At 49.3% G+C, this 129,722-nt stretch overlaps 1 protein-coding gene across 1 annotated transcript; it reads right to left on the minus strand.

Moving 5' to 3' along the window:
- Window positions 1-15,878: 15,878 nt before the first annotated feature.
- GRIK1 (glutamate ionotropic receptor kainate type subunit 1) lies at window positions 15,879-115,822 on the minus strand. Its single transcript, XM_054270496.1, has 17 exons — window positions 115,696-115,822; window positions 67,126-67,293; window positions 63,659-63,916; window positions 60,798-60,979; window positions 55,204-55,257; window positions 54,146-54,319; window positions 50,467-50,610; window positions 44,060-44,167; window positions 43,358-43,402; window positions 40,717-40,830; window positions 39,506-39,709; window positions 38,918-39,141; window positions 35,858-35,976; window positions 31,348-31,565; window positions 28,212-28,437; window positions 23,878-24,128; window positions 15,879-16,262 (listed from the first exon to the last, which is right to left on the minus strand). The coding sequence occupies exons 1-17, from the start codon at window positions 115,820-115,822 to the stop codon at window positions 16,107-16,109; spliced, it is 2,772 nt and encodes a 923-aa protein (XP_054126471.1). The 3' UTR covers window positions 15,879-16,106.
- Window positions 115,823-129,722: the final 13,900 nt, after the last annotated feature.

Below are 129,722 nucleotides of genomic sequence, written 5' to 3' on the forward strand. Positions count from 1 at the left end.
CACAGGGAGGAATTCCCTCCCCAAATCCCATCTCATCCTGCCCTCTGGCAGTGGGAAGCCTTTCCCTGTCCTGTCACTGCCTATATCTGAGGCAATCTCCCAAACCATTTGCAGCACTGATTTAGATGCTCCACTTGTCCCCAGGCTGCCTCTGCTTTGACACCAGGGCGGCAGAAACGCCCCAAACCCCTCAGGGAGCTGCAGCAGGGTCCTGGCTGTGCCAGCAGGGTCTGGGCGGGGTGCTCAGCACCCTGTCCCACTCCCCAGGCCATTTCTCCTTCCAAAGCCTTCAGCAGCAGCTGCTCCCTGGGCTGAGCAAGGAGAGGCACACGCTGGGCTCAGCAGAGCGTGAGTAAATAACAGCCAATGTAACACAGCAAATTAAACCCCAGCAGGGCACTGGAAATGCCAGCAAATATTCCAGAATCTGTCTTCCTTCTGCCGAATAATTCTGCCTCTGGAGGCTGGAAGGGTGTCAGGGTGTGTATTTATGAGGAGGGTAATTTGTGTATTTATGTGCCTGGGGTGAAGGGGAAGCTGGCTTGGAAGATGTGGGTGCAGAGATGCTTTATAACACAACAGAAGGGAAAGGCAGTGGACACACAGCATGGGAAAAGGCAGGGAAAAAAAGGGATGCAGGGATGCGCCCGAGAGCTGCTCCTGCCTTGCACCATGCGGCAAAAAGAAAGAGAAATGAGATGGGCCCAGCTCAGTGACTCTGTGTAATGAGAAATGGGCCACAGATGACATAAATCTTACAAGAAATTAGAATAGGAAAGCATTGCTGGAGGTTAAAAATTAGAGGCACGAGGAAAGCTGGTGTTGGAACGCATGACGTGCAAGCACAGGCGGTGAGGGAGAGGCCCAGCCCTGCCCTGGTGCCCCTCTGCTGGGGATGATGGAGCCCTGCTCCCCAGGCGTGTGCTGTGTGCTGAGGCCTCCCAGAGCCGCCTGCCTGTCCCTGGCACCCAGGCTGGGGGGCTCCTGCTGCTCCCAGGCTCCCGTGGGGTGACCGGCAGCACCGTTAAACTGCTCCTGCCCCGTTCCTGTGCGGCTCCAGGGTTTGTGGGGTTTGCCACACCAGGACTTCCCAGTTTTGCCCATTTTGCTCCTCCCCTCCACGGTTCCATGCAGAATGTTGAGCACAGCAGTCACCCCTGTGTTCTGGACGGAGGCAGGTGCTGAATACACCCCTGGCCTGGGAGGGACAGATGTGGCTGTGCTGCAGGAAAGCCTTGTCCTGTGCCCACTTTCTATCTTAGCACCACCTCCTGTGTCTGGCAGGCAAACCCTTCCTGCCTCGAGCGGCTCCAGCCCTGGGTGGGAGTCAAAGTGCTGAAGGAAGGATGAGGAGCCCGATTCCAGCAGGAATCTGCCTTTCCACAGGCTGCAGGCAGTGCTTGGCTCTGTGGACAAACACCTGCCAAGAGAAGCCCGAAGGGAAGAGATCCCAAACCACAGCTTCCCCCGTTTGGGGTTTCATACACCATAAATACCTTCCTGATGTTTTTTCCCCCTCTGTACTCCACTGCTGCTCGGACAGGAGTGAAAACTGAGAAAAACACAGATTTTCTGCTGAGTTCCCCTGAAAGCTGTGAGAGTTTGCAGTGTAAGGAACAGCTGGAGGAAACGGGCAGAGCCAGAGTGGCTCCAGGGACACAGACCCCTCTGGTGAGAAAAATGAACTTTTTGAAGGGGAAGCTGTTGCAAAACAAGGAGCAAGAGCCCCTGCAATGGCCCCGTGCCTCGAGCACACATCCTGAGTGGAAACCCCAGCAGCTCCCTGGAGCTGAGACCTCCTGGAGCAAACCAGAGCTTGTTTGCTATTTATTATCTGCAACTTCTGACAAAAGAAACCCCAACAAGCCCAGCTCCTCCATCTGCACTCATGGTCTGCCCAGGACCACAGACCTGCTCCTCACACTGAGTATTCCACGAGGAGCAGCTGCACCCCAATCCTGAACATTTATTTCCAAGGGACATTCCAGGGCAGCTCTTTACCCCCTCCACACTAACCCAGGGATTACCAGCCAGAGCATCCCCAAAGTTTGGAGGTGGACAGTAAAACATGCTTCACCAGGAGCTGGGAATGATGCTGGCTACCTGCAAGCAACAGGGAGGGAGGGAGGGAGGGAGGGAGGGATGGATGGATGGATGGATGGATGGATGGTGGATGGATGGGTGGTGGATGGATGGATGGATGGATGGATGGATGGATGGTGGATGGGTGGATGGATGGATGGATGGATGGATGGATGGATGGTGGATGGGTGGATGGATGGATGGATGGATGGATGGGTGGATGGATGGATGGATGGATGGTGGATGGGTGGATGGATGGGTGGATGGATGGATAGATGGATGGTGGATGGATGGGTGGATGGATGGGTGGATGGATGGATGGATGGTGGATGGATGGATGGATGGATGGTGGATGGGTGGATGGATGGATGGATGATGGATGGATGGATGGATGGATGGTGGATGGATGGATGGATGGATGGTGGATGGATGGATGGATGGGTGGATGGATGGATGGATGGATGGATGGTGGATGGATGGATGGATGGATGGATGGATGGATGGATGAGGGAAATGCTGCTGCCAGGAAAGGGAACTGAGCAGAGCTTAGGAGAAGTGAGAAAATTCCTTAGCCAGCAAGAGAGGAGCTGGCTGTGAACAGCAGAGGAAACACTGTGGATGGGACAGACCTGGTGACATTTCTGGGTGCTGATGGACAAGGAGCAAGTGCTGGAGCGAAGCCCCAGCCCGGAGCAGCTGGTGGGGGCTGGAGCTGGCACAGGAAAAGGAGGAAACGCTGGTATTGTGGGCAGCAGGGGGAACTACCCAGTGTCCTTCTCCCATTATTTAACATTGGTGGACTGCACTGTGATCCATACACTTGGAGGGACCAAGAAAGTGCAGTGCAAATGGAATTATCTTCCTGAGGTGCCCAGACGTGCAGCTGGAGGCACAGCTGGCCTGACAGCAACAAGCCCTTTCCTGCATCCCTGGGCGTGATCGTGTCCTGGGGTTTCTCCAGCCCTGCACTCGCTCTCGGTTTTCCCTGGATGGCGCCTCAGAGCCTTGTGGTGTTCCAGTCGTGTCTCAAGGCAGGAATTCCCCTTGCCGTCTGCTCTGCCTCCCACACTGCCTGCGCTTCCCTGGAAAAACACCTTTCCAAAGCCTGCCGTGCCAATGGCAGGTGCTGAGGGGGGAAATGAGGCTCCCAGGCCATCCCCCAAAGCCACACCATGGCTCAAGACACCCAGTATTTAACCTACTCCAGCCAGGGCGCATGTGGCAGGTCCAGGGCAGGGCACGGGGCAGAGCAGCATCCCAAGGGAAGCGCTGGGAGCGGACTGGGAGCACACTGTGAGCCAGGAACCACGGAGGAACCGGGGCTCTGTCCCGCTGTCCCAGGCTGCTCCAAGCCCAGTCCAACCTGGCCTGGAGCACTGCCAGGGGTCCAGGAGCAGCCAGTGTTTTTGGGACACGCAGCTCCTGACAGAGGAGCTACCCCTCCAGGGGTGTCCTTGCCCTTGGGTGCCCATCTCCAGGGGTGGGATCAGAGCAGCAGCCCCCACACAGGAGGGGACAGAGCCCACCCACCCTGCAGAGCCGTCCCCCTGTCCCCATGCCCAGCAGGGACACCTGACAGAGCAGCAGGTGTGGCCAGCCCCAGCGCAACCCTGCAGTCCGTGCTCCGGGGAGGACAGGCTGTTCCCGCGGCTGGCTCCCGGGGGATGTGCCCGTCCCAAAGGCTTGAGGGGACACGGCAGCTCCCCGTTTGCAGGAGCCAGCAGGAACACAGCCTCCTGCTGCTCCCAGCGCCCTGCAGCCAGGGAAAGCTCGGCGGGAGCCGCTCAGCACTGAGCCCAGAGCCTCCCGTGTATCTGGGGCTGCAGCATCAGCGCTCCTCCCTGCTGGAGAGGCTCGGCTCGGCCAGGCCCCCTGTGCCAGCCAGGCACGGGTCAGATCCACGCTGCCTGGCCCCTTCCCAAGATCCGGGCTGCAAACAGACAGTGCCCTTCTAGGAGAAGTGAAACCACGGGAGAAAGCCCGCGGGGCAGCAGTGGGAAAATGGGAAAATTCCCTGCAGCGCGAGAAATAAGTGGGAAAAGAAAAGACCCTCAAGGAAATAAGCACAGGCAGAGAGGCAGCGACAGAGCACAGTGCAGAGGCTGGCACGGAGCGGGCACGGAGCAGGCACGGCGGCGCTCCTCGTTGTGCCCCTGAAGCTGCTCCCAGCCCAGCAGAGCCCTGCCGGAGCACAGAGTTCCCCTGGGCAGAGCCCAGGGCAGCGCAGCCGCCGTGTCCCGGCGGGCAGCCCCGCACACTCACCCGCGGGGCGCTCCCGACGCTCGCTCACCCCCGGCAGCCGGGCTGTGCCTCTGCCGCCGCCGCCGGGGCCATTCGGGCTGGTCCTGCCGGAGGAGGGCATGGCTCTGCGAGGGTGGGGCTTCCTACGCGTGCACTTTTAGCGGCGGAGCAAATCCCGATTTTGCAATCCCATTCCATAGGGTTTCATGTGTTCCCGTGTTCTCCTGCAGTCCCAGGGTGCCAGAGTGTGCGGTTTGCTGAGCCAGGGCTTTGCCAGCTGCGTACCCAGCCCCAGTCCCAACTGGGCTCGGCTTTCCCTCCAGCTGCAGTCCCCTCTCCCCTCCCTGCAAGGGTCCCGTTCCTCCAGGGCGCTTTCCTTGCGTTCATTTTCTCAATTTGCTTCATCTGCGGGGTATTTTTTCTATAAATTTTGAAGCCGTGGTGTAATCCTAGGATTTGGGAAAGGGAAACTTTGTTTATCTAAGCCTGGACTATTTATTTTCAGGGTCTCCCCAGTACTCTCTTGCTCTGAACACTGAGGCTTTTCCAGACGAGAGCAAACAGGCAGCCCCATCCCTGCCTGCCCTCTGGCAGTGGGAGCCATTCCCTGTGTCCTGTCCCTCCAGGCTTTGTCCCCAGTCCCTCTCCAGCTTTCCTCGAGTCCCTGTATGCCCTACAAGGGCTCTGAGGTGTCCCTGGAGCTTCTCCTCTCCAGGTGAGCACCCCCAGCTCTGCAGGCAGACAGGTGCACAAGCACAGGCGAGCTCTGCCAGGGCAAATTCCCACTTGGATTCCATAAAGCTGCAGCCACAAGCAGCTCCTGGCTATCCCAGCTCCGAGGGGGACATTTCCCCTCTCAGGGCGGTGGTGAGGCAGAGAAAGGCACAGACCTTTCCCTTCTGGCATTTCTTGGGCCCTGAGGATGGGACAGCCCACAGGACACGCAGGGCAGAGGCGCCTGATGTTTCCCTAGGGAAGATCATCTGCTTCCTGTGCACCAGCTCATTACACAGTAATTAAACCCCCTTTATTGGCTCTGGCAGCGCAGGAGGGTTTGGCTGGGCAGGACACAGCCACACCAGCGTGTCCCAGAGCACTCTGCACCCGAGTGACCCCGAGCTGGGCTGCCACTGCACAGGGAAGGAACCTCACCGGCCCCAGAGGCTCTGCAGGGCTGCAGGAAGGCGTTAATAGATGGAAACAAATATTATTAATATTTTACCGCTGCACTGCTCCTTCCTGTGCACAGAGCATCCCCCGGGACCCCCGGGATGGGGGATGTGGGGCTGGGAGGGGCAGTAACCCGGGGAAGAGGAGAGTGTGCAGGGCAGCATGAGGCAGCCACCCCAAAGAGCCCCGACACGGGATCCTGCAGGCAGGGAAAGGGGGACACCCCGGATCGCAGAGGCGGGAATGTCCCGCTGCGATATTCCATGGGAGAAGAGCACCATCTATGGACTCAGCTCTCGCTCCGAGCTGCTCGGGGCTCCGCAGCTGCTCCGGCTGCTGCTCCATCCCACGGCCAGGGGGTGCCCGGAGCGCCTCGTCCCTGCTCCGTGCCCCAGCTCCCGAGGGATGCTCCTCCATCCCGGGCGGGCTGGACGGGGCTTGGAGCCACCTGGCACGGTGGGAGTGTCCCTGGCTGTCACAGGGACTGTCACAGAACTGTCAAACCCCTCAGCCCAGCCCGATCCCAAAAAGCCCTGGGGTGCTCAGAGCAGGGCGGCGCTGGTCCTGGTGCCTCTCGAGCCCTTGGTGTCCTGCCTGCTGCTGCCGCTCTCTGGCCGAGAGATTTCCCGCTGCCCCTTCGGCCTTTAGTTCATGCGGTCTCCGATGCAGGGATGTGCCGCCCCCGAGTGCCTCCCCAAAGGGTAATTCCGGTTACAGCAGGCAGGGGCTGGGGCAGGTGAGGGGGCTGAGCTCTCTGGGGGATGTGTAGGGAGGAGAATTCCTTGGAACCCTGGGGAGCAGCTCACGGGAAATGATAGCAGCACTTACTGGTACAAAGAGATTGCCAAATCTCACAGCTGAGATCAGGCATGTGCACCGATGAAGAAATCCAGGCTTCCAGCCTGCAAAATAGGGATCCCACAACTGCCCAGGCTCTGCCGCGTGTTCCAAGTGCGCTCTTGGCTCAAGGCTTCAGCTGGGGTTGGAAAGGAGCAGCTCGGTGTCCTGCGTGGGAAATGGCACCTGTGGCCGCTTGTGGGGCTGATCCTTTTCTGCCTGTGGGGCTGGAAAAACCAGCCGGGTTAGGGCTGGGATTTCACATCTGGCCTATGCTGATGCCAGCTCAAAGGTGGGATGCAAATGTTTGGAATTGTGCAGAAATTGTTTGCAGGGCTGGGATTTAAATTGGGGCTGGTGGTAATCAGCTGCCTTGCCTCTATGAATTTTGGGGCTGCCTTCTGAACCCCTGCTTGGATCCTGCCTTTTGATGTCTGTATTTGTAATGCCTGCAGACGACAACAGGAAAGGCTCATCAGAACTAAAGTGAATAACTTGTCCTCTCTGCTTAATGAAAAATCCCAAACCACCACCAAAGGAAATACGACCAGGATGTGTCAGATTCTGGGAAATGGTAATTGGGGAATCACAGGATTTCCACAGCAAGAAGAGACTTTTCCATTATTTTCTTAACCAAAAAAAGAAAAAGAAAATATTTCTGGGTTTTTTTAATGACGATTTAATTTTTTGGAACACCCTAGTCTGGTGGGAGGTGTCCCAGCCCGTTCCTTTCCAGTTGGAACCGCAGATGGCAGCACGACCCTGGGATTGCTGCCTCGCTGCTCCTATGGGCCAGCAGCGCCATCCCAACGCCTTGCCTTGAAAACACCGAGAAACCCAGCGGGAAACCGAATTTAAACTATTTGCGGACAAATAGGGCAAAATAAAAGGCAAAGTGCCGCGTCCTGCATGTGCATGCACGTTTAAGCACTTTTAATATTAAATGTGCTAATAGTTCAAGGAGCTTCTATTGCTTCTGTCTAAAGGAGAAGAGGTTTTAAAATTTGGAAGAAAAGATTTGCTGTTACCCCTTTTACACAGCATCACTTCCAGCTCTGAGCTGGTGCCATGAAACACTGCCTACAAAGAGTTAGTGGAGATAAAATAGCACAAATATAAATATAAATATAAATACAAATACAAATACAAATGTAAACAATACATTAATTATTATAACTTAGATGTCAAATGGTCTCATTTTGCTGAGAAGCTAATTGTCATTATTTTGCTGAGAAGCTGCACTGGAATCTGTGACACTAACGCTGTGCCAGATTGAGTGTATTTAAAGAAGAATGAATAAATTCCAAGCTAGTATTTATCTGCTTACACAGATAAAATACTTGTCAACTCAGCAACACACAGGTGCTGGCAGGAACTTATCCTTTATTTGTTATCCATCAATTTAAAAACCCCCACACTTGTTAGTTCACATCTATGTGGCTTTTCCCCCCACATTGTTACAGAAAATCCAGTTATCTTTTTACAAAACTCTTCAAATACCCTCAGCAATAAAAGTGCTTTGAGGGTTATTAATTTGATTGAAAAATTACAAGCTAGACTGGAAAGCAGCTCTTTGTTGGAACAATAAGTGGGAAAGTCTTTGTTCTTGAGGTATTAAAATGCAAATGCTAAAAGCAAGAGGGTAGTGGTGTCATAAAAAGAAAATCATTATCTCAAAGGTGATTATTGCTTTACAGTTGTGAGTAATTTCCAAGTACTTCACATGCTTTTTCTCACTAATGGAAAATGACCTGTGTATGACTCCAATCACAAAAACAGCTTTGAAAAATCCTTTATTTAAGCCATCCAAAAATTATTTCTGCTCCATCTTAAAACCAAACAGTTCTGCTTCAAACGAGGGAGTGCATTTTACACCAGGCTGTAAAACTGCGGGGATACAGCCTGAAACCTGGGTGGAACCAGGCATGAGACAAGGCAGCAGCACACCCATCCTGCTTTTCCCCTGCTCTGAGGATAGGTCTGTGGTCCCAGAAATGCTCTTTGCTCGCTGGATTACCCTGTGGAGCTCTTCATGGGGAATGTTTGTCCCTGGAGTGCCCCAGGAAGGGCTGGAGGTGGCACTCAGGTGGGCATGGGGCACAGCTGGGGCTCAGGGCTCTTTTCCAGCCTCAGGCATTCTGGGACTCCAGGACTCCATTCCCATGGCTCGGTTTTGCTTCCAGGGTCACAAATTTGGGATCTCTCCATCAAATCCCTGCTGTGCCAGGGACCAGAGCATCCGTGGCAGTTTGGGTTTGTCCTCCCAGGGAGATGCAATTTGAAATGTTCCAACTTCCAGGGAAAACATCCTGGGGAGAAATGTGATTTTCTGCAGCTGAATTGGTGATTCAGAGCCACCTTCTGCAGGTGGCCCTGGTGGGAGCTGGAGATCCTGCCCCAAAAATCCAACTCATGGGTTCTGTTCTTGCATCAGAAACCAAAGTGCAGCAGGACTGCGTAGTAGGATTCAGGACTCTCCTGTTCACCAGAACACAATTTATGGTGTCTGTGTGTGTGTGTGTATATGCCCTCTTTGCTGATATCCTGCTGCTGGTTTTCATCCTTTAAAAAATTTTATTTTGTGCTATTCAGACAATATGAAAAACATGGAGAAGTGGTGCAACATTACTCCTCACAGATTTTAAAATTACTTCACACAGGTTTTAAAACGATGACTTAATCATTTCAGGGATGTTTCTTAAAAGTTTCCTAATCTTCCTCAAGGCAAGGAGGAAGATCTCATCTTAATCCTTGTACTCTGTGAGTAACATTTGTGTTGCAAAGGCAGGGCACAAAAATCAGGGTGTCAGAAGCCCCACATGTCAGAATGGAAACATTCTTTTTATTCACTGAGCAGTTTTTTCCTGTGTTTATTTGCTGGTCTGCATAGCAAATGTGTTTTTCCTTCTGACCTTTCCCTGCTCCTCTCAATAAACCCCCAGATAATTTTTGTTGCTCTGTCCAGCTGTGTGTGCTCTGTAAGGAAACAATCCAGATTAAGAAAAGTTTAATTCTGGCTCACTGGCAGCAAACTAAGTTGAAAACAGTTCCAAACTCCTACTGAACTTTGGGAAATTACTTTTCCATAGACTCTGCCCCTATTTAAGTCATTTGAATAATTCAGGAACAGATAAAGCAGGATAGCCAGCAGTAACAATGAGTAAATAAACTGTTTCCAGGACTACCACGGAAAGCGGAGGGAATTGAAAATGAGTTGTGGAATGTTTTAAAAGAAGCACGCCCTGATGGATTTTAACTCCTTGCTGAAGAGACAGAAGTGTTGCTGTGCTCTGCCAGAGGATATTTATGGGCTTTCCTTTCTCTCTCCCAGGTCTGGGTGCCTCTGGGGGCAGCAGAAGGCGCAGGGGAGCTCCAGCTGTGTGCCAGAGGCAGCTCAGGGCCTCTAATCTCCAGGCTGTACACACAAGATTAAAGATCCGCCCCGAGTTCTGATTAAGAACGCAAAGTTAAGAGATTAAATACCAGCAAGCCAAATTAAAGAGCTTTGAGTCAATCTCTGAACTCATCAAAGTTCCAAATTTCTAAGCTGTCATTACAACACAGGATTAGTGCAAAGCTTCCCTACCCTGATTTGATGTCCTTCCCTGGACAATGTGATTTATTCCCCCGTGCTCCCATAAGCCCAGCTATTGTCTTGTCTGCAGAGCTCAGCCCACCTGGATCCAGCCCTGCCCCACTTAGCCTGGGGCCCACCATGGTCAGCCTCCTTTGTGCTGCCCTGCCTGGTGACCCTGGAAGGGGCTCTGAGGCACCCACAGCATGGCCTGAAGGAATAAACACATCCCAAGGAATGAACACGTCCCAGGGAATAAATACATCCCAAGGAATAAATAAATACATCCCCCTTCCTTCCCACCTCTGGCCAGACAGATCCCAAAGACCTGGGAAATGGGGAGACACCAGAGTGGGATGAGGCCACTGTGGTTATTCACCTCCAGGTACCTGAAAACGAGCCTGAAAGTCCAGAATTGATGTTCACACCTTTCCAGAGCCAGTTCTACCCAGGTTCTATCCAGGCTTTTCTATCCAGGGACCAGCTGAAGCAAAGAACTGCTCTGAAAACACATCCTGCAAGCTGCCACACTTGGTTATTTAAAGCTGCTGCTGTAGAGCATCAAAGTAAATGTCCCCCTGCTTTTCAGGATAATAAATCTTGTCCTTCCCATTTTTCATTTATGGAATTGGGATGTCTCAGCCACATTAAGATTTTGCTTTCCAGGGCTTTTTCCACAAAAGATAACTTAATAACGTTGCTAAATGCTGTGCTAATTAAAGCTTTCACTTGAAGTCACTCTCCTTTGTAAGACACTGTGCCAAGTGAGCCATTTCCAAATTTGCATCTCAAGCTTAGAACTTTTTGTAAGAGTTAAGCACACAATTCCAAGCTTTTTGAACCCACTTTTTAACTTTCCCACATCCCTATGCAGAACGCCTTATCCAGAACATCAAATTAAAATGTTAAATTATGAAGAGTTCTTTTTATTTTTAAAGAAAAATTGGAACTTTTGTTCTTCATTGAATTTTATTATCCTCCTTTACAAGTGCAGTTACTATTAGTGGTTATTTAGTGTAGTTATTATTAATAGTTAATTAGTGTGGCCATTACTAATGGTTACTTAATGTAGTTATTACCAGTGTAATTTTACTCCTAAAAGCCATATCAGAGCGAAGCTTTCCATGCTCTGGAATCACTGGGATGGCTACAGACACAGCTACTCTGTGTGGTGCCACCAACAAAAGGGGCCTGATCCAACAAGTGCCCAATCCTGCCCAGTGCCGCAGTGCCCGGAGCATTAATTCCAGAGGCCGTGGCTCTGAGTCACTGCTTGCATTTGTGGCTGCATTAAAAGGCTGCTCACGTCTTCCCAGTTTAACTAAATTACTATTATTTCCCTCTCCTGCTCCCTCCCCCATCCAACTGTTGTTGTTTAATTAAGGATAGCGTGCTGCTCTTCAGTGGGTGTTTGTTTATAGCCTGATAAATGTCAGGAATATGCTCTGCTGGGAAGTCTTTTAGCTGGGAATACTCAGGTCCTTTTAACCACTGCTGCATCTCTAAAAAGAAAAATTGTTTTTCTGATGACTTTAAAATATTTTCATTATTAATTTAAAGGGAATGAGAAGTTCAAATTGTGCTTTTTACAATAGTCTTATTCTTGGCTTTTTTTTTCTTTTCCTTTGTTTGTTATGGTTATTTGCTGGCAATCTGCATGTTTTGAACCCGGAGAGGAAAAGTGCACTTGTGATTTACAAGAATTGAGAATCTGTACAAGCTATAGCCTGTGGACACATTTATTTTTACTGGTTGTGAAGAGCACCTTTTCCAAAGCCAGCGCAGGCAGCAGCCTCTCCTCGGGGCCTCTGGGCTGTCCTGGAGCCTTCAGCAGGCAGAGCTGGGGCTCCAGTCAGAGCCAGGAGCATCCAGGTTTTCCACTGCATGGCAAAATATCTGGTTGTGGTGTTGTTGGGTTTTTTGATTGGTTGAGGTTTTTTTGGTGGGGTTTGTTTGGTTTTTTTCGTGGGTTTTGGGGGGTATGTTTTTTTATTGTTGGTTTTTTTTTTTTTGGTTTTGTGGGTTTTTTGTTTTGGTTTTGGTTTTCTCTGGTTTTTTTTGCATGGGGCTTTGTGGTTGAACACAGGCATTTTACATCAGCTTTGCCATGGAAGATTTTACCTTGCTTTGCCCTTTCCTATGTATAGAGAAAAAGATTTCATGGCCCTTCACAAAAGTCAGTGCAACTGCCACGCTTAAATCACCTTAAAAACAAAGAAAACACTAATTGGGAAGGTGTCTAAATGCCTTCACCTTTTCAATTTCCCTTCATCACCTTTACCACGGTTAGGGAAAAGTTTATTTGAGCCCTCGGTGTGTTTTTGCTAGTCGGGCTCTCCCAGGGAGTGTCCCACTGAAGGGGTTCAGAAGGGTGGGGAGTGTTCCCTGGACCATGCTGACTGATGGGCCTGGCAGAGCTGCAGTCCCTGAGCAGTGCCTGTAAATCTGCCTTTCCCCAGCAGCTTTGTGCCACAAGGTGCCAGCCCCCTGGTGCTGGAGTGTTCCCCAGGTGCTGCTCGGCTCCAGCCAGGTCTGTGGGACACAAAGCCCCAGGTTTGTACACACCTGCAGCCTGGCACACGCGTCCAGCACTCTGGGGGCTGCTGGCCATGATCTTGTTATTATTATTTAGAGAATTAAATAAGGAGAAGACAAATTAATTCAGAAATTCTCCAGAGACTTTGCCATTGCCAAGTTTGGTTCTTGGCTCTGCCAGCGATGACCTTGGGTGCTGAACACCTCTGGAATGGGTCACTGTGCAATTTGCACCTGTGGAAATTCCTGGGAATGGTTTCCCTCTGCTTTCACTCGCCCTTTCTGCCTGGAGGGGATGGGAGGTGCCAGCTGCTTGCGTGGCTCTGCATTCACTCCTGAGCAGGGCTCAGCTTAATGGGCCCTGACCTGAGCTCAGCCTGGGCAGGCTTTCCCTGCCACCAGGACGGCAGCTGAGCAGCTCAGCTTAAGGGCTGGAATAAACGATGAGTGCTTGAGAAGCTGATAGGAGAGACAAGCACGTTTTCATTCTCTCTGAGCAACCTGGGGGTTTTTAATGCATAGCTCTCCTAATGAAAAGCTGTAAATTCATGCTTCTCTCCGAGGTGGAGCAGCCTGCAGGTTCAGAGTGCTGAATTTCTAAGAGGCTGTTATCAATCACAGTCCTTCTGCTTTAGCCAAACTAAGACAGAAAACCTGGAGAGGAATCTCTTTGCTGTGAGATTCACAGAGCAGGTTTTCAGCTTGGAGTGAAGTCACACTCCTATCAATAATTATTGCCTCTGGGACTTTATCTAAGTGTACAAATCCAGGACTTTCCAGCTCTTTCAGGGCTTTCTTGGGCCGTTGGTTGAGGTGCAAAACCAAATTTGGTTCCATCTGTTTATGGGATTAGATTTCTGACCCAAGCACCCAATTTCTTCCCTTCATCTGCATTTGACTTGAGCAACAGCAACAAAAAATAGTTACAAATTCTTTATTTCCTTAATATCCAAAGAAAAACCCTTACAGGGGTATCTTCATCTCAGTTTTTGTGTGGGGGAACTGAGGGACCTCTCAGGACTCCTTTCAGTTCAATTTTCTGGCTTCTCTGTGTAGGACTTTGGAATATGTCTAGAAAGAGCAAAAGAGGTCCTGTATGTGTGTGTGTGTGTGTATATATACATATATAAAAATTATTGTGCTATTTCCAATAGCACTGGAAGGTCAGATTTGAGGGGAAATCCCCTTAACAACCCTTAACTCCCAAGATGCCATTGGATTTCCTAAACAAAAAGCAAACCGCAACACTGCCTGAGTTGAATAAACATTGATCATCTATTAATATCAAGACTGATATGTCTTGCTGCTGCTTTGGCTCGGGATCAGCATCATAATTCATTAGCATTTTGAAATAGCTCTGCAGAGTGGGTAATGCTCAAACCTGTACCTGAAAAATCTCCCCAGATGTCTCCACAGAGAATCTGGGAGGTGAGGAAAGCAGAAAAAATCAGCCAAGATGGATGCAGGAAGTTCAGCCCCTCATTTTGCCCACTTTCTATGCATTTTGCATCAATCAAATGCCACATTTTAAGTCTGTGTTAGATCATCAAATAGCTCTTTTCAAAATGTCAGCAATTCGCTGCCCAAATAGCCTGCCAAATAATATGTAATCAATTGCAAATGGGCTGCAGATTGTCCTGGAAACTTTGGGGAATTGTTCACCTCAGCTAAATGCAGGTAACACTTTAGGTCACTTCCTGCACTCGCCTTGGCTGAATTAGCCTGGACAAAACTTCGATTGGAATAACTGCAGAAATGTGCAGAGATGAAGCTGAAACCCAAATAAATAATGAATGCAGCCCTCCTGTCGAACGGCTCTTCCCTAGCACTGGGTCTCATTAAAATCAATAGAAGGAGCACAGAACAAAAGGCCATGTGTTTACTGAGTTTAGCCTGTAGATAATGAAGTGGCAAATAGGTCACGCTGCTTAGGAATTTATTTAAAGCAATTTTGTTTTGATAATGCCAGCTGTCACCAAGTGCTGCTCACAGCGATGGTCTCCCAGTTAATTTTTCTTCCTACCTGAGCAAGCCTTGACCCTTGGAATACCAGCTCTGGGTGCACAGTGCAGCTCTGGGCAGGGGGCTGGAGGTGTGGGCACTGGGCATGGTGAGAGGAGAAAATGGAAAAGGGATAGCTGGGCAAGTTTGCTGTCTTTAATTCCATAGCCAGATAAGCTTTATACTTGGCTTTAAAACACTGCCCTGCTGAAAGGATTGCAGCTCCTGAGCTCCAGGTGTGCACTGAAATGAGGAGATTACTTTGGGGTCTAGAGGAGAGCAAAGATCCCCCTGCAGGGCTCAGTCTCTGCTGGGATTGCGTTTCTGTCTGGAGAAAGGGAGGTGATCATTTGGGAAAAGTGGGGACAGTGACAGCATGCTGGAAAAGATTTCCTCAAGCCTCAGAGCATCCCCTAGGGATGCTCAGAGCGATTTAATCAGCAGGGAAAGATTATTTAATCAATCATGAACCTGGGGTTGAATTTTTAAAAGAGAAGTAATTTTCTGTTCATTCTGAAAGGGAGCAGGAAACAAGTGTGTCTGACAGAAAGCTGTCCTGGCTGGGGACAGCCTGTGGTGACATCCGTGCCAAGAGGAGCCTGTGTCAAACAAGTGTGAACTGGGTCCTTGTGCTTCTGAAGCAGCAGAGCCTCTGCATTCGGTCATTGTTGCAGAGGGGCAGGTTCAGGGTGTGTGTGGTGCCTGTGGGAGATGAGGGGCAGCCCCAGCCCCTCTGGGTGCAGGATCCCCGGCAGGGTTTGTGGGATGGAGCTGCTGAGCCATCCCTGTGCCCCGAGCAGAGCCCAGGCTGTGCCTCTGAGCAGGGCATTCATCTCCAGGCAATCCCTGCTGCACCGCAGAATGCTGGATTAGCAGTTAGGAGCCCTGGCGATTAGAGAGGTTGACTGCTAAACACATCACTCCTTCGGGGGCCAAGCCTCCCTTTTCATTTGGAGCTGGTAGCCCGTTAAAATTACTGCTCTGGCAATTAGGAGAGCACGAAGCCGCTGACCTGCACAGGGGTTGTGCTTTAGGAGAACCTTGCTAGCAGTATTTCTGCCTGTTTGCTTGTTAGGCAGCCCACTTTCCTTCCTCCGGACATTTAATGTGTTGCCTTCTCAGAAGACGCTGCTGTATTGCAAGGAAAAAGACCAAGCAGCTCCGAGCCCCATCCAACCTGGCCTTGGACACTTCCAGGGACCCTGTGCCATGGCTTCCCCACCCTCACAGGGAGGAATTTCTTCCCAGTATCCCATCCCTCCTTGCCCTCTGGCAGTGGGAAGTTCATTCCCCCTTGTGCCATCAGCCCAATGAGGACTTCAGCTTTCCTAACCTCTAACCAGGCTTCTCTGGAAATGGGACTTGTTAAGACACAGGGAGAAGGTCACTGCAGTCAGGGAAAAGAAAAGTTTCACTCCCAGATTATTGGAAAAAAGAACCCTGTCAGTTTTTTATTTATTTATTTAGAAAGCACATACAGCGATGCACGGGGAGGGGACGGAGATGCAGACCAGGTGAGCAGAGAAATCCAGCCCAAAGGAAGAGCCAGACACCTCCTGGAGGGTCGGTGGTACATCAGTCTAGGCGAGATTAAAAGAAGGAGCCATGGGGAGCCTCTGAGGAGCGGGAGCTGGCGTCCCCTCGGGCAGGCTGGCTCTGTCCTGGCTCACGCCATGGTCTCCTTCCTCAGTGTGCGCCGCTGCTGGCACGTCAGGATGCTCGGGAAGGACGACTTCCCCTTCGTCCTCGACCTCTTCTTCAGCTTCTTCTGGTGCTTGAGGGAGATGCCCAGCTCCTCCATGATGGCATTGAAAGAAAGACACTGTGGGGAGAGGGGATGGAATTAAATGTTTCCCACAGGGGGAGCCCGGCCAGAGCTGGGCCTGGCCCTCACGGAGCCCTCAGGTGAGGGCAGAGCTCAACCTGGGCCATTGTGGAACCCTCAGGTGAGGGCAGAGCCCAACCAGGACCCTCATGGAGCCCTCAGGTGAGGGCAGAGCCCAACCTGGGGCCTCACGGAGCCCTCAGGTGAGGGCAGAGCCCAACCTGCGCCATTGTGGAACCCTCAGGTGAGGGCAGAGCTCAACCTGCGCCATTGCGGAGCCCTCAGGTGAGGGCAGAGCCCAACCTGCATCCTCACAGAGCCCTCAGGTGAGGGCAGAGCCCAACCGGGGCCATTGTGGAACCCTCAGGTGAGGGCAGAGCCCAACCGGGGCCCTCATGGAGCCCTCAGGTGAGGGCAGAGCTCAAGCGGGGCCCTCACGGAGCCCTCAGCGCTTGGCCTGGGCCCTCACGGAGCCCTTAGGTGAGGGCAGAGCTCAACCTGGGCCATTGTGGAACCCTCAGGTGAGGGCAGAGCCCAACTGGAACCCTCACAGAGCCCTCAAGTGAGGGCAGAGCTCAACCTGGGCCCTCACGGAGCCCTCAGCGCTTGGCCCGGGCCCTCACGGAGCCCTCAGGTGAGGCCAGGGCTCGGCCTCAGAAGATCCAGCTGGGAAAAAACCCCTGGACACAACAGGTGACTGCAGGGGTTTTTCCCTAACTCATCTTCCAGTGACTTTCATGTAACTTTGGCTCAACTAAAGACGTTGATGGACGTTTCTGAAATTCCCCACAGGCGCGTCCGCCATGTTTTGGTGGCCTCGCGTCACTTACCCTTTCTCGGTTGGCCCTGGCCTTACAAAAGAAAAGATCTTGTTTTAAACACCATATACTTTAGTCACAAAAGAACCACGAGCATGCTGGAGGAAACAAAGAAGAGTTTTTTTAAGGTTTCTTTGTGGCTTAGTTATTTTTCCCTCATGAAATGAACGGACATTTCTCAAATATAGCACAGGCCTCAATCTTCGTCTTTTCTTTGGAAAGAATCTTTTAAAATATCGTGTGGTGAAGAAAGGAGATAATTACCACAAGAATAAGGGAGATGAATGGCTTGGAAAGAAAGAAGAGATCTTCATTCTTCCCACCATCACAACATTAACAAAGACATCTGGGGTAAGTGGAAACATATTTTAAAATTCACAGCTGGAATAATTATGCATAACAGAAAGAAACAGAAGTAGCCTTTAAGTGGAAGTATCTGGCTTTGCTAAAAAACCCCCCAATAATTGTTCTGTGCAAATATACATGAATAGATGATTTATATATAAAATCGAATGATGGCAGCAGGGGGAAACTAAGCTTTAAGCCCCTTACCTTATAAATAAATAAAGTGTGTGACTGGGTCTGCAGCGAGCTCCTGTGCTCAGTGTGGGTGTGAATTTTGGGTCCTGTGTGTGCCCCCTCGTCCTCATGGGCTGAGCTGCACACAGCTGAGATCCCAGATTCACAGCCCAACATTCTCCTTCCCTGAGGTGCTTCATGTTTGTTCATCTGCGGTTCCGAGGTCAATTAAACTCCTGTTAATTGGTGCCGCTGCCCAGAGTCAATGGCACAGCCAGGGCGGCGCCTGCTGTCCTTTCAAACAGCAGCCGTGGCGGGCAGGCCTCCGCTGCTGCCATTGTCATTTAAATGCGCTCCCTTTGTGGATATAAACCCGGCATCCCGGCTCTCCTTCCCCCTGCAGCAGCAGGAGGAGCAGGTATGCTCCCGACCCTTCCTGTGCGCTCCTGGAGAGCTGCACCCCTCATCCCCAAACCTATGAACCCAAAGGCTCTGAGCGGATTACTGCTCTCTGTGGTCTCAGCTTTAACTGGTTTCAAAGTCTGAATTACAAAGTGAATCCAGAGCTCCGTGGTAACTAGGGTCCTATTAACCCTTTGTAGGATCCATCAGTCTTTTATTTTCCTTCCCTGTGTTTCTCACTAGCCTCCTAATGTGTTGTATTTAATCCTGGCCATTACTCCCTGCAGAGTGCAGACAGGGATGATTTCTGCAGGTGAAAGAGTGCATTTTACTGCCTTGTTAATAGGCTGGTACTTTAATTTTCCAACGGGATTCCTGTTACTCAGACTGTGCAATAACCACAAGGCCTTTCACATTCATCTCCACAAAACACCCCCCTGAAGTTCATTTTGCATGTGCAGACAGATACACAGAACATTTTGCTGGGAGGTTTTAATATCTGATCTGTGGAGTGCCCAATGGCTCCACTTCCAACTGCTTTGAATTTTAAAATAATTATTATCAGGAAGATTCCAAGGTATTCTTAGGAAAAGTGGCGCACAGCCTCAGCCAGAATGGTGTGGGGTTTATAGGAAAGCCATGGACAAGGAACACACCCCAGGACCTCTGAGTCCAAATCCTCTGAGCAGCACCTGCACAGCAGCCTTCCAAAAGGGGGTGTTGACATTAAAATTCCATTAAAAAGGGAAATATACTGTTCTTTTGTCTCATGGTCAGGTGGCCAGACTGAATTGCTTTAAAACCCCCTTTTTTCCCATGCTGGTCAGTCCACTGCTGAGGTCTGCCCAGAACAAGCGCAGAGTGGGCACAGATCAATCCCTTTTACAACCTCATGATGAATTTAACATTTTGCTTTCAGCCAGCTTAACTTTCTCATTCTGGCAGTGTCAAAATGCTGCCAGCCATGGCATGTGAAAGGAAATGTCATCCTTTAAAAACAGACTAGGTTCTGCTCTCTGTGTGATGTGGGACTCTTTCTCTGTGCCCTTTGGTCATTCCAGCAGCTGCTAAAGCTTGGTCATGAAGCTCCCAAATCCTTCCTTACACTCCCATGCAGAGGTCTGTGCTAAGCTTTAGGAGAATTACAGACTCAGAATGAAAAAACAAACAAATAAATAAATAAACAAATAGCATAAAATAAAGTAGAAACAATGAAAAAAAAAAGAGTTGTAGTCAGGATTTATCAATCTGTTGCTTCTGCTGTTGGGCTGCCACTGAGGACAAGGCATTTTATTAATTCCTTGCAAAACCAACCAAGTAGCAATAAACCAGCCACCCAAACCCCAGGGTGTGGTGGAAGTGCTAGAACTGTGAAAATCGAAGGGTGTGGGGCAGATTTCATTCTGGAAGGACTCCTGAGCAGCTCAGGGACAGAGGAGGAAGTGCATAAGTCAGGATTTTTCTCCTGCACCCATAGCTGGGACAATGACCTGTGCCTTGTGCTGAAAGAAAATGGATTTACTTTTGCACGGAAGGAAAAATATCTGAAAGAGTTTCTTTTAGTGAGCAAACTGCTGCTGGGGCACATTGAGTATTCTGTCACACAGATGGCATGAGGAGAGGCACATTCTGGTGGCATGAGGAGATCCCCAAATTAACTCCTTTAGCCTGCCAGAGTCTATTGAGCAGTGACTGTCAAAACAGTGTGACAGTAACCCAGGGATTCATTCAACTCTTCCCTGCTTACAGAAACTGCTCCTCTGTGCTCTGTTTGCAAGGAAAGCCAGAAAAGCTGCTTGCTGCTCGCCTGAGCACCAGTGATGGTTTTTGATAGCTGCTTTTGCAGCTGGGATGGCAGGAGCTGCTCTGGCATTCCCCAGGGAGCTGCTGCCAGCCCGTGGGGCTGTGTGTGGGACAGCTGAACCCAGGGAACGATGCTGTCACTGCCAGCAGGGCTGTGGGACTGGCAGCTGGGACAGTGTTTACCAGCAGGTGACAGGAACGCTCTGGATCCGGCACTAATCTAAGGAGCAATTACAAAACCGGTCCAAGCTGCAACCCTGAGGATTTCTTGCGTGGAGCAGTGATGGAGATAAACACATTAGGCATCTTCCTTCTCCTCTGAGAGCTGAGAAGAGCTGAATTTAATTAGTTTTAAGTCTCTTCTACTGGGAAGCTGCAAATAAGAAGTGTTTTCTTAAATCAGGTATTCAGAGGACCTAATTCAGGTCTTTGCTGGTGAGAAGGAGCATTTTATGGAGAGCCAAAGCTTTCAAGGCCCCATTCAAACCAGTTAAGGGACCCTTCTGAGCAAGACAATTTCTTGCAGCATCTGGAGTACAGCATAAAAGCCCACCCTGGGCGGGCAGGGGAGAATTGGAGCAGCTGAGCTGTGAGCAGCAGAGCTTTGTCACAAAGCACTCCAGCCTGCTGCCAGCAGCACCAGCACTGGGACAGGGCTGAGAGGAGATCGGGGGCACTGCTTGCTCTGCCTGTCCTCAGCAGCTGGCACACAGACACCATCCAAGGGGGAGCACTTGGCTGTGAAGGAATCCTCTCCAGCAAGGGCCCTGACTGCAGGGGGGCAGAAATGGCCCCAGGAAAGCAGAGCAGTAACTTGTCTGATGAGCAGGAGCTCCACGGGGCAGGAAAACATAAAATAGGGCTGAGGGGAGGGAGATGAACCGGTGACACTGATGGGAATTTGGGATACAGTGGAACACAGCTAACAGGGTTTGGGAACACTGGGGTGTGCCACAGTTCATGACATCCCTCGAGCTGGCATTTCTGTGCACTTTGTGTATCTCAGATTGTTGACATATGTTTTTTTGGTGGCAAAACCACATCCAGTCCACTGTCCCCTGCCCTGTCAGCCCCTGCATGGCTGAGGGCTGGAGGAAATCCAAGTGTTGTGGTCCCAGGGTGTAAAACACATGCTGTGCCAGCCTCCTGCACAGAACGTGCCACCAGGGTGCAATATGCAAAGCAATGCCAGGGCTTGGCTGAGGGGGATAAACTGATGCCCGACTTTCCCACAAAGGAGTTTCTCTGTTACAAATGAACCTCGTGAATTGCTCAGACAAGACAATGGGGTTGCTCTATTAATGATCTGTGTGGGTGTTCCCTGAGGGTGCTGCTGTTGAATATGTCCTTAATGGCTACATGGCATAAAATTTAACTGATGGGTCTGATTTTGTGCTATGATAGTTACTAGCAGGCTTAGAGTAATGCATTTTAAATGGAGGAATTAAAATTCATTAAATATTGACACAGGGCATAGGAGATGCCAGCTCACCATCTCTGGCAGCCTGTAACAGGGGTTCAGGAAGTTAATGGAGCCCTGCAGGGTGTTTGGGAGGTGCCTGAATTCAGAGCTGCCTGAATTCCGAGCTGCCTGGCCCACTTGCAGCAGAGACCAAGCTGGATGTTCCTCCCTGCTCTCAGTAACGAGGCTGCACTGCTCAGCTCGGTTTGGGAGAGATGAAAAGGAGGCAAATCATTTTCTTACCTGAAGCAGGCGAATTACCCCGGGAAATGACAAGGTGACAATTGCACATGAGAGGCTGTGACAATTCCGAAAGGCTATCAGCTCCGCAGAGCTCCCTGCTGGGGGTGTAATTATTTCCTGTGACACCGTTTAACCTGCCCCATTTCGGGCTTTGGCAGTTCGCTCTAGATCAGCTCAGCCCCTGCGTTAACCCTGCGTGAGCTCCCCCGGACACACCTCGCTCCTCTCCTGACTACACCGTGTGGATCGAGGGCTGCGCTCGGATGCCCCGCTCCTCCCGGATTAACTTGCCACAGTCTAACTCCGTGGATAAGGTGGTGCCCGAGGTGGAGTTGGACGGGTGGGGTTGCTTACACTGCAGTCCGTAAAAGAAACAAAAGGCCTTGCATGCAAGAGAAGAGAAATGGAGAAAGTAAATAAATGAACGAAGCAAAACTGAAAACAAGCATGAGAATGATTCAAAAGCCATTTAAATCAAAAGAGACTCAACTCACGGGAACAGAAAAGTCATGGATTGTGTTCAACAATGCTTTGGATTAGCTTAGTGATAACACGCCCTGCACAGCATTTTCCATCTAAGCTGCTTATCTCACCAGGGAAAAGAGAAAACAATCCCAGAGAAACCAGAGAGAAGCGCTGCAATCGCTGCTATTGTGCTCTCGGTGAAATTGCTTCTGGAAAAGAGGCTGGATGTGCCATATTAACTCACTTGATGATTCTAATTATTAAGCAACACCTTGCTGAGCAGCAGCAGTGCAGGTGCAGAAATGGGGGTGTGCACACGTGTGTGCAACCCCGAATTGTGTTATTCACCCCACTTATTGCTCAGTGAATTAACACTCCTGGCCTAAAGCTTTAGGTCTGCTTTAGTCCTGCCTTCAGGGAAGCACTGCCTTGCACAGACTCCTGCAAAGTTTCCAGGCTCTTCTGCAGCATGTTAGCACTTAAACTAAACATTTTAATTATACTAAATATTTTAATTAGCTGCAACTGTTCTCCAAAATGTATTTGAATAAATGATCTCCCGAGACAGGAACAAAACAAAGATACTAATACATTTTTTATGCATTTTGTGCTAAAATGGGCTAAAGTACTAATTTGAAAGCTGCAATATGTGCAAATACATTAATCCTTTATCTCTGCCTTATCCCAAACCAGGGACCCTTTGATTGGCATGTCCTGGGGTTGCTCCATGAGCTGCATCTGTTTTTTGTGGACAGTGACGCTGCTTTTGATGCAAACTGCACCTCCCAGATCGAGCTCAAAATGTTCCCTTCTCCTCCCACTCATCCCTGCTGCCCTCGGGGAGGGTCTTTGCCTCAACAGCCACTCCTGGCATTTATGTCACCACCCTTGTAGGATAACACCTTGGATAGGGAGGGGGTATTCCCCAGAGAAAAGCCTTTCCCACCTCAAAGTGCAAAGGGAACTTAACCTGCTTCGAGGTGGGTGCCTCATATCTGGGAGCCTGGAGTGAGGAAATGGGAACCTTTGGGGACTCAGGGTCACCCCCTGGTCCTGCAGGTGGGGTCCCCTTGTCCCTCGGGAAAGTCTTGCTGGAGGGAAGGGGAGCCAAACGGGGCCACAGCAGGGTCCAGGACAGAGCAGGACAAACTGCCCCGGGGCAGGAGGGGCTGGCTGACAGCTTAGGGACACTCTGCCAGTTCCTGCCCAGCCCTGCCTCCTTCACAGGGCTGGTGGCTCTATAAAGGGGTTTTAAGGATTGATTCCTACTCACAGACTACTCTAACGCTCAAGCTGTGATTTACACACAGCATTTACTTTGTTTTTCTCTGCCCTTTTAAATTGCTCATTACACTTCAGCAGAGCTATTACCAGAACTTCTTTGCCTCCACAATCTTACTTTACAGTGGCATCCATCACCTCTCGGTAGATCTCCCTGCTTTGAAGTGCATCCTTCAGCACAAGTGGTAAACCCCTGGCTTTGAAAAAAGATGCTTTCTACAACAAGAGGAAAATTACTCTTGGGATTTGGATGTGCTTTCCTTGTAATAATGCCATATAAAAGACCCAACAGCCCAGTTGTCTTTTATTCCTTTCCAATGTAATTTATGCTGGAAGTCCTGAAGTTCAAGCAGAAACTGTTTGAGAATTAATTGCCCTTGTTCTGCACTGCCCCGCTAAGCAGCACTAATTGGACCGTGGGTGAGGCACTTCCCTGTCGTTATTAATAAATTATTTGTCATTAGAGCCGGGGCTGCCTGGTGGGAGCTCAGCAGCGGGAAATGCACGCTCCATCACGGAGGTGTGTGCTGCTGAGCCCCACTGTGGCCAGGGCTCAGCCCTTGGGAGCAGGGCAGGGTCACTCACTCATCACTCACTCACTCATCACTCACTCCCTCACCTGCTCGATGTCGCTGTTCTTGCGCGACTTGTAGATGAACTCCCCGATGGCCACGAACACGGAGAGCACCAGCCCCGCCGCCAGCACGATGAAGATGCCCCCGATGTTCTCCACGCCGAGGGCGCTGGCTTCCTTGCTGTCCTCCTCGGGGCAGCCGTTGCCTCGCCACCACTTCTCCTTCATCATGTGCAGCTTGCCCTCCTCCTGCAGCTGCAGGATGGCGATGGTGATCTTGTCCCTGTACGGGGACCCTGCAAGGGGACAGCGAGGCCTGGCAGTGCCACCGTCTGAGGCGGCAGCCTCCCTTGTCACGGGGGGGATTATTCCAGCTGGAAAGGCAATCTCTGTTGGTGTCTGCCCTGGGGACTGGGAAGCAGAAGGCTGCACTGCTGCAGTTATTTGAGAATTCATGATAATTTTAGGGTCTCCTAGGGGAGTTTATTTAAGCCTTGGCAGTGGGTTTTCTTGCCAAGGCGTTCCTCCACATCATATTTGAATATTGCTGTGAGCACTCGTTGAGAATTTCCGCTTTGCATCCCTTCTATTGACTTCAGCATCTGTTGGTTTCTCCTGCTGCCTGTAAATGAGGGCTGCCTCAGAGGAGTCCACAGCCACTCAGACACCTTCTCTTCTCATTTACACTCACAGCTCCACCTCAGCTACCTACAGCTTGTAAGAACACTGTGTGGACAAGTCCTTTTGATTTTGATTTGCAGCAATAGTGGCCCTGCAAGCTGAAAATAGGAACAATTTCATGCTTTTGGTTTGCAGGCCACCATTTGCTAAATGATGTGTGTGCAGGCCCTGCAGCTTTATGGGCTGGGCAGTGTCTGGCGAGGAGTGGGGTCACACTGGGTGGCTCAGTCTGCTTAGATTTGCTCTCACACTGCTCAGCCATCTTCCAAACTCCTGCAGCCTGTGTTTGTGAGAGAGACTTTGTGGGACCAGGATTTTGTGATAGCAAGGAGGGGGCCTTGCTAGAATGGTTCTGTGATTCTGTGAGATGCTGTTTGGCTCCAAAGGCACGTGTGTGCTCCCAAATCCTGCCCTGCTGGACTCCCTACAGCTGGAAACATTCGGAGTCTGGGCTGAAATGCAGAGCTGAAAGCCCTGCAGCTATTTCTTTCCCCTTTCCCCTCCTTTAGCAGCACATTAATAAGACATGGAAGGACAGGACACTGGGGAATGGCTTCCCACTGCCAGAGGGCAGGATTAGGTGGGATATTGGAAAGAAGTTTTTCCCTGTGAGGGTGGGCAGCCCTGGCACAGGGTGCCCAGAGCAGCTGTGGCTGCCCCTGGATCCCTGCAAGTGTCCAAAGCCAGGTTGGATGGGGCTTGGAACAGCCTGGGATGGTGGAAGGTGTCCCTGCCCATGGCAGGGGTGGCACTGGATGGGGTTCAAAGTCCATCCCAATCCAGGCAGTTCTGTGATTCTCAGATTTTCTTCAACCTCTATTTTACCAAAGTCACATTTTGCTGCACATTAGAGATGTTGCAAACTCAGCTCCATGAAGGCAAACCAAGCTTTAAGGCAGATTGTGTGCCAGAATGGAAGGGATCACGTGGCACTTCAGAAAAATCTCACTGAGGCACCACTCCTCATGCACTGAAATAGCCTCGGAAATTCGGCCCCACAGCTTCAGTTCTGCTCCTTATTTTGCTGCGCAGGACATTGTTAAAAACCTTGTCCCATGGATGCACGTGCCCCTCTCCACTCTCCATTTCCTTCATCCCCCAGCCCTGTCTGAGGAGAGCAGCGTGAGGAACATTGCAGCTCCTCATTTGTTGTGCCAGCACTCAGCTGCTGCTGGGGCAGAGCACTGCCAGCACTGGGCCATGCTGTGCCCACAGCTGCCAGGAGACGTGTGTCACACTATCCCAAATCCATCTGGGAAGCCAGAGACCAGCACTGCTGCAGGCAGCCAGCTCTGAGAGGAAAACGTGCCTGCTGTAAGAATGGATGAGTTGTGTGCTTGCTGTTAAAGACCCAAAAATAACAGCACAGAAAACAGGCCAGAAACACCTCCAAAAACTGGCTTTGCACAGAGGAGTGAATTATTACCCCTGGAAACAGCAGTGCCTGGCAGAAGAGAGAGCAGAATTGTTTGTGCCTTGTCCCCTGCAATGTGTGAGGCTGCAGGACTCATCCATTTCCCCTGTCTGGAAGGACACAGCTGGGAGCTAAAGTGGAGCAGCCAGAGTCACAGCACAGGATTTGTGGGGCTGTTCATTCTTTCTTGTGTTGTTTATGTTGCCATCAGGATTACCACAATTCATCTGGAGGGTAACAGGCACCTCCAGATTTCTGCAGTGGCTTTTAGAGTTTGTCAAGAGTGCCTGGAGAGCTGCACTGGTGGTGGTTTATTGGTGAGCTCTACCACCACCCACAAATCCATCTCCACACCTCTTTAAATATTCAGCACATTACTTATGGCCTCTGAGCTGTTAACAAACCTCTTAGGCCAAGAAATACATTTATCTACTTTCTAAACAGTCTCCCAAGGAACTGGGAAGAGCTTTAGTGTTAGAATTACCTGCATCAGCCTGGCACTGATCCTGGAGTTACATATCACAGAATCCCAGAAGAGGGTGGAAGAGAACTGAGAGCACTGAGTCCAGCCTGTGCCCAGTGCCCACCTTGTCCGCAGCCCAGAGCACTGAGTGCCACACCCAGGCCTTTCTGACACCTCCAGGGATGGGCACTCCAAACCTCCCTGGGCAGCCCCTGCCAAGGCCTGGCCACCCTTTCCATGGAGAAATTCCTCCTGATGCCTATAACTGCTGTATTTTACTTGCAGAAGATGCTCTGATAAAATGATACATTTCCTGGATTCAGGAATTCTCCAATTCTCCTCCCTGTGTCTTCAGGAGCCATAAGGTGCTGTTCAGCTCCCTCACTGGAAATTCTGGAGTCACAGGCCCTGTGGTTTTACATTCCCCTGCAGTTAAACCTTGCTGAAGATCTGGTGTTAAGGGTCACAGACAACCCTTTTAAATTTTCATTTTTTTTTATTTTCTCTACAGCCTCTGCAATCAATACTCTTGAATGCTCTGAGAGAAATAACAGAGCCTTGGGGGTCCCTCTGAATAGTGGCAGGTTTATCTTGTTTATGAAATCAGTTGTTTATGAGATGCTTAATGATGCTGGATTATTCCACAGTGCTTGGGGATATCTATTCCCCTGAATTTTGCAGGTTTTTCTCAACAAAAGTATAAAGGTTCACTTCTCATACAAGAAACATCTTATAAATATATTTCACAGCTGCATTTCCAATGGCTGCACTGTCTCTGAGGATTGCCATCTGTTCCAATTATTCCTTCATTGTTCTTGGTTTAAAGTGTGGCAGTTTTATAACCGCAAGGAAACTCTTGCCATGAGTTTGTCATTCCTGGGGGTTTCAGCTTTTGTATCACTTTCCTCAGGGTGCCAGGGCTGTTCCCACATAGCCAGTGGTAAAATATACTTGGGATGTCATGTCTGTGGCAATCCGTCTGTGGGGCTCAGCACTACAAAGAGTGACAGTTCCAAGTGCAGAGGTGTTTCTCCCTTATTTATATTGCTCTGTCAAGCAATGGATGAACCAATCCCCAGCTGGACAGGGCTTGGAGCAACCTGGGATAGCGGGAGGTGTCCCTGCCATGGCAGGGGTGGCACTTTGAGATTCTTTCCAAGCCAAACCCTTCTGTGGCTCCATAATTGTATGAACACAGGACAAAACCTGGCTCCCCAGTGCCAATTGTTCACAAGTGCACAGCACAAAAATCTGACACAATTTTTAATGCTGTACAATTAGAAGACTTTAGAAATGGTACTGGACATGCTAGAAAAGGTCTGCCAGAGAGAGTTCGGAGAAATTGGGAGTCTTAAAGCTCTGCATGAAAGGGGATGACTTTCTGATTTATTTCATGACCTCAGTGCAACACTGAAGAACAGTGAGGATCAGTGAGGGTCACCTGCAGGGTTCTGCATCAGGGAGATGCAGGCTTTTGAGTAAGCAGTTTTCCTTGGGGTACACACAGAATCCCAGAATGGTTTGGGTGGGAAGGGACCTTAAAGCCCTCTCTGTCAGGTGGGCAGGGACACCTTCCACTGTCTCAGGTTGCTTCAAGCCCCACCCAGCCTGGCTTTGGACACTGCCAGGGATGGGGCAGCCAGATTATCTGGGCACCCTGTGCCAAGGCCTCAGCACCCTCCCAGGGAGGAATTCCTTCCCAATACCCCATCTAGCCCTGGTTTTGTCAGTGTGCATCCATTCTCCCTTGTCCTGATTCTGAGGTCCCAGGAGTGAATGGTTTGCCTCGGGGGACACTGTGCTGTGCTCCCCAGCCCTTACCGATGGGGGTGCCCACGCCGTAGCCCTTGGAGTCGATGAGGCCCCCGATCTGGGTGAGGTTGCAGTTCCTCTGGGTCACGTACTCGATGCTGGTGGACTCCATGAGCAGCGCGTAGTCGGTGGTGAGCACGCGCTGGATGCCCTCGTCGTTGTTCTTCACCAGCGCCGTCTGCTGCCGGCTGCTCATGAACGCCCACATCTTCTCGTACGTCGAGATTTTGGATTTCTGCCGGGGAAAAGGGGGCACAGAGTCACACCAGCACCCCAGCTGCCCTTGCCAGGTGTGCCTCAGCCTCCCCAGCCTCAATGGTGGTACCACATCCAGAGTGACAGGGAATTGGTGGCAGGGTTTCCTTCCAGCAGCTCTCCCCTCTTTAGTGTAAAACTAAAAACAGCTCTAGGAAATTTGTTCTGAGATTCTCATGTACAGCTCCAGGACCTATTTCCTCTAAATATACAGGGATGCAACAGGATTTGAAGTTTTGTCTCTGAAGCTAAATTTGACTTCAGAATATCAATGGCAGTGAGCTTCTTTGGGTATGAAAGAGCCAGAGGAGAACGCAGAGCTTGCTTTGCTGGAACATCTCCAGGTGGGTTTCCATCTCAGTGGAAATGTCAGCTCATCATTTCAGGAGCTCACTACAGCAAAATGCTGTAGCTGGTGTTTTCCTTTCAGCAAGGAAACATCTCTGCTCAGCCACAGCAGAGCCTTGGCAGGGGCAGTTCACCCCTGGCAGCGCCAGCAGGGACAGACCACCCAGGATCCCAGAATCCTGGGATGGTTGGGGTTGGAAGGGACCTCCAGAGATCACCCAGTCCAACCCCTCACCAAGGCAGGGTCACCTGGAGCAGGTGACACTGGAATTTTTGATTTTTGTGGTTTTGGGATGTCCCCAGAGAGGGAGAGATCTCTTGTCACAGATGTTGTTTTTGCCCACCGCTTTCCCCAGAGTCTCATCCCCTCCCGAGGCCCTGTGTGTGTGACCCCATGAGCACCATCCTCAGACACCACAGGGAAAAGCCTGATCCTGGCTCATCCTGAGCCTGCCTTCCCTGCTGACACTGCTGAGGGAGCTGCTATGCAATTCTGACTGTCACAGGGTTTTTGGGCATGTATTCTGGATTTATAGCTTGTTGGCTTTAACACTGACAATTTATGAGATTATCCATTTGGTCTGTAATTAATACTAATAATTAAGAAAAAGGAAAAAGTTATCACATATATATATATATATATATATGTGTGTGTGTGTGTGTGTGTGTGTGTGATATATATATATATGTGATTGATATATAAATATATATATATATATATATATAATTACCACAGTTGTCTACCAAATAATTAGCTACAGAAAACTCTTCACTTGCAGATGTGTTCAGGTATGTGTGTGGCTCCTGTATTGATAGTCTGGGTAAATATGACCATGGAGCACTCAAAAAAGGGACAAACAAACTTGCATTTTCCTGTGGAACTACCATGGTGCAAATGTGGCTTTCAGAAGGGGAAGCAGACTTTTCCAGCTGCTTTTTAGTGAAGTGGCTGAGAGGAAATAGCATCCCAGACGGAGGAGAATATCCCCCTATCCATGCCCTGGCTCCCATCAGTGGCAGATGGGTTTACCCCTTGCTGCACTTCACTGCCAGGCTTGTTTTCCACATGTCCTGGGGGAAACCTGCTGGATTTTACATTCCTGGTGCTGAAGGATCCCCTGAGGCTGGGGTACCTGCTGTATTTACCTTCTCCAGTCCCTCGGGATGCTGTGGTTGTGGCTGTGGGTGGATTAGGTATTTACTGAATCCTCTGATCCCTCAGGATGCTGTGGCCCTGGCTGTGGGTACCTGGTGTATTTATCTTCTCCTCTAATCCTTCAGGATGCTCTGGCCCTGGGTTTGGGTGAATGCTGCATTTCCCCATCCCTGTGATCCCCGGGGATGCCGTGTCCCTGGGTTTGGGTGAATGCTGCCTTTCCCCATCCCTGTGATCCCCGGGGATGCTGTGTCCCTGGGTTTGGGTGAATGCTGCATTTCCCCATCCCTGTGATCCCCGGGGATGCTGTGTCCCTGGGTTTGGGTGAATGCTGCCTTTCCCCATCCCTGTGATCCCCGGGGATGCTGTGTCCCTGGGTTTGGGTGAATGCTGCCTTTCCCCATCCCTGTGATCCCCGGGGATGCTGTGTCCCTGGGTTTGGGTGAATGCTGCATTTCCCCATCCCTCCAATCCCCGGGGATGCTGTGTCCCTGGGTTTGGGTGAATGCTGCATTTCCCCATCCCTGTGATCCCCGGGGATGCTGTGTCCCTGGGTTTGGGTGAATGCTGCCTTTCCCCATCCCTGTGATCCCCGGGGATGCTGTGCCCCTGGGTTTGGGTGAATGCTGCATTTCCCCATCCCTCCAATCCCCGGGGATGCTGTGTCCCTGGGTTTGGGTGAATGCTGCATTTCCCCATCCCTGTGATCCCCGGGGATGCTGTGTCCCTGGGTTTGGGTGAATGCTGCATTTCCCCATCCCTGTGATCCCCGGGGATGCTGTGCCCCTGGGTTTGGGTGAATGCTGCCTTTCCCCATCCCTGTGATCCCCGGGGATGCTGTGCCCCTGGGTTTGGGTGAATGCTGCATTTCCCCATCCCTGTGATCCCCGGGGATGCTGTGCCCCTGGGTTTGGGTGAATGCTGCATTTCCCCATCCCTCCAATCCCCGGGGATGCTGTGTCCCTGGGTTTGGGTGAATGCTGCATTTCCCCATCCCTGTGATCCCCGGGGATGCTGTGCCCCTGGGTTTGGGTGAATGCTGCATTTCCCCATCCCTGTGATCCCCGGGGATGCTGTGCCCCTGGTTTTGGGTGAATGCTGCCTTTCCCCATCCCTCCAATCCCCGGGGATGCTGTGTCCCTGGGTTTGGGTGAATGCTGCATTTCCCCATCCCTGTGATCCCCGGGGATGCTGTGTCCCTGGGTTTGGGTGAATGCTGCATTTCCCCATCCCTGTGATCCCCGGGGATGCTGTGCCCCTGGGTTTGGGTGAATGCTGCATTTCCCCATCCCTGTGATCCCCGGGGATGCTGCGGCTCCGCCTCCCGGCCCCGCAGGAGCGCCGTGGGCGGCTCCGGCCCCGCGGCTGCCCCAGTTTTTGCCTTACCTTGAAGAAGGTCATGGTGGATCCGTCCCTGACAGCCCCGTACTCTATCTTGGTTTGCTTGGCCAGGTCATCTGCCGAGTCGATGGGAGATTCCATCCTCTCCACGGTCAGGAAGGCAGCCAGGTTGGCAGTGTAGGATGAGATTATGATTAAGGTGAAAAACCACCATATTCCTCCAACTATTCTGGTGGAAAGAGCTTTGGGCATCAGCTCTGATCCTGTTACAACACCATCAAAACAATCATATTAAAATGAGCCTTTCCTGATACCACGGCCTGGTTTTAGGCACAGAATGCTTTTATGAGCTGTAGCATGATAAAATGATTTCAACAATAATCTCACAGATGCACAGCTGACATTTATAATGGTAACACACTGGGAAGGGGATGTGTGCCATGACACATGACAAATGGAATTATCCTTGGGTCTAAGCCCCTTACCTCTCTGAGCTAACCAGCCTTGTGATATTAATCTTGTACATCCCCAGCAAGCTACTCTGGTATTTGTCTGCTCCTGGAGCCCCTTTGTGCCCGTACACTGCAATCGATTTTGTAACCAGAGCTCTTTAGCAAACGCTCTTCTGCTCCCAGCTGCCTGACAGAAATACCTCCCAGGAGGAGCCTGCCCCGTGCATCCTATCGACACAGCTCAGCACCAACAGGGAGATCAGTGCAGCCCCAGTCACCTCCACTGACCCTCAGCCCAGCTCCCACAAACCCTCTTCTGGCAACAGAGTCCATGGATGCATCCCTGGGATCCTCAGGGCAATGCAAAGTTTTGGACAGTGTATTTAACACATTATTCTGAACAGGTTTGAGCAGCTCTCTGCCATTGCCATAAGTCCCCACAGAGCAGCACGTGGTGTTACCTGCACTGCAATGGTTTCCAGGCACCCAGATAACCTCTAGTTCAGCCACAGAGATACTCGTGTTTCTAAGCATTCTGAGGCAAATCTTCTGCTCTTTAACTGGGGGGCCATTCCCACTGAATTCTGTGCATAATGTGGCATTCAGGATCTGGTTCAGCAAAGCTCTTAGGTAGCCACCTGAGTAATTTGACTTCAAAGTAAAGGTTTTACATCATTATTTTGCTGATGAGGGATGGACTTAAGAAAATACTTAAGAGCCCGTGAACAGAGTGCTCAGGGCTAAAGCTTTTGATTTCACAGACATTTTTCTATTACTGGAAAAACATGTTGACATATTATGCCTCCTCAGCTATTCACTGAGTTCTGCAAGAAATTTCAACATTGCATAGAACATTTTCAGACTTTGCAAAAACTCTGAATGTGACTTTTGGGGCAGAGACCGAAAGGGTAAAGCCTTCCCCACCAACCAGCAAACAGATTGGAGCTGTATTTGTAAACACAGAGCTGTGTCTCTTAAAGGTCAGAGCTAAGCTTAGCCCAAGGGTTGGAGTGTGTTGACAGAACTGCCAAACAGTGAGAGCAGTCTGCAGGCAAAAACTCTCACTTGAAATTTTCCAGGCCAAATGGAGTTGTTTCCAGAGCTGTAGCTCTGCCTGGGTTTGTGTTTGAGTTTCTGCTGTACCTTCTTGTTTTCCTGATTAGATTTCTTTTTCAATACAATGGAATATTTCCTTGTTGCTCTCTATTTCTAGGCTGAGGTTGAGCTGCAAAACTGTGCTCATTCAGGTCATCCTGAAGGGATTCTTGCTTTTAAGCTTAGGCAGCCATACAATAGAATTGCTGCACCTGGCCCCTGATGCTGTGCACACACATGGAACGTGCCAGTGCTGCTCAGGAGAGGATGGAAAATCCCTGTGAGCTGCACTTGTGGGGAGAGGTGCCAAACCTCCTGTGACTTCCTGCAGCAAAACATGGTTTGTGGGAAACAACACACTCAGTTCCCACCCTGGTAATCCTGACCTGCTCTGGTGAGGTGAGAGCAGACCCTGCTCCTGGCTGAGCTGAGTGGGGCAGCATCTCATTTTTCCCATGGTTATTCCAGGGTTCACCTTTCTGAGTGCCTCAGTTCCAGCAGAGAGCTCTGGTTTATCCTAGAGTGGCCTGGGCTGGAAGGGACCTTGAGGATCACCCAGTGCCAGCCCTGCCATGGCTTCACACTGTCCCAGGTGGCTCCCAGCCCTGTCCAGCCTGGCCTTGGGCATTCCAGGGATCCAGGGGCAGCCACAGCTGCTCTGGGCACCTGTGCCAGGGCCTGCCCACCCTGTGCCAGGGCCTGCCCACCCTGCCAGGGAGGAATTCTTTCTTAACACCAAATCTAAACTACTCTGTCAGTCTGAGTCCATTTCTCTTGTCCTGTCCCTCCATCCTTGTCCCCAGCCCCTCTGCAGCTCTCCTGGAGCCCCTTCAGGCCCTGCCAGGGCTCTGAGCTCTCCCTGGAGCTTCTCCTCTCCAGGGGAGCCCCCCCAGCTCTGCCAGCCTGGCTCCAGCCCTGCAGCAGCTCTGGGGCCTCCTCTGGGCTCTCTCCTGTTCCTGCTGTGTCCCCAGGGCTGCAGGTGGGCTCTCACCTGGGCTCAGGGGCAGAATCCCCCTGTCCTGCTGCCCAGGCTGTGGGATCAGCCCAGGATCTGCTCCATCCCCCCTGCTCCACCTGGGCACTCCCTGCTCCTGCCTGCCCCGCTCCTGGCTGAGCTGGGCTCTGAGACAGCTCTCCTGTCTGACAGTGACAGCTTCCCTGCATGGATTGGATGAAATGTGCCCTGTTTGGATGCTTTCGGAGGATGCAAACACATCTGAGACTTCCAGGGAAAAACAGGGGAAGCAGCATCTAAATCAAAATGTTGCCAGCAAGACTCGGGGGCAGAGACAATACTTGCTGAAGTCTCTCTAGTGCCTTTTTATGGCAGACATGACAGCCAATCCTGATCCAGACTTTGCTCACGCTCTGTAGAAAAGAGAAAGTCTGATCATCACATTTTAAAATTTAATCACAAGTGGCTTCCAGTCAAGCATAACGAGCAGCTGCTGCCAGGAGGAGGAGTGCAACGCTAGACCCAGATTCCACCACCGCTCCCATCATGTCCAAACTCTTCACGTGACCATGAGGCACAGACAATCACACCACAAGTTTGCACATGGAAACATTTGTGTTGCCTTACAAATGTTTGCTTTTGCCTTTCTTTCTTTTTCTCTCTTTCTTTTGTTTTGTTTTGAATCTCCTTAAAAGACAAGCAGAGTCTGGTTGGGGCTGACTGTCATGTACCCAAGGTAGTGGTAACGAGCAGACACTGCATCCCACAGTTTGCTGTGGATGATGGTAAACTCCAAAAAAGGCAGGACAGGAAACACAAAATCCTGGGGCACTTTCACACACAGGGCAACCACAGTTAGATACACACACCTGCCTGATACTGTAAAACCTCAGCCTGCGTTTTACTGACAAATTGGAAGGAAAACAAAACAAAAAAGCTCCAAACCAAAGCAGAAATGCTCTTCTTTCATCCAACCTCCTTCAAAGCAACTTCTGTGGGGAAGTTCTGTACTCTCTCAATACAATAATGGACCACTAAAAGCAAGTGCCTCTTAGGTCAATACAAACTTTATTTTCTACCACATCTAGGAAAGAATCCTCTCTATTTTTATATTTATTTTACTCATGTCTGTTAAAGAGGAAGGAATAAACTGTACCTGTATGAATGCAGAGATGGTTTTACATTCCTCACTTAAATGTTTAGGAATTTAATACCAAGGTACTGCTGGGCTTTGCCTTTTTGGTTGTCGTGGGATGGGGTCTTTTTTATTCAGCTTTGATTCAACTTGAAATGTTTGTCAGAAAACATTTTCTCTCTTTTCAGTGGACCCCAGTTGTTGTGAAAAGTGATTTAATTGGAAACCTTGGGACATAAATGCCATAAACAAATGTGTTTAGTACATAGATCTATTTGACTTCTCACATGGAGTAAGCTTCACTGCCCCTCCTTGGCATCTGAATAAAATGTCAGCTGTTTCCAAAATCATCAGTAACAGGGGCTTGTGACCGGGTTAAGTTAAGGCTTCTAGGGTTGGATGGTTTACAGAAGGATAGGGCTCATACCTGCAGAAAAGCCATAGAAAACCAGGGTTTGGTGTTGGTTTTAAACAAGTGTTTGACAAGTGCCTACAAACTCAACAACCTTTCTGGAGAAAGAGCATCTTTCCCTGTTTGGCAGCTGGAACAGTTCTTCTAGGGCAGCTGAGGCTGTTTGTGTTGGGATGGAGCCCAACATTTTCCTGTTTTCAAACCTCCAATACCAATAAACTCAACTTCAGCACGAGGCACTTCATATCCCTCTTGCAATTAAATTCCATTTCAGCTGCGGAATTCCCATGCTCCCCTTCCTCTCAGACGCTCGCCCGCCTTCCTCCGGGCCTGGGCTGCAGAGTTCCCCAGCGGCAGTGGCCCTTGGCTTCCCTCCCCTGTGCTAGCCTGCGTGTGTGAGGTCAGGTTTTACAGTACATGCTGTTTACAGAGGGTGGAGTTTACCAGCACAGAAGCCCTTGAGCAGACTGTGGGACGTGTGCGAGAACGAAGTGTAACCGGTGTACCTTGCTGCATGAGAGCTCCAACTCCAAACCAGAAACTATTTAGTAAAGTAAAATTGTTTTCCACCACATCTGAGTCTGGGTTGCACGGGTGGGGGTTATACCACTCGTATGGTGTAAACCTGTGGCAGTCAACAGAAACAGTCTGTAAACATCGAGCAGAGGACACACAGCAAACCTGCTGAGCAGCGCGGCACCACGCAGGGAACGGGCACGGGACAGCCTGGCACCGAGGGCTGACCCGTGACAAAGGAGAGCTGGGCATGAAGGGTGTTCCCAGACATTGGCACTGACCCGTGCCAAAGGAGAGCTTGGCGTGAAGGGCATCCCTGGGTCATGGCACTGACCCATGCCAAAGGAGAGCTTGGCATGAAGGGTGTCCTGGGACATGGGCACTGCCCCGTGCCAGCTGTGGGTCAGCCGTGGAGCGATGGATGGCGCGCTGCTGGGCCTGGCACGGGCACTGCTGGGAGCCATGGGCCGCTCCTGGGCTGCACTTTGGGAATAAGGAAGGAGCAGCAGGCCTGTCAGGGCAGCACCCCTCACTGTCAGTGCGTGCTGGACGTGCTGTCCCTGCAGCAGCACTGCCCAGCATTCCCAGCATCACGGGAGGTTCTGAGCTGGCAGGCACCCACCAGGACCATGGGGTCCCCCTCTGGAGCAGGTGCCCCACAGGCCAGGCCTTCGGAGCACCCTGCTCTGCCCAGCTTGGGAGGCAGCTGCCCACGCCACAGGGACACGGGATGGGCACTGCAGGGAGGGAGGGAGCTGCACAGGGATCCCTGGAAGAGCTCTGGGCTGAGCACACACCCAGCAGGAGCGCCCCAAGGACCGCTCCTCCTCCCCAGGGCCACGTGCCTTCCTCATGGAACGTGTGGATGCAGCTTTAATTGACAACCTCACCCAACACATTCTAATTGCTGTTGCAACAATATAATTAAGCATTGAATTTATGCACGGTTGTGAGTGGCGTGCCTTGCCTGGCTGAAGTAATGAAGTCTGGTAATAATGAACCCGTTAATTGGGAGAGGATGTAGCTTAGGATGCCATCAGCTGCACAATACCCAGAACAAGAGTATAAAAAATCATGACAAAAGACAGAGTTTCCAGGTTCAAGTTAGAACAGTTCTGCATGCATCCATCAAAAGAAAAGCAATTCCCAAGTTAGATGTTTCAGATTTCTGCTGCAATTATGGAAGCAGGTGTTGTGGAGTGACCACGCTCAGCTCATGCACACAGAGGGAAACACATCCTTCACAAGAGACCCCCAATTAGGACCAGTAGGTTTCCAAGAGCCCTAGGAGTGAAGAGTTCTCCCCACAGCATTCACACGGGGCAGGAAGAAGAATAAATCCCTCTGTCTGACCTGCCTGGAAGCCTAAGGCTGGAATTTTGCAGGGTTTCAGAAAACCACCACATTCAGCGAGCTGGAAAGAAATGTCTCCATCACAGAAATAGAAAAAGTGCCATGAAATTCTGGCAGCAAAGCCTTGTCTTCCAGACTGGGAAGGTTTTTCTAGCCCTGGCTATCAATTTCAACCCTGAAGAGGCAGGGTGTATGCCTCTTTTACACCTCAAAACAAAAGCTGGTTTTCCTGTTTTTCTACTGCTGCACTGAGCTCTGGTTTATAGTTCAGCAGAATTCATTGCTCAGACCTTCTGCTTTCCTGGCCTTTTCCCCCCTGCTTTTCTCCCTCTTCAGCAGCAGCTGTGCTGAGCTTTCTGATAAAGTTGAGATGCTCAAGGTCACCCAAGCACCTTTTTCCACAGATCTGTGTGCCATTATTGACTCGGCTACTTGACTCTACCTTCACTGACGTAACAGCACAGCTGAGATGGCATTAGCAGAAGGGGAAATTCTGGCAGAAAACACCTTGTTCATCCACTGGCAGTGTACTTGGAACAGAGCTTTGCCAGCCCGCAACCCTTCACCGCGATAAAAACTTCAGTGTTCGAGTTTAAAAATTAATGTAACAATGACAGGGCTATGTAAGGCTCAGAGACAAATGAGAAATTATTCAGCTGCTGAAAAGTTAAAAGAAATGACAGGAGGATTATACCAGTCTGTGCAAATTATTCCCAAGTATTTGTTTTCCAGGAACTGATGTCAAAATGTGGGTAGCCATGTAATTTACTGTGACAGTGCTAAGAAGTGGATGGTTTCTGGGGTTATTAAAAGCAAACAATATTTGCTGAAACACTTTGCAAATCTTATAGAAATCTTGGTGTATTTGGAGACACGGACAGGTCTCGATGTGGGTTTTGAGAGCAGCTTAGCTTAAAATGTATAAATCTAAATTAACATGAGCACAATTTCACTTCTTCAGTCCATGCAGCTGAATCTAACCAGGCGCTGCTTTCAGGCATCAGCTCAAGGAAAACATTTGTGTTTCCTTCCACTGTTCTGAGGTGCAGAGGGCTGGGGGATGTTTTCAGTCTTGGCACACAAGTGCAGAAAAGTCAATCTGCCAGAGAGGAGCAGATTTAAGATTAGTCATGACTGAGATCATGGGCTGTGTACAGTGGAGTTATTATTTATGGTGCAGTGGGGCACTGCAGGAGCCCGTGGGAAGCGGTGAGTAACTGCACACAGCCCCACAGCTGCTGGGGAGGGATAAACTCCTCTTTCACCTCAGGCCACCCCTGGGAGGTTAGCCCGTGGCCTCTCCTCTCTAATGCACAGAACCAGTTTGGGTGGATGAGACCTCTGAGGCTGGGCCTCCAGCAAAACCAGGTTCACCTTTTGGGTCCTTTATTGTGACCTGTGTGCACTGTGAGCGGAAAAGGGAAATGCCTACACGCAAGTAACAAACTGCTTTTCAGCACATGTCTGCTGGGGGGGTGCCTCCTGATGCATCCCATGGGATATTTCACTTGGAACAGCCCTTAAGGAAAGCAAAACCTCAGTGCAATACAGGAAAGCAGTGTTGATGAGAAAAGACCAAGCCTTTGCAGGAAGGTTTTAGGACTGGATAACCCCAATGAGGATGGTACTCCAGAGCCCATCCAGCACCTGTGAGGGGAGAGGCTGTGAGTGCATCCAGAACTCTGTCCCAGCCTTACCTGGCAATGACAAAGAGGACACAGCTGACTCCGAGGCAGGCCAGGAGAACATACATCCAAATATCTGGAGAGAGAGGGTTTAAAAAGGAGAAAACGCCGGGGTTGGTCCCGTTGGGCTTCCGGTACAAGATGCTGATTCCCAGTGTCATGAAGGGCTTGGAGAAATCAATCACTTTCTCTCTGACATAGGTAATGGTGAGAGGAGCAACAGCCAGGTCAGCTTTCTGGAAGCACAAAAGGGAAAACACTCATCTCCTTCATGTTCAGAAAACCCATTGCAATTTCCTCCATTTCTTTCCTGAGTATTAAAAAACAAACCACTTTTGGCTCAAATTCAAGAGAATTTAACATTTCCAGGGTACTTTAGGGGGTTGACATTCCATTTCCTCTTTTTACAAGGAAGGGGGACTTGGCCACAGATGGACATTTTCCCCCAACACCTGCAAACTGCTCATTCAGACGTTCCTACTCTGATGGGTGGCAAAACAGACACAGCAGTGGCGCTTGGAGGTGAAACCCACAGCGAAGATTTCAGATACAGAATACCCCAGGTGAAAGGAGAACAGAGAGAGAAAGGTTCAGTCTTACATGATCTATGAGCTCCTTGACCATCCCGTTCCACTCTCCCTTGTCATTCTGGGCTCCGTATTTGCCGTCAGAAACGAGTTTGACCTCATAGATGAAGCCTAAGATGTTTGACAGCTCCTTGAGCAGGTCCAGGCAGTACCCCTCGAACCTGTCATTGCCATACAAGGGCTTGTCAGACTTCTTGTACATCACGTACGGATCCTCCTGCAGGAAAACACAGCACACAGGCAGGGAGAGAGGTGAGCCTGGGCTCGGCTTAGATCACTTTCTCTACACGATGCTGATCTTTTCCACAGGGATTGCAAGTACATGGAAACCAGCAATTTACTGTGTGCATTAAAAGCTCTTCTAGGTGTGTTAACAAACTCACTGAATGAATTAGTGATGAACATAGGGGCCCTAATTTTCAGTGGAATGGACTGTTTGGGGCTCCCAGGAGCTTTAATGCCAGTTGTGCCCAGCAGCTCCAAACTGTGACCCAGGGTCTGGACCCTGCATTGTCCCACTCCAAGGGACAGGAAGGGATACTGAAGGACAGAGGATCCTAAATAACAGGAAAAACCCCATAAGGGGAAACTAGCATTTTGTATTCTGTGAAAAATAAGTCTTTACTGAGAAAAAGCTTCAAATGGAGCGAAGAGGGAATGGAGAACAGCAAAGGCAGATTGCAAAGTACATTTTTGCTTTCCCTTTTACAGCACTTTGGATAGGAGAAGATCTGGGCAAGCAGTTTAATGTGGCAAAACACCTGTGTAGGAGTAGTAGACACACAGCATAGAAGGAGCCTTTGAACTCTTTCCCTCCTCCTGAGGAACTAGGCAGAGCAATTGAAAAAAAGTGGCATTACTGGGCATGCAGAGAGCACAATGCAGAGCAGCTCCCCAATACCCAGTTACAGCTTTTCCATTCCTCACACAATGTAAGCACAATGACTCTGCCTGTCTGTGTGCTGTTTACCACTTCCCTTCAGCCCTCTTTGTCTCATTTCCAGTAAAACAAAGGCTGTGTGAGCAGTGACTGCAAAGCTGAGCGTTTGTATGTGTTCCTTCTTCTGGGAGGAAAAGTGCGCAGGGTTTGTCTGAAACGCTGGAGAAGGGGAAAGTTTTGGAGGCAGAGGCTCAGGGAGCCTTCCAGTGGCAGTGTGGTGTTGTGGAGCCAATCTCATGTGTGTGTGTGGATGCTGAGCCCGAATGGAGCTGGGGCAGCCTTACCAGGATGGTGGTGACGATGAGCGTGCGGTTGGCCAGCGAGTCCGTGATGTTGGTGGAGCGGTCCTTGTTGCTGTCCGTCATGTTAAGGCCACTGTAGGAGTTCCAGACCCCAATCTGCACACAGGAGAGCGGCTCAGAGGCTGCCCTAATCCCCCAAACCCCCAGAGCACTGCCCTCAGGGCTCACTCAGGAGGGGACCCAGTGCTAGAACAGGGCAGCAGCTCGGAGAAAGGCAGCAGCACCAGGGGCTGATCCAGAAACCCCAGGCAATGACTGCAAAATGCATAAATGCAAACCCAGGAGCACTGAGAGTGTGAGGCTTGGCAGTGCAGTGCTGGGGTGGCCAGCTGGCTACCAAAGTGGAACATGCTGGCTTTGTTCCCTGCTAAAAAAAAGTCAAATGTCTATTTTTATGGGATTTTAAAAATTTTGTCGATGGTGGAGTTGAGACCGGTGGCAAGACCTCTCTGTTCTGATAGAACAGGTTAAAAGCCTGAATAGCTACCCTGGAACTGACTGATGGATGCACTGGCCTTTTGCTTGCCCTGTGCCTTCAGCAGGTTTAGCAAAGATTATTCTGTCATTCTGGGACTCCTGGATGTGCCAGAGCTATCAAGGTGGTACATTTCACACCCCAAGCAGTATTTGCTCAGCAAACATCGGTGGCCAAAGGCAAATTCCTTTCCAGCCCTGGAGACAGTGAAAACTTCCAGTATTTACTGCCCAATCCAAAGCCTCCAGGGAAGATATTTGTCCTTTCAGTGAATTTGGATCTATGCTCTGGGGGCAGAAATTATAACCATGTTATTTCTTCACATCAATATTTACCCAACTTTAAACACAGGCTGGAAGCATCTCCAGTATTTTTGCCTTTGGATTTTCATGCCCAGCCTGGCTGCAGGCTGATGTGAGGAGCTCCAGGCAAGGAGCTGGCTCAGGCAGTTTGATTTATGCTGGGCACTGTGGAGAGCACAACCATTTCAAGCAAACTCGGGGTTTGTGTCCCCAGGTGCCACTGCTTTTGCCCCTCACAAACATTTTTTTCCAAATTCCTAATGGGGACACCCATGCCATTAAAACAAAAACACCAAGCATTTGTCAGTCATTCCCTTTGTTTCCAAAACTAGATCAGGTTGGGAAGCTGATCTGGAAAGCGCACAGATTTACAAAGGAGATAAAATGTTGGCTGTTATGGCAGCCTGAGCCAGGAATACAGTAAATATCAGCGTCCTTGGATTTGCACCAGGGTGGATGAGCCCTTCTGCTCCCTGTTACTGACTGGGAATGTGTTTGTTTCTGGCAGCAGGGAAGGAGGAGCACAGCCATGAGACCAGGGAGCAGCAGAGTCACAGAGCACACACAGAACACCAGGAGAGCACTGGGCAAAGGGACAGCTCTGCAGGACAGCCCTGCCTGGAGGGGCACCAGGGAGGAGGAAGGATCAGACCAGGTAGGACGCCACTGGGGAGCTCAGGGGTGTTTTGCAGTTTAGTGACAAGTGTGACAGGTGCCACGTGCCCTCCCCAGCGAGCCCCTGCTCTGAACAGCTGTAATTTGGTTCAAATCAGCTCAGCAGGGCACAAGATGCCTGCAGCCCAAGGGGGGATGGCTTGTGTGTGTCAGGGGATGATCTACTCCCCAGGAAGGAGGGGAGAGGGCCTGTGTGCCCCAGCCTGATCTGCTGGAGATTAAACTGGGTTATTAAGGATGCATGTGCGCCATGACAACACAGAAAGGCTGTTTTACACTGGTCTATTCTCACAAAAACAGCACAAACCCAAAACCTTTCTACACAGTGCATGAGGGAGGAGTGTGGAATAATGAGATCTGTGTGGACCACGGGCAAAATACAATTCTAAGCACTACAAAAAGTTTCTGTCTCATGACTGCAGAACACTTCAGACTTAGTGGATGCAGTTTTTATCTTCTCCTCCTAGAACAGCAACCAGGGGTTGTAAGTCCTGTGGGGAGCAGAGCGTGGAGCTGGTCTCCAAATCCCACTTTTGTGTTTTAAGCACCTTATGTTCAAAGAGGGATGAGATTCCTGGGGTAATTTACATCTTTTATAAACAAGCTTAGTCCCAATTTCCATATGTTAGTGAATGACAGCACCCACTTAATCATCTCTATTCTTTTCTGTAAGGAGCTAATAACACACTCATCCAAATTTTGAGGCAATAATGCTCGAACACTGCCAGCACTGAGAGGTTTGTGTGGGGAAAAACGCCCCCAGCCCTGCACATTAAGCCAGACTTTGGAGCTGGTGCCAATACACATCCAAAATACTGTAATTTTACCCTGTAAATTTTAGGTGAATCAGGAAGGATGGCACAGGAGAAAAGGAATGGTTTTGCTGCAGCAGGGGCCTTTACTCAAGGATGGGAAAAGCACAGCTCCCAATAAGTAAAATAATAATTAAACCCCCCTGAATTTGGTGAAAAAGCTGAATCCTGCCAAGATCTTCTTAGTCTTTGCAATTGCAGTGTCTCAAGTGGAGAAAAACTTATCCTAGCAGGAAAATCCCTGCTTTCAGAGAGACTGCTGTCTCTAAACTGCAATAGGAGAGTCACCATTAAAACCCAAAGGCTGAGTGAGAGGACCCAGCCCAGAGGGTTTTGGCATCACCTGTCTGTGTACAAACCTTCTTCCACACTTTATACAAATGATTAGAACCCTCGCCAGCAGCCTTGGTACAGGGAAAAACAAACAGAGTGCTTCATTAAAAATGAAAAGAGAAGCTGTCTGGAGAGCTGTGTGGGAGCAATTACAGTTAAATTCTCCATTAACCCATCAGCAATTACCACCCCGAGCTGAGCCAGCACGCAGAGCAAGGGCCAGCAGCCTCGGGGCTGCTGTCACCTGTGCTGGGGCTGGGGACACCCGCAGCTGCCACCCCCAGGGCAGCCCGTATCGATGGCTGAGGGCTGGCAAAGGGAAAGAGAGCAAATCCAGTCCCAGGAACCTGGAGAATCCCCAGCAACTCCTCTTTGTTGAGGTTGTTACTCAAGCCCCTTCTTTCCTGTCTCCCTCAGGTCACATTTATCTCTGCACTGCTAGATAAATTTATCTATCTCTAGGTATGAATTTACCATCCACAGCTGCAGTGGCAAGAATTGAAAACGAGGTGCACTGAGGATGATTCTTTCCATTAGACAATACTGCCTGCCCCACATTCCTCTCCCATACCTGGAAATGCGCTGCACAATAAAAACCCAATCTTAGCAGCTCTGCTTTAACTCTGACTCAAACCACTCGAGAATGGTGGGGTTTTCACCCCAGTCACAGGAGGTTCAACTGAGGAACCATGCCCTTGTCAAATGAGCTTTAGGCCATGATTTTTTACCTTTTCCGTGCCTTCCTCCTTGAGGCTGATGATGTCCAGGTCGAAGTCCTTCCTGAGCCCGTCGGTTTTGTTGAAGGTGATGCGCCCGGTCAGGCCCTCCCAGCGTGCCTGGGGACACAAACACAGCCTGCCTGTGGCACCCAGCAGGAGCCACTCTGAGCCCATGGCAGGGGCTGTTAATGATAACGACTGTAATCCAAACACACCACCGCGTCGGATCACTTCCAAATCTGGGGGCTTTCAAGCATATATGGCTTTGCTACTCTGACAAAGCCCCCTTTTTTTTGTTGTTTAGTTTCTTTCTGATATGTTTTGCATTTTGCAACCAGGCATAAGTCTGTGAGAGTTTACATAGATTGATTTACATACATGTGGTACTGATAAAAAAATGCAGACTGACCAAAGAGAAAGGGAGAATTGCACATGCCCAAAGCCATCACTGCACAGGAATTCACTACAGTTTCAGCCTCCTGTATCTTGTGAGCCTCCCACCAAGCCTGTTTGCCTTGAAATGAGATCTCCTTCCCTCCCTCCCAGCCCATTTTGTCCCCAGAGCTGGTGCTTATCCATAAAACAAAGTGATGGGTTTAAAAGTGCAGCCAATCTTGATAATCTATTTTTGGGAGGCCCCCCATTAGATTAAATTTGTCAGAGATACAAGGAGAGCTGACGATAAATGATGGCGTTGTTCCTTCGTGTGTGTCAGCCATATAATTTTAAATTACAAGCTTTTCCACCACACATCGTTCCTTGCCTCATTTAATTTATTGGAGACAGAGGACAGGAGTAAAGCTGCATTAAAAATCACACTCACAGACTGGTGTCCCCCCTCCCTGCTTAATCAGAATTCCAGCCCTGAATCTGCAGGATTTAATCTTGGATGCTGGGGAGTTCTCACCACATGCCTCAGGCAAATCTGGTGCATGTGGAATTTGTGGAAACAAAATACACACTTGGATACACACTTAAGTAACATAAGAATGGAAAAGCATCAGTGCAACAAATTTGCTGTGAGATTTTCCATCTTAATGACTTGGGAGCATACACAAGTCTCTGCTGTAAACAGTGAAACACTTGCAGGGTTTTTTATTATTTATTAATTATAATGATATAATCAAGATAGCATACGGATGAATATGGACACATATGGATGAATTTCAATCTCTCACATCGCTTTTTCCAGCCTGTCTTTTTATTCCTCTGGTGTGCCCCCATCTCTTTTTCATAAAGTTGGAACATTTTATAAAATCTGCTCTTTGGAGATCAGTTTCTCAGGAGGTTCAGGGAGTGTTTCTCAGAAATGTTAAATGATGATGGGATTTTAAAATCCTAATGGTGAGGAACACGCTTCAGATACCATCTGAATTCTGAATTTAATTTCTGAATTTTATTTTATTGCTTCTAAACCAAAACAGAGAAAGCATCATATGCAGAGTTCTTGCTAATTAACAAACTGAAATGGAGCAGAACTTCCTGAAAAGCCAGGAGATACATCTGTGTGTATCACAGGGATGGGATTTCATGCTTTCACACACAGGATTTATAGCCATTTTTATGTTGCTGGTGACACATTGAGTGTTACAGGACATAAAAAAGCTGAATTGGAGCCTGATCAGGTAATTGATCAAAGAGCATCACTGTGAGCAGCTGCTCAGACCCTTTCTTACTGAGCCTCGAGAAGGGAGCGGACAGACAGGTTACAGACACAGCTTTAGAGGCTGGCAGGCACCTGCCACGCCAAAATACACCAGTCAGCCTAGTGAGAGCTGTGGAACTCCCTGCTTTCACTGTGGAAAGGATGAGCATTGTGGGGAAAGCACAAGCTGAGCTCTGGGGTTAAATATTCCAGTTACAATCCCCATCAATAGCTTGATGGGAAATTACAACATCAGGAGAACAGAGCTGACTCAGCCTCCAAGGTCAAACACTCCAGGGGAGTTTTGTCAATTCCCACCCATCACAGGTCTGTATCAATTTCCACTTCACCATCTTGGATCAATGCAGCAGCCCCCAGCAGATTCCTGCCAGAGCCAATCAACAGTTCAATCCCAGAACTGATCAGTTCAGCTGCTTCCAGCCTTATCAGAGACTCATGGAATATCCTGAGGGGGAAGGGACCCCCAGGGATCACCCAGCCCAGCCCCTGCCCTGCACGGACACCAAACAATCCCACCCTGTGCATCCCTGCAGCAGTGTCCAAACTGACTCGAGAAATTCCCCAAACAGACCAGATCCAATTATCTATTTTGTAGGACAGACCTGTATTTTTTATTGGCTCTCTCTTTTTCCCTTCTCTTGCTGTCTAAGTGTAACTTGAACATTTGGAAACTTTTCCCTAAAGGCAAGCAATCAGCTGGGTTTTTCCCTGGCTTTAATGGGAGTTTGGTCCGAAATCAGTCCCTGGACTGTTCCTTGTGAGAGGAGTACACTCAGAAGCTGGAGTGAAGTCTAGTTGGAGATAGGAATATTCTCCTGCCTGCTCTGTTTTGTCCTGGGGTTATTTTGACCCATGGCATATATATTTAATTCTTGGGGTTATAATCTCTTTATTATCAGAAGTTCCTGGGCAAAATGAACATCAGTTATTGATGCAATGTACATTGCTAATTAACCACCGGGGTGAAAGGAACCAATATTCCCAATTTCTGATGAGGGCTTTGATGGTACCTGACACTTGAATGAAAAATTCAAAAACTTAGGAACACCTAAACCTACAATGCTCAGAACACCTCAGGTTTCTCTTATGTAACAAAACCTCCCAAGGCCATAAATAACAATACCTCTATAATAATAAATAATAAATCAATAAATAATAACCAAAATGCTACTGACCAAGACCAGTTTAATTTTCCTTTGGTTTTCTTTCCTTTGGGAAGAGAAAGCCCCTGCTTTATTGGAATTGCAGAGAGAGCTGCCAGATTGAAGTGACAGTGATATTGCTTCTCCTTGGAGTGGAAATCGTGTGTGATGAGCCACACATCAACTTGTCAGCCCTCACAATTAATCCTCTTATTACCAGAGATCCCCAGGATTATGGAATTCAGTGAGTTAGGGTATGGCTTGGCCATTATCCTGCTCCAAATCTGGCATAACTGATGGAATAAAGAGAATTTCAGCACTCGCTAGCACAGGGCTTTATCTGTGGAGATAAACTGAGAATTATGATGCTCCACAGCCTCTTTTCTTGGAAGAGGTCCAGGAAAAGTCCTGGCCTTTCCCTGAGCAGCACTGGAATGGAAATGCAGTGAGAGGCAGAAAGGGGCATTTTCCACGGCCAGAGGGATGGGATTATAGTGGACTGTGAACAGGGAAGATTGTGAACTATGTTTGTGTAAGCCTGGATATATTAAATATGTCCTGAAAAAATGTTCTGTGCAGCAAATATCAAAACATTCTCCATGCATTCAGATAAAGTCACTTTATAATGGTTCTAGCTTGCTTTTTATAAACAAATCTATTGCCCAGGAAACATTTAATGAGCTGAAAACAGAATGGAAGAAAATATATGCAATCTTTTTGTCAAACAGCTTGTTTTGATTTTGGATATCACAGTGCCAGTACCCTGGCAGATAATTTTTTATCAATTTTCATCAATTCAATATGTATTTATTCCCAGCATGCAATCCTGCAATTACTTTGCAATCTGGGCCTAGATAATTCCATAAATAAGTGTTTTTCCACTTGAAATTTGATTTCAGAGTAAGAATGCCTATTGACATTGCCCTCAGCCTCATTGTCTTCTCGGGAAGCTGAGCTTTATTTCCTAATAAAGCACCATGGGATGCAGGTCAGGCTGTTGTTTTGTTTGCTCTCCTAATTAAGAGATTTCAGGTCAAAGCAGCAGCCACTAATAGGCTCAGAGCAGAAATGCACTTCATGGACTAGCAGTAAAGTTTATGAGAAATGAAACAAAGAAAAAAGATTGTTTTAGTGAGAGTGAATCAAGTGTTACTATTAAATTATCTGCTGAGAGAAGCCCTACCAAAGTAAACAGCTGTTTCAGTTTGATGTAGCTGAATATTGTAGCTCCAGAGCCCAGAGGAGAAATCCAGCCAGCACCCCCAGACCCTGTCACTGCTCAGGGCTAAAATGCAATAAAAAAGATGCAGCAGAAGAGATTTTATTTCATGGTTTGGAGCAAGATGTTGTCATCTTTTCCCAGTCATGGCACAAAGATTTCATGCTGCCCCACAGCCCCTGTCTCAGAGAGCAGGGGAGATTTCCTGGCTCTTGTGGCATCAGGCTCTTGTACTGCTCTCTCCTTCTGATGTGTTCCACTCTGCAGGAAAACACTCCCAGGAAAACACTCTGACAGGCTGACTCTGGGAGTAAGTAATCAAAGACCATTAAACAACAGAAATGTTCTGTTCTTATGAGATTCTTTGTGCCCCTGCGTTTGGAGCTGCTGCCAGTCAGAAACACAACAAACTGATGGATCCCTCTGCAGATGGATTGCTTTCCCTTCTGTCATAATTTAAATTTTACTTTTACTGTAATGAGAAACCTCCAGTCCCCTCTCCTTCCAGTACTGAATGCAGATGGATGGCTCTCCCTCCTGGTCTCAGTGCTTGGCATGGATCTCCTCAGAAACACAGCAGGAGCTGAAATCTCTTCAGATCTCTTTCAATCTCTGAGATCTTTCTCTGTGATTCTGCCTGAGGCCATTTAACAGTCCCTCAGAATCCAACCGGCATCTCTATCCTCTCCGCAGTTGTTCTTTTCATTGTGGCTGGATTTGAACAAGGGAAGCTCCCACTGGTTTTGATGATAATTGAAAAACAATCATAATCTAGGGCCTTATCTTGTGCTTTAGAGGGGACATGAGCAGAACTGGATCATTCAATTATAAACATATTTCATGTTTACCCCCATTTTTCCTTCAGAAAAGGCAGGATCATCCTTTCTGTTGTCTGCAGACAGAAAACATCTCCTCTTCCCTCTGAGCAGGGTAAGGGGCACTCCCTGCAAATGCCTCCAGAAGGCTCCAAGATTGGAACATCCCTCAGCTGTGAATGGCACTGGGTCACTGAGAGACACAGCTTCTGACAAGGATTTACTTCTCATTAAAAACTCCTTAATGGGCTGCTGCAGAGCCTTGATCTCAGACATTTCATAGAGCTGGCCCACAAAGCAAATGAGGTGACCTCAGTTCTTTTCACCACCAAAATAAAATGCAAAAACTCACCAGGGAGCCACTGAAGCACTTGTTAACTCCAGCATCTGCAGGAATCGCTGCAGGCAAATTCTTTGTCTGAAACTGGTCTGTTTAGACTGGAGTACTGAATATTTGTCTTTAGATCAGTCTGTAAAATGCCTTCACAGAATGTCAGCACCACATCAAAACACAGGACAATTAAATTCTGCCTGTGTGGGCCCAAGCTAACACTCTGCCTCCTTGACTTTGTTTTCTCCATACCTATTCACTGATTCCTAATTATAAAGTTCCTCTATCCCTGCTGAACAAACCAGACCCTAACATGATCAGGGGTCCAAATGTATTTGCTATTTGTTTCCAACTCGTGTTTTAGGCTTTACAGGAAACTCAATATGGTCTTGTTAAACCTTATCCTCTGCTTTTAACAGCCACCTTTTTTGGCTACATCAGCCCCAGGAAGATAAGACTCTCAGAGTGTTTAAATCAGTGTTTTACTGACCATGAGAGACTCTATTTGCAAGGCCATCAGTAATTAGCTCCCATATCTCACTCCATGCAAGAGGAGCTGCTTGTCCATGATAAATGAGAGCTGTGTCACTGTTCAGGCTTTGAATTGATCTGCTGGGGTACATCTGCTACTCTTGGGCAAAGTATTCCAGTTTAGGCTTCAGGACCCCTTAGTTTTATACTCAGCATCCCCCAAAATAAGGGGGCCATCACTGCAGGGGCATTCACTGAGACAAAGTCTTTTGTTATCTTTCAATTTCATTATAATTATTCTTCAAACGCAGGGACTGAGGTGGGGAAAAGGTAAAACATATGTTTTACCTAAACATACCTAATTTCCAATTTTCATTTCCACACTTCCCTAAAGGAAAGATTTCCATTTGAAAATCAAAACAAAACCAGGACTTTTGAAAGAGTGAAGGCATTTCAACTAAAATGAGTATTTTTAGGACATCTCTGGATCAAGATCAGTTATCTTGTAAGATAGAGCATTGCTTCAGGAAGCAATTTCCCTCTTTAGAAATACTGGCTGCAATGTTTTCTGGTTATTGATCCCCGATCAAACAATCTGCAATACAATTGGAATTGCACAGCAAAGCAAGGACAGAGCTACAGACTCACTTTTCGTTCCATTTCCACAACAACTGTTGTGCTTGCCTCACATTTTAGAAATCATCAACAACATCCACAACAGACATTGAGCGAAGGAAGGAAGGAAGGAAGGGAGGGCGGGCTCTGCACTTGCCTCTTTGATGAGGTTCATGAAGCGGGGCCCGAAGCGCCAGGGCTTGTGGCGGTGGCACTGCAGGGAGCTGACGGTGATCTGGGCCGCCCGCTGCGAGGCCACGGCCACCATGAACACGGCGTCGTACATCAGCGCAGCCTCCGTCTGCACAAACACAGCCCCGAGTGAGTTATTGCCTTTCCCCACTGCTGCCAGCCCTGCCCGAGGCTCCTCGCAGGGAAAACCTCTCCTGGGCTCGCCTTGGAGCCCTGAGGAGCAGCCAAATCCAGTTCTCCGCGTTGTTTTGGAGTGTTTTCAGCACTGGAGGGAAACCACGCCGGGGAGCTACAGGGAGAGGGAGGTCAGGGGTCCCAGGCAGGCTGGAGAGGGGTTCTAAGAAGTGCCAGGTGTATGAGCCACTCTTCTCATGGCACTTGTGGGATTGCTTCCTTCCCAACAGGACAGGCTGGCCCTGCTTTCCAGGGAAGCCAATCCCACTGATCACCTGGGACACATCCCACTGCCCAGGTATCTGCTGCCCTCCAGGATCCTGGCTTTTGGCACAATCTGTGCAATGGTGCCCTAGAGAGAGGGGAAATGTCCTTTGGAGGTGTGGTTTTGGGGGATTAACTTGGACTCACACATCTAACTTCCCACTACAGCCTTAGGTCCTGGAATACTACCCCATATATTCAGAGACCAAAATTAGTGGGTGCTCTTTGTGCCCCAGTGTGTGTTTCTTTTGAGAGAGGGTTTGTGGGTTTAATGGCACAGCCTCAAAGTGACATCACACACTCTGTCCCACTTTGCCACCTCAGAAAAGTCTCACCCCCACCTGCACTGGGCTTCAGTGCTCTCACAGTGAGATGGGAATGGCTGTGTCTCCCTAATGATGCTGCACAAATTACCTTCCAGGTAAAACTATTGTATAATTAAACCAGGGCCTGAAGGAAAAAGGCAGCAATTCTGCAGATGAGAAACTGACTCCTTTATAGGAACTACAGAGCTGATCAGTTTTCTGTTTCTTTTCCATGCAATTCCTCTGGGAAATTAACACATTTGCTTCTTTGTTTGTTCCATTTACTTGACTAAATTACAACAGCATCAGTGGTCCCAGTATTGGAGGGTTTTGCTCAAGTGTATCTGAATTTAAGGACTAATCTTAAGATAGAGCAGAAGAGGAATTGGTCTTGATGTGCTTGACAGAATCTGCCCAAAATAATGCTCCACAATGGGAGCAAATTGTGAGAAGAGAAAACATTGTGAGTGATGAGTCAAGCAGGAGGAGACAATGCCAGCTGCTCTCACTGTGAAGTGTCTCACAGCAGACAGTTGTTCCAAGAACACTCAGGGCATCAAGGGCTGACCCCAAATCCCACAAACTCAATGGAAATATTCCTATCAATGCCAGCAGAGCTCAGTTTTACACTGGACTGGGCATCAGGGCTGGATTTTACTGGCTCTGCCTGTGTCCCAGAGAGCCTGGGAGGAGATGTTCGGTGAGACAGCTCCTCTGTGCTCTCTCTGCTCTGCCTGGCAGTGCTGATGCTTTGCCCTGAGCCCACGCTGTCTGCAGCACTGCCAGGCCTGGCTGCTCAGCCCTGTCCTTGTGCCACTTGTCACTGGGCCCTGCTTCGTGTGGCAGTGGGGAGCTGTGCCACCTCCCTTGGCTTGTCACTTCTCCCCTCACCGTGGCTCTGTTTAGGGCTGTGGGGTGCAACAGGTCACCTCATTTTCCAAACACCTCACCCTGACTTGTGTGCTTTTATGGCAGGAGACAGAGGCTCAGAGCCAGTCCTGGAACTTGTTTTTCTCATTTCTGTGTGCTGCTTAAGCCACTGCAAAGAAAGGCAGAGATCTCATTAGACCAGCTGTGCCTCTGGGTGCAGCTTGGGCATCCAGCAGGACGTGAACTCAGAGCTGCCTTGCTTGTGCCCTGCTGACTTCCCACAAGCTGCTTTCAGGGCAAACAGCAGAGCATGAACCAGAAGGGATAAATCCTGAGTTAATAACAGGATGTTCGGTCCTGATCTCCGTGCACTCTGCCGCCTGTCACAGCCTTATTGCCAAATGAAATGCAGCAGTGGTGCAGCTCTCCATCAACCTGGGCAATAATGGAACCTGCTGGGAATACTGAAATGATCCCAGCAAGGAGGGAGAGGCTCCCCTCAGTGCTCTGCCAGGGCATCAAGGACACTGAGATATGAAGATGCAAAGGAGAGCACGAGAGTCAGGGATGGCAAGGACAGCAGAAGAGTGCTGAGAACTTTGCTTTTCCCAGTGCTGTATTTGGGGGATTTCTGTGTGGATGCCCATCAGGAATTCCCAGAGACAGCTTTCTCCCTGCTTTGGGTATGAGTGAGCATGGTGACCCAGCCCAAAGCAGCACCAGTGTGTGCAATGCCAGGGACAGCACACTTAATGCATTTCTCCTCAGGATGTTAAGACATTTCCAAATTTTCCCTGAAATCACCTGCAATAAAGTCTATTTCTTATCACTTCGAACTCCACTCAGTCCATGAGACACATTATTTCATACTGCAAAGAGATGGCAACCCTTCACCCTGCCAAACTGAATGGAGTCATGCCGTCTCTGTAATTGTTCCTATTCTTTCCTTTCCTCCTTGGGGGAGTGCTGGGAGGAATCCTGATTCCCTGCCTTGATGATACCTCCCATCTATCTTTAAATTACCTCTCAAAAGCCTGAGCTTCTGTAGAGATGGAAATGAGGAGAAAGGGCACTTCATCCATTTCAAAATGCTACTCCCTTCCCACAGTGTGGGATCTGCCCCTGCAGGTCACAAATCCTGCACCTGCTGGGGAAGTCCTATTTTCTGCTGTGTTTCCTGCTGCACAGTGCAGAAGGTGATGGGAGAAGTGGGGCAGGCAGCATTTCAGTTTTCACAGGGCTGAGGTGAACAATGGCAGCGTGCTGGGGCATTGTCCCTGGGCCACCCCTGGCAGCATTGGCGCTCACTTAGTGCCCCCCTGGCAGTGTGGCTGCCCCCTCCCTGTCCCCGTGCCCCCTGGCTCCCTGGCTGCCCCTCGCTGTCCCCGTGCCCCCCTGGCTCCCTGGCTGCTCCCTCCCTGTCCCTGTGCCCCCCTGGCAGTGTGGCTGCTCCCTCGCTGTCCCTGTGCCCCCCTGGCTCCCTGGCTGCTCCCTCGCTGTCCCTGTGCCCCCCTGGCTCCCTGGCTGCTCCCTCCCTGTCCCTGTGCCCCCCTGGCAGTGTGGCTGCTCCCTCGCTGTCCCTGTGCCCCCCTGGCTCCCTGGCTGCTCCCTCGCTGTCCCTGTGCCCCCCTGGCAGTATGGCTGCCCCCTCGCTGTCCCTGTGCCCCCCTGGCAGTGTGGCTGCTCCCTCGCTGTCCCTGTGCCCCCCTGGCTCCCTGGCTGCTCCCTCGCTGTCCCTGTGCCCCCCTGGCAGTATGGCTGCCCCCTCGCTGTCCCTGTGCCCCCCTGGCAGTGTGGCTGCCCCCTTGCCGTCCCCGTGCCCCCCTGGCAGTGTGGCTGCTCCCTCGCTGTCCCTGTGCCCCCCTGGCAGTGTGGCTGCTCCCTCGCTGTCCCTGTGCCCCCCTGGCAGTATGGCTGCCCCCTCGCTGTCCCTGTGCCCCCCTGGCAGTGTGGCTGCTCCCTCGCTGTCCCTGTGCCCCCCTGGCAGTGTGGCTGCTCCCTCGCTGTCCCCATGCCCCCTGGCTCACTCACAGTCATGGTGCCATCACGCAGCCCCGAGTCAGGCTTGGGTGGTGCCTGCAGCCTCTCCATGGACCACTTGTCCACCACGGCCGACACGTGCGGGTTGTCGATGTTGAGCAGCCGAAAGCCCGTCATGTTCACCCCGCTGTACCTGTAGGGCTCCAGGTCCAGGGCAAACAGGTCCTAAAGCGCCGGCAGGAACACAAACAGAACCATTTCTAAAGGAAATTGTGGGGCTTTCCCCCTGTGCCCGCCCTGGCTCCTTGTGAAGCCTGACTGAGCCAAAGCTGTGTGAGTGAGGTGGGTGACACCACACAGCTGCTTTTGGGAGAGAAAAGATCAATCCCCCACTGCAGAACTGCTTTGCAAGCAACCTGCACATGCGAATTTATAGCAGTGCTGCAGCTCTGACAGGCCGACATGAGGAATTGGCTGGCCAGTGTCAAGCTGCTTCCTAAGCTGAGGGGACGAAAATTCCGAGAGACGCGGTGAGGGCTGTGCTTTGGCTGCTTGTGAATCCCAGTTTCTCCTGCTGTGCCTCCCCAGGCACCTCTGCCAGGCTGTGGCATGGATAGGCTCCATGTGCTCCGCATGGCATTTACAGGGCAGCTGGGCTGGCTGAACCATGCAGAACCCTCCCAGGCTGTGTTCGTGCCATCAAAGAAAACTTTTGTTACGAAATTTCCTCGGTGCTTTATCTGTTTGTGGTTCTGTGGTTTCCTAAGTAAATGAAACAATTAAACATTGATGAACCAGCAGTGCCCACAGTGCAAAGCCATTCACTCTTTATTTTGTTCACTGCGGTCCATCTGTACTGATGGTTTCTTGTTAATCAGCATACTGCAATTAATTTTCACTGCATTAAAGTGTTGGCCAGTCCCAGAAATGGGGCCAAACAGCTTTCTTAAGAAATTGTGGGTCCTGACATTCCTAAGGAGTGTTAGCACCCATTCTCCAGGGCTTTCCTTGACTAATGGCAACAAAGATCTCCTAGAAAAAGGGGAGAATTTAGCTGTCTTTTCTGAAACAGAGGAAATTTCCCCTCAGGTGTTTATAGTGTTCCTTACCAGTGTTGTGAAAAAGTAGTGGTAGTATTCTGTCATCATTCCCATGGAGAGGATCTGTGGAAGAGATGGAAAGGTGAAGGTACTTTACTCTGAAAGCTCCCAGTGTGCTGCAGTGCCTTTAAAAGCAAGGGTTAAACACATCACAGGTCATGAGTGCTTGATTGCAATAAACCCCACATTTTTCTTTAGGAGCCAAAAATATACTGTTGTATTTAAATGATGTTTTTATCACCTCTGCTCAGGAAAGAGATTAAAGATTGCAAAACTTCCAGGGCAAGAAAAATTACTAGACATAACGAGATGCTGATTTTAAAAATCCTTTAGTCTGCAGTCTGGGAGTGCTAAAAATGAATTTATTAGCAGACAACACGGTTGGTAGGAGAAGTGCTTAGGGACAGGTTTTTGTATTCTGCTGCCAGGTGAGAACAGGACACTGCTGAGGGCTCAGGAGTAAAGCAGGAAAACAGAAAGAAGGAAGTTTCTCTAAGTGCCTGTTGTTCCACTGGGGAATGTGGGTCAGCAGGAGGGTGACAAAACAGCTGGGATGGGAGAAACTTTGGAAGAAACAGCCTCCCTGCAGCCTTCCTCCACTTGTCTGGGAGAATTCTGCCCTCTCTGGCATCTTGTGAGGAGGAGGAGGAATTATAAAGTGGGAAAGTGCTGAGGAATTCATGGCCACGACAGCAACACAGGCCAAGGTTAACTCCTGCTCAGTCCTGATCACAGCAATGCAAGGATCTGTTACTAATACCCTTTTAGGACAGTTTTGGAGTGCCTGAAGAGCTGTTTGAAAGGCAGGGGGAAATAGAGGGATTGTCTACAGCAATTCTTCAGATTAAACAAAAAAAAAGAAAGAAAAAGGAAGGGAGAAAGAAAGCCCTGAAGTTTCTGAGCTGCAGCAGATAATAAAACCAGCTCAGTGTTAATCACAGACAACTGATCCGTTTCCAGCCACTAAAAGTCAAGCCAGAAGGCAACTATTTCACTGAAATGCTCCACTGGATTTACACATCAAAATTGCCTTTTTTATTTCTGATTTTATTAATCCTCTTCTATTCTGTTTCTTGGAGCTCCTTTATTACCTGTAGAAGAAGCTGGAGGCTGCTGCTCCTGCCCTGTTTATGCACAGATAACAATGCAGGGCTGCATCCAGGGGAACTTTTGTGTGCTGTGCTTCCCAGCTGACCTGGCTGGACTCTGTCCCCCTCCCTGGAGCCACTGGATTTCTGTGGCTTTGCAAAGGAGGTGCCAAATTTATGGGATTTTTATGATGCAGATCTCCTCTGAGCTGGAACTGCACTGAAAGAGCCCAGTGGGAAGTCATTGCAGAAGGCATGCTACAGGTTTGTTCTTTAAAGCACAACCACCCCTAAACAAGGCAGAAGAAATGCCCAAACAAGCAAGCAAAGCCTCCAAACCCCAGGACAAACAGAAACAAAGCCCCTGAGGAGAACAGCCTCAACTGGTTGTCCTCCTCTCTCTCAGTCATTAAGGATGAGAATTAGCTAAAAGCTATTTAGCACTTGGACATGTGCATTAGATACTAAATAGGAGCTTTTTATTCCAGGATCAGACAGATTTTGCAATAATAATTCATGTTTAAGGGTAATATGGCTCCTAAGCAAAATTCACACCAAAGGACGATTTAATGCTCTGATGCAGGGAAACAGGGGGTGGAATCAAGTCAAGGCAAAAGCAAGAGGAATGCTGAGAATCATGCTGGACATCCCAGAGCATCAGTAACTCCCCAGCCTCCATTCCCTGGGTGCTCCTGGCACTGTAAACAGGAGTGCCCAGGGCTCTCCTGCTGGGTGTTTGCAGCACGGCAGACACAGGACAGTGAAAGCCTGCTCGGAGCAAGGATGGATTTCAGGCTGGCACACCCCAGAGGCACCTGGCAAAGCTTCCCACAGGGCAGCTGGCCTGAGAGAGAGAGGGGAAGGCAACGTCTCTGTCTGTGTGCCTGCCCACAGGAAACTGCGATGAGGTTTCATTGCACATCGCTATTTAAATAACTTTGCATGTAATTATGTAAATAATTATGCACCTGATACAAATGTCCTATTTAAATAATAATAGCTTTTACTTACAGTGGAACTCAGATGAATGTAAACTAGGGAAATCAGCCTCAGATATTCTCCTTGTACATCTCCTGCCCAGCCTTCCCTGTATAACATTTGTTCTTCAGCCAAACTCAGATATGCTTGGACAATGGGAGATAAAGACACTTTCATCTCTAATTATCCCTTCCAGATCAGGAGCCTGGGCCTTGTCCTTTGCAGCTGTGCACTTTCAGCTGCGGGTCATGAACCACGAAGAGAATCCAAGGAAATATCAGTGGTCAAATTATATATGGCGAGCTGACAGAGACTGGATAAAAATACTCTCTTATGTCTGAAAATCTCTTTTGGGTGCCCTGTTCTTGGCTTGAATCACATCCCAGCTCTAACTTGCATTTGTTCATCTTGTAAAAAACGCCCTGCCTCATTTAGACCCATTGTCAGTCTGCCTTCGAGGCGGGCTGGAACTGGGATGATGGGCAAGTGCATTAGTGGGAACTGCACCAAGTCCTGTGCTTGCTTTCACTCTGCATTTCCCTCACTCGAGCTGTCATTTCATTTCATGACCATTAAATGCATTTCATTTTCCAATTAATTACCCCTCTGTTTTCTGAGGCTAATCCATCCCCGCTTCTCACCCACAGAGGGGGGATGTGCCACTGGTGTTTCTCCTGTGGAAGTGAGAACAGAGCTAATCCAGCCTTTTCTTAGCAGGGAGTGGGCTCCAGCCTACCTGCCAGGTTCCTGGAAGCAGCACAGGCAGGAGCTCAAGTTTTCTATTCCCACCTCTATTACTGTACCAGGAATGTACTCCACGGTGACACCTGGTTTTTCTGCCTTCTGGAGGAACTGAATTAATGATTCTTTGCGTTGTCTGTCACATCGTCTTTACAGGATGCTCTGTGAGAGCCTTAAACCTGATTAAATATACAGTGCACTTCCTCAAATGTATTTTGGGGGTGTGAAGAAAGGAGTAGGTAATTTAAGGTTAGCAGGGATGTACTTTCTGAGAGGTGAGCTTGCCTAGCAGTAAAATCTGCGCTCAGATTATTGGTCCTGGTGTGTTGGCACAAACTGAGGGTTAAGCACAACAACTCAACCTCTTCAGCCAAGTTCCTCACACAAAAGGCAGTATCAGACTGAATAGCGTGCAGGGTAAATTGCAGGCTTTGTGCATAAAACAGACTACAATTGGCAAGAGCCACATTTAATTTGCTCGGGGAGTGCTTGTCCAATGCAGACAGAGCACCAACCAAATATTCCAGGGGAATGCCATAACCAGCAAGGGAGGCCAGGCCCGGTGGGGCTGGGCAAGGGCTGAGGGAATCCAGGCTCCCTGAGCTTGTCAGAGAGAAGGGGAACAGCTGAGTGCAGGCTCTGTACTCGGGCTGAATCGGGTTATTGATCCACCTGTTCTTGTTGCGCACACAACAAGCGTGGCTTGACGGGGTTTAGCGGAAGCCATAAATAAGCAGAAATTAGAGCAGAAATCTGTCTTTTGTGGTGTTTTGTAAAGCAGAGGCTGGAGGGGGGGAGTGAGGAGGTCCCTGGTGCACACATTGCCAGCACAGCTCCAGCAGAGTTCTGGGCTGATCCTTCTGCTCCCAGAGGAGCCTTCGGGCACCTCCCTCCCTGGGAAACAAGCAGTGTCCCCTCCCTGCCCCATGGGCTACTAAACACCTACTGCCTTACCTAAATACAGAGGACAGACAAGAAGGAGCTGCTTTGGGGACAGCTTCAGGTGACCCTGACTCCTGCTCCTGTTAGAAATCTTATATAATTTAACAACACCACCTGTTTTTCCTGTGACAACTACTGGATTGTTTGCAAAGTCAGAAATATTCTCTACTGACATCAGAGTTTTCCTGAAATGATTTCTCCAGGGTTTGATATCTTGCTCCCACCCAGGGAACACTGACAGAGGGGTCTGTGAGTGCAGGGAGGGGGAGATGAGCAGGGCTCTTCCTGTAACCTGCCATCAGAGGAGAGCCTCAGGAATTCAGAGCCCTGCACACCTCCACATTTCACAGCTGCCTCTGGCAGGGAGCAGCTCAGCCCCTGAGTTATTGCTGCCAGCATCCACACTCAGCCACAGAGCTAGCTCACAGAGCTAGCTCACAGAAAAGCCATCTCCCCTTTCTTTCTAGCCCATATTTAGGTGGCTCCCTCTCCCACAGCACTGACCCACAGGTGTACCTCTCTCAATTTTCCTGTTTTCTCCCACACTTCATCCCCCCTCCTTCCCCCAGTTCTTCAGGCACTGGAGAGCATTATCTGTATCTGCAGCCTGTCACTTGTCTGGCTGATCCATATCCCACACAAACTTTTCTGCTGCTTTGCCTTGCTTTAGTACATCTTTCAGCACTCCCTCCTCTTCTTTTGACACTCAGGTTTGCTTTTTGGGGTTTTTTTCCATACTCAGCTTGGCATATTGGAAGCTTTGTGCCTTCTGCAGGGTGCCAGACATCTGCACCTTCATCTTGCTGGTCCTTCAAAATCTGTGTTGTCACCTTAACTCTTCCCCCACAAATCTCCTTTTGGGGATGCTTTTGGGCAGCCATACAGGAGCAGAGTTGGGGGACAGCCCACTCCCCCTGCCCAAACAGTGCTGCTGCAGTGCTCTCCCCACCCCTGTACCTCAGGGAAATCCTAACATTTACTGCAGGACAGCATTCCTGGGAGCAGGAAATCTCACCCTAAGGCTCACAGGGATTGTGTGCTGCAGCTGATCTGGGGTTCTGCAGGCCCCAAGTTCCTCCAGCCTGGGGAGGAACATTCCAGGCTCCACACACAAATGCAGTAACTTGCCTTACCAGCTTGGGCACAAAGAGCTGCTCTGCAGAACTTCAGTATTGCAGTAAAACACTCTGGGATGGGAACAGAAAGGGACCTTTATGGGCAGTTAGTCTGATGTTCTGCTGGGATCAGGGTATCCCATCAGATTGCCTGGCAGGAGAAATAACTCGCCCCTTATCCCTAGAGGTGCAGCAAGAAGGGAGCTGCCCTCAAAATGTATGGGGGTGGTTCTTGCAGGTCAACAAACTGTGCTTTAGACTTTGATTGTCGAGGAATGTACAGCAAGTGGCAGCAGTAATTTGTAATTCCCACCACTCCTGTGTGCCCCTGGGAACGTCCCAGCCCATTAATGTCAGGCTGTGTTTGTCCTTGCCCGCTGTGGCTGCCCAAATCTCACACACAACAACCTCTCCCATTGGTTTGAAGGATAGATCTTCCTTCTGATTCTGCCTCTGTTTCTGATGGGAAAGAAAAAAAAACCTGTTGATTAAAGCAGGGCAAGCTGAAACACATGGAGTGATGTCCCTAGCCAGGCAGGACCTGGCACGTCAGAAAGAAAAGCCGTTTGCTCCTGCGGGCACACGTGGGGCTCTCTGGGGTGTCAGTGCACCTTTTGTTGTGACTTCTGTCCCTGCACCCACAAGCCCCTGGGCCCCTGGGAGTGCCTTTGGTTGTGGTGGAGGTGGGATCAGAGGGGCTGGCAGATTTTGGGGAGCTCTGCCTCCCCGTGCCCGGTACCTGCTTGAGGATTTCTGCCGCCGTCTCGTGCGAGCAGTCGAATATCACATAGAACTCCTTGCCCTTCTTCATCTCCTTCAGCAGAGGCCGGGCATCCTTGTTCCCAGAGGGCAGCTGGCGGATTTTGATTTTGATGTTGTATCTGGAAGGGGCTTTGATGAGCTCCTGCAGGCGAATCAGACCTGAGAAATGACAGGCAATGACACAATCACCATCCCGTGCCACGAGGATTTATTGTCAGCTACACAGGGTCTCTCACACTCCCTAAGGATAATTGCTAGCTCCATATTTGCCAGCTTCCTAGCTAATATTGTCAAAGCTTTTCATTCCCATGTTTCTACTTGGCTTCTAAATATTTTGGAAGGTGTTTTCAACTGCTTGACTACAGGATATGTTTGCATTGATGTAATACAATATAAACATAGTGTAGTATGTTTAAACTGAGACAGGAAAAGCAAACAAGGCTTCTTCCTGTGCAGCTCATTATTATTCCAATTCCAAACAGCAAGAAGATAAAATTGAGGAAACCTCCTCCTAACTTTCCTGCCCGATGTCACCACTCAGCAGCTGTGAGTTCTTAGAGAATCCTTTGGGATGCAGTTCTATACCCTCAAACACGGGTGATTTCTCAGACTCGGTGTTCAGCTGGCACAGCTTTACACGCCTCAGCTGAAGCCAGTGGAGCTCAGCCAGAGCCTTGTCCAAGTGTTTAAACACACTGCAGCTCGACTGGCTAATTCAGCACTCCTGTGTAATTTGCACTGCCTCCAAAACCAAGGGAAGATAGTTAAGGGCTCTTTGAGGTGTGTGATTACAGCCTCGCATTATCCACAAATGCAATTCACCCACAAAAAATTCTTGATCTCCTGCTGAGGGGAAGTAAAAGGCTGCCTTAAAAATATGCATAGAGAGGGAGAGAGAACACAGGCAAGGAACACTTCTTGGACAAAAATCAAACAAATTATTAAAATGAAGGAGCTCTTGCCTCTCCTGCTGTGAGTGGGGATAATATTTGTGTGGAACGTGAGTGCCCCTGGTTGAGTGGCACATCTAAGGCAAGACAAAGCTCCCTCTTCCCCCTGAGCTTCGAGGGCTGCTGGCTTTCACTCGAGTGCTGGCAATGCTTGGGAAAAAGCTGCTCTGCCCCCGCCTGCAGGGCCAGGCCTGCTCCTCTCAGGTTTTCTAGTACCAACAATCAATAGAGAAAATGGAACATGATGAGCGCTCAGCTGGAAATGCTGCAGGCACCCAGAGCTGGGCCTGGCCAGGAGCCAGCTGAGGAGCAGAAACCACTGGAGCTGATTCTGATGGGAATGGGCTCCCAGCACTCCCTGACAAAGGGGCTGGGGTCACCTGGCTGGGAAGGTGCAGCCTGGGTGCAGTGCCTGGGATGGCAACTCCAGGAGGGAAAATGAGATTTGGAAGGAGTCTGGCATTCAGGGAAGCCTTCATCTCATCCTCACCTCGCACTGAGAACTGGTGTTTGTCTTCCCAGCAACAAGAAGTACTTGAGTGCAAAGGGGGTGAAAAGCAAAAAAAAAAACCTGAAAGGATTTGCTGACCCACTTCCCTCTCCTTTTCAGGGGAAGAAATTACTGTGTGCCTTAAAATATCTCCTTTGGTCCCGTCAGACTGGGACCTTGCACTCCCCAACGCTTCCTGCTGCCACACAAACTGGAGATGGAGCCCAGGTGTGGTGTCCTGCAGAGGCCAAAGCAGCAGAGCAAAGAACTGCAGCTACTTTTCTGGAGCACATGGCAAAAGCCTGACCCCCTGAGCCCATCCAGTGCCACCCCCTGCCCTGGCAGGAACACCTCCTGTGTGCTCTGAGCCCCATCCAACCTGGCCAAGGTGTTTTTATTTCTTGTGGTGTAACGATGTCAAACACTAGGGATGGGAAATAAAAGAGCTGGAGTTAACTGGCGTCACTCTAACCCCAAATCCAAGAACTATTTATACTGATCAAAGTTGACATGTTTACTTTCCTGACTCTGAGTTAATAAGATGATTGATGATTAATTTACTTTGTAAATACCTCTGCAAATGAAATCTCTTTAATATCAGGCTTTTTTGTGGCTGAGCAGGTACACAGCACTTGGTGTTTTGGAATGCCAGTTTGGTTGTGGAGTGGGCAGGAAAAGACCTCTCCTTGTTTCTATTCTGTCTAGAAGGTTTATCTAGGAGCTACTGGAGAAGGACCAGTGGGGTCCACAGAGAGGATGAGGGGTCTGGAGCATTTTTCTCGTGAGGAGAGGCTGTGGGAGCTGGGCCTGGTCAGTGTGGGGAAGGGAAGGCTGAGAGGGGATCCATCAATGCACACAAATACCCCACCAACCCACACCAATATCCCCAAGGCTGTCACAGGATGGTGCCGCACTCTGCTCAGTGCTGCCAGTGACAGGGTGAGGAGCAGTGGCCGTGAACTGAAACACAACGAGTTCCACCTCAGCCTGAGGGAGAATTTCTGTCCATGGAGGGGGCAGAGCCCTGGAACAGCTGCCCAGGGAGGGCCTGCAGTCTCCATCTCTGGGGACATCCCAAACCCACCTGGAGAGTTCTGTGTCACCTGCTCCAGGTGACCCTGACTTGGCAGGGGGATTGGACTGGGTGATCTCCAGATTTTGGGATTCTGGGATCACTTTGAAGCTGTGTTATGGGTTCCACAACCAGGAAGCAAAATGGGATCGACTATTCAAACCCCAGGGGCTCCTTCCCAGGGTCTGGTGAAGAGAGCAGCTTTCCAAAAGCCATGGCAGCAGCAGGACAGGGGCTTTTCCCCTGTGAGCCAGGAGAGCTGCAGAGGGCATGGCAGAGTGAGGTGCCCCAGGCCCGGTGGAGCGTGACAGCCCCACAGCACTCACCCGTGCTGTCCTCGTAGACCACGGTGACGATTTTCCAGTTGAAGTAGAGCACGAGGTCCAGGACGGCCCTGCTGATGGCGGCGTAGTCGGGGTACAGGTTGATGTAGAAGGCGTCCCTGTTGTCCACGGTGGGGTGCTTCCAGCGGGTCTGGATGTGGGGCACCTCCAGGGCGTTGCAGATGGACTGCACGGCGCTGACCGAGGAGCTGTGCGCCGGCCCGAACAGCGCCGCCACGCCCAGCGCCAGCTGGTCACAGGCTGGGGCACACCAGGGCACGCTCAGTGCGGGACAGCACGGGCCGGGGGTGCTCTCTGAGGGCTGCTACCCTCCATCCATCCATCATCCATCCATCCATCATCCATCCATCCATCCATCATCCATCCATCGTCCGTCCATCCATCCATCCATCCATCCATCCATCCATCCATCATCCATCCATCCATCATCCATCCATCCATCCATCATCCATCCATCGTCCGTCCATCCATCCATCCATCATCCATCCATCCATCCATCCATCCATCCATCATCCATCCATCCATCATCCATCCATCCATCCATCATCCATCCATCGTCCGTCCATCCATCCATCCATCCATCCATCCATCCATCCATCGTCCGTCCATCCATCCATCATCCATCCATCCATCCATCCATCCATCCATCCGTCTGTCCATCCATCCATCCATCCATCCATCCATCCATCATCCATCCATCCATCCATCATCCATCCATCCATCATCCATCCATCCATCCATCCATCCATCATCCATCCATCCATCATCCATCCATCCATCCATCCATCCATCGTCCGTCCATCCATCCATCCATCCATCCATCATCCATCCATCCGTCCATCCATGCATTCTCCATCTCCATCACTTCCCATGAGATCAGAGCATTGCGCTGCTCCCAGACCCACCCAGAGATGCGCCAGTGGTTCCTGAGGCATTCAGGGGTGGTTTAGAGGGTAAAGGGAGAAGCTGAGGGAGCTGGGAAGGGGCTCAGCTGGAGAAAAGGAGGCTTGGGGGGCCCTTGTGGCCCTGCACAGCTCCTGACAGGAGGGGACAGCCAGGGAGGTCAGGCTCTGCTCCAGAGAACAGGGACAGGAGGAGAGGGAACGGCCTCAGGCTGGGCCAGGGCAGGCTTGGATTGCATGGCATGAGAATTTCCCCATGGAATGGGTTGGTAAACAGTGGCTGCCCAGGGAAGTTTGGAGTGCCCATCCCTGGAGGTGTCCAAGGAGTTCCTGGACGTGGCACTCAGAGCTCGAGGGCTTTTCCAGCCTCAGTGATCCTGGTTTGATTGTGCTTCTGAAAATGGCTCTACTGATCAGCTTTATACCCTGACCTGGCTTGCTGCAAATAAAACCTTCTCTGCTGGTTGCCTTGCAGATCACACAGGTTCCTGAGCTGCCTTTCTCAGAATGGCTTTATCCCAGAGGAAGCAGGGATTCCTGAGCTGCCTGTCTCAGAATGGCTTTGTCCCAGAGGAAGCAGGGATTCCTGAGCTGCCTGTCTCAGAATGGCTTTGTCCCAGAGGAAGCAGGGATTCCTGAGCTGCCTGTCTCAGAATGGCTTTGTCCCAGAGGAAGCAGGGGCTCTCTGCCTGCCACAGGAGTGTCTCAGCAGTGAGGTTCCACGGCAGAGCACCAGGTAACACACCCCTGCAGGCACAGCAGGCTCTCCAGGGATGCCCCTGGGACCGGCACCTCTCTGCCTGCGTGAGCTGCTCTCATTCCAGGCAGCTGCAGGGGCACCACGATTCACTGCCCTCCACAATCTGTGTTTGCAGAGCAGGCAGGAGTGCCCAGAGCCCCAGGTAACAGCACAGGGAAATAAAGAACCCACACACTGACATTTTATACCCCTCCAAACCAGCCAAACACATCAACAAAGCTTTCCTTCTCCTGCGCCCATATCTCAGCCTCAAGGACCCTGCCTGGAGCTGTCTCTGCATTTTTCTTGCTCTCCCATGTCTTTGCAGGCTGACAGACAGGAGATGAAGTAATATCAGTTATTTCTGTCCACTGGTGAAATTTACTGCCAATGTTTTTAACACGGCTCCCGACTGAGACAAAGCCCTGCTCTGAGCTGCAGGGCTGCTCTCCTTGTGAGGGTGGGAAGTCCAGAAATTGCTCTGATTGAGGGAAATATTAAATACACCAACTGCCACAATGAGCTGAGATTCTTTAAATTCGCATTTAGCTCTCTGACTGTAATAGAATATGACAGAAAATCAATTATTTTCTGTTTCCATTCTACAAATGAATGTTTCACAGACAGCATGAAGTGCACAGGCTTTCCAGGTTTAATTCAGAAGCCTTCCTAAAGCATCACAGGTTTAATGTGCAAATTTCATAAATAACGTCAGTAATTCATGATGGGAAGAAATTACTGCTGTCTGTGTGAGTTTCTTGCATGTACATTAACAACTTTTTACACATTAAATGGAGGAGGCACTTTCACAATAGTCACAGAAGAGATCCTCATTCTACAGGGAATCTGAAATTCTGTATCAGCCTGGATTATATGGATTATAAATCCCCCATGCTTGAGATTCTACAGCATACAGCTCCAGCATATACCTGATAACTGAAAAAATGCAAAAAATGCCATTTAAAGTGCTTTTCTATGTTCTTTGAAATCATTCTCCACTCTTGCTAACAAACTGAAGTGGCACAAGGAGAATTTGGTAGTGCAGATGTTTGAAAGGTGCAAGCTCACCAGCCTGGTTTCTGAAGCGAGGCATTTTTGTTTTCCAGCAAATCCAGTTCCAGGAACTGGGCTGCTCTTTACAGCATTTCATCAAACTTTGAGCTTGGTTCCTAGAGGCCAAGGAACACATGGAGCTGAAGGACAGTTGTGACTTATTGTCCCTCTCTGTTTTGGCCTGTGGGTCAATTAGATGGGACTGAATTGGGCCTTAATTTTCCTTCTCAGGGGAAAAAAAAAGAAGAAAGAAGAGGCAAAAAAATTTCCACACTTGACCACTCTAATTCCTACAGTTGTTTATAACAGAGAAACTTATTTCTGCCTCCAGGCCACTGAGCATTAATATTTCAGGGCAGGGGGGCTACTGGCCTCTGGTCTTCAAAATGCAGTAGAAGTAATTTACCAATAATGGGTATCTGTGCTAATTATGGGCTGTGACATCCCACTGTGCTTCCTGTGAGTCTGTGATCATTTTTCTGCAGAATTCCAGGTGGCAAATCTGTGTTTTGGAAAGAAAAATGGCTTGGACTTGCCACCTGCCATCTGGGGCTCTTAGCATGCAGACAGGACGTAGGGGTTTATTCAGAAAGCACATGACAGCTCCAAGCCCAGCTTGATTCTTGGTTCAAGCACCTTTGAAAGATTATTTTATGGTACACATGATACAAGCAGAGCAGAAAAGGAGATCAGGCTGGGGGAAGGTATAAAGCACAAAGCAGGGATGTAACTGACACAGTAATTGAGATATTTACCTCTCCTTGAGGCTTCAAAGCTATCGAAAAGGTTAATTCTCTGGATGTCATAGGTTAATGTGGTATTAGGCATCAGTGTTCTGTTCCTGTTAATGTTGGTGACAGCAAACTTGAACGCCAATTCTTCAATATTCACAGGTTCATTTTCCACAGTTTCGAATATCCCTCCTGTTGGAACAGAGATTAATTATGGGGAGGGTTATTCACCTCTTAATTGCCGCACAGAAACAAGTAAAACATGAATGATGATCTATAATTTCTGAGTGTTCTAGGAAAACCCAATGGCTGTCCAAAGCACTACAGCAAGAGCAGGGAGGACGGTTGGGTTTTATCTGCTGTGGCACTGGGGTTAACTCAGAATTATGAATTCTGCTCCACAAACATCTGGGGAAGACGATGCCTGTTTATTGTCCAGCCTTTTCAGAGGAACATGTTAAATGCTTGTGAAAACTCCTGCGCAGCTCCTTTCTAATGAAACCAGGGATGGGATGGGCCTTGTTCTGCCTGCTGCAGTGTAATTCATGTTTGGAGATGGAACTTGGACGTGTGGATGTTTGCTGAGCTGTTCTGCACACCCTGGCAGTCCAGGATCCACGGAGGAGCTTGAGAGCAAATGGACTGAGAGTGCCCCTGGAGCTCTGTGTTCCCTCTGCTTTCTCCTAAACCCCAGCAGTTTTTGGTCATTGCTGTTTGCTCAGGGATGGGGGAATATTCTTGCTTTTTCCAAGGAAAAGGAGCTGAACCCATGGACACCAGAAAGCTTTCCAAAAGGGGACTGCAAATACCCCAAATTTAGTGAGTCTGACGATCTTCCCTGGGGTGTGTCCCGGGATGGGGAAGGTGTCTCAAGGCCCAGCCTGTCCCAGCAGACTGGGATGGCCACTCCCTGCAGCCTCTGGAGACCTTATTATGCCAGCAGCACATTCCCACTGTCCAGGGGCAGAGGGATTTGAGGGATGCGCCGCACACACAGCTGATTTTAAAAAAGAGCTCCTCTAAACAGCAATCTCCAGCTTCACTGCTTGATTTTGCAAGTATAATTTACTCATTTAGTGCAAGTCACTAGAGAATAATTTGGATTTCTCACTTACACATTTCCCCATGTTAAATTTGAGGCCCCTCTCTCTGTAATTTCTGGCCCTCTGAATGCATTCAGCTCATGAGCTGCAACCTCCTGCAGTTTTGATGTCACCTGTGTAGGAACAGAGCAGTCATCAGCTGACCACCAGAAATGGGAACACACTGGAATCAAACCTGGTTTGAATTTTAATCCAGCAATGAAGACCCTGGAGGCCACCAACCTCACTCTGGTAATATTATCCCTGGAATAAACAGCATTGGTCTGTCTCCTGAACCCACACAGGGCAATGCCTGGACATGGCTTAAACAATCTGCCAGCTTCAGCAATTTTCTTGTACACTACAATGTGCAGGTATCAGAACCTTAGAGACTTCTTCCCTCTTCCTCAGAAAACATCCAAGTGATTGCAAAGGAGTGTGATACACAAAAACAGCCCCAAAACCAGCCTAAGTGTAGGATTTGGAACCAAAACATTGAGTGGAATGCTAAAAGTCAGCAGGATTTTCCAGAGCTGCAAACTTCAGATCCCCTGAAGGGGAACAAAATCTAAAGCCTGTCCTTTCAGATCCAATCCTGTAATTCCTCATCCCAACTACACTCCCAGCAAGTTTAGTGGTTAAATTCAATTATCCTTCCCTCATTTCACCCAAGGAAGACAATTCTTTTCAGTCAGCAGCAATGCCAGCCTGGGCCTGGGCCAGGAAGGCTTCACTGCTGAGTTTTCCTGGAATCCCTGCTGGAAGCAGCAGAGCATTGCTCCATCAGGGAGGGTGGGTGTCACAGGACAGCCTGAGATAACCTGGAAATAAGGGTGCCCGCAATCCCTCCCCACTTCCAACAGGATGGGTATTTTGCCATTTGATCTTGGCAAAAATCTCCTCCACCTCAGAAATTATGACTGTGCATTCCATCACTTTCTGCTTCTTCTTTTTAAAATTTTTTTTTAATTAATTAAAACTACTTCATCCAACCACCCTTGAGGCAACCTTCATACCTGGATGTACACAAGCACTTCCTCATTTTAGGGCCAGAACCATTTCCATCCCTCTAATCAACTGCCTATTAAATGAAGACTAATTTGAATTAATGATGTATAACCAGGAACTATTTATACTTCATTAGCAGAATTCCACAGGATTTTTCCTTTTGGAGAAGAGTGCCAGCTCAGTGGGCAGCAGGAGGGCAGGGAGGGAAAGAGGGCGAGTTTTGTGTGGGTGTGTTTTCTGAGCAAACAAACCAAAACTCTGCACTACCAACGCACTTCCAGGTTCCTTTGGCCCACATGAACAGAGCAGGAGAGCACTCAGGATTTATTTGCTGGTGAGATAGCCTGGAGAAAACATGGAATCATGGAATGGTTTGGGTTGGAGGGGGCATTAAAGCTCATCCATTCCCTCGCCCAGCCATGGACAGAGCCCAGGAGGGAGTTTGTGGAGGCAATAATTCCTCACTGTGACTGAGCTGGGGGATTTGGCATTGAAAAGGCTCGGGCTGGACCTGTTTGAGATGATTCTTCTGTTCAGGCCCATTCAACTGCTAAAAGGAGCTGAATGACTGGATAAATCTGCATCACAAACAAGCTGTGCTGGAGCATTTTCATCCATACATCCCTAATGAAATCCAGCAATCCCATAAATAGTCTCTTCTCCTTCTTCTGCTGATGACTGACAGCCAAGCTCAGAATTTATTGTAAGGTCCAGGTTAAAAGAAAAATAGCAGAGTAAGTGACAAGTTTGATGAAGAACCAGTTTGTCAGATGATTCATTTGAATAAAGTAATTACTGTATAACATTTTAAAAACAAATTAAGCACAGCATTCTACAAGGGAAGGAAGGAAGGAAGAAGAAATCAATGTTAACTCAACATAAATGATGTTCCAGGAATGAAGCTGTTATTGCTGAATGTGAAAACAAGCACTGACTTTCATGTTGGGCTGCTGGTAGCTCTTAGGTGGGAAAAACTGTAAATTTTGGAGTCCTCTCTTTCAGCTCCCTCCTTCCTCAGTCAGAGAGTGAATCCTCCACAGCAAACCAGAGGCTGCTCAGTGGCAGGCTTGACTTTTCACTTACAGCACATCATCTGTAACGGGATTTCTTCAAGGATGAAGGGAAAAAACCAGTATCTGTCCCTCCTTGGAGCTTAGCAGTGGAAGGTAAGAGGGAATGACAGCCTGGGCCCAGCTGCTGTGCCAAAAGGGGCTGAGCCACGTGAGGCAGTGACAGCATCAGCTCCATTCACTCTCTGAGCACAAAAATCCCCACAGCAAGGGAAATGTCACAACTGCACAGCACACTTCAGCAGGCACACCTGGAAAAGCTCCTCCAGCTCTCCGTGCCAAGCAAACATTTCCATTTCAAGGAGCCATCGGGGACTGAGGGAGTTTGAGCAAAGGTCAGGGCTGAATCCCTTCCCAGTGGGGGATTTTACAGCTTGTGACTGGTTCTGGTTGAGGATAAACCCCTGTTTGTGCCTGGTTGGTGGGCACGTTTCCTGTCCTGGCTCAGAGGAGGAATTTCCCGGCCTGTGTCAGCTGGGACACGGCTGGCACATGGAAGCAGCCATGTGGAAGCACAGGCCCTGCTGGATGCTGCTCCGTCCCACAGCTCCCAGGGGCAGCCCAGTGCCAGCCCTGGCAGGGGCTTTGCCAGCAGGGCTCCCACAAACACTGGACATCCATTCCTGCAGGGGTTCTGGTGCTCCCCTCCTGCCACGGGGAACCCCCGGAGGCGCATGGGCACTCATTGAAACCCCCCTGGCAGGCACTGCAGGGAAAGGAGAGCTGGAACCCTAATGGCTGTGAGCTCTGTGCTGCTGCTGGTGCCAGGGTGATGTGGGGATTCAGGAAGCCAAGCGAGCACAAGGTTTGCCCGCGGGCTCCTTGGCAGGGATGTGGATTCCAGAGGGGTCTGGATCACAGGCACTCAGCAGGGCTGGGGGCACATGGAAGGCTCAGAAAGGAGCAGGGCACAGCAAAGCAGTGCTGAGGAAGATGTTTTTCTGCAGATAATTCCCTCTGACAGAGCTCCACTTGCACTGCAGCACCTGCTACTGGGAACCCCCTCCGAGCATATTTTCCCATCCTTATCTCTTAGCAAAGGACAGATTCTCCTGTGCCATGTGGTGTCCAGCTGGGAGGCAGTACCTGTGCACTCACCACTCTCATCTGCCCAGAAAATAATCACTGCTCACAGTTTAGCAGCATCTTCCTTACAAAGTCACCTCTCTGACCGTGTAATCCAGAAATTGGCTGATACCTGCCAGCTCCAGGATCATTGCCCCTCTGTGCCTCATCACCCATCTGGGGGCTCCTGCTTTTGGGGTGCACTCAAACACAACCCAGGGCCCTGCCCTTGCCCTTCCTGCACCTTCCCCTCCTTGTTTCCAGCCATCAGAATCCTCAAGGAAAGGTGGTGAGCACGGAAAGGCAAAGACCCCACTCTGGAACCCCCCCGGATTTCAGCCTCCCTTACCCCAAATAACTCCCTGTCCCTGTAGATTGTAAGCTTCTCAAGACTGTAAGATATTTGCAGCCAAACAGAGGAATTTTTAAATGCAATAAATGCAGGCTGGCTCTGGGATTGGGGGATGGTTTAATTCTCCTTTCTGTGGCTGTGGGCAGCTGAGACCTGGGACAGGCTCAGGACCCAAACCCTGACCAGGGCAGAGGATGACCCCAAGTGTCAAACTCAGCAAATGGGATTTTTAGAAACAAGACTAGGCTTGCTTATAGCAAGGTCACTGCCTATTTGTCACATTTGGTGTCTCCTCTGTTCCAAACTGCCTATCCAAAACCCAGCTCCATGTTCCAGATGTGGTTTTATTCCAGCTGCTTTTGTGAAGGTTCTGCCCCCAGCGGTAACAAGGCTGCTCAAATTTTCCTTGATTTTTTTTGCTGAACTCTCAGAGGAACTCAGCCTTTCGGCCCTTCTCATGCAGCATGGGTGGTGCTGAATGGCCAGAGACAAAACTGCTACAAATCCCACTTTGGGCTAAATAAAAATGGTAAAGTAATTCTCCACCCAAAATATCCCCCGTGACAGCCAGGGCAGGTTTTTATAATTATCTGCACTCCAGAAAGGTGCATTGAGCCCTGATTTGATCCTTTGGAAAGCAGAGGGATAAAAATACATGTGTGTATGTATATATAGAAAAAGTTGAGCTTATTAAGATACAAGGATCTGCCTTTTCCAACGGGATTTATTTCACTTCAGCTTGCAAGTAGAGATAGTTCCCAAAGGCACAGTTGGCATGATTCGTGTTACAGAATTTCCAAGTAATGAACTTCTTCCTTTTTACAAACAGCAAAAGAATCTGGTTGACCTGATTTAGGTATCTCTTGCAACACCAGGCAGGAACTAAAGCATGATTTTCGAGGTGCAAACTCTCAATTTGATAGGAAGTTTTAAAACTGTTGCTTTTCTCCTTTACATTTTATATTTCCCTCTGCCTGCACTATGCCATGGGCTGTGGGCTGTTCCAAACGTTTCTCCTGAATCCAGCAGGGTTTGATCGAATTCCCTCACGGCTGAGCATTCCTCCCACCAGGCTGTAACAGCTTAAACAGTCTCTCTGGAAAATAAACTTGCTTTCTCCTGCCTTTGTGAGTCTTTCAGAGCACTGCTTCACAGGTCTGCTTTTCCTGAGTGTCTGAGTGAGAGGATTTCCCTCTGAGACACCCAGACCTGCTGGCACAGTCACTGCTGACCATGTGCAGGACTGCAGGCTGCTGCTGGAAATGGAGGGGCAGCAGGAAAGCTGAGGGGAAGGAACAATCACAAAAAAAAAAGCCTAAACCAAACCAAAACAAAAAATCAACAAATAAAATATTAATGCTTATATTAAGGAGTAAAGGAAGGGGAAAAGAATTTGACAGATACAAAAAGCAGATGAGGAGAGTGGAAAGCAAGCTGGTGGGATGAAGACCGAAAGACTGATGGCACTGCTGGAATTTTTGTTACTGCTTTGATCTGAGTCCATCTCAAAAGTATTCAATAGCTTACAAATATGGTGAGAATTTTTGGGCAGATACAAAGCAATTGTACCTTACACTTGAGGAAACCTCAAACCCAAGGAAGCCATAGAGACCCCTAAAACAACAGCAATGAAGATTGAATTCAGAGGGGGTTCTGCCACTGCTTTGACACAGACACCTGGTTAAATGAGGAGGATATCTGTACAAAAGGTGCTTTACACTGTCCTGTGCAGTGGCTGCACTGAAAGCAGCAATAAATGCAGGTTTTTCTGCACTCTGACAGCAGATGAGCCTTGGAAACAGAGACATTCACTCGAGAGAGCCCTGGAAGTCACTCCAGAGAGGAGCCTGAGGGGAGGGAAGATGGCCCCACTACAGAGCGGATGGAGCTTGCATTTGCAATGGAACTGCTTCAGGAAGAGCCATTTTTCTCCAGCTGTCGGCCAGGAATAGAAAGGCATTTCAAAATCCAAGACAATGCTTTGAAATGAGCGCTATTTAGCAAACAGCATTTTTGTGCATAAATGTCAGGGTTATATCTTTAAAAATGACACAGTCTGTCTTTTCCTGAGTGCCCATTAAGCACTATTATCTCTAAGATGCTTAGGAAGGTAAGGTCTTTATTAAAGCTGAAGAAATCCCAGTTTATCCTGAAAAAGCATGGATAAATCAGATCACAGGCTGTCCCAAAGCACATCCCTTCCAGAGAGGAGGTGTGGAGGGAGGTTAAAGTTGGCAGGGGGCACATTTTAAGCTCCAACTTTGGTCTTTGGCTGCTGTGTTTCTGGATTCCAGCTGCCCTGAAGGCAGAGCTGCCTGTCCAGCCAGGAGTGATGGCCATGGGAGATGCCTGGGAGCCCCAGGGCTGCAGCAGATCCCCCATCTGGAAACTGCTGGGCCCACTTGGCACTTGGAACCATGCAAAAACCCTGTCCTGATCAGGAGTTCAAACACTGGGGATCCAAAAGGACAGCAGCTCCTGCTGGCACAGCCTCTGCACGAGGCCATGGGGAATTCTGGCTTTGCCTTCCATCCCAAATGCAACAATTGCTGATGGTAGGTTTCTCTGAGGCCGGAGGGGCTCCTCTCACTCTGGGCAAAAGGCTTCAAATCATTCAGCTAAGCTGCAGAGGACTTTGCCTGTGATTGTCCCCATCCTTCCTTCTCCCCAGATCGTGCCAGACCTGGCATTAAGGGAGGATAAACCTGAAGTTTAAAAATAATAACAACTGCAAAGAGACATAAGTGATTTGATTGGTTTTCATGATAAGAAATAAATCCCTTCCTTTATCTTTCCTTGGCATGGAGGAAAGACATAAACCCAAATGTTACCAGATTTCCCACTGGATCCATGGCTTTGATTGTCCTGAAGCTCCAGACACACATTTGGTGTTGGGGTACATGAGGAAATGTGCAGGTTTTGCTCAGGATTTTCTTTAAGCCTTAGAGCAGCTTATTTTCCCCGTGCTGCTGCATCATTATTCTGCCTCCCTTTAAGTGCCATTAATGCAGTTTCATCCTTAATTCCTCAGGTATCAGGAAGGGACAGAGAGAAAATGGGCTGCCGCTCTCCAGTATTTACCTTGCAGCCTCGGCAGCAGCTGTTTTAGAGAAAGCCAAGGCACAGTTCCAGCCCTGGGAAGTGTAATGTGAGAGGAGCTCACGTGAGACCATGCTCTTAGGGGTGGGGGCGCAGATTTTCCAGCAGTTCCACTCTCATGAGCGATGTTTAATCAGCACCTGGGCTCTGAGCTGCCACATCTCCTCATCATCATGATGGCTGCCTCTTGAACAGACACTTATGGAGGTGCCTGCCGTTTAAAGCTTCCCTGGTAATTATCAATCTGGAGCATTTCTGTTCCTCCATCTTCTGAGGGCCATTTGAGTCTGAAGAATGCCTTATTCAATGTCTACATTTGCAAATATTAAAGCATCAAGTGTAAACAAAACACTGCTGCACCTGATGACAACTGTACATCAAGTGCTGAATTACACAACTCCGAGAGAAATATGGGATGGGAACCCAAACAATTCTAGGAACGCTTTCTCCTTGTAATGCTTCCCTCAAAAGAGAACTCAGAGTGTCCTTCACCACAAATCACACTCAGATTGAGACATTCCACAGCAGCAGCATCACTGGGAACAGCTTTATCAGGAATTATTTGCACTGATTACAGATGGTAGCTACAGCTATTACATTTATTATATTAAAGGTATTAGTTGTAATAATTACACTTATGGATAGGGAAGTTAGATATGTACTTTGAAAAAATTGGCAGGAAAATCCTGGGTAATTTTACCCACAGGTTAAAACTGTGTTAAAAATTAATAAAAACATGAAAAAAAGAAAAAGACAATTATCTGAAAAACTGATAGAATATCTCCAGGCCCCACAAGGTGAATGTCTGAGTTTCTAAACTGTTACTCATATTTTTAAAACATGAAAGTTTATGCCACTGGGCATAAATATTGTAGGGGTTATTTTTATATAGTAGGAGTTCTAGTAAAATATCTGTATTGTATTTGAATATCTGTATTGTATATTGAATATCTGTGTACAGGCCTTGCCCTGATGAGCCCTGGTTGTTCCTGATGGGCTGCAGCTGTGATGTCCTTCAGTGGGCTGCAGCTGTGGCTGGTGAAGGTAACTGGGATAAAAGGGGGTGGGCTTGGCTAGGCAGGGACAGCCTGGAGGAAGTGCTGACTGTGATGCTGCAACAAGCAGAAGTCTGTGCTGTGAAGAACTGCCCCCAAGAAATATCACTGAGAAGGTACGGGACTTTCGAAATATGATTGTGACAGTATGAGACTCTAGAAATATGAAATATGGCATTTTTAGCCTTATAATTTCCATCAAAAGTCCATAAAATACCCTTGCTGTGAAGAGGAAACTGAAATTAGTTCAGTGTGTAAAGGTGGCTTCAATTCAATTAAATATTTCCATAACTGATGAAACAAATGATGGCACATAATGGCCATCATTTCCATGTGTTACCACCAGTCTGATTGAACAACTTAAATTTCAAAACAAAATTAAAAATGCAGCTGCTGCTTTTCCTTGCTCAGTTTTCCTTGGTGTGTGTCAGACTTCCCACTCAGGGTATTCCATGAACACATTTAAACAGGTTAATGTTTTTTGGCAGAACGGACTGGCTCCCTTTTGGGGTGAGGGCATGGAACGGAGCTGCTTGTTAATGCTGGGAGATCCTTGGAGGTCCTCTGCTGCTCCTGGGACTTTGTGAGATCCTGGAGCAGCGATGAATGCTCAGCCACGAGGGGGAGGCTGCAGTGGGGCAGGGGAGCTGCTGGCAGAGCGCTGTGTGTCACAGAGTGGTGTGACAACATCAGCCTTGCTCCCACTCTGTGTTTTCTGAGACACAGAACGCTGAGAAATGGTGAAATTACCCAGGGCAATGCATCCCCTTTGTAAATGGAACGCTGTGTACACCACTCTTGTGGTGATTATGGCTCACTACGTGACATATGTCTAATGATTCAGATTGGCTGCTCTGGAGAGGGATTTAATTTAAGGCACTTATGGCATTGGGCTCAAATTATTTCCAAGAGTTGATTGAAGCTTATGTTTTCCCCTGCAGCTTGTGCTCAGCTGAGGATCATCCGCTGCCTGCACTCCATTTGTGTCCTGCAGGATCTCAGCTGGGGGCTCCTGCCTCGCTCTGTGCCTCTGCTCACTCGTGCAGCCACTTCCCAGAGCAAGCAGAACCTGCTGTGGAACCAGGTGCCACTGCAAAATCACCCCCTCCTGGTATTTATTTATTTGTTTGTTTATGATGTCTGCAGTTTTTAGAGCCACCTTGGCAACAGGTTTTGGATATCTGCTCCCATGAGAATTAGGAAGAACTGGCCACCCATCCCTTAGGAACCTTCTCCATTCCTCTGTCTGTCAGTGCTCATCAAGAGCTGCTGAGTGAAGGAACCTGCAGGTTCAGCAGTGTCCCCATGGCATGTGGTGACAGCCTGAGCTCAGTGTGGGCTGCAGCTGCCAGGGGATTCCCTGGGATGTCAGAAATGCCATGGCAAACCCCAGCCCAGGGTGCAGCAGCCACAGAACCCTGCAGGTTCAGCAGTGTCCCCATGGAATGTGGGGGCAGCCTGAGGCTGCAGGTGCCAGGGGATTCCCTGGGATGTCACAAACCCCATGGCAAACCCCAGGGTGCGGCAGCCACAGAACCCCTGCAGGTTCAGCAGTGTCCCCATGGAATGTGGGGGCAGCCTGAGGCTGCAGGTGCCAGGGGATTCCCTGGGATGTCACAAACCCCATGGCCAGCCCCAGCCCAGGGTGCAGCAGGCACAGGACCCTGCAGGCCCAGGCTGGAATGAGTGGGAGGGCAGTGCCAGCTCCCCTGGAGCTGCCTGGGGTGAGGGTGGGGTTTGGTCCCACATGGAAGGGCGTTCCATGAACTCCCCTGGCCTTTGGACAGCCCAGCTCTGCCTGCCCTGGCAGGAATGCTGGGACATCAGGGAGAGCTGGGGGTCAGGAACAGAATGAATGTGTCATTCCCCTTGGAAAAGGCTCGGGGACACTGAAGCCCTGCTGATTCCATTATCAGAGAATCCTGGGGCCACTGAGGCTGGAAAAGCCCCCCAGGATCACCCAGTCCCAGCTGTGCCCCATCCCCATCCTGTGCCAGCCCAGAGCACCGAGTGCCACCTCCAGCCCTCCCTTGGGCTCTCCAAACCTCCCCAAACCCTTTTTCTTACAAAGCCAGCCCTGCAGAGGAGATCTGCACTCCTCCCTCGCCTGGGAACATTCTGGAAATGTTGCTTTTCCTGAGAGGAAAGGAGCCAGCTTGAGCTCTGTGCTGCATCAAAAACCCCTTGCTCGGTGAAACCTGTACGTGAAACCACCTGGGATTTGAGGGAGCATTAAATAGAAATCAGCTAAACGGCTTTGAGAGGAGAACAAACACTAAGCTTCTTTAAATAAAAGAGTTAGAACATGGAAGTGTGAAATTTCACACTTTTCTGCGTGTGGATATCTTGTAAAGCTTCATTCTGATTCCTCTTTGCTCCCTGATGATTATTTCATCTCTCTTGCACAAAATATGGAGTATTTCCTGAGAGGAACCATTGCCTTCATATCCACTGTAGCAAATGAAATCTTTGAAATACTGAGCTGTTTCAGAGAAGGGAAATGAGGGCACCCTTTAACTCCCCGATGACTCCAGACCGGGTGGGAGTGCTGGAAGGCTCTGCGGAGGGGCAGGCTGGATATCAGGGAAATTCCTCCCCCAAAAGTGTGAGCAGAGGCAGACTGAAGGTTTGAATTCCAGAAAAGGCAGTAAAAGTACATTATTAGGCATTTAGAACTCATTTTTGTTCAATCAAGCTGCAGCAGGGAGCCGAGTTAGCTTATTAATATAAGAAATTGCTGCTGGTCCTTAACACATTTCGATCAATGTGTGAGAACTGGCAAGAAATGAAGAGCAGGAGAAAATTAAAAATATCATCCAGAAGTTTCTGACTGGCAAACTCCTGCTGCCTCAACCCACTGTTTGTTTTTGCAGGTGTTTTCTGGTGAGCTCCTGGGATCTTTCCAAAGGGGTGGAAATCTTTAATATCTCCTCATGTGGATGTTGGGCATTTTTTACACCAGGATGTAAAAATGAGTTTCATGCTGTTTCTGCCCTAGAAGGCATCTTGCCACATGCCCTACCTAAATCTAGATGAACTTGGGAAATTGTGACATGAACTTTACCCAACCTGCCCCATGACATCCATCAAATTAAACACTGAAAATCAGGGGTGTTGTACAATAGTAATGCAAACTTCAATTAATTCCTTTTCTCCCTCTTTTTTTCTCTGCTGAAAATGGAGAGATGTGAGAACCATCTGAAAACCAGTGGAATTTGCAGAAATGGATATGAAGTGTTTTCCGCATTTCAAGCCTTTGGAAGATTGCTGATGCAGCTTTCCAGCAAGGAGGAAATGGAGAGACCAAAGGTTTGTCCTTTTATTTAAAGCACAGCGTGGCCTGGGCTTGCTTTCATATTCCAGCAGTGAGACTGATTTTTCCTTAGCACACAAAATTATATTGTGGCATTAGGATAATAAAAAAAGCAAAGCTCAGCTAGAAGCTGCATGGCTCCATCCAGAGTGCCAGACACATTTTTGGTGTTTTCTTGTTAGCTTTCAGGGAGTATTTTCTGCTGGCTTTCTTAACAACTCTGAGACATCCCTGGTTTAATAAAGTCATCTCGTGTTCTGAAACATTTGGGTAATGAACTGAGTGATGGAGCTGTCAGCTCTCTGCTGCTCAGCTGACCAGCTGTCACACCAAGGACTCTTTGGCAATTGGGAGATGTTGGGTTTGATGTTTAATTCCCTTATTCCATCAAAAGACTCTATTTGAGAAGAGTCTTTGAATCATGCATGTGCTGGAGATGTTCCTATATCTAAATCATCTGCGAGCAGCAAGGGGGTTTTAAAGATCAAATCACTTAAAGATTTATTCTTTCTTAAAGAAATGAAGTTTTTCTTCATGCAGGGACTTCTGTTCTGAAAGTGCTTCCTTTGCATTATTCAGACTTGGTGGTGATTAATCACAATTCCCTCAGCCAGCACCGTGCACCTTGTGCAGAACGTGCCTTGTGCTGCAGGGGCTGGGCCCATGCTGACCAATTCCACATGCTGATAGCAAATGCCTTGGATTTTAGGGTTCTGTACAACCTGCTGCCTACCCAGCCCATCTGCAATAAATTATTCAAGGTGTTCTGGCCCCACTTCTCAGGATTAGCCTCTGTGCCTGCAGGTAATTACAGGTACAGCTCAAAGCAATAGGGGCAAGGGCACTTTCTGGCAGTGGATCTCTGCCTACCTGATAATCCCACAAAGAGATGGGTCTGTGCTATGGAATGTTTCCAGAGTAATCTGTCTCTGGCAAATTGCTCCCATAAAATCAGAGCCTGACTTGAAGTCCTCTCAAAAAAAACCCTCTCCCCTCAAAAAAAGTAAACCAGTAATTATACAATTACTCTATATCTATTTTTGCAACACAGCTCTGAAAATCTTTAAAATCTTTCTTTAAATATGTGCTTTATTGTTATAATAATTTCCCTGGGGTCTGCTGCACTGGCAAACTTATGGTGCATTACCTAAAAACATCACTGTGGTGCCTTTGGCACACATAAAAGACAGATCATCCTTAATGTAGTTCTAAAAACTATTTCCATGTTCCAGCATTTGGATTTATGAAGCATGGGCTATATGTCTTATAAAATTTTATTTTAAAGTAGTAGACTTACAAAAAGTAAACAGGGCCCCCATCAAGTAACAAAAATAAAAGGTATTATGTTAAAGGAGGCAAAACATCAGGGGTTTTATAAAACTTAATTTCCACTCTTCTCCATAGGCTTGGGAGTGCTTCCATCTAAATATTGTGAGTAATTCAGGTTCACACCCCATGTGACAGAGGTTTAATGCACCCTCCCCAGCAATGCTGTTTAATATGCAGAGGAGGCAGGGGATGCTGAAATGGGCTCTTCCCCTCCATGTAGCCATGATGTAGCTGGAAAATCTTGTCAGGGCTGTTAACTCTCCTGGAGAAACATAAAAGCTGGGTTTGCAAATGTAAATGGTGCCATCCTTGCCCACTCGGGCGGGTAAATGTGCGGCCAGTGAGACCCTGAGGCAGCAAGGGGATGCTGCCTGATAAACCCTGGGGAGCTGAGATACTCCCTGCCCTGAGTGCTGCAGATTGCATCAGGTGTAGAACAGCTCCTCTCAGCAAAATCTCTTTGTGTTTTCTGACAGATGCCCCTTTCTGACCTGCTCACAGCGTCCAGGGCCCAGCTTCCTGCACTAATCTGCTCAGAGAAACAAGGTAAACAAGGGTTTTGTCTCCTGCTGAGCTTCCATTCTGAGCCTTGCCCCTCTCTTTGCTCTTTAATTGGGTGGTGTTTCATTTTCCCAGAGATGGTGGCAGTTACAGTGACACTTCATGTGAGCACCACAGAACTGGGTAAGATATAATTATTGTAAGATGCAATAGATATATACCTACAAACTTTCCGAATGGCACACACCACAAACAGGCCATGGATTTCCCAGGAAAAGCTGCCACAGGGCAGGATTTGGTGGATGGATTCAAACTGTGATCTCCACTGAAATATTTGGAGTGGGACTGTTGACATTTTTCACCATATCCTCCATTTGGTACTACTGGAGAATGCCAGACAGGAGAAACTTCAATCAATAGAAAATGTGTTTAAAAAGTAGGAATTCCATCCAAAATGGAGAGGGAATTAATGTTTTAGTCAAAGTACGTACATTAAAAAAAAAAAGAATCAGTTAATTTTTGCAAATATGCTAAAGCTGTCACAGAGCTCTTGCCTGATCTCGACATGGGGGAAGTGCAGCAGGAAAACTGGGGAATATTAAATAGCAACAACATTTTAGTCACAAAAATGGAAGGGTTCTTTAAATTTATTCAAGTGCTAGCCATAGTGCAGATGGTGCTGGAGAATTACAGTGAATTTGGGTAATAGTGTTTTGCATCAATGTCCAAATGCACAATCCAACTGCGAGAGGGTAAGTTCAGATTGGGTATTAGGAAAAACTCTTTACTGAGGGCAGTGACAGACAAGTGTTGGAATTAATGTGCTCCATCCACCTGTCCTGGGCAGTGCTGGGATGAAAGCGCACATCCCTTCTTTTCCAAAATAAGAACTGAATCTGTGGCATTTTGTTTCCTTTCCCTTGGTGCCCTCGTTTCTTTCTGCCACTGCCTTGCTCCCTGCTCCCCAAAAAGCCATTTGGTTTCCTTCTGTGCCCCAGTTTGTTTCTCATCCCTACTTCTATTCACTCATCACTTCTGGTCTTTCACCCTGTGCCAATATTTACTTTCCTTGCCAGTATTTTCCTTCCTAAATCACTTTATTCTCTTTCCAGCGCATCCCAACCAACATTGCTTTGAATCTCACATTTTATTCTTTATTCTTGCATAAAATTGAGGCTCCTTTCCTAAAAAGCCCCAAAGTGGGAACGACTTGCAGAGTTTTCCTCTCAAGCCCTTATTCAGCTGTTCTGTTCCTCGCCTTGGTTTTTAGCTCACATCATCCTTCTGTTATCCTCCCTTCCCTCTCACTTTTCATTTCACTTGCACCTCCTCCCCTTCAGTTTTCCCCTTCAGTTTCCATTACTCAGCCACACAGCTTTTCTTGTGTTTCCCAACTTCATCTCTGCTGCAGCCCCACCTCTCTCCCCTTTTCCATGAGGATCCCAGTTTGCTCCTTCTCCTGGCACAGGTTTTGCCAAGGACAGAGAGATGCTCACCCCTGTGAGCAGTGGGTGCCTGAGGCTGGGTAATGGAACAGAGATAAGAGCCCTAATTTGCTATTATCCTCAAAATCAACTGCAGACAGAAATTCCAGCCCCAAAAGAGATTGTAACTTTTGAGGAGAGTAAGAGCAGTCTGTGACAATCAAATATGGAACCAGGAATTAAATGAATTGTCAGGTCCCAGACTTGCTGGCTTTTAACTTAGCCATAACTCAGTCAATACCAGACATAATTCCCCTGCTTTAGAAGATATTAAAATCTTAATAAAACCAAGGAGATGCTGGGACAAAAGCATATTAAGATGGGATAAAGGTTGTGCCTACATCTCGTTAAGTTAAAGCCGTTAACCAGAATGACTTAATTGAATATTTCCAAATGTGAGCGTTCCTAGATTTCCCTGGGATGCTTTTTCAGTTCTGGGGTAGAGCAGGGTAGAGCTGCCTGGTGCCAGTGGGGTGTGAGCCCTGTCCTCACAGGAGTTTTTGCCCTGATAACCTGGCCAGTGCAGCTCCCACAGCCAGGGGCCATGGCTCTGCAATCTGCATCTTGGCCAGATCATTTCCCCAGGGTTTCCCCAGTGCCTTTCTGAGCCCGTGGAAGGCTGTGAGCTTCCTCAGTGCCCTGTGGCATGAAGTGTCACAGCTGCAGGTTGTGTGAGGAGCCCTTTCCATCACCCCTGCTCCAGTCTGGGCTCTGGGCAGCTGCCCTTGGTGCACCCCAATCCCTGTGTTCACCTGCTTTCCCTACCTGTGGTGATTTCCCAGCCCTGTGTCTTTGCTGGCTCTGCTCTCCCTCCTGTCATGCCTCCAGCTGTGCCTACTGAGCCTCCCTCACTCCTGAAAAGCAGGCAGTGCTGTCCTGGATAATGTGTGCACACCCTGGGACCAAGTGTCTGGGCAAACTCAGCTCCTTGCTCAGCTCCAGCATCCCTCCCTGGCTTGGTGTGCCTTTTCAATCCTGCTCTCCAGGCTGAGCCCTTTGGGGAGCTCCAGCCCATCAATGCTCAGCGTGGCAAATACAGAATACCAACTCTCAAACTCCCCCTGTTACAGCTATTACATATATAAAAATCTGTCTTTGGGGGTTGCTCAAACCTATTTTCCTCCAGTGGAGACTCTGGCAGCCATCAGAATTAGGAGTAACGTTCTCAGTAAATTGCTTGTGCAGCTATCAAATGTCCCTGGGTTCATTTCAGCATTTAATCACCCTCAGAGCCTGGGTTTGCCTCATACGTTTGGGCATACTTTAATCATGGAGGAATTAACTGCCAAATCCTGCTGGGGGTTTTTGTTTGGTTCATTGGTTGGTTTAGGTTGTTGTTTTATTTTTTAAGGATATTCATTTCATGTACCAAAGTGAGGAATTACAGGGGTTTGATTTTTTTCTTTTTTTTTTCCTTTTTTTTCATGAAGCTGCCCATAATCCTTCACCCTAAGCAGAAGGGAATTCTCATTTGGACTGGATAAAGATCTCTGCCCTCCTGCCTTCCCACCTTCTGTGCCTGTGGTCTAGAACTGCCCCTAAAGGGCACTTTTGCCTCCTTGCAGCCCCTCCTTGGGGATATGGGGACTCTGTTGGGGCCCCAGGAGCACCCAGGGGAGCGTGCAGGGGTTTGGGGACATCCTTAGGGCTCAGCTCCCTCCGAACTCACCCTGTGCTCTGGGTTTCCACACAGGGCTCCTGGAACTGTAACCATTCCTTCGGGCTCAGCTCCCTCTGGAAATGATCCCCCAGGAATCTCCGGGCACGGCCTGGCCAGGATCCTGCAGCACCGGGAGCATCCCTCTTCTCCCAGGCAAGGTAAGCAGCTCCAGCAGTAACAACCTCAGCAGTTATTCCTGGCCAGAGAAACCCTGGCCCTGCTGGGTGAGGATGTGCAGAGCAGCCGCCAGAATGGCTGTTCCCCTCCAGCTGCCAGCCTGGCCTTCCCCCTACAGCAATTGCTGTGTCCCACAAGGGACCCTGTGCCTTCCTGCAGGCTGCTCCTAGCCAGCCTCCCCCAAACTCTGAGCTGCAAGAGTTCTGAGCATCCCAGACCTGGTGCTGCTGGCACAAACCCCATCCTGAGCAAAGGCAGGCAAAACTTGGGGCTGGAAATTCACCCCTTGCTCTTTTCTGTGGGACAGAAGAGATCCCCCTGAAGAGCATCCTTTAAAATCTACCATCTACCTTTAAAATCTGTCATCCACCATCAGCAGAACCAGGGAAATCAGCCCTGTTTGAGATGCAGCCCTAACCCAGCTCCCTGCTCATGGCACAGTGGGTTTTGTCCCCAAAAGCTTCCCTGCAGCCCTCCAGGGTGACCATTCCCAGCCCCCTGCAGGACAGGGATGCTCCAGGGGGGAAGCATTCCCAGGAGCCAGTGTAGGCACAGCCCTACCCCCATCAATTCCGCTGAGACCTTGCTCATCCATCTCTGGCATGCTGCAGGTGCCTTTATTAACAGCGGAGCCCCTGGTCACGTGTTGGGATCCTCTCTGACACATTAAGCCATTTTTAATTTGCTCCCATCATCCCCAGCCTCTCCAGCAGACCTTGGCTAACTCTGGTGTCCTAAATAAGCCACAGTGACTCGGGGAGAAAGCAAGTGAGTTATTAATCTTATGCAAATGCCTGTTTAATTTTCAGGATCCTGGCACCATTGTAAGTGCTGAAAGTCACGGACTATAAAGAGAAAAGGTAATTTCCTGTTTGTTTAATTGATCTTCTGTAGCTTCTTTCCTGGCTGGCAAAGCCAGGTAATGGAATTTGCAATGTAAAGCCATTATTAGAAGTGCCAGTATGACATTTGATTAATCCAGGCTATTTAGGCTTAATAATACACACTTGACTTATGTTCTGGAAGCAAAATTGCCTGCTACTTCCCCTCCTGCTTTTAAAATATATTTATAAATATCCTTAGTGTGATGACATATGAGCCCATTCCCTCAGGCATCGTTATTAGCAGTGACACCTCCTCCAAAGTGTGCTCCATCAGCAAGAGGATGCTTGTTCTCAGATTTGCACCATGGGCAGCTTTTAGCCCAAGGATTCCTTCAGGGGTCCTGCAGGTGCCTTCCCCCGTTCCCCCCAGGTCAGCTGTGCCCCTCCCGAGTGGCAGATCCCAGGGGAAAGCCAGGCAGGAGCTGGCACTGCTGTCCCTGTGCCGTGCCAGGGCTCGGGTCAGCAGCACAGAACAGCCCTTGTGAGCGTCCAGGGAGAGAGGGGCCCTTTGTCACCTCCCCTCCCTGCAGTGTCACACCCAGGGCACCCAGAGCTTTGTCTGCACACACCTCCCCTGGGCCATCCCTGTCACATGCAGCATCTTTTATGGATCCCCAGCCCTCTGCTAAAAACTCTGTACATCATTCCTGGCACTGCTTTGAGCAGCAATGGACCAAGACATTTCCTCTCACAAAGTGCTCTGGAGTGAAAACGGCATTTTCCAGGTAAGGTGCAAGGGATGACAAGGGCTGGGAAGATCCAGGTTAATGTATGGAAGTATTTTTTGCAATTATGGTACAGAAATTTTCTGTTTCAGGTTTAACTTCATTTCAGGATAATTACTCTAACTTCTCTTTCCATCCCAGTAATATTTACTGCAATCATATCCATTTAATTTGATCATTTATGTTCCACTGCCATGGCCAAAACAGACAGTGCGCTGCTTCATGGTACCATTGGTTACACCTTACTAAACCAAACAAAACCAATTATTGTAAACACTTCTGAACTGGTGCACATTGCACTGCAAAGGGTGAGGAAGATGCTTGTAAATTGAATTATTTTCAGGGGGAAAAAAAATTCCCTTTGTTTTGTTTGTAGTTGCTCTGCTTCATAGCCCGTCTATGGTCTGTTGAGCCAGAATTGTAAGGGATAAAGAATATTAGTAAAAAACCCAGTAGTGTTATTCTACAATAGGCTTCAAAATGAGATTTTTTCTGTAGGTTGTAATTTAATGCTTCTCAGTGAATGTCTTCTTGAGGGGAGCCCAAAGGGAGCTGGAGAGGACAAGGCATGGAGCGACAGGACACAGGGAATGGCTTCTGCTGCCAGAGGGCAGGGCTGGGTGGGATATTGGGAACTGGGAATTGTTCCCTGTGAGGGTGGGCAGCCCTGGCACAGCTGTGGCTGCCCCTGGATCCCTGGCAGTGCCCAAGGCCAGGCTGGACACTGGGGCTGGGAGCAGCTGGGACAGGGGAAGGTGTCCCTGCCATGGCACTGAATGGGCTTTAGGTCCTTTCCAACCCAAACCATTCCAGGATGTTTTCAAGGTTAGGGCTGCCTGCAGAGAACACCCAAGCAGAACAAGCAGGCAGGGCAGATGTGAAAACAAACATCTTTTAAACAAACAAACAAACAAACAGCAGCTGGCCTGCAGCCACTGCTCTGAAGCCTGTTCTGCTGGGAAGGCTGGGTCTGACTGAGGCCAGCAGTGGTGTGAGTTTGCCTTTCACCAGGAGCTGCACAAGAACAGCTGTCAGGGGTGCTGTGGGGTGGGATGGGGCTACCAACACCACTGGCTGCTCTCAAATCCCCTTACTCCATGACTCCGTGCCATCCTCCCCTCCTGGCAGCTTGGCTTTGCCCTGCACCTCTCACAGAGTGCAGCTCTGACTTCTGTGCAGTCAGAGCCAGATGGGGACTGGGCAGGGAGCAGCCTCATTTCCCTTGGAGTGCCACAGCTGCTTCCAAAACAGAATGTTCCCTTTGGAACAAAGTACAGCCTCTAAAGGAATGACAAAGTTGCAGCAGACTGGTGTTTGTGTGGAAATTTACTGTCTGATCGGGTTGGGCTCCCACGAGCAGGGAAAATGAAATCTGTGGGTGCTTTCCCCTAGAAAGTGTAAGCTCCTGCTGAGAGCTCCCCAGGAGCACAGCACACACTCCCCATCCCCTGCACATCCCAAAAAGGTGAGCAGAGACAGCTGCCAGGGTGCCCAGGAGGAGGGAAAATCCATCCCCAGAGCAGGGGATGGGCCAGGAAGGCTCGGTCGGAGAGCAAAACAGCCTGCAAGAGCAGTGCTTCTGCTTCTAATCCCAGCTTTGGTGGTGTGCAGTGGGGTACAAAGGGAGGGAAAGGACACAACCAGCACAGGAGATGTGCCTGTGAATGAATAATCCAAAGGCACTCCTGGAGCAGCCTCCCATCACAGCGGGCTCAGATTAAAAACAGAGTTCTCAGAGGGCAGTGGGAGGAAAAGGGGGAGAAAATCCCTCTCTTCCACTCCCTGTTCCTCCCCTTCCTTAGAAATCCAGGTTTGGGTGAGAGAGCAGGATCAGGGAGTGGAACAGGAGCAGGAGCAAGGGCAGCACTCCGGGCACTGCTGGGGAAGGGGAGCTGTGTTCCTGCGGGCCCATCCCTCCGCAGGAAGGACAGGCAGTGACTTCCTCCCCTTTGGTGGCTGTTTACAAACTGCTTGTGGTGCTGTGGGGTGTTTGATTCCCAGAGGATAGGTGTGTTTGACAAGCCTAAGTGTGAAATATCTGCTGGCAGCCCCGTTTGGAGGCAGGGCTCTGCTCAGATGCCTCTGCTGTCTCTGTGCAGAGCCTTCTGCTTTCTCCTTTGTTTATCACTGTGAGCTCCTGTCCTGTCTGATGCATTCCCTGCCCTGGAAATGCAGCTCTCATTCTGCACTTAACGGTGCTGAGGAGTTCAATAAATTGCCTTCCAGTCACGCTGCATTTTCTCCCTGCAGTGCCTCCTATTTGCACACAGAAATAGTCATTATTCATTCTGGCTGGCACTGAGAACCCACACAAGGTGAGCCTCCACCTGTCTCAGACCTGCCTCGCTTTATGGGCTGCACAAACAGACCAGAATAAAGCAATTTGCTTCTCCTGCACCCTAATAAATCCTGCATTACAAAGTATTGTGCTTACAACATTCTATTAAATTCATTTTACCAGCTTAATAGTGACTGTTAGGGAAATGGTGTGCTCAATCTTTGAGCACACTTTGGTTCTCTAAAATGGCTCTTGGCTTCCCTGTGCCCATTGCTCCATTGGAAATTGGTATGTTAACTTTTAAAAGATTTTTCTTGAGGTGTTTAATCTTAGCCTAATAAAGTAAATATTGGTTAATCGAAGCTTAAGCTAGCAAAAATATTAGAGACATTTAATTAGTCAAAATTATAGCTCATACTGTAATACAGTAAATTAGATTAGACAGGCTTTACACTTCAAAAACACATTAATAGCTGCATGCATTTTCCTAATATTGAAATCTTTAATCTTAGATCCCTGAAGATACTAATAAGCCTCTAACCCACCACTTACTTTAACATCATTATTTAAAATCAGTTTTAAGTTACAGGAAGTAATTATGCAGCAGAAAAAGGCAAAATTATGCATCAGAAAGAGGCAAGCTCATTCAGAATGTGAGATTTAAGTGAACCTGTTGTGCCGATATTGCAAATATGGGATGGCAGGGAGCAGCTGGCTGCAATTTAGGGAGAGATGTCCCTGTTCCCACTGCCCTCATGTCCCTCCTTGCACAGGGACACATCCAGCTTTGAGAGCAAACGTCTTCTGTCAGGAGATCTCCTCTGCAGAGTTTCACAGAATTATCCAGGCTGGAGAAGCCCTCCAGGATCAGTGAGTGCAAGCTGTGCCCCATCCCCACCTTGTCCCCAGCCCAGAGCCCTGAGCGCCACATCCAGCCCTTCGTGGGCACCTGCAGGCATGGGCACTCCAGAGCTCCCTGGGCAGGGACTGCCAGGGCCTGAGCACCCTCTCCATGGGTCAATCCTTGAGCTGAGCCTGCCCTGGCCCGGCTGGGGCTGTGTCCTTGTCCTGCCTCTCCATGGGTCAATCCTTGCTCATGCCTGAGCTGGGGCTGTGTCCTTGTCCTGCCTCTCCATGGGTCAATCCTTGAGCTGAGCCTGCCCTGGCCCGGCTGGGGCTGTGTCTTTGTCCTGCCTCTCCATGGGGCAATCCTTGCTCATGCCCGAGCTGAGCCTGCCCTGGTCCGGCTGGGGCTGTGCCCTTGTCCTGCCATGGTTCATCTCCCTGCATGGCCCATGGGGGGACTGCAGGGACAGCATCAGAGGCTTGTTCTGGCTCCCAGGAGCCCACAGATTTCTATTGTGTTTTTTATATTTAACAGATTGTTACACCTGCTGTGTGCAGCACATGTGCATCTCCAGAAGGCAACTGGGACAGAGGAGCAGAAACACCAGGATGTTTGATTGGGGTCAGGAGCCTCTGGTTCAGGGCTCAAGCCCAGCCCACAGTAAAAGCCTGGCAGCAAAACCTTCTGCTCCAATGTCTGAGCTCACTTTAGAGGTGCAATTCATAAGAATTTCCCCCCAAAAAAACCTCATCTTTCACCTGAATCCATTCTGTGCAGCTCCGATGCCACTGCCCACACTGCCCAGGGGGACTGGGGAGGAGGGCTGGCACTGGGAGAACTCAGCAGAGATGGGGACACTCTGTGCTCCAGGAATGGGGGAAAGAAGAGCAAAAATCTCTTCTTCATGAGAGGATTGGAAGTGAAGAGCAAAAACACAAAGATGTTCATATTTCAGCCCTGCTGACTTGGGCGCTTCCATCCCACACGTAAATCAGGATTTCTGCTGTCGATGGAAGTCACAAAGGACAGCAATAAGTACTGGGAACTGACAGTGTTCCTACTTAGAAAGTTTTTCCTCTTTCAGGGACATTTTCTTAATTATACTAATTTGTCAAATGTATCTTCAGTTTTACAAGAAGTTTCCTTCTCTGCATTTGTTAAAAGAGAGATAATTGCATCTGGAAAGCAGCAAAATGAAAAGAACCTTAATTATGCATTATAATAACAAATGTGTTCTAGTTCAGGTGAGCCAGACCAATTATATGTGATTAGTGAATGGAAACAATTGATGTTTTTGCATTTTCATTTGGGTCTGCTGACCTTTCCTGGTGAATGAGCTACAATCTGTCTTCCCTTGGTGCTCAACACAGAACAAATATTTTAATTTATAGAGCCATTTGGAGAAATCATTGCAGTCTGATCACAGACAAGTTTTACTGAACTTGATCTGTACTCCAGTCTCACAGAGGAGAAAAATGATTCTTTGCAGGTCTTCTTTTGAAAGGGCATACAAGGAGGTAAAGCTTGGATTTCCTCTGGAAATGTTGACACAGTGGAAGAAAAAGTAATTAAAATTCTTATTAAAAATTAAGCTGCCTTTAATATATCCTTCCTTTTCCTCTGTGACATGTGACTTTTGGTGTTTACTTTTGCTTAGCACTTTTGAGTCTCTTAATCAGGTGCTTGAACCACTTGGGACACTTCAAAATGCCTTCTTTAATAGAGACACAGAAAAGATGCCATGCAAATGTAAATCACCAGCAGCTCCAGTAACTCCTCATTTTACCAAACCCCAGCTTAGGGAGAAGTGATGCTAAGAAAATCAGTTTCAAATGGGCTGTAAGAACAGATCAAAGGCTTGCAATTGCTGTGTCCCACTTAGTTCAGCTGGTATTTTCCTTGTGAGTATTTTGTCCCCCCCTCAGAAGTTCAGCCAGCAGCAGCAGCAGGATATTCTGCAATTAATGCAATGTTCCATGAGTGCATCCCTCCCAGACCCTGCCTTTGGAGGTTCCCTCAGTCCCAGTGAGGTTGTACATCCTGGATGCACCTGAAGGCAGCAGGGCTGCCCAGAGGGAGCTGAGGGCAGAATTTGGCTGCTTACAACCATGGTGAGGGACAGGAGAGAAACGCCCTGAGCCTCAGAATGCACAGAGAGCTTGGGACAGGGAAAGGCTGCTTGGTTCTGGTAAATCTGGCACAGAATGGGGGGCACAGAGAGCTTGGGACAGGGAAAGGCTGCTTGGTTCTGGTAAATCTGGCACAGAATGGGGGGCACAGAGAGCTTGGGACAGGGAAAGGCTGCTTGGTTCTGGTAAATCTGGCACAGAATGGGGGGCACAGGGAGCTTGGGACAGGGAAAGGCTGCTTGGTTCTGGTAAATCTGGCACAGAATGGGGGGCACAGGGAGCTTGGGACAGGGAAAGGCTGCTTGGTTCTGGTAAATCTGGCACAGAATGGGGGGCACAGGGAGCTTGGGACAGGGAAAGGCTGCTTGGTTCTGGTAAATCTCACACAGAATGGGGGGCACAGGGAGCTTGGGACAGGGAAAGGCTGCTTGGTTCTGGTAAATCTCACACAGAATGGGGGGCACAGGGAGCTTGGGACAGGGAAAGGCTGCTTGGTTCTGGTAAATCTGGCACAGAATGGGGGGCACAGAGAGCTTGGGACAGGGAAAGGCTGCTTGGTTCTGGTAAATCTCACACAGGAATGGGGGCACAGTAAGTGCCATGGCTTCATCACACCTTCATTGTGAACCTGTTTCCATCAGCAGAGTTAATGACACTCTGATTGTTAATGAAATTAACTGCAGTAACCCTCAGTAAGAGCAGAAGCCCATGGCAGGGCACCTGATGGCTCACACCTGGAGGCAGAGCAGAGATGGCCACACTAAAACTCCATGTGGGAGGGATGGTGCACCTCAAAGCCTGGTCATTTTTTTCCAAGGGTCTCAGGTGATCCAAGACCCACCTACCCACAGTGTTCTGTGACACCAGGTAAGCTGCAAGAGGAGGGGATGAATGGAAGAAAGAACCTGCAGTTTTTCCTGGCATTTTCCCCTTACAATCCTCAAGGATGTCTGCACAGAAAAGCACCTTTTCATTCCGGTGAATGACACTAAGGATTACCTTCCCAATTGCAACTGATAAAGTTATTTCCCCCATAATCAAAGAGCATTTCATCCTGTGCAATTGGGGAGATAATGATTAGTATTTCCGTGCTGGGAACCTTGGGGCTGAGCACAGATGAGAGGCTAGCTGTCCCCATGCATGTTCTGCAATCACTGGCAGCTAGAATTAATCAAAGCTAAATTGTCTTCCCAATTCTGCAGCCCAGAGTGAGGACTCCTGTTAGCTCTGCACACAGGGAAGCGCACAGGAGGACAGGGAGCATATGGCAGATGAATAGGAATGAAGGGAAGCAGATTTGCATAAATTGGTTTTGGACATAAAGGAGGAATTTTTTCACAGAAAGGGATCTTAAACCTCACCTGGCTCCTTTTGGAAGACAGATATATTTGCCAGGAAATGCAAAACACTCACTGCACGTGGCCAGCAGCAGCAATTCAATGCCAAACCATCCCACCTGATGCATCACACAAGAAGTTAGCTATTACCTACCTGTGACCAGCAGTGAATGTTTATTCATTGGAAATGCATTTCTCACCAGGCTGAGGAGCAGTGCTTTCCTCTGAGCCTGGCCTGCACAAACCCCACAGTTTATGCTTTCCAAAGGCCTGTGCTGAATATCCCTCTACTCTGGTTAAGATTTATCACCTGAGAAGGGTAAGTCTTGTCTGCTAGGGAAGAGAAAACTAAAACTCAGATGAGGAATAGTGCAGCAAAAGTTTAGTGTGTGTCAGTGTTTCACTCGTAAATTGAGCTATCTTTCTGTTTTACTCTCTCAGCTATTTCAGACTGTGCTGTGCTGCAGTCTGACATGGTGGATAATTCATCAGCCTGTATGTCTTTTATTATTATTACCGTTACAAAAAAATCTTGAGTTTAGGAGAAACAAAACAATAATTTTGCAATAATGTCACAACACGCCGGGTAAGAACATAATAAACCTTGTTATTATGGTCCTGGAATAGCAAGGAATCACTGAGCAAAGTACACAGGAGCGTTCATCCAGAATGCTTAAACCACCCTGTGGATAAAATGAACTTTCAGACTCAGAGAGACTCACAAAGAGCACTCAGCTGCATCTTTGGGCCAAAATCTGGATCTGCTCCCACTGCAGCTCTGGGGCTGACATTGTGCCAACACACAGTGCCTGTGGGACATGATGGAATGGTTTGGGTGGAAGGGACCTTAAAGCCATCCCATTCCACCCCTGCCATGGCAGGGACACCTCCCACTGTCCCAGCTGCTCCCAGCCCCAGTGTCAGAGCCTGGCCTTGGGCACTGCCAGGGATGCAGGGGCAGCCACAGCTGTGCCAGGGCCTGCCCACCCTCACAGGGAACAATTCCCAATTCCCAATATCCCATCCATCCCTGCCCTCTGGCAGACTGAAGCTGTTCCCTTTGTCCTGTCCCTCCAGGTCCTTGTAAATATCCTCGGTCCCTCCTCCTTGTGGATCCCTGCTGAGGTGCAAACAGGCACAGCCCCACGAGCTGTCAGTGCAGGGCTGATTTAACGGTGCTGACACTCTCTTGGCCATGGTTCTGTAACACAGACACGCTCAGGTGACAGACCTCCAGCCCCAAGTCTCTGCTTTGCTGCAGGTCCCAGCCACTGCACGTCCCTGCTGTGCCCCCGCTGGGGTTCCCGGGGACTGGGAGCCAGCACTGGCAGCTGGGGGCTGAAAGGGCATGCAGGAGTTTAGGGGAAGCCTTTGGACATGACCTTAGCAAGCAATTTTTCCAAGAAGGTGCTTAAACAGTGGCACAGGTTTCCTGGAGAGCTGGTCTGTGCCCAAACGTGGGGCTGCTGTGCCAAAGGCAGTTGGATCTTGACTGGAGGTGGTTTGGAGCTGGAGCAGACACTCTCCAGGATTTTGAGCTGGAGCAGAAACTCTCCACCAGAGCAGCTTTTGAGGCTCAGAGTTCCAGAAACAGCCCAGAACTCTGCTGTCCTTCCTCTGCACCCCGCAGTGCCCGTGGGTGGCACTTCCCTCCCAAGTGCTGAGCCTGCCACCCAGCAGAGGCACAAGGAGCTGATGCAGAGGAATTTCTGCATCACCAGGGCCTCTCCAGCACGGGAAGCTGTCAGCAGGCTGTGCAGAGAGCTGCCAGGCTGAGTTAGCAGTGACACTTCCCTCCCACAGCATCGGAGCTCTCCTGCACACTCAGGATGGATTCACCTCACACCGATGGCCAGGCTGGGCACGGCCAGGGACCTTGGCACAGGGAGGGACAGACGTGAACCAGTGCACAGCTGGGATAACCCCATCAGTGACTGCCCCTCGAGCTTCTAAAGGGGTGTGAAATGCCATCAGAAAGCTCCCTGCTTTTATCAAATATTCCCTGTTTCAGCAGTAATCCAGACATTGGCACCGGCGCCTGATGCAAACTGTCTGCGTGCATATGGTCTGGCAGGAGTGGGAAAACATGGGGGGAATTCTGAACACACTGCCTCCCAGGGCACTGCTTTCTGAATAGAATGCCTCCCAGAACAGTGTTTTCTGAGCATGCTGCCTTCCAGAACAGTGTTTTCTGAACACGCTGCTTTTCCAGAACCGTGTTTCTGAACACGCTGCTTTTCCAGAACAGTGTTTCTGAACACGCTGCCTTCCAGAACAGTGTTTCTGAACACGCTGCCTTCCAGAACAGTGTTTTCTGAACACGCTGCTTTTCCAGAACAGTGTTTCTGAACACGCTGCCTTCCAGAACAGTGTTTCTGAACACGCTGCCTTCCAGAACAGTGTTTCTGAACACGCTGCTTTTCCAGAACAGTGTTTTCTGAACACGCTGCTTTTCCAGAACAGTGTTTCTGAACACGCTGCCTTCCAGAACAGTGTTTTCTGAACACGCTGCTTTTCCAGAACAGTGTTTTCTGACAGCCCTGCCACGCACCCAGAGCAGCACGCTGAGGCCATCTGGCCACAGGGAACCATCTCCTCCGAGCAGGAAACAAATCAGCACAGAAATGCTGAGTGCCAGGAGTGCCATGATGTGCCTCCAGCACAGGGCATTGCTCTTCACCAGAGAACAGGCTCTGGAAAAGAATCTGCCCATTCCCTCGGCCTTTCTGCCCGCCTTCACACTCCAGAAGGATCCAAACACAGATCAGGCACTGGCATGGGCACCTGAATGAGGTGTTAAGGCAGAATCAATTTTCTTCTATCAATACACACAAAAAATGGACAAGCTGGACAGAGAAACACAAAGATTTAAGAGGAACTTCCTGCACCAAAGGGAAAAAAGCAGCCTCTGTATTAGGATATCAATCCATCATTATTTAAGGATATCGTTAATTAGCTCAGCCTGGATCCTTGCCTTTACCTCTCCTATTTATTCCAAAATTGTGAGGAGAAAACAACTGATTCTGGACAGAGGATTTCTATTCTGTGTCTGTTCTGTCTGAAGGGACTTTGATGGGCAGCAGGAAGGGATGCAAAGAGGGATTACCAGTGTCTGTCCCTTGGAGAACCATCCACGGAAACACAGTGCTGATCCCACAGCAAGAGGTTGGACCCAAACCCCAATGCCTCTAAAATGTGCCTCCTAGCCAAGGCACACTTAGCCTCAGAACAAAACTCACATGCAGTTTTAAATGTTCAAAATCTACAGTGGAGTTATGAGGCCTAAAGATCTTTGTGGCTTTTTGGCTCAGGCCCTAACTCCCAGGAAATGTTTCATCATTTCGTGGTTTGCATCTGCCCAACACTCCCCAAGCATTCCCTGAGTCCTGAGTTTTACATTTCAATTCCGTTCAGGTTGGAAGTGGCACAGGATTAGCTCATCTCATCAAGAACAGCAGTTCAGGGAAGTTCACAAATAATTAGGTTTTAATGAATTCTAGTCATTTGCAAACTGATTTTTTTTTTGTCCTTTTATTAAGCAGGATGCAAAATCATGGCTTTATCAGCACAAAGAAATTCCTTATCTTGTCACATGAGCAAATAATTCATTTTTTGGGATTAAAGTTTTATTTTTTGGGGGTCATAAGAGATTTTGGGTAGGGACAGATCTCGTACTTTTCAACTTCCCAGTTTTACAGTAAACACAAGATGAGAAAAAATACACCACATTGAGATGTCTGTGATAAGAACATCAGGAAGAAATTGAATTTGTGGCTCATCCATTTCTTTCATGTTCTTCAGAAAGAGAAATAAAATCAGCTCAGAAGAACATGGGAGAAATATAACCTTTGGATCACTGTTTTCATTTTCCTCCAAAGATTTTGGGAGGGGGTTCCCTGGGGTTTTATATTTCTGCTGTAGACTCCACTAAACCAGGTCAGAATGGCCAAGTGGCAGCAGGACTGGGAGAGGCAGAAATGGGATCACACCCTGGGCATCCCTGAGAGCACAGTTTGAATAAATATTTGTGTTGTCCACACAAATTTCCCTGAAATAATGATGTTACATCTCTGGGAGGAAAACAAAGAGATGTTTTCTGTGCCTTCAGGTACGTTAGCACACTGATTTTCATGGCTTTGCAAGCATGCACAGCAGTACTGAAGAAAAGCCTGATTTCTCAGAAGGGATCTTTCTCATGTTAGATTTTCATCTACACAATTATTTTCTGGATTCAGTTTTATTCCCAGCTGTTCACCAGCTCCAAAATGATGACTACAAAATGGAAAGTATTTCCTACTGAGAGATGTTTTCTGCTGCAGGATAGGAAATGTCCTTGGGGAGATGCTTTGAGAGGGGCATGGTGAGCCTGGTGTTTGTGCCCCAGCTCTGTTCCTGCTCCATGGCCCCACTGGGACAGAGCACAGCTGGATGTGGCTCTGCAGGGTGGCCGTGCAGGGCAGGAGGGCTCTCTGGCAGGGAAAGGACATTTATTATCTCGGGCACTCAGTGCAGTGCCCAGGACCCTGTTCAGTGGCACTTGGGAGACTGAGCTGGGCAGGGAGGAGGGGATGGTACCAGGGTTACACAGGAGGAGGGGAAACCCATCCAAACCAGGAAACCATCCCATGCATCCAGCAGCAAAATGAGCCAGTGTAGTGACAGTGCCATGATGGGCAAGGTGGGGAAACAAAAGCCAGGAAGGGGAAAACACAGAAGGGAGTTTGGGAAGAGGATATTAATTCCTGCTCTAAGCAGCACATCATCTAATTCTGGCACAAAGGACAGTGCTACAGAGGTCAGGGAGCACTGTCTGAAAGGCAAGTGAGTGCAATGAAATAACACTAAAAGGGTTCTGAGCATCCCAAATGGACATTAATTCCTTAAAGCTGATGGCCCCTTTGGAAGGAGCTGGACACACATCACAGGATATGTCACAATGCCATTACCCCGTGCCTGGTTAAGAAAGCTGCCAGCTTTACAAGAATTTGTGCCTGAGGAAAGGGAAACACCAGGAACGTGTGGGCTAAGTCATTCTGTGGTTCTCCCAGATAAAGTCCAAGCTGTGCCCCATCCCCACCTTGTCCCCAACCCAGAGCACTGAGAGCCACATCCAGGAATTCCTGGGACACCTCCAGGCATGGGCACTCCAAACCTCCCTGGGCAGCTCACTGGAATTTTTCCACGAAGAAATGCTTCCTCAAAATTATTAAAATTGAAATGATTGCACCAGATGATGACTCCATTGCTTTGCTCAGACAGCCCTTCCAAGGGACTCTCCCTTCCCACCTCTCCAAGGAGTGGCAGAGGAACCCCAGGAGCAGCCAAGATCCCTGCAGGATCCAGCATATCTGAGGGCACACAGTTCATCTCCCAAATGTGAACAGCTCTGCCAACCCCCCATGTGAGCAGGCTCCTCTCCTCTGGCATTCAGCACACCCAGAAAGAGAAGCAGAATCATTCTTGTGCCAGAGCTGACTTTCCTTGTCCCTGCTGAGTCCCCCTGGGGCTGGCTTGGAGAGAAGTGCCCATTTGCTGCATGTCTGAAGAGAAGCTGCATCCCTTCAGAAAAAGGCACTGTGTGCATCCACAAGGCAACAAGGAAAACTAAACAAACACAGGAAAGAGCAAACAATTTAATTTTTGCTTGAGCACCACATTTGCTTAGAAATATCTGGACCTGAACCAACGCACAAAATGCAATTTGAGGCAATTTTTCAGTGTTCAAGCTATTAAGTGAAATCCATACTTACAACAAAAACCTCTTCAGAGAATTGGGTTTTATTTGCCACTTAACTCTCAGCCTGGACAGGTACTGCTGGCACTGTTCATATTTCTTGGGAGAGCAGCAGAAAAAATCCCTACAATTCCACACGGACAACCTGCAGTTACCAGTTCTCCACCTGGGCTGCACACCATTGATCTTGACAAATGAGTCCTGTCAAAGTGGCTCCTTTTTCCCCCACAAACTTCCTCTGTGGTCAGTTTGTCTCCTGAGGCTGGTCCAGCCTCTAGGAAATGCCTCACTGGATCAAAGCTATCCCCATCAGATCAAACTGCAATTTATCCCTCCATTTTCTTTGACCAGGGAATCAGAAAATCCATTGAGTGAAAAGGAAAACAAACCATCAAATACATGATTTATTCACGCACGGATCAAACATAACAAACCCTGCTTTCAGCAGATGAACACCCCCACAGCAGAACACACTTATTTATAAACAAGGAAATGTTTCAATGTGAGGACAGCAGGCGTATGTTCATCTCTAGGCACACACACAAGAAGGAATAGCCCAGGAGGGAGAACTGAAACCACATTTAGGCTGGAGGCAGCTGGGAGAACCCCAGGTTATTGATGGATGTTGAGGGGTGCCATTTTTCAGCAAAAGCACCATGTTCTCATAATCCTGGCACAAATTTATGGCTCCTGAAGGGGCTTCTCAAAAACAGGGAGCTGAAAGTGGGACATGGGCAGAGTCTGGGCTGCGATTCTGGGACATGGGCAGAGTTTGGGGTGGGATTCCCTCCCTCCTCACTCCAGTCCCGTGGGCAGGGACTGTCCCCAGGTGAGCTGCCACACTCGGCTCTCTGCCCCACAGTCATTTATTTTTGAAAAACCATTAAAGTTTAAATTTAAAAAGTGACATTTCAGTGCTTAAAACTGCATCAGGCCAGGCAGTGCAGAGCCACTAGTGCAGGGTCCAGGAGAAGGATGGATGTTCTCTAGAGGCTCACTAAGTATTTTATTTGCCTGTTTGGGGTTTTATTAGTTTATTTAGCCATTATTTTTTCCTCTCTATGTAGGCAGGCTTGTGGGGGGAGATAATGTGTTTGCACATTGCAAAAGGCACTCGTGGTGAGCTTCTGTCTGAAGCTTCTCATCTGAGAGTTTCCCCACGATGCTCTCCTTTGTACAACAAACAGCTCCAGCACATTTCCCAAACCTGAGTGACTGACACCTCAAAAGAGCCCACTAAACAGAGGAAAAACAAAGCTCAGGGAGAAAAAAAATAATAATAAAAAAAAGAAACCAAAAAGAGCTTTATAGCTCATAGGATTGAGATATATAAATAGGGGTTTAATCTTCCAGGCACGAGTAAAACTTCCATTTCTTCGGCTTCTGTGTGGCTGAAGCCCAGGGAGCAGCAAAAAGCTTCCCAGGACAGCTTCCTAGGGAAAAACCCCCCCAGCATTCACACTGCCCTGCATTTCCCACAGGGGAAGGTGCTCAGATCCTTTCTGAGCTTATTTTAGGAAGTACATCAAGCAGAGGAGAACAAAGTGTCCAAGGCAGCATCTTACCCTGTGACAAGGGAACAAATAAAAGGGCAAAGGAGGATTTTTTTTAGAATGCCCTGAACCTGAGCAGCTCTGGAAAGCCCCATGAGCCAGGGCATGAACGAAGGCACGCAGCCTGGTCTGTGCTCTCCTTTCCCCAGGTGCTCCCTGCAGGAACAGCCTGCAGGAGAAATGGTTGGGAAGTTCAAAAACCCACCCTGCTGCAGCTGCCCACCCCAAACAGGGCACCAGGAAACCCCTACATTTACCTCAGGACAGGAAAGCTGGCTTGGGTGTGCAACCTGCTCCCTGGCTCATGGGCCTTTCAGCTGAGGCAGGGAGTGGAAAATGAAAATATACAGCGTGTCTCCTGTCCCTCTGAGCCCTCATGTACCTCCTAAGAGGGACAGAAACGTCTCAGAAATCAGAATGAGCTGCTGGGCAAATGAACTGTTGGGCCTGGGCAGTGAAGGGCTATTTCTGTGCCCAGTGAAGGGCAATTCTGTGTCCAGTACAGGGCTATTTCTGTGCCCAGTAAAGGGTATTTCTGTGCCCAGTAAAGGGTATTTCTGTGCCCAGTAAAGGGTATTTCTGTGCCTAGTGAAGGGCTATTTCTGTGCCCAGTAAAGGGTATTTCTGTGCCTAGTGAAGGGCTATTTCTGTGCCCAGTAAAGGGTATTTCTGTGCCCAGTAAAGGGTAATTTCTGTGCCCAGTAAAGGGTATTTCTGTGCCCAGTAAAGGGTATTTCTGTGCCTAGTGAAGGGCTATTTCTGTGCCCAGTAAAGGGTAATTTCTGTGCCCAGTAAAGGGTTATTTCTGTGTCCAGTAAAGGGTAATTTCTGTGCCCAGTAAAGGGTATTTCTGTGCCTAGTGAAGGGCTATTTCTGTGCCCAGTAAAGGGTTATTTCTGTGTCCAGTAAAGGGTATTTCTGTGCCCAGTAAAGGGTAATTTCTGTGCCCAGTAAAGGGTATTTCTGTGCCTAGTGAAGGGCTATTTCTGTGCCCAGTAAAGGGTATTTCTGTGCCCAGTAAAGGGTAATTTCTGTGCCCAGTAAAGGGTATTTCTGTGCCCAGTAAAGGGTATTTCTGTGCCTAGTGAAGGGCTATTTCTGTGCCCAGTAAAGGGTATTTCTGTGCCCAGTAAAGGGTAATTTCTGTGCCCAGTAAAGGGTATTTCTGTGCCCAGTAAAGGGTATTTCTGTGCCCAGTAAAGGGTAATTTCTGTGCCCAGTAAAGGGTATTTCTGTGCCCAGTAAAGGGTATTTCTGTGCCTAGTGAAGGGCTATTTCTGTGCCCAGTAAAGGGTAATTTCTGTGCCCAGTAAAGGGTTATTTCTGTGTCCAGTAAAGGGTAATTTCTGTGCCCAGTAAAGGGTATTTCTGTGCCTAGTGAAGGGCTATTTCTGTGCCCAGTAAAGGGTAATTTCTGTGCCCAGTACAGGGTTATTTCTGTGCCCAGTAAAGGGTATTTCTGTGCCTAGTGAAGGGCTATTTCTGTGCCCAGTAAAGGCTATTTCTGTGCCCAGTAAAGGGTTATTTCTGTGTCCAGTAAAGGGTATTTCTGTGCCCAGTAAAGGGTAATTTCTGTGCCCAGTAAAGGGTATTTCTGTGCCCAGTAAAGGGTAATTTCTGTGCCCAGTAAAGGGTAATTTCTGTGCCCAGTAAAGGGTATTTCTGTGCCCAGTAAAGGGTAATTTCTGTTTCCCATGGGTAGAAATGAAGCAACTCCCCAGTGTTTCCTCTGCACCCACCCTGTGCTGGCGTGGGTCAAGGCCACCCAAGCATCTCCATTTCTGTTGACTTCCAATCTTTACACCATTAGGAGATAGAAACTCGAAGCTGTTGGATTTCACTGCAGTTCTGAACTGCATTTCCCATTTGCTCCTTGAGGAGCGTGTGCCTGGCCAGCCCCTGGCTCAGCAGCCATCCTGTTAGGGCTTGTCCGCACAGATATGAAGCATCTTTATCAGCACCCCAGGAGGGGAATGGAGGCAGGGCTGGAGAGGAGCCAGGGAAGAGCTCCCTTTGCACAGCCTGGGCTGCTCTGCAGTGATTTACTGACACCCGCTCTGGGCTCAGCTCCGAGTGCTCATCCAAGCAAGCGCATCCTCACGGCCCTCTGGGGGCTGCCACAGGCAAACCTGCAGTGTTTCCTGCCCCTCAGAGGGCAGGACAGCCAGGTTTCTCAGGGAAGGAAAGGTGATTTAGCACACATGGTTGGTGGCAGGCTGGGCAGTGCTGGGTTAGGGGTTGAACCCCACTCTCTCAGAGGCCTTTTCCAAACGGAAGAATTCTGTGGTTCCTCGGCGCACAGCAGTGAGTGTGTGTCCCCATGTCTGTGCATTCCTCAGGGAATTTGCTCCTTGCTATGCCATCCCCCCACCCTGGGGAAGAAGGAGCCCTGATTCACCATTGCAGCTCTCTTGTCAGGAAAGAAAGGAGCCCTCTGCCCTCACTGGGGCTGTGCAGTGCAGTTTCAAATACCTAATCCTTTGGGAATAGGTACATAATCGACTGGCATGCTCTCAGGAATCCTTCCATGTAAATCCCTCCTGCTGTTATCCCTCTTCCCCATAAAATCCCACAACAACAAATCCAGGAATCTCCTCCTGATGTGGCTTTCAGGATTTAAAGAACCGCTCTTCTTTTTATGTAAAAAATGGATTCTCAGCAGCTCTGCAGTTGCCAGAATTCCTGCATGGGAATTAAAAGCAATGGGATTGGTAAATATTAATATAGCTGGACAGGACTGGACACCCACAAAGCCCCTGTGGTTTTTTTTATTCAGGTGCATAAATACCTATTACAGCACTATCTGAGGACAAACACAGAGAGCCAGAGTTTAAGTTTTCTGTCTCATAAAGTGACCAAACCCCTTCAGAACAGGAAAATGGAGGGAGCTCCAGAAAGCAGAGTGCTGAACGAAAGGCAGGGGGTTGTTTTCAAGGGAAACCTTGCCTGCCAGGTGGGACAGCCCACCTGGAGAAGAGGGAACTTTGTGTGGGTTGCAAAGCCTGGTGTTGTCCCTGATTTCCTGGTTCACACATGGAAAATGAGCACTTTCTTTCCCTTGGTGGGTGACCTTGAAGTGCTGTGCCCAAAAATCTACAAAGCCAAGAGAGACTTCACCCCAGCAGGGCACTCAGGGAAAGGGGATTTTTTGGGAGATCAGGAGATGCTGCTCCTCTCAGGGCATCCTTTTCTGGCACAGGGAGGAGAGAGAGCACAACCAACAGCACAGATGCACACCCCAAGCTGTGAAATTCCTGCTGCTCTTGTTTAACCTTGGAATCTCCCTTCAGGACCAAAAAAATCCCATTAGGACAACTCCAGAAGGAAAAGCAACCTCTCTCTGTTCTCTTAGCTGGTTCTTCCCTTCCCTGTCAGGAGAGAAGCATCTTTTTAAACCAGAACTAAAACTGGGGTCCGAGTTAATACTGAGGGCAATGGAGGCTCCCAGCCTTTGGGGATGGAGCAGCCAACAGATGGAACAGAGCAGAGCAAATGGGATGCAGCTAGAGAAAATAGCAAGAGGGACGCAGGCAGAAGATTATCCTCTCCAGTTGATCCTTTTCATTTGTGTGGATGCGGGCAGATGCTCGGAGAAATGGGAACGCACTGCATTTGAGAGGGATAAAGGGAAATGCAGTTTGATACAAGGGATAATTAACTGAGGGGATGTGTGCCTGCAAGGTGATCCTGAGAGCTCAGGGTTCGGGGGATTCAGCAGAAGAGGAGCCTGGGAGGGTGAGAACAGCTCCATTACATCAGATAAGATTAAATGCAGAATTCATGCTCGCTGGTAATGGGCGAAACACCAGAGGGTGAGGAGCTGGGAATGAGCTTTCTTGAGGGATATCTTTCCATAATACTCCATTACAGGGCTTCTAATTTCATCCTTTCAAACCTCCACCACTGAACACTGTTTGACATTGAAGACTGAAATGAAAGAGCTCCAGAGGATGCTCATATTGTAATTCCTCTGATTTATGTAACCGTTTCTGGGAAGTGCCTATTCTCTGAAAACAAACTGCCTGAGCGTGGAGGTAACACTGCATTTCAGTATTTACCTGGGTAAAATTACCCTTCTGTTTGTGAGCCAGCAGTGAATGTGATCCCTGCCCTGGGGCCCACCTGCAGCCCCCGGCCAGGGTGTGTGACCTCAGTGTCCCCCAAAGGCCTCCTAAGAGAGGAGCCGCCCTTAAACCCGAGTTCATTCATTCACCCTGGCACACTGCAAACCCCGTCTGGCTCCCGGGAAGGTGGGACACCTCTCAATAGCTGCCCAAACCACCCCTGATTGAGCATCTGTGTCTGCAGTGCCGTCCTGCTCCCAGCTTTGTGCTCGGGGGCAGGAGTTGCTGGCTGGGCTGTGCCTGGCACTGGCTCCACGTGCTGGAGAAACATTTGTGGCTGGGCAGAAATCACCCAGCAGATTCCAGCTCGGAGGGGAAGCCCATTTGCTGTGATTTATCCACTCGCTGCCGAGGATAAACACTGATGCCATGGTGATTGCCCCTTGTAAAGATGCTGTCATCTGCAGCAACCTGTCTGCTCCAACTGCTCTGGCTGCTGCTGCTCAGCAGTGACGCCCTGCACGGTGACAGCCAGTGACAGGCTGGCAGCAGCACCCTGAGCTGCTGGGCACTGCCCTCAGCTCAGCTTCCGCACACTCCCTGGCCTCCCCACAGCTTGCACAGAGCCAGGAAACACTGAACGTCTCTGAGTCCTAATTCAAAGGTATCCCCAAACGAACATCAGAAACCCTTAACACTCTGGCACTGCCTTGGAGGCTTTCTGAGCACATCCCATGAGTTGCTGGATGTCTGAGCTCCCACTGCAGTGTCCTCTCAAACTGGGGGCACAGCACAATGTGCCAGCAGGAGAGAAGAGCGTTTGAGAGTTTCCAGACAGTTCTGGCACTAAATCCCACACCCTGTAATCCCTTAAGCATGCGGCATGCTGGAAAGCACTGGAGTTTCACTCAAAACCAGGCATAAACACAGCTCCCACGTACTTAAGATTATCATCAACCTGCCAATTCCCTCTTATCTGAGACTTTCCCATTCTGTTTCCTTCTCTTTATCCCCTCCGTGTAGCAAGCTGGTGCTTGAGCCCAGGATGACAGGAGATCCTGAGCCCGCAGTTCAGAGCTCCAACCCTGAATGCCAGGAGAAACAGCACCTCCAGAAGGGCAGGGGGAATTCTCTCTCTGACTTTGTGCTCATCATCCCCAAGAGAAGAAGCAGACTGAGCTGTGGGGAAAAGGCAGATCTCATTTCTGCAATGACACCACCCCCCAGAAACTGTAATTTAGTCTCCAAATTGTGGGCCTTTTGTATTTCTCTTTGGCTCTCTCCGAGCAGGAATGTGCCAGGCTGGCTGCAGCTCTTCAGCTGAGTGCAGGCTCTGGGAATGGTGGGGATTGCCCACTGCCCCTTTCCTCCCCTGCTGCTGCCCTGATGGATCCCCCCCTCCGAGGCTCCCCAGTCTGGGCTCCTCCTCTCCCACTCTCACTTCTCAGAGCAGCGTGCCAGACGATGTTTAAACATGACCCTTTTACTCAGGTTACTCAGTGTAACACAGGCAAATGGTGATGAGATGGATGCTGGTGCTGCATTCCCTATTTTTACCTCCATTGATTCTCCCGTGTCTCTCATGAATCACCCTCCTGAAGAAGTGACAGCTTTATGTCAGCCACAACAGGGCTGTAACAATATTAGCTCCAGCACCAATTCAGCATGACACCAGAATTGTGTCATGCTTGACCCTATTTGATAGATCTGTGCACAGAATCTGTGCTGAGCTGCACAGAGCAGGGCCACACTCTTTCCCAATAACGCATTTTCCCATCTAAAGGCAGCTTTGTGCTTCTACTGCTCCAGCCATGGGATTGCATGTAAACAATAATGTTATTTCTAGAGAATGTGGCTCAAAGGCAGCCCAGCTCTTCAGTTCCAGCCTGTCCATTCCATCCCAGCTGGGATAACTCACTGCTCACCGACTCCTACCACAAACCAGGGAACCTGGGCTCCTTCCCCTGCTCTGCTGGGCTGAGGAGGGCAGGGCAGAGAGGGAAACCTTTGCAGGAGTGGGAAACCTTGGCACAATCAGCGGCTGGGGATAGAAAAGAGAGAGGAGGAGGCTTTTCCTGCTGATTTCCCCGAACAGAGGGAATACAGAACCTTCATTTGCAGTTGGGATGAGCTGCAGTAAATTGCCCAACTGTTCTCCTCTGCCAGAATAATGCACTTGCCAGAACCTCATCACTATAAACTGCTGCAGCTCCATTGACTCCGGCGCAGGCAGAGCTGAAGGAGTCTTTGGGTCATTTGTTCTTTTTTTTTCCCTGAGAAAAAGTGCTCTGCCACTTAAAACAAAGGGCAGGCAGCCAGAAGAGATGATTTTGTACCAAATTTTCTCACAGATTTTCTGCAAGGGCTTGGATTTGAAAGAAGTTTTGCAGTTAGATTTACTAAATTTAAAGCTCCTGTCACTGAAATCTCCTGGAGAAGCTGGATGTGAATTCATTGGGCTCTACCTGTGGCCAATGAGGTTTCTAACAGGGTGACTCCCATGGGACAAGGACCAAGTTCTGACTCTTTGAAAGCCTGTGGCCCCTTTTTTCAGCCCTGCCAACAGGAGAAAATGATTTTAAATGTGAGGCATGAGCTTGTCAGCACCGCTTTCCTTAGCAGAAACCGAGCCTCATTCTAAGAACTGCCATAAAATACACTCTTGGTGTGGGAAACAGATGAGTGCAGACAGAAAAGTCTGGATTTTTAGCATTAATTAAATCTCCCCAGCAAAGTTTGCTCTGCATCTCCTAAACTACCTTATTTAAATTCTTTAACCTCCCCACCCCAGTTCTCACTGTGCAGATGCTCTGGTACCACAGAGCAGCTCAGCCCCAGCCAAACTCTTCTTATTGGGTCTTGCTAAAAGTCATCAATTCCAATGAACACGCTGGGATGTGCCCACCACGGAGAGCAGAGGAGAGGGCTGCAGGCAGGAATGCAGTGTTCAGGGAGTGTTCCACATGGCTGGGTCATTTAAGCCCCTGCATCCCAGCACGGGGGAAGGGCTGCACAGAGCACAGCATGCATTCCCCAGCTCCTCTTCCTCACAGCAGCTGGCATGCCAGCATGTCAGCAGCAGGATGGCAGCTCCCCAGGGCTCCTGCAGGGCAGGGCACAGCACCCTCACCCCTCTGCAGATGCTTTAATGCCAGGACATGGCTCAGCCCTGGCTGTGTCCCCAGGGAGCAGAGGGACAGGAAAGGCTTGGGCAGCGGAGACAGAGCCAGCCACAGGCTCTTCATAGCACAGAGGAAAACCTCCATTCTTCACAAAACACTGCTCAAAAACTGAATCTTGGTGCAGCTCAATGGAGCAGCCTCATCATTTACAGCAGCAGATAAAGCTGGGAGATGTAATGTGAAATATCTGAAGCAGCTCTGCCCCTGATTTAAAATGCACCTTGGGCAGCAGAGCCTGGACTCCCCTCGGCGCGTGTTTCTGGCAGATAAGTAAACAATTTGGGGCTTTCTGAGATAGTCACAGCCAGGGAAGCAGCAGCTCCATCGGGCTGCAGCTGCAGAGCCCACTGATAAGGTGTTGGGGTGGCTGGCACAGCTGAAAGGAAGTGGCGCCGCAGGAACAAAAAGCTGTTTGTGTACAAGTTGTTGGATCAGAGATAGCGAGGAGAAAGACATCATTTGTACAGGAGGGCTCTCACAGGGGCCTCAGGCACAGAGCTCGTCACAGGGCACGTGGGCAGCCCCGTGGGGGACAGGGGGACACGGGGCACAGGCTGGGAAGAGCAGGGACACAGGGCACAGGCTGGGGAGCTCACAGGACATTTCTGGCTCTGTCTCACACGGAACAGAGAGCTGGACTCTAACCTTTCCCATAAACATGTGAGGTTTAAAAGTGAAAGCCCAGAGGATGGGAAACAGCACACTAATGTTGACTGAGCAACTCCAAACCCCACTTTTGTTACCCAGTGCACACCAGCTCCACAGGATTCCTGCCTCCTTTGCTGCAGCCTTTCCCTGTGGCGTTTTGTGTTTAATATTTGTAAGTACAGGCAAATAAATTGGGGCTTTAGGGTGTTTTGCTGGGAATCACAGCACGTGCTGAGCTCCATAGGGAAGGGCTCCATGGGATGACCCAGTCCAGCTCTGCCCCTGCACTGACACCCCAGAACCCCACCTGTCCCGGCTGTCCAAGCCCTCCTTGCACTCAGACAGGCTGGGAGTGTTTGGCACAAGCCCAGTTTATCACACAAAATGTGTCTGAACAGTTCTGGGTGAAAACAGCCCGGCAGTGACTCCACGTCCTTCCTGTGCCCCGCACCAGGTATTTACTCATTCCTCTCCCATTCCCACAGGCTATCAAGGATCATCTCTTCGATTTTTAAATCTTTTCCCATGCTCTTTCTGAATTCTAAGATGAATAAAACCAAGCAAAGGCAAACCAAAACAAAAATATTTCAGCCAGAAATTGCAATTTAGTCTCCAAATTGCGGGCAGGAATTCCTTTAACAGTTCTTGGTTTCACTGCTCCCTTATTTCCTGTGGCCAGCCAAGCTGTGATCCATGTGGGCCTGCTGAGGTTACTCGGGGCACATTTCCAGTGCCCAGCCCTGATGTGTCAGTGAGTGCCAGTCCCTGGAAAAGTGCAGCACAGCTCCAAAGCTGCCCCAGCTCTCAGCAGCTCCCGAGTGACGGTGGCACCATCAAAGGGAGTTTTACCCGTGTCAGCCTGTTGCTGCAGCAACCCGGCTGCTCTGGCTGCTGATGGGCACAGCTCTGCTGAGCCCGGCTCAGGGGGCTCCCACTGATCCCCCGGGGCTGGGCCAGGACATGGGGATCTGTCTGCAGCTCCTCCAGAGCGAAGGGACTGGGCCAGGGACACCCCTCCCGAAATTCCTCCCTCGCCCAGAGCCTCTGTGGGCATGGCTGGGCTGGCACACCAGGATGGCAGGAGAAACCTCCTTGTGCCACAGCAAGGGGCTCTGACATGGATTTGGCTTGTGTTGGACTCTTTGCTGAGTGTGAGCACAGGAAAGGGGATTTTTGGGCAAGCAGGAGCTGCGTGTTTGGGGCTGTTTTCCCTCTGGGTGTTTGCATGTCAGTGCATCCAATTCCCAGCCCTCTGGACCTTTGTCAGGGCTGGGAGGGAGGCAGTGAATGCAAGGGCTGTGAGCACTGAGCCTTCCCCAAAGGCAGGGGCAGCCCAGCCAGCCTGGCTGCAGGGTGGCACGAGGACATAGGCAGCTCTGATGGGCGCCTCAGCATCTGCAGGCACAGCCCACAGCCCTGGGGCTGGAACAGACAGGGGGAGAGAGAACAAATCAGGGCAATTCTGGGTTTGCCGCTGAGCAACAGGCCAGGAAAACCCTTCATTACCTTCCCAAAGTGCACAACACCCTTCTGGGAAGGCCTTACAACCCAAAGTGCTGCTGCCGTGTCCAAAATACCTGTAATTACACAGAGGGCCTGCGTGCCACACTGGAGAAGTCTGTGGGAGTGCCAAAATGGGGGGAAAATTTGCATTGTAAGACCCCAAAAGCACCAATTTCCATGAATTTTCCTTCTAATTATACCATCCAAGAGTTGAAGGTGTAGAAGTTTCTCTTCTCAGTACTGGCTTGCTGAATCACACCAAACCTGATTTTTCTAATCCAGAACCCCCCGGCAGGACTCTGCTCTTTCCCCCTCCCCAGGGGAGGAGGACAATAAACTGGTATCTTCAAATGGTTTTCCTTCTTTTCTTACAGCTGCCTGATGCTGTCCCTGGAAAACAGATTTGAGAGCACCCAGGGATGTCTGTGCCTGCTCATTCTGCCCTGAGCAGGTTGAGCTCTTTGCAGTGGAGAAGTCTGTGGGAGTGCCAAAATGGGGGGGGGGAAATTGCATTGTAAGATCCCAAGAGCACCAATTTCCATGAATTTTCCTTCTAATGATACCATCTCACCCAAACTCTGCATTTGGGGAGGTGCCTCTGCTCTCTGGCTGTCACTTGCACCCAGCAGGGTGGGAGGGGGCTGCTCCTGGGCCCCAGCCAGAGCCAGCGTGCTGCAAACAGAATCTGCCTTGAAATAGGCCAGGTTTGGGTGTGCAGGACGTGGGAACAGCCTCAGTGCCAAGAGAATTTGTAACTCTCCTCCTTTAAACGTGTGCAGCCTGAAAGCTCAAAGGAAAAACAAAACCCAGCAGCAAACCAGCTGGAAGGTGTGAGTGCAAGAAAAGAAGCTCAAAAGTGAGGCTTTGACACCAGTTCTGCCTCTCTGGCCACAGAACCCATTCCCATTCCCCTCTGTTTGTGCCACCCTCATTAGTGAAGCTCTAAGAGTATGTAAGGAACACTTTGCACTTGTCAGAGGAATTTAAAAAGAAAGAAAAGAAGTTACTTTAACAGCCCTGTCAGAGACTGGCTCCTGTAGCTCAAGTGAAAACAATGCCAGTGTGGAATAATGAAGCTGTTTTGATTTGGAATTTTGATTTTGCCCTGAGAAAGCGAATTCATCATTTGAGAGCTCATAATTTCCTGGAAAATACCCTCTAACCTTCAGCAGGGAGAGAGAGGGAAGGGTAATAACCTCCCCCTGCAAAGCTTGCCCAAGATCATAAACTCATTACTGCAAACTGAAATCTAAAGCCAGCCCAAACTAGGACAGGCTGGGCTTGCTGGTCAGAGCCCCAAAGCTGTGCAGTAGAACTAATCAGTTCTGGGATGGGATTTGTTTCCTTTGCTGCAGTACAATCTCCAGTTTAGTTGGTCAAATCAAGCCTTTCTCAGAAAAGAAGATTAGAGGCAGTTGTTTAAAGTATTGAGGGGAGAGCAGGATTTAAGCTTTATTACTGACCAGGACATACAAAACAGACTGTAATGAAAAAACAGTATTGGGATTGTACTCCCAGCCCAAATGGAAATGTTGAGAGAGGACAGGGCCATATGGAGGAGCTTAGGGCTCAGGCAAGGGGAAATGCCCTGGAAATCTGAAACGGGGTGTGTGGGGAAGCCAGGGGGCTAAAACAACAATTAGCACACCTGAATGTCTGCAAACAGCCTGCTGGGCAAGAGATGAACTCTGCAGAATGGCTTTTTATTCTGTTTGCAGGGAAGGCTCCTCCTGCCCCAGGCACCTGATGGCAAACTCTCCTCCCTGGTGGCATCTGGGCAATTCCAAGGCACCTGATGGCAAACTCTCCTCCCTGGTGGCATCTGGGCAATTCCAGCACTGCCAGGACCCTGTCCCGTGCTTGAGCTGCTCCTGGGTTACACAGGGAGGCTGCAGGGTGCCCATTGCCCAGCCCTGTGTCAGTGAGGGCAATGGTGAATTACCCAGCACAGTGAAGGCAAGAATGAATTACCCAGCACTAAACCCCCCAGCTCCGGGCCAAACCCAACCTGCCCCCCTCAGTTTGCCCTGTCCGGCCTCGGGACCTTTCCTTGGCTGTTCCCCCCAGCCTTTGGGGACAGGTGGGCGGGACAGAAGCCGCTCACACCTGAGGTTTGGGTACCGCAGCCCTGGCTGGCCGCTGCAGATCACCCTGCATTATGGAATATCTGAGGAGCACCCTGCACCGCTCCAGCTCATCTCCTCCCTGCCCAAGGAGGCGTTTAGGAGGTTCTGGCAATGGAGGCCAAGCTGGAGATTTCCTGGGACAGTTTCCCTGTCCCCAGCAGTCACCACGTCCTGGCACAGCCACTCACCAAGGCAGCAGGAGCTCCCTTGCTGAGGGGCTGCAAAGCACTTTGCAGCAGCATTTTTAGGGATTTTTAACTCAATTACCCACCTGAACCCAGCCAAACATTGCCCTGCCTCCCACTTGTACAGCGCTGTCAAATCCAGTGAGGAGGGAGAGGCATGAAAATCAGATTTTGGATGCTTTGGTGACAATCCTTTAGAAATATTTGCAGCAAAACAGTTTTCCCTAAGTGTAGAATAAGGAAACTTAGGTAAAGTGTATCACAAAGAATTGATAAACCACTGAGCACTTCTAGTGAACAAAATGTATTTAATGTCTCATCATCTGGTGAGAAAAATGCAGCTGCATTTCCTATCATATCTAAAATAGAATAACTCGTAGATACCTAGTAACAAATACTGTAAACTAACATTTTTCATGATGTTCAAATGTCCAAGAAGAGTTTTTGCCATTTCACACTGATGAAGCTCAGAGGTGTGTTAGTACCATTCCCTTCACAAACAAAATCTCAGAAAGAGTTGGTGAAAAGTGGCAGATTTGCAGAGAAATTAATGAGGTTTCTGCCTTTATCATTCTCACGAGGGGAAAATGGCAATTTCACACAGGAAAAGAACTCAATTCACAGCTTTGGCCCTGCTGGGGGAAATCCAACAGAGATTTTGAAATCTGTATTGAAAATTTCAGCTTATCAGAAATTGGTATTTTGTGGGTTAGGTTGAGTTGCATGTGTTTGGTTTAAATCTGATATTTCTCAGCTGGAGAGAAATGTTATGGGGCCAGTCCTCTATTGTGGAAAACACAATTCACTAAATGTGGGAATTTTGCTTGAGTAAGGAGTAAATCAGTGCAAAGGATGAACCCTTTTGTAAATATTCCATTTACAGAAACACACAAATTACTGAAAATCCTTCTGGTTTCTGTCTCCTCACCCCGAGCAATTCCTGAAAACCTGCCCATTTGTTCATTTCCAGGAGCTGGTAATTTCAGAGGTAATTCCAAGATTCATCCATTATTCTTTTATTAACTCCAGTGCTTTGTCAAGAACTTGCTGTTGGTCAGTTGTAACCCAGAATGGAGCTCAGGTGATGACCATCTGTAAACTTTCACATAATATCACTGGATTTTACCCTTTTAACCTGTTCAGAATCTGTAATCTGTCCAGAAATTAGAGCTCTGCATCCAGCACCAACAAATGGATTATTCTGTTGTTGCTGAGATGTCTTTGGGAGCTGTTTCTGCACCTGAGCATCTGCTCCAGTTCATTACCACTCTTCCTTGGAGATAATTTATTTCATACCAGTGGTACAAGTAGCAGAGATAGGAAGGACTTGGTGTAAAAACCAAAAATTCCTTGGAATTCACTAAGAAATATTGGGGTCATGAACTTTAAAGACACTTTTATGTAATACAGTCCGGTGGGTAATGTGCAGATAAAGATGGCATTTCCTTGGACAGCTCCATTAGCTCCTGTGTCAAGGGAAAAGCTTTTGAGCAGGAGTGGGGAAGAAATACCCAGTAAGACAGCAGCATTTCATTTTATTTTCTTTTATTACTGAAACTTCAAGCTCCATCTTATCCCAAAATCCATTACTTTTATCCTAATGAGTCAGTTTTACTTGGTCACATTGCCGTCCCTCATCTTTTGTTTAGAGAGCTGGAGAAGGAGTCGTTAGTCAGTGCTGAGGAATAACTGGAATTCATATCACTCACACGTCCCTTCTCAACTAATTAAACACCACCAAGACAATCCATTCATTCCTATTACAAGCCAGAAAAAAAATTAATAAAAAACAAATCTGAAAGCTCCCTGACAGCGGAAAATGCAATTAAACTCTGAGTGTATGAATCCGGGCACAAACTGCTGCACTTTCTTCCCTTAATTAACTAAAACACGGGGAAAACAATCTGATGGCTTAATGGCATTTCCCTCGCTGTCAGAAACGCTTGGGGACGATTTTATGATGTTGTCACAAAGAGATTTGGAGGAGTTGCTGCCATTACTCCTCTCTGCCACCTCCGAGAGTGACAGACTCCACGGAGGAACTTTGCTGCTGGTAAGGGATGTGGAGGATTAATATTTTATAACATCATTACTCCACCGGCAGCAGAGCCACGGCAGGAAGGATACACTCAATATTTGATGCATTCCCAGCCCCTCACACAGTGATTGCCCTGCATGTGTGACACTGAAAGCCGGGCAGTTTGTCAGCTCTGCGCCTCGCTCTGTCCCGCTGGCAGTGACGGGGCAGTCAGCGCTGGGCTCCCACCCCTGCGTGCCCTGCCTGCCCTGGGAGAGCAAACCTGACCCGCAAATTCACCGGCCCGCACCTCGAACGGGGGAATTCAGGGGAAGAATCGCCGGAGCCTCGCTGGGCGCTCCGGAGCAGCACAGAACTCCTGCGGGCACAGGGGGCACCCAAAGCTCTGCCCGGCTCCCTGCGAGCCTGCGGGCAGCGCAGAGCCGAGCTTTCCTCCCGCACACGGCGTTCAGGCTCGGCTCAAACCCGTGAAACCGGCACGCTGCTCCTTCCTTCAGAGCTGTGCCCACCAAACCAGAGTTCAGGCAGCATCTCGTGCCTTGCCGGAGCATCCCGCTGGTCCCTGCGCTCACGGATTCGAACACGATTTCCTCCCCAGGTTTCAGTGGGGGAAATATCCCTGAATCCCCGCTGGGGTTTGGGATCGCCCAGCTTTGCGAGGTGCGTGTTCCAGGAAAGGAATGAGCGGGGAGCAGCGAGCTCCCCCGAACCCCGGGAAAGGCGAGCGCCCCCCGAGCGGGCACAGCCGGGGAACACCCGAACCCCGGGACAAGGTGAGCGCCCCCCGAGCGGGCACAGCCGGGGAACACCCGAACCCCGGGAAGGGTGAGCGCCCCCCGAGCGGGCACAGCCGGGGAACACCCGAACCCCGGTAAGGCTGAGCGTCCCCGAGCGGGCACAGCCGGGGAACACCCGAACCCCGGTAAGGCTGAGCGTCCCCGAGCGGGCACAGCCGGGGAACACCCGAACCCCGGTAAGGCTGAGCGTCCCCGAGCGGGCACAGACGGGGAACACCCGAACCCCGGGACAAGGTGAGCGCCCCCCGAGCGGGCACAGCCGGGGCCCGGGGAGCATCCTCGGCTGCGGGGCTGCGTGCCCCCGCTCTGCCCCTCCGGCCGCTGCCCAGCGCTCGGCAGTGATGCACCTTCCCTCATTTCAGGGCTCGGGCCGCGCTCCTTCGCTCTCGGGCACAAGGAGCCTTCCCTGCGCTTCGGGAAGCGCCGCTGCGGGCGAGCCCAGCGGGGTGAGGGCGTGCGGGGCCGAAGGCTCCGATCTTCAGCTCCGCACGGCAGCGCGCCCGTGGGACTGCGGGGGGCTCTCCCAGCGCCCTAAACAGCGTCTTTCCCTTTTCTTACAATTTCTTTTTTCTCTTGTTTGTTTCCTTTATCCCCCGCCTCATGTTCAGTGTTTGCCAAGCGCAAGAGGGATAAACAGAAACAGCGGCGTGCCAGTTTCTGCCCACATCTTTCCCACAGTCTCTCCTAACCCCGAACTCTTCCGACACTTTGTATGCACCGTCTCACTTGACTGACACAAGAAACCCACTGTGGGAAGAGAGGCTTCCTGCGAGCCGAGCCCCGTTTCCATGGCGCGGAGTTTTCTACTCAGAAATAAATCCCCGTTCCGCGGAGTTTGCCGCGCAGCCCCGCGGAGCTGCCCCTGCCCGGGGGAGCGGCAAACGCGCCCCGCATGCCCCCGGTGCCCCCGCCCCGCGCTGCGAGCCGGGACTCTCCGCACCCCTCGGCACCGATTTCAGGGTCACCGAACCCTTCCTGCGGCGGGGACAGAGGTGCCTGCCCGCCTTTGGGGGCCCCTCAGAGCGTGCCCCGCGGAGCGCCCGGAGCCGATACCCGCGGGCTCCGGGGATGCTCTACCGGGCTCCCAACTTGCCCGGCACCGCGCACCAGTGGGGCCAACTTTGGGCAGCGGAGCGTCCCCGAGCATCCGTGAACATCCCCGAGCATCCCTGACCACCCCCGAGCATCCCCGAGCATCCGTGAACATCCCTGAACATCCCCGAGCACCCCCGAACATCCCCGAGCATCCCGAGCATCCCCGAGCATCCCTGAGAATCCCTGAACATCTCCGAGCGTCCCGAGCATCCCGAGCATCCCTGACCATCCCCGAGCATCCCGCGCACCCCCGGCGCGCCCCGGCGGCACTCACCGATCCGCAGCACCTGCTGTGCGCTCCGGGGCAGCCCGGCCGCGGCGCAGAGCAGCAGCAGCAGGAGCCCCCCGCCGCCGCCCGGGGCCGCTCGGCGGGGCCAGCGCGGGCCGAGGCCGCTCGCCATGCTCAGTTCATGCTCCGTTCATGCCGGCTACCCCCGGGCGGGCCGGCTCCGAGCCGCTCCGCGCCGCCCGCCCATGGCGCGGGGGCTCCGCGCTGCCGCCGCCGCCGCGCCCCCCGCGCCACAGGGACGGAGGGAGGGACGGAGCGGGAGGGACGGAGCGGGAGGATCCTCCCGCGGGGCGGCCCCGGGCGGGGCCAGGCGGCTCCGGGCTCTGCGCGCACACGGGGACACGCGCGCGCACTGGGGGACACGCGCGCGCACACGCACACTCACAGGGACACGGACACGGACACGGATACGGACACGGACACAGACAGGGACAGGGACAGGGACAGGGACACGGACAGGAACACGGACACGGACACGGACAGGAACACGGACACGGACAGGAACACGGATACGGACAGGAACACGGATACGGACACGGACACGGACAGGAACACGGACAGGGACAGGAACACGGATACGGACACGGACAGCTGCCCAGGGAGGGCGCGTAGGAGCCTCCCCCTCTGGGGACATCCCAAAGCCACCCGGGCGCTCCGGGTGGCGACGGGCGTTCAGTGTGGATGCTCTCCAGATGTCCCTTCCAGTCCAGTCCAGTCCTGGGACTCTGGGATTCCCCGGTTCTGGGACAGGGACACGGACACGGTCAGGGACAGGGAGAGCGGCAGAGTTGTCCCTGTCCCTGCAGCCCCCGCGGGTCCCTCCCCGCAGCCCCTCCTGGGCACGGGAGAACCTTGGGCAGCCCTGGGACAGGTGACACGCACAGGGATGTGGGCTGAGGGACAGCGTGGGACAGGTGACAGCCCTGGGACAGGTGACACGCACAGATGTGCGGGCTGGGGGACAGCGTGGGACAGGTGACACACACAGGGGTGCGGCCACCAAATCGCTTCCCCTGGTGACTCGGAGCTCTCAAGTAAATAAGTGAATGTTTAAATTTGGGGTTTGCGGGTTCCGTGGGACTTGAAGCGCTCCAAACATATGGGTCCTGAGCTGCTCTGAAAAAGAAAACACCACCAGAGGAGGATGACTCCCACCTAGCAACAGAACTAAAACTGCAGAGCCGAGGTCCAAACCTGAAATCGCTCAGATTGTTTATTTAGCATTCCTCCCCAGCCTGCCTCGCTATTGCTGCAGCACTGAGCTGCTCCGAGCAGCGGCAGCACAGGCGGAGCGCGATGGCAGGAGCAGCACCCGCGTTGTGGCAGCCCCAGAGCGCTCCTGGCAAGAGCTGCCCCGTGTTCACAGGCACTCCGGGCTGGGCAGGGGTCCCAGGGCAGGGGTCCCACACTGGCATTCCCGGCAGGGTCCCGGCCACAGCCGTACCTGGCGGTTCCCAGGTGTGTGTGGGTCGCAGCCCCGGGTGGTGCGGACCCTGGACTGCGCTCAGGTGCGGTGTAACCTGAGCTGGGGCACCTGGGCTGGGCTCTGGGCTCAGCAAATGGCGCCGTGTGCCCGCAGCAGCTCCTGCTGCTCGTCCCGGGTGGGAAACGCTCCCGTGCCCCGCATGGCACCAAAATCCTGTCTCGCATTTCCAAAGCGGTGCCCGCCCAAACGAGCCGGGATGAGCCGTCCGTGCGCCCGCAGCCCGGCCCTTGGGGCCCTGGGACCATCACCCGCCCCTCGGGAGGGGCCGAGACCCCCAAAGTGAGTCTTTCACCCGCCCCTCAGGGGGGTTTTTACACTTGCACTGTTTCTCTGGCAAGTTTTTTTACATTGCATGAGCTGTGTCTGTGTGTGTGCACATCCTTGGCCCTATGCCATAGCAATCTGGGAATTAAGTACAGTTATAATTCTAATTTAGCCTAAATACTGTTAAATATTGTTCCTCTGTTAGACTGTTGTGGTTAAGCTATAAATTAAGGTATAAATTAAGTTATAAGTTCAAGTGCTGCTGATTTTAAGTGTTGTTAAGCTTTCCATCCTTGTTTACACTCTACACACACACCTGGGTAGTTTCAATTCATTCCTGCTTTGATTGCCTGGATTTTGTTTGCTTCTGTTGTTGCTTGCTTTCCTTGTTGTGCCTCAGCTGGCCTTTGTGGGTAGAGTGAATCGTGCCAGAGAACCTGTTGAGCTTTGGAGTTTAATATGAGTTCTGACTTTTCCTCATACCCTTGATTTTTTGAGTGATCTCAGGCGTTCTTTTGGGTCAGAGCCCCACTCGCCATTTCTCAGGCATGTTTTGGGGGGTCAGAGCCCCACTGTGCATTCCTCACGTTTTGGGGGTCAGAGCCCCAGTTTGCATTTCTCACGTTTTGGGGGTCAGAGCCCCAATTTGCATTTCTCACGTTTTGGGGGTCAGAGCCCTGCTCTGCATTTTTCCCAGCATGTTTTGGGTTCTCCAGGGACAATTTCCCCTGAAATTAGCAATGTTGATTTCTTGTTTGTTTACCTGAGGGTAAACATGTGGCATGTTGAGATTATCAATGGTGACAGAGTCTTTTGCACGGGAATTTGAAGGTTTTATTCTTGTTCCACAGTGTGAAATTCCGCTTGGATACAGTGTGTGATTACGAGACAAATTGCAGTTATATAATACTGTTAGGCTGATAGCTAAACCCTTATCTGATATCAGGGCCTCATGGCTGAATTTGGGGATGTAAAACACCTCCTTCCCCCTCTGTATCATTCCAGAATTATGTTCAAGTTTGCAAGTAGCCACAATATCAGAAAAACAAGCGTATTCTAACATGTTGGGAAATGTGGAAGTTTATAAAAAAAAACCTGGAAGTTTCCTCAATTTCTTGGTCAAGTTCTGAGAAATTTTAACTCTGTTGCCCTCAGGACTTTAACAGCTCTTACCCAGTTTAAGTACTACAGAATATTTTTATAAGTTTTTCCCCTCTGTCTTTAACTGTATATGACCAAAACACCCCTGAGTTCCATTGAAGTGAGGAGGTAAAATTAAGTTTTTAAACTTCAAAATGTTAAGCCCTGAGTACTTTTGCTGGAGCACCATGACACATTAGAAAGCCAGTACAAATGAAAAGATCACTGCGATCACAGCAAGGTTAAACATCACATTTTGTCAAGCTGTTTGTGGCTGCAGGGCTGTGTTTATTTCTGTCCCCAGAGCCATAAAAGCAGTCTCTTGTCACTAGAATGCCAAGGGAAGCTCAGGGCAGCAGTGACTGCAGAAAGCCTCCCCTGGGCTGGGGCACCCTCCTGCCCCACAGTGTTCAGCTGAAAGGCACCAATAACCCACAAATACCCACTGCAAGCATGCTCGGCCTGAGCCCTGCTGGTGTCCTTCAGTGTGGGACACACAGAGAGTTTTGGGAAAGAGCGCCCCTGTGCACACAGAGAGTCCTGGCACATCCTGTGTTAAATTCTGCCCGGTTCTGCTTGGCCACGCTCACAGGAACCTGGGAAGCTCCATACAATGAGTGGGAGCCTCCAGCCTGTGACCCAGGGCAGAGTTTCTGCTCCCTGGAGCCCCTCCCGTTGTTCCTCTTTACAGGGGAAACAAACCCCCAAACCAACAACCTCTTAGCAGATGCTGAGGGAGGGAGAAGAATTCATTTCATGTTTTTATTCCGTACTCTGTTTCCCCAGTGCATGTTTCTCTTTTCTGCCATTAGTTGCTATTAATTATGAGCAAGCTGGTAAATTAATGACTGTCCCAAATCTCTGCCAGATCATTTCAATGTGTCCTAACTCATTTTCCTCCTTACGCACTTATTTCAAAACAATTACTTAAATCTCAACCAGAGAGTATTTCACTTTATTAACTTTGTTTACCCTGCTCCTGGCATTGTAGACTCTTTTCCACCCATTCACAGATGTAGGACGGGATTTTGGGGAAAAAAAATACTCCACTGCTTAAGAACTACTAAAAGTTTGCTCACAAACAGGAATGTTTCCATTTAAACGTGGAATGGGTGCTTTGATAGCCCTATCATCATTTACCTAGCACCTGGCAAAGTGAAATCCACAGGCAGCTGCAGTTTTTGGGTTTAAATCTCCGCATCCCAAGGATGACTGTGTGAATGTTTTGTCTCTCCCTTGGCATTTGCATGATCTATTTTATATACCCACACACAATAAAATGCGTGATAAAAGCAATAGATGGGCTTTTGAGGATGTGTATAAACAGCTTTAAATTTATGTGTGTCAGCACACCGCTGAAGGGACACGTAGAATATTTGAAGATCTGTGTGTTACACATATATAAGATACAATCTGTGTGTGCATTATATATAAATGTGTCACTTAAGGTCTGTGTGTTACACATATATAAGATACAATCTGTGTGTGTATTATATAGAAATGTGTCACTTAAGATGTGTGTGTTACACATATATAAGATATAATCTGTGTGTATATTATATATAAATGTGTCAGGAGGGGACAGTCAGCTCTGAAACCATGAAGCTGTAACTGAGAAACCCAAGGCCAGCATTCCTAGATCTCTTTTTTTACAGTTCTTAAGTAGCTTGAAGTGCAAATGAAATATTCCACTTGATGCAGGGCAGTGTCTTTGAGGAATGAGTGAAATGCCCCAGCTGAGAAGTTAATCAGCACAGTTCTTATTGCTTTGGGTTACTTAAGTCTTCCTTCACAGCACTAATTCCTGGTTCTCTCCTGCTCGTGTAATTTATACAAATCTGATTTTCTCACCGTGATAAATAAATTGTTTCTCCCTCCTGGCTTTACGTGCTTGGCCAAGGAGGAGGGAAGAATGGAGAGGTATCACATGAAATATTGGGAAAAAGCCCCAAAGCAGCAGGGAAAGCGTCATTATTTTGTGCCTGTAAGTGGATCTGCTTACAATGATTGTCCACATTACCAGCATTGGACAGTGCACAGAACCAGGGCAGGATCATCCTGTGTGCCAGGCTGTGCTGCTGAGGGCACAGCTGCTGTGCCCCCCAGCCCTTGGGCAGTGACAGAGGGGATATTCCATCCCCAAACCCGTGGAATTGGCCCTTTTGGTGTCACATTGCAGTGCTGCAAGCTGAAACAGCTGCAAAGCCACACATAACCATGGGAGATCAATCAGATTGATATCCTGAGCTGCAGCACAGCCAGGGACCCCAAAATCCAGCCCCTATCCCTGCAGGAGTGCCATTGGAAATCAGGAACTGCTGAAAGGGAAGGGGATTCCCAGGGCCCTGGATTCAGCACCAAAGTTCAGCTGTGGGCAGTCAAAAACCCAAATAAATCCATCCTCACCAGGAGCAATGAGGGCTTTCCCTCTGGCCATTTCAGATTAAATTGCTGCCACTGGCCTCAAAATATTTATTTTTTTTCCCCTCAGACTAGATACAGCATTGAGAGCAGGCAGAGCCAAAATCCCGCACGTGCTCTTGTGGTATTTTATGCTCACCTGGTGTTCCCTGCAGTGGATTTCAGCCCCAGTGGGGTTGGGTTTGTTCTGAGCTGCTGGTTAACATTCACCCCGATGTTATTTCTGGTGCTATTAGCTCCTGCACAGCTATTTTTATCAGCTTTCCTAATTCTGTGATAACCTTGCTGGGCCATCTCCACGTGGGAATATTTTAGGGGAAGATTGTTGATTAAAAATATTGACAGGAGGAGATCAAAGTGATTGAGATGCTATGGTGTTCTGGCTAGCAGGTCTCCTTCTGAAAATCACCTGGGGTTTCTGGGAGGGGAAAGCTTGGGAAGGCTGTGCCAGGATGGCATGTTCCCATGGTTGTGTTTCCACCTGGCTTGCAAAACCAGTCACTTTTCATGGTGTAATTAACCAAGATTCCCACTAAATTCAGGGGCGTGGGACCCACAGTGCCAACCCAGCATCCCCTCTGGATCCCAGAGTGGCTGGAGCTGGGGGACATCCCCGGGACCCCCCTGGTTCCCATTTCTGGGGTGCTCAGGTCACTTGCCGGGGTTTCAGCATCTCCCAGGGCAGGGACAGCCTGTGCCAGGGTGTGGTGGCTCTGCCAGGGAAACATCTTCTCTTATGCTCAGATCCAGGTGAGAAGCCATCCGAAACCAGATTAAAAATGGGACAAAGGCTTGGTGCTGCAAAATCTTCTAAAAATGTTAAAAATCTCCTCTGTGCAACAGCAAAATGAGGTAAAAAATATTTTCTTCCTTTGTTCAGCAGCAGGAAAAGCGTGAGCTCCACGAGGGGTGACCTACATATGCTCTTGCTTGTTTGTTGAGCTCCAAACCTTTGCTCACATCCCATAAATCAGAATCATTTAGGTCTGAAAAGACTTCTAAGATCACAGAGTCCTCAGTGAGTTTCTGAAGTGTCCACATTAATTCATGTTGAATCTCATTAATCTTGAATTGACAGAGGGGGAAAAAACCCACACAGAACTGTGGACAGCATTTCTATTAAAAACCCAAAGCTGAAATTTGGGCTTTTCCTGGGTTTTACAGAACGAGTGCCCTGTGTAAAATCTGACTTCTAGCAACCTGTTGAGTGCAGGAACAGCAATTCCCAGTCCCAGATCCCTAGAAATAGATGGGAAAACCAGGAAAAAAGCAAAACCAGACTGGCTGACTAGGAATTGGGTATAAAACCAAAGATTTAACACACATAACAAAGAAATTCACTGGGTGCAATAGTGTGGCATGCACAGAATAGGGGGAAAACTTTTGCATTGTTTAGTATTTCCTAATTTTAATAATTATGGCTAAAAGGTCTCCCAGGCAGGGTTGTGATGCATGGAGCTCATTGCAGTTTGGTGATTCTCCCTCTGAGATGAAGGGAGAGAGAAAAATGATTGCTCAGATTCCTGCCTTTGCATATTCCTTTTCAAATCTATAATTTATTATCGTGTACCTGTGTATGTTTTAGCCTTCATTTTTCAGAAAGATGTCCATAAATTAAACAGGAATTCGGCAATCACTGAAGATTTATTTTGTCACTAATGATGATCTAGTGGAGATACAGGTAAAATTCTAAAGGCAATTTCTTAGGGCTTGAATAAATTTGCTTTTTAGCTTCTTCTTTCTGGAAAAGTTAACAAGAAGCCGGCTGGCCATTTCTGGGAGAAAAATGTCTGTATTTCCCCAAGGTTATCAAACAGCAATCAAATCTTACAGACATTTCTTTGAATTGTTCCTCCGTGTTCCAGAGCATGAGTTTTGCAGGGCTGTTTCCATCTGGCTGCTCAGGGGGTGCTGGAATCTGAAATGCAGGGAGTTCTCAGAGCTTTGGCCTGTAAGGGAAGGAACAAACAGAGGATTTGGTCTGAGACCTTGGAGAAGGCTCCCAAACTGAGAATGTGGGTTTGGAGTTTAAAATAGAGACATCTTAAGGTAAGTAAAGGAAAGTTTAGAGTTTTAGAGTTTAAGATATAGAAAAATAAAAGTAGTTCCAGAGGTGAACAAGGAGTTCACAATGCAGCACTGTGGGGTTGTGTGTCACAACATGACTGGCTAAGAAAGCTCACACTGGGTCCATAAGACAAAATATTTAAGGGTTGTGTCAAAAACATAAATATCCTTGTTGGCAGTGTTTTATTAACCAATAATTCTTTAAAAGGTGTTTTAGCTGAGGGTCCTGTGACCTTCTGGCAGTGCCCCAGGCCAGGCTGGGGGGGGCTGGGGGCACCCTGGGGCAGGGGAAGGGTCCCTGCCATGGCAGGGGTGGCACTGGGGGCTTTGAGGTGCAAACCAACCCAAACCATCCCGTAATCGCAAGGGAAATTTGCTGTGCTGTCTCAGAAACAATTCCTTTTCTTTTCCTGTGGAATCTCGCTGTTTTCACCTGCATAACCTGCCAGCCATAACAATTTGTGACTTGTGCAACTGAGTCAGGCTGTTTTGATCCTAAGCAATGTAGGAAAGCAGAGCTTTGTGCTGACACAAAAATAAACCAGGTCTTGCTTGTGGCAGAGGGACTCTGGATGCTGCTGCAGCACAGAACTGTGTGTTCAGAGGGAGAAAAGGGAATTATAAACCCCTGCACTCTGCGGGTAGAGCAGCACCTTGCCCTTGTGTGAAATACCTGTAGAACAGCCCCAAATGTGTTCCTTTCATCGAAAATGTCAAAAGAAATATCTTCCTGCACAAAAGCACTCTGCAGCCACGTGCCACAGAGGGCAGATTTAATTCCTGCCTTGTCAGCACGGTGAAACCCCCATTGCAGGGGGCAGAGGGGGTTTAATTTAGTGAATTGGGATGTCAGAGGCATTGCTAGACATGGAAACTATGACAAAACTTTGCCATTTGCCACATAACCTCAGGAAAATGTGCTCTGCTATTATCCTGCACTTGTTTAATCGGAAGGCCTTGGCTGTTTGTAATGGGGTTATTTGTAACAATGAATTGTGCTTCTAACAATGCTTCCAGAGAGGAGCTCAATGTGTACTGAGGTTTAGTGAAATTGGTAATGACCCTGAAAAACCAGAGAATGAACTAGGCTGGAAAAGGCCTTTGAGGTCATCAGGTCCACCCTGTGTTTATCTAAAGCACTGCAGGATGTTGTGCTGACACCTCAGACTGTGACAGAAATTCAGGGGAGCTGGGGAAGTCCCCAGGTGTGACTGACAGGAGCACCTCTGCAGAAAGGGACTGATGGAAAGTGCCATTTTATAATTTCTATTCTTTATTATCTCTATTTTGCCTCAGCCACACTCAGAGGCACCACACAGGCAGTGGTTTTTCCAAATTCACCCTTAAAATAAACCTCAGAAACATGTAAAGGTTTTCAGGGATAAGGTGATGAACAGGATTTCTGTGAAAAAGAAGAGTTAATTGTTAGTGGTATCACTGCTATAACTTCAACATCTTTTCTGTTAGAAAGAAATCAGACTTTCTTACAATGGAGGTGTTAAATGTGGTGCTGAGCATTAAAGGGGGCAAGAGGGGTAGGAAGGGTAACTTAATTTTATTGGGAGGATTCTAATGCACTGAGTGACTGGGGTACGCGCAATTCTCATTATATGTCCTTCAGTTTTCTGCTCTGCGAATCCTTGAACAGAAAAATCTGTGAGCTATTCCATTTCTGTGTTATCCTGAGGATCTGGGGTGCTCTATCCATTGCTGCCATCTCCATCTGAGGTGTGTGAGGGAAGGCAGAGCTGCTGACAGGAGGGAGGGATGGTGTCACAGATGGACGCCAGCAGAATCCCCTTCAGCCCATGCATCCCTCGGAGCCGAGCTGTCAGCAGCTCTGCCTTCATTACAAAGTGCTTTACCCCCATGCCATAATTACTGCTGTCATTTCCATGATGCCTTTTGATGTGTGGAGATGGCAGGGGGGCCCTGTGCGGTGCCAGCTCTGTCACTGTGAAATGCAGGCTTGGGTTTGTCCCCTCCTGGGGCCTGTGGGCCTCTCAAGGGACACGTGTGGGACGTGCAGGTGGCTGTGCTGGCTCTGGGCGATGCGGTGTCCATCCCAAAGCCAGCAGCTGTGCCCAGTGGTTATGGTTATTGTCCAGGGTCTGTTCAGGTGTCTCATTTCTGGCCATCCCTGGGCTGTGGGTGGCACAACTTGGCCTCCTTCTCTGTGGCTCTCTGAGAGGTTTTCTGCAGAGACCCGCAGGGGATGGGAGGAAAAGGAGAACAGGGTTTTACAGAGTGTGGAACCCCTCTGGGGGCACCTGGTACTGCTGTAGGGAGGGCTGTGTCCCCTCAGGGAGCCCCAAGGGGACACAGGAAGGAACGAGGGTGCTGGGGACTTCTGAGAGGGGAAACAAGAAGCAAAAAAGGCCTTTTTGTGTGGGGGTAATTCCTGGTACATAAAGAAACCCCTCTGGCCAGAATTATGCGTTATCTGAGACTGAGTTTATGCTTTGGAAAAGGGGAGTTTCCTGCTCAAGGTGGTGCCAGAGGAACCCAGCATTCCTGGGAAGATGTGGCCAAGGCCATGACCTGTGACTTTTGCTTTTTCTGCTGGGAGAGGGCAGGGAAATGTCACATGTGCATGCACAAGAATCCTGTTTGACATTTCCCTTTTGTTCAGGAATGTCATTGCTGCACAGCCCTTCCCCGTGTGTCACCATGTTCGCAGTGAAGGGAAAAAGATTAGAACATATTGATGGGGGAAAAAGAAATGAATCATTTCCCATTTTAAAAAATGGCTTTTAAACCTTCGGCTTCCCTTTAGATGAGCTAAATATAATAAAGGGCAGAAATCAGCTCTGTGCCTGGAGGCCCTCTCCCCTTCCTCGCTGTGTGCCCAGGTTTCATCTCTTTTGTCTGGATTGCAGGCAGTGCAGCAGCATTCAGAGGTTTGTTAATGCCAGGTTCTGGCCTGTATTTTCCCTTCTCAATCATGGCCATTATTCTGGTTTGTGCAGCCCTGTGGGTGGGCCTGGCCCTTTGTGGGGGAATAAAAAGGCCACCTCTTCTCTGCAGAGCTCAACATTTCCATGTGGAGCTCCCATTCTGTATTTTCACAGAGCACAGAGCCAAGGCCTGGGCTCTCCTCCCTGCAGGGACACATTGAATGTTTCACTCGTGTCCCTCCATGCCCCTGAACAGCTTCAGAAAAAAAAAAATGGGAAAAAAGAGCCTTGTTCAGGCTGCCCTTGCAGATATTTCAGCACTGACAGTGAATCCTGGCACTGGTGAGGAGCAGCGGTTCTCCATTCATCTGAGCCTTGGGATTAGCTCTGCCTTGATGGGAGAAGGGAGAACCTCTGGGAGGTGCAGGAGAATCAATGGAAGGAGAAAGGTGCTCTGAGTGTGGGGCAGGAGAGCTGCAAACCGCTCCCATCATCGGTGGGGTTACACTGAGCACGGCATTGCTTTGTTGTTCCGCAGCCCTGCAAATTAATGATTTCCTGAAGGCCTGGAAATGACCAATCCCCTGGGGACTCTGCTGAAGGGCTGGTTGTGGAGCAGGGCTGTGTTCTGCAGGATGGAAATCTGAGCCTGCTGTCAGGTGCTCCGATTTCCAAGCCCAAGGAAAGCAGCAGCCCCTGAGGGGTTTTGTGTGCCCAGGGGCAGCAGGACAGGGGGATTCTGCCCCTGAGCCCAGGTGAGAGCCCACCTGCAGCCCTGGGGACACAGCAGGAACAGGAGAGAGCCCAGAGGAGGCCCCAGAGCTGCTGCAGGGCTGGAGCCAGGCTGGCAGAGCTGGGGGGGCTCCCCTGGAGAGGAGAAGCTCCAGGGAGAGCTCAGAGCCCTGGCAGGGCCTGAAGGGGCTCCAGGAGAGCTGCAGAGGGGCTGGGGACAAGGATGGAGGGACAGGACAAGAGAAATGGACTCAGACTGACAGAGTAGTTTAGATTTGGTGTTAGGAAGGAATTCCTGGCTGGGAGGATGCTGAGCCCTGGCACGGGTGCCCAGAGCAGCTGTGGCTGCCCCTGGATCCCTGGAATGCCCAAGGCCAGGCTGGACACTGGGGACAGTGTGAGGTGTCCCTGCCATGGCGGGGGTGGCACTGAGAGGACCCTCGTGTCCCTGTGACCCCAAAACCATCCGTGCCCCCGCAGTTCCGTGGCTGTGGTTGGGGTTCCCCACTCCTGATGCCCCAACGCTGGCACTGGGAACTGAGAATCCCAGATTGTCTCTCTTGGGATCCTGATGGGGAATTGGGCAAATGCCAGTTTAGGAGCAGGGCAAGGCCCCAGTTAACAGCTTGTTATGCTTAAGGAGCAAAGAGTACGGGGAATTACTCTGGCCCATATGTTACTGAAAGGGTTTTAATGTGGATTAGGGGCTTATGTAACGTGTGGGCCTAACCCACATCGGGCTTAATTTATGGTGTTTTCTCCTCATCTTTAAAAAACCAGCTTGTTTCCTAATGATAAGCTTGAGTACTAATTTAATTTACATTTTACTGCTCCCAGGCACAATCAGAACACAGTGGAGTAAACATTTAAAGCCCCTTATGAAACTGTTGGGTTTGCCATTATTCTTCTGGCTTTTTTTTTTTTTCTTTTTGAGCAATGTTCTTGCTTTCCTCTGATGAAATAGTCTACTTAGGTTTGATTTGGAATTACAGGATGCACAAATTAAAACAATGAGTCTGATACGATCTGTAGTCTCTCTGGAGAAATGAAAAAAAAAAAAACTTCATGAAAGTTCAGTAACGACAGGCATTTCCCAAGCTTCTGGAACAAGAAAAGACCAGAACATAGCTTCAGACATATAGAAAATAGAAAATAAAATAGAATAATAGAGATAATAATAGATAGTAATAGATGAAATAGATAATAGTAGATAAAATAGATAATAATAATGTAGAAAATAAAATCAAGGTCTAGAGCAAAAAATACTAAAACTAAATAATTAGATAGTGTAGTTGGTGGGGGAAAAAAAGAGGGTGAAATTGGTGATGGATTCTAAGTTTATCACACAAAACCTGTAAAGATCTGGAATCCTGGAGTGTGTTTTTCCTTGCCTGTGTTTCCCAGCAGACCCTGCCATCCCTGCAGTGCTGCCTTTGGGAGGCCGTGGGCTGTGTGTTTCAGAGCAGACATATGTTTGCTTGTGATGTGTCAGGGTTCTGCTGCCAGCTTGCTGTGCTCTGGGGCAGTTCTGAAATGCTGAGCTGTTGTAGAAACTGTTCCAAATGAAATCGGGAACGTGCAGAGATTCAGATGCTCTGCCAGCCAGCTAAAACACCCAAAAAGACAGAAAGTCATCTGCCTTTTGTCATGTGGCGTTACAGTTATTGCTAATTTGAAAGGAGTCTCACAAATGCACCAGGCAGGTCTTCCCTGCACAGAAGCCAGGGGAATATGTGCCCAATTTCCATTTATTCCTGTGCAGAATTGGCTTCATCCTTGTTCAGACTGATTTACCCACACAGAACCTGGAGGGCTTTGGGGTTTTCTTTGGAATTCCTGAGTTCCTCCTGTCCAGGATTAATTTCTGTATTTGTTTTAGATGTCTTTGCATCCATCACTGTCTCTTGGTGTGAGGCTTTAGGGACCTGCTGTGTGTGTGAATCCCTTTGGAATCACTCAGTGCCTCGCCCTGTGATTGCAAACTCTGGAATATCTCGTGCTGCATGCCAAGGATTCGTTAATCAGTTATTTCCCAGACACTGATAAAACTCCCATTTCTGAACAGAGATTTTTAAATTCCTTCCTGTGGATCTTTCCTGCTAGGAGTGCATTTGTGGTGGGGTTTTTCCCTCTGGAAAAGCCTTTTTGAAGTGTTATTCCCTGCCTGGAGTATGGTGGTGTCCTGAAGTGCTCTTTAGGTTACCTGCAAACATTTTACCTTTCCAGTGGCTCCTTTTAATGGCTGCTCCATCTTCTTTTTTCCTCCCCTGATTGCAATTCCACTTCTCAAGTTAAATGTTATTATCATGGGTTTGTGTTTTGACTTCCCAGCCTCCCAAAAGGTCAGATTTGAATTCTTTATGGCCTCCTTTGCTGAGAAAAAGTTCAGTGGCTGCATCTTGAAACAGGTCACATCCTCTGCTTGAAACTAAATCAAGAATGGCTTTTCCTTTGTGGGTTTGGGGGCCAATTAATTGAGGCAGCAATCCTTGTCAGTGTTTGAATTCACGCTGCCTGCAAGAGGCCCTGTCCTGGTGGGTGCTGGTTGTTATCAGCACAAAGCCAAGGCCAAATCTCGGCTCCATCCCAGCCACAGCCGCGCTCACTGAGGGTCTGTCCCTGCCTCTGGTTTGCAGCCTAAGGCTGCTCTCATAAACCCCTCAGGGCCAAGATAAAGCTTCTCTCATCCCCCTAAAAGACTTCTCGTGCCCTGTGTGGTTATTTATCCAAGTTTTATTCAGATATCTCATTTGTATCATCCCTGGGCTGTGGGCGGCAGAACTTTGCCTCCTTCTCTGTGGTTCTCTCAGAATTTCTGGGAATGAGTTTTAGCATTCTAGGTGGAAGGAGTAGCCTGTGTGTAAATATTTCCTTTGCAGGTGGCACAGCTGTGGGCATAATTTTTCACAGTTGAAGCAAATGACAGAAGTTATGCCATGCTTGCCATCAGCTACCTGTGTTTCTGTCAGAGCTGCCGCTGGGATGGAGAGGAATAGGGTGAGTTC

Source organism: Melozone crissalis, unplaced genomic scaffold (genome assembly GCF_028551555.1).
Source record: "Melozone crissalis strain CALT ecotype California unplaced genomic scaffold, PUWL_Pcris_2 ptg000009l_1, whole genome shotgun sequence".
NCBI classification, from domain to species: Eukaryota; Metazoa; Chordata; class Aves; order Passeriformes; family Passerellidae; genus Melozone; species Melozone crissalis.

Bases quoted from the DNA above. Each gene is read 5' to 3' on its own strand.
- GRIK1 (XM_054270496.1), bottom strand. From the start codon at position 115,822: ATGGCGAGCGGCCTCGGCCCGCGCTGGCCCCGCCGAGCGGCCCCGGGC. The intron at 60,980-63,658 runs GTGAGTGCTGTG...GTCATTTCTCAG, and splicing joins GGTCTACGAGGACAGCACGG to GTCTGATTCGCCTGCAGGAG. The intron at 50,611-54,145 runs GTGAGTGAGCCA...GTGTTTGTGCAG, and splicing joins TGCGTGATGGCACCATGACT to ACGGAGGCTGCGCTGATGTA.